This window comes from Lolium perenne, chromosome 2 (assembly GCF_019359855.2).
Source record: "Lolium perenne isolate Kyuss_39 chromosome 2, Kyuss_2.0, whole genome shotgun sequence".
NCBI lineage: Eukaryota > Viridiplantae > Streptophyta > Magnoliopsida > Poales > Poaceae > Lolium > Lolium perenne.
In genome coordinates, this window is record NC_067245.2 from 153,251,411 (window position 1) to 153,370,201 (window position 118,791).

The 118,791-nt window shown below is 42.4% G+C and overlaps 4 protein-coding genes across 4 annotated transcripts; 2 read left to right on the forward strand and 2 right to left on the reverse strand.

Moving 5' to 3' along the window:
• Positions 1-16,181: 16,181 nt before the first annotated feature.
• On the forward strand, positions 16,182-47,732 carry LOC139835629 (uncharacterized). Its single transcript, XM_071825488.1, has 5 exons — positions 16,182-16,285; positions 16,416-16,484; positions 16,612-16,692; positions 16,790-16,921; positions 47,727-47,732. Exons 1-5 carry the CDS (start codon positions 16,214-16,216, stop codon positions 47,730-47,732), a joined length of 360 nt encoding a protein of 119 aa, XP_071681589.1. The 5' UTR covers positions 16,182-16,213.
• Positions 47,733-49,023: 1,291 nt separating this feature from the next.
• On the reverse strand, positions 49,024-49,764 carry LOC139835630 (uncharacterized). The gene has a single exon (XM_071825489.1). The coding sequence runs from the start codon at positions 49,762-49,764 to the stop codon at positions 49,024-49,026; it is 741 nt and encodes a 246-aa protein (XP_071681590.1).
• A 4,674-nt stretch (positions 49,765-54,438) lies between these two features.
• On the reverse strand, positions 54,439-55,841 carry LOC127322024 (uncharacterized). Its single transcript, XM_051350970.2, has 3 exons — positions 55,327-55,841; positions 55,026-55,251; positions 54,439-54,951 (listed from the first exon to the last, which is right to left on the reverse strand). Exons 1-3 carry the CDS (start codon positions 55,834-55,836, stop codon positions 54,509-54,511), a joined length of 1,179 nt encoding a protein of 392 aa, XP_051206930.2. The 5' UTR covers positions 55,837-55,841; the 3' UTR covers positions 54,439-54,508.
• Positions 55,842-59,126: 3,285 nt separating this feature from the next.
• On the forward strand, positions 59,127-60,604 carry LOC127322120 (small ribosomal subunit protein uS19). Its single transcript, XM_051351080.2, has 4 exons — positions 59,127-59,234; positions 59,325-59,479; positions 59,568-59,625; positions 60,140-60,604. Exons 1-4 carry the CDS (start codon positions 59,232-59,234, stop codon positions 60,386-60,388), a joined length of 465 nt encoding a protein of 154 aa, XP_051207040.1. The 5' UTR covers positions 59,127-59,231; the 3' UTR covers positions 60,389-60,604.
• The last annotated feature ends 58,187 nt before the right edge of the window (positions 60,605-118,791 follow it).

Consider the following 118,791-nt stretch of genomic DNA (forward strand, 5'->3'; position numbering starts at 1 on the left):
TTGCAAACATTAATTGTTTTACATGCCAAGATGCACCCATCCACCAAATATGGGGCAAAAGTTTATCACAATCTAGATATATATGTATAATTAGTGAGGGACCCCTTTTGATTTTGTGCAATTTCCACTAATTAGCTAGAGAGAAGGGGTCAATTAATTAGGCCATGCATGTTAGGGGCTATGTGTTTTAGATTAGGGTTGTGTGGATTCAAATACAACTTCTTTATTTGTGTGCTATGATTAATCAAAACTAGATCGATCGAATGCGCACACATTATTAGAGGCACATGCCTTTGCGCGCACAAAGTGCAGGTTAGGGTTTAGGGTTTAGTGTTTAGGGTTTAGGGTGTAGTGTTTAGGGTTTAGGGTCTAGGGTTTAGGGTTTAGTGTTTAGGGTGTTTAGGGTGTACGTTTAGGGTATAATTCGGGATTAGGGATATTAGGGTTTTAGGGTTTAAGGTTTAGGGATCATCGATCGAGTGCACACACACATTATTAGACGCACCCGCGCCTTTGCGCATAAAGTGCATGCGTATATAAAAGTGTGTGTTTTGGACACCAACGATATATAGATCGAGAGAGAGATTAAAAAAAAAATCCCCAAGAATATGTTCAGATATATATTGAAATATTTGCACGAATGATATGTGCAAGGTATGACATGCGCGCATGCACACACTAATTGTATATATATATATATATTATGAGGCAACTTAATCAAATGTGTTTTCATATATTCGAGAGAACTTGTCAAAATTCAAGTTAATTAATTTATCAGCACTAATTAGTTGGTCGCCTGCTTGATGCGCAATGAAGTGTCGTTGGCCTATATATATATATATGTAGGGTTTATTAGGGTTTAGGGTTTAGGGTTATCTAGCTAGGGTTTTAGGGTTAGGGTTAGAGTTAATTAGGGTTTAGGGTTTAGGGTTGAGGGTTTGGGGTTTAGTTTTAGGGTTTAGGGTTTAGGGTTTAGGGTGTAGTGTTTAGGGTTTAGGTCTAGGGTTTAGGGTTTAGTGTTTAGGGTTTAGTGTTTAGGGTGTTTAGGGTGTACGTTTAGGGTATAATTAGGGATTAGGGATTAGGGTTTTAGGGTTTAAGGTTTAGGGATCATCGATCGAGTGCACACACACATTATTAGAGGCACCCGCGCCTTTGCGCATAAATTAAGTGCATGCGTATATAAGTGTGTTTTTTGGCCACCAACGATATATAGATCGAGAGAGAGATTGAAATATATATATATCCCCAAGAATATGTTCAGATATATATTGAAATATATGCACGAATGATATGTGCAAGGTATGACATGCGCGCATGCACACTAATTGTATATATATTATGAGGCAACTTAATCAAATGTGTTTTCATTCGAGAGAACTTGTCAAAAATCAAGTTAATTAATTTATCAGCGATAATTAGTTGGTCGCCTGCTTGATGCGCAATGAAGTGTCGGTTGGCCTATATATATGTAGGGTTTAATTAGGGTTTAGGGTTTAGGGTTATCTAGCTCGGGTTTTAGGGTTAGGGTTAGGGTTAATTAGGGTTTAGGGTCTAGGGTTTAGGGTTTGGGGTTTAGGGTTTAGGGTTTAGGGTCTAGGGTTTAGGGTTTAGGGTTTAGTGTTTAGTGTTTAGGGTTTAGGGTGTAGTGTTTAGGGTTTAGGGTAGGGTTTAGGGTTTAGTGTTTAGGTTGTTTAGGGTGTATGTTTAGGGTATAATTAGGGATTAGGGATTAGGGTGTTAGGGTTTAAGGTTTAGGGATCATCGATCGAGTGCACACACACATTATTAGAGGCACCCGCGCCTTTGCGCATAAAGTGCATGCGTATATAAGTGTGTGTTTAATTTTGGCCACCAACGATATATAGATCGAGAGAGAGATTGAAATGTATATATATCCCCAAGAATATGTTCAGATATATATTGAAATATATGCACGAATGATATGTGCAAGGTATGACATGCGCGCATGCATGCACACTAATTGTATATATATATTATGAGGCAACTAATTAATCAAATGTGTTTTCATTCGAGAGAACTTGTCAAAATTCAAGTTAATTAATTTATCAGCGCTAATTAATTAGTTGGTCGCCTGCTTGATGCGCAATGAAGTGTCGTTGGCCTATATATATGTAGGGTTTAATTAGGGTTTAGGGTTTAGGGTTATCTAGCTAGGGTTTTAGGGTGTACGTTAGGGTTAGGGTTAATTAGGGTTTAGGGTCTAGGGTTTAGGGTTTAGGGTTTGGGGTTTAGGGTTTAGGGTCTAGGGTTAGGGTTTTGGGTTTAGTGTTTAGTGTTTAGGGTTTAGGGTGTAGTGTTTAGGGTTTAGGGTCTAGGGTTTAGGGTTTAGTGTGTTTAGGGTGTTTAGGGTGTACGTTTAGGGTATAATTAGGGCTTAAGGATTAGGGTTTTAGGGTTTAAGGTTTAGGGATCATCGATCGAGTGCACACACACATTATTAGAGGCACCCGCGCCAATTCGCGCATAAATTAGTGCATGCGTATATATATATAAGTGTGTTTTTTGGCCACCAACGATATATAGATCGAGAGAGAGATTGAAATGTATATATATCCCCAAGAATATGTTTAGATATATATTGAAATATATGCACGAATGATATGTGCAAGGTATGACATGCTCGCATGCACGCTAATTGTATATATATATATTATATGAGGCAACTAATTAATCAAATGTGTTTTCATTCGAGAGAACTTGTCAAAATTCAAGTTAATTAATTTATCAGCGCTAATTAGTTGGTCGCCTACTTGATGCGCAATGAAGTGTCGTTGGCCTATATATATCTAGGGTATAATTAGGGTTTAGGGTTTAGGGTTATATATCTCTAGCTAGGGTTTTAGGGTTAGGGTTAGGGTTAATTAGGGTTTAGGGTTTAGGGTTTAGGGTTTAGTTTTGGGTTTAGGGTCTATGGTTTAGGGTTTAGGGTGTATAGTGTTTAGGGTTTAGGGTTTAGGGTGTAGTGTTTAGGGTGTAGGGTCTAGTGTTTAGTGTTTAGGGTGTTTAGGGTGTACGTTTAGGGTATAACTAGGGCTTAGGGATTAGGGTTTTAGGGTTGAAGGTTTAGGGATCAACGATCGACCGAGTGCACACACACATTATTAGAGGCACCCGCGCCTTTGCGCATAAAGTGCATGCGTATATAAGTGTGTTTTTTGGCCACCAACGATATATAGATCGAGAGAGAGATTGAAATGTGTATATATATATATCCCCAAGAATATGTTCAGATATATATTGAAATATATGCATGAATGATATGTGCAAGGTATGACATGCGCGCATGCACACTAATTGTATATATATTATGAGGCAACTTAATCAAATGTGTTTTCATTCGAGAGAACTTGTCAAAATTCAAGTTAATTAATTTATCAGCGCTAATTAGTTGGTCGCTTGCTTGATGCGCAATGAAGTGTCGTTGGCCTATATTTATATGTAGGGTTTAATTAGGGTTTAGGGTTTAGGGTGTAGTGGTTTAGGGTTTAGGGTGTAGTGTTTAGGGTTTAGGGTTTAGGGTTTAGGGTTTAGGGTGTACGTTTAGGGTCTAATTAGGGATTAGGGATTAGGGTTTTAGGGTTGAAGGTTTAGGGATCAACGATCGATCGAGTGCACACACACATTATTAGAGGCACCCGCGCCTTTGCTCATAAAGTGCATGCGTATATATATAAGTGTGTTTTTTGGCCACCAACGATATATAGATCGAGAGAGAGATTGAAATGTATATATATCCCCAAGAATATGTTCTGATATATATTGAAATATATGCACGAATGATATGTGCAAGGTATGACATGCGCGCATGCACACTAATTGTATATATATTATGAGGCAACTTAATCAAATGTGTTTTCATTCGAGAGAACTTGTCAAAATTCAAGTTAATTAATTTATCAGCGCTAATTAGTTGGTCGCCTGCTTGATGCGCAATGAAGTGTCGTTGGCCTATATATATGTTGGGTTTAATTAGGGTTTAGGGTTTAGGGTTATCTAGCTAGGGTGTTTTAGGGTTAGGGTTAGGGTTAATTAGGGTTTAGGGTTTAGGGTTTGGGGTTTAGTTTTAGGGTTTAGGGTCTAGGGTTTAGGGTTTAGGGTTTAGGGTGTATAGTGTTTAGGGTTTAGGGTTTAGGGTGTAGTGTTTAGGGTGTAGGGTCTAGGGTTTAGGGTTTAGTGTTTAGGGTGTTTCGGGTGTACGTTTAGGGTATAATTAGGGATTAGGGACTAGGGTTTTAGGGTTTAAAGGTTTAGGGATCATCGATCGAGTGCGCACACACATTGTTAGAGGCACCCGCGCCTTTGCGCATAAAGTGCATGCGTATATATAAGTGTGTTTTTTGGCCACCAACGATATATAGATCGAGAGAGAGATTGAAATGTGTATATATATATATCCCCAAGAATATGTTCAGATATATATTGAAATATATGCACGAATGATATGTGCAAGGTATGACATGCGCGCATGCACACTAATTGTATATATATTATGAGGCAACTTAATCAAATGTGTTTTCATTCGAGAGAACTTGTCAAAATTCAAGTTAATTAATTTATCAGCGCTAATTAGTTGGTCGCCTGCTTGATGCGCAATGAAGTGTCGTTGGCCTATATTTATATGTAGGGTTTAATTAGGGTTTAGGGTTTAGGGTGTAGTACGTGGTTTAGGGTTTAGGGTGTACTGTTTAGGGTTTAGGGTCTAGGGTTTAGGGTTTAGTGTTTAGGGTGTTTAGGGTGTACGTTTAGGGTGTAATTAGGGATTAGGGATTAGGGTTTTAGGGTTGAAGGTTTAGGGATCAACGATCGATCGAGTGCACACACACATTATTAGAGGCACCCGCGCCTTTGCACATAAAGTGCATGCGTATATAAGTGTGTTTTTTGGCCACCAACGATATATAGATCGAGAGAGAGATTGAAATGTATATATATCCCCAAGAATATGTTCAGATATATATTGAAATATATGCACGAATGATATGTGCAAGGTATGACATGCGCGCATGCACACTAATTGTATATATATTATGAGGCAACTTAATCAAATGTGTTTTCATTCGAGAGAACTTGTCAAAATTCAAGTTAATTAATTTATCAGCGCTAATTAGTTGGTCGCCTGCTTCATGCGCAATGAAGTGTCGTTGGCCTATATATATGTTGGGTTGAATTAGGGTTTTGGGTTTAGGGTTATCTAGCTAGGGTTTTAGGGTTAGGGTTAATTAGGGTTTAGGGTTTAGGGTTTGGGGTTTAGTTTTAGGGTTTAGGGTCTAGGGTTTAGGGTTTAGGGTGTTTAGTGTTTAGGGTTTAGGGTGTAGTGTTTAGGGTGTAGGGTCTAGGGTTTAGGGTTTAGTGTTTAGGGTGTTTCGGGTGTACGTTTAGGGTATAATTAGGGATTAGGGACTAGGGTTTTAGGGTTTAAAGGTTTAGGGATCATCGATCGAGTGCACACACACATTATTAGAGGCACCCGCGCCTTTGCGCATAAAGTGCATGCGTATATAAGTGTGCTTTTTGGCCACCAACGATATATAGATCGAGAGAGAGATTGAAATGTGTATATATATATATCCCCAAGAATATGTTCAGATATATATTGAAATATATGCACGAATGATATGTGCAAGGTATGACATGCGCGCATGCACACTAATTGTATATATATTATGAGGCAACTTAATCGATCAAGTGTGTTTTCATTCGAGAGAACTTGTCAAAATTCAAGTTAATTAATTTATCAGCGCTAATTAGTTGGTCGCCTGCTTGATGCGCAATGAAGTGTCGTTGGCCTATATATATGTTGGGTTTAATTAGGGTTTAGGGTTATCTAGCTAGGGTGTTTTAGGGTTAGGGTTAGGGTTAATTAGGGTTTAGGGTTTGGGGTTTAGTTTTAGGGTTTAGGGTCTAGGGTTTAGGGTTTAGGGTTTAGGGTGTATAGTGTTTAGGGTTTAGGGTTTAGGGTGTAGTACGTGTTTAGGGTGTAGGGTCTAGGGTTTAGGGTTTAGTGTTTAGGGTGTTTCGGCTGTACGTTTAGGGTATAATTAGGGATTAGGGACTAGGGTTTTAGGGTTGAATTAGGGTTTTGGGTTTAGGGTTATCTAGCTAGGGTTTTAGGGTTAGGGTTAATTAGGGTTTAGGGTTTAGGGTTTGGGGTTTAGTTTTAGGGTTTAGGGTCTAGGGTTTAGGGTTTAGGGTTTAGGGTGTTTAGTGTTTAGGGTTTAGGGTGTAGTGTTTAGGGTGTAGGGTCTAGGGTTTAGGGTTTAGTGTTTAGGGTGTTTCGGGTGTACGTTTAGGGTATAATTAGGGATTAGGGACTAGGGTTTTAGGGTTTAAAGGTTTAGGGATCATCGATCGAGTGCACACACACATTATTAGAGGCACCCGCGCCTTTGCGCATAAAGTGCATGCGTATATAAGTGTGCTTTTTGGCCACCAACGATATATAGATCGAGAGAGAGATTGAAATGTGTATATATATATATCCCCAAGAATATGTTCAGATATATATTGAAATATATGCACGAATGATATGTGCAAGGTATGACATGCGCGCATGCACACTAATTGTATATATATTATGAGGCAACTTAATCGATCAAGTGTGTTTTCATTCGAGAGAACTTGTCAAAATTCAAGTTAATTAATTTATCAGCGCTAATTAGTTGGTCGCCTGCTTGATGCGCAATGAAGTGTCGTTGGCCTATATATATGTTGGGTTTAATTAGGGTTTAGGGTTATCTAGCTAGGGTGTTTTAGGGTTAGGGTTAGGGTTAATTAGGGTTTAGGGTTTAGGGTTTGGGGTTTAGTTTTAGGGTTTAGGGTCTAGGGTTTAGGGTTTAGGGTTTAGGGTGTATAGTGTTTAGGGTTTAGGGTTTTGGGTGTAGTACGTGTTTAGGGTGTAGGGTCTAGGGTTTAGGGTTTAGTGTTTAGGGTGTTTCGGCTGTACGTTTAGGGTATAATTAGGGATTAGGGACTAGGGTTTTAGGGTTTAAAGGTTTAGGGATCATCGATCGAGTGCACACACACATTATTAGAGGCACCCGCGCCTTTGCGCATAAAGTGCATGCGTATATAAGTGTGTGTTTTTTGGCCACCAACGATATATAGATCGAGAGAGAGATTGAAATGTGTATATATATATATATCCCCAAGAATATGTTCAGATATATATTGAAATATATGCACGAATAATATGTGCAAGGTATGACATGCGCGCATGCACACTAATTGTATATATATTATGAGGCAACTTAATCAAATGTGTTTTCATTCGAGAGAACTTGTCAAAATTCAAGTTAATTAATTTATCAGCGCTAATTAGTTGGTCGCCTGCTTGATGCGCAATGAAGTGTCGTTGGCCTATATATATGTTGGGTTTAATTAGGGTTTAGGGTTATCTAGCTAGGGTGTTTTAGGGTTAGGGTTAGGGTTAATTAGGGTTTAGGGTTTGGGGTTTAGTTTTAGGGTTTAGGGTCTAGGGTCTAGGGTTTAGGGTTTAGGGTGTATAGTGTTTAGGGTTTAGGGTTTAGGGTGTAGTGTTTAGGGTGTAGGGTCTAGGGTTTAGGGTTTAGTGTTTAGGGTGTTTCGGGTGTACGTTTAGGGTATAATTAGGGATTAGGGACTAGGGTTTTAGGGTTTAAAGGTTTAGGGATCATCGATCGAGTGCAACACACATTATTAGAGGCACCCGCGCCTTTGCGCATAAAGTGCATGCGTATATAAGTGTGTTTTTTGGCCACCAACGATATATAGATCGAGAGAGAGATTGAAATGTGTGTATATATATATCCCCAAGAATATGTTCAGATATATATTGAAATATATGCACGGATGATATGTGCAAGGTATGAATGCGCGCATGCACACTAATTGTATATATATTATGAGGCAACTTAATCAAATGTGTTTTCATTCGAGAGAACTTGTCAAAATTCAAGTTAATTAATTTATCAGCGCTAATTAGTTGGTCGCCTGCTTCATGCGCAATGAAGTGTCGTTGGCCTATATATATGTTGGGTTGAATTAGGGTTTTGGGTTTAGGGTTATCTAGCTAGGGTTTTAGGGTTAGGGTTAATTAGGGTTTAGGGTTTAGGGTTTGGGGTTTAGTTTTAGGGTTTAGGGTCTAGGGTTTAGGGTTTAGGGTTTAGGGTGTTTAGTGTTTAGGGTTTAGGGTGTAGTGTTTAGGGTGTAGGGTCTAGGGTTTAGGGTTTAGTGTTTAGGGTGTTTCGGGTGTACGTTTAGGGTATAATTAGGGATTAGGGACTAGGGTTTTAGGGTTTAAAGGTTTAGGGATCATCGATCGAGTGCACACACACATTATTAGAGGCACCCGCGCCTTTGCGCATAAAGTGCATGCGTATATAAGTGTGCTTTTTGGCCACCAACGATATATAGATCGAGAGAGAGATTGAAATGTGTATATATATATATCCCCAAGAATATGTTCAGATATATATTGAAATATATGCACGAATGATATGTGCAAGGTATGACATGCGCGCATGCACACTAATTGTATATATATTATGAGGCAACTTAATCGATCAAGTGTGTTTTCATTCGAGAGAACTTGTCAAAATTCAAGTTAATTAATTTATCAGCGCTAATTAGTTGGTCGCCTGCTTGATGCGCAATGAAGTGTCGTTGGCCTATATATATGTTGGGTTTAATTAGGGTTTAGGGTTATCTAGCTAGGGTGTTTTAGGGTTAGGGTTAGGGTTAATTAGGGTTTAGGGTTTAGGGTTTGGGGTTTAGTTTTAGGGTTTAGGGTCTAGGGTTTAGGGTTTAGGGTTTAGGGTGTATAGTGTTTAGGGTTTAGGGTTTAGGGTGTAGTACGTGTTTAGGGTGTAGGGTCTAGGGTTTAGGGTTTAGTGTTTAGGGTGTTTCGGCTGTACGTTTAGGGTATAATTAGGGATTAGGGACTAGGGTTTTAGGGTTGAATTAGGGTTTTGGGTTTAGGGTTATCTAGCTAGGGTTTTAGGGTTAGGGTTAATTAGGGTTTAGGGTTTAGGGTTTGGGGTTTAGTTTTAGGGTTTAGGGTCTAGGGTTTAGGGTTTAGGGTTTAGGGTGTTTAGTGTTTAGGGTTTAGGGTGTAGTGTTTAGGGTGTAGGGTCTAGGGTTTAGGGTTTAGTGTTTAGGGTGTTTTAGTGTACGTTTAGGGTATAATTAGGGATTAGGGACTAGGGTTTTAGGGTTTAAAGGTTTAGGGATCATCGATCGAGTGCACACACACATTATTAGAGGCACCCGCGCCTTTGCGCATAAAGTGCATGCGTATATAAGTGTGCTTTTTGGCCACCAACGATATATAGATCGAGAGAGAGATTGAAATGTGTATATATATATATCCCCAAGAATATGTTCAGATATATATTGAAATATATGCACGAATGATATGTGCAAGGTATGACATGCGCGCATGCACACTAATTGTATATATATTATGAGGCAACTTAATCGATCAAGTGTGTTTTCATTCGAGAGAACTTGTCAAAATTCAAGTTAATTAATTTATCAGCGCTAATTAGTTGGTCGCCTGCTTGATGCGCAATGAAGTGTCGTTGGCCTATATATATGTTGGGTTTAATTAGGGTTTAGGGTTATCTAGCTAGGGTGTTTTAGGGTTAGGGTTAGGGTTAATTAGGGTTTAGGGTTTAGGGTTTGGGGTTTAGTTTTAGGGTTTAGGGTCTAGGGTTTAGGGTTTAGGGTTTAGGGTGTATAGTGTTTAGGGTTTAGGGTTTAGGGTGTAGTACGTGTTTAGGGTGTAGGGTCTAGGGTTTAGGGTTTAGTGTTTAGGGTGTTTCGGCTGTACGTTTAGGGTATAATTAGGGATTAGGGACTAGGGTTTTAGGGTTTAAAGGTTTAGGGATCATCGATCGAGTGCACACACACATTATTAGAGGCACCCGCGCCTTTGCGCATAAAGTGCATGCGTATATAAGTGTGTGTTTTTTGGCCACCAACGATATATAGATCGAGAGAGAGATTGAAATGTGTATATATATATATATATCCCCAAGAATATGTTCAGATATATATTGAAATATATGCACGAATAATATGTGCAAGGTATGACATGCGCGCATGCACACTAATTGTATATATATTATGAGGCAACTTAATCAAATGTGTTTTCATTCGAGAGAACTTGTCAAAATTCAAGTTAATTAATTTATCAGCGCTAATTAGTTGGTCGCCTGCTTGATGCGCAATGAAGTGTCGTTGGCCTATATATATGTTGGGTTTAATTAGGGTTTAGGGTTATCTAGCTAGGGTGTTTTAGGGTTAGGGTTAGGGTTAATTAGGGTTTAGGGTTTGGGGTTTAGTTTTAGGGTTTAGGGTCTAGGGTCTAGGGTTTAGGGTTTAGGGTGTATAGTGTTTAGGGTTTAGGGTTTAGGGTGTAGTGTTTAGGGTGTAGGGTCTAGGGTTTAGGGTTTAGTGTTTAGGGTGTTTCGGGTGTACGTTTAGGGTATAATTAGGGATTAGGGACTAGGGTTTTAGGGTTTAAAGGTTTAGGGATCATCGATCGAGTGCAACACACATTATTAGAGGCACCCGCGCCTTTGCGCATAAAGTGCATGCGTATATAAGTGTGTTTTTTGGCCACCAACGATATATAGATCGAGAGAGAGATTGAAATGTGTGTATATATATATCCCCAAGAATATGTTCAGATATATATTGAAATATATGCACGAATGATATGTGCAAGGTATGAATGCGCGCATGCACACTAATTGTATATATATTATGAGGCAACTTAATCAAATGTATTTTCATTCGAGAGAACTTGTCAAAATTCAAGTTAATTAATTTATCAGCGCTAATTAGTTGGTCGCCTGCTTGATGCGCAATGAAGTGTCGTTGGCCTATATATATGTTGGGTTTAATTAGGGTTTTGGGTTTAGGGTTATCTAGCTAGGGTTTTAGGGTTAGGGTTAATTAGGGTTTAGGGTTTAGGGTTTAGGGTTTAGGGTTTGGGGTTTAGTTTTAGGGTTTAGGGTCTAGGGTTTAGGGTTTAGGGTTTAGGGTTTAGGGTGTTTAGTGTTTAGGGTTTAGGGTGTAGTGTTTAGGGTGTAGGGTCTAGGGTTTAGGGTTTAGTGTTTAGGGTGTTTCGGGTGTACGTTTAGGGTATAATTAGGGATTAGGCACTAGGGTTTTAGGGTTTAAAGGTTTAGGGATCATCGATCGAGTGCACACACACATTATTAGAGGCACCCGCGCCTTTGCGCATAAAGTGCATGCGTATATAAGTGTGCTTTTTGGCCACCAACGATATATAGATCAAGAGAGAGATTGAAATGTGTATATATATATCCCCAAGAATATGTTCAGATATATATTGAAATATATGCACGAATGATATGTGCAAGGTATGACATGCGCGCATACACACTAATTGTATATATATTATGAGGCAACTTAATCAAATGTATTCTCATTCGAGAGAACTTGTCAAAATTCAAGTTAATTAATTTATCAGCGCTAATTAGTTGGTCGCCTGCTTGATGCGCAATGAAGTGTCGTTGGCCTATATTTATATGTAGGGTTTAATTAGGGTTTAGGGTTTAGGGTGTAGTGGTTTAGGGTTTAGGGTGTAGTGTTTAGGGTTTAGGGTCTAGGGTTTAGGGTTTAGTGTTTAGGGTGTTTAGGGTGTACGTTTAGGGTATAATTAGGGATTAGGGATTAGGGTTTTAGGGTTGAAGGTTTAGGGATCAACGATCGATCGAGTGCACACACACATTATTAGAGGCACCCGCGCCTTTGCGCATAAAGTGCATGCGTATATAAGTGTGTTTTTTGGCCACCAACGATATATAGATCGAGAGAGAGATTGAAATGTATATATATCCCCAAGAATATGTTCAGATATATATTGAAATATATGCACGAATAATATGTGCAAGGTATGACATGCGCGCATGCACACTAATTGTATATATATTATGAGGCAACTTAATCAAATGTGTTTTCATTCGAGAGAACTTGTCAAAATTCAAGTTAATTAATTTATCAGCGCTAATTAGTTGGTCGCCTGCTTGATGCGCAATGAAGTGTCGTTGGCCTATATATATGTTGGGTTTAATTAGGGTTTTGGGTTTAGGGTTATCTAGCTAGGGTTTTAGGGTTAGGGTTAATTAGGGTTTAGGGTTTAGGGTCTAGGGTTTAGGGTTTAGGGTTTGGGGTTTGGGGTTTAGGGTTTAGGGTTTAGGGTCTAGGGTTAGGGTTTAGGGTTTAGTGTTTAGTGTTTAGGGTTTAGGGTTTAGGGTTTAGGGTTTAGGGTGTAGTGTTTAGGGTTTAGGGTCTAGGGTTTAGGGTTTAGTGTTTAGGGTGTACGTTTAGGGTATAATTAGGGATTAGGGATTAGGGATTAGGGTTTTAGGGTTTAAGGTTTAGGGATCATCGATCGAATGCACACATATTAGTGGCACCCGCGCCTTTGCGCATAAAGTGCATGCGTATATAAGTGTGTTTTTTGGCCACCAACGATATATAGATCGAGAGAGAGATTGAAATATATATATCCCCAAGAATATATTCAGATATATATTGAAATATATGCACGAATGATATGTGCAAGGTATGACATGCGCGCATGCACACTAATTGTATATATATTACGAGGCAACTTAATCAAATGTGTTTTCATTCGAGAGAACTTGTCAAAATTAAAGTTAATTAATTTATCAGCACTAATTAGTTGGTCGCCTGCTTGATGCGCAATGAAGTGTCGTTGGCCTATATATATGTAGGGTTTAATTAGGGTTTAGGGTTTAGGGTTATCTAGCTAGGGTTAGGGTTAATTAGGGTTTAGGGTCTAGGGTTTAGGGTTTGGGGTTTGGGGTTTAGTGTTTAGGGTCTAGGGTTAGGGTTTAGGGTTTAGGGTTTAGGGTGTAGTGTTTAGGGTTTAGGGTCTAGGGTTTAGGGTTTAGTGTTTAGGGTGTTTAGGGTGTATGTTTAGGGTATAATTAGGGATTAGGGTTTTAGGGTTTAAGGGTTTAAGGTTTAGGGATCATCGATCGAGTGCACACACACATTATTAGAGGCACCCGCGCCTTTGCGCATAAAGTGCATGCGTATATATATAAGTGTGTTTCTTGGCCACCAACGATATATAGATCGAGAGATAGAGATTGAAATCCCCAAGAATATGTTCAACTATACGCACACACATGAATTACTAGAGGCACCCGCGCCTTTGCGCATAAAGTGCATGCATATGTGTGTTGTTCTGGCCACCAACGATAGATCGAGAGAGAGAGAGAGAGAGATTGAAATCCCCAAGAATTAGAGGACCCCCTTGCACAAGTGTTGGCCATCTATATATATTATGAATCCCAATAATGTTCATACATGATAGGGCATATGTGTGAAGCAATTTTTTCTGAGAACTTGTAAAGATTCAAATTTATCAGTGCAAATGGAAACTAGTGCACATTAGAGGACCCCCTTGCACACATGTTGGCCATCTATGTATAGTTTGAATCCCAATAATGTTCATACATGATAGGCTATATGTGAATCAATTTTTTCTTCCAAGAACTTGTCAAGATTCAAATTTATCGGTGCTAATGGAAACTAGTGCGTACTAGACGATCCCCTTGCGCAAGTGCTGGCCATTACATATAGTAGTTTAAATCTTAAGAATGTTCATACATGATAGGCCATATGTGCAAAGAATTTTTTTCCCCATGAACTTGTCAAAATTCAAGTTTATCGTTGCAAATGGAAACTAGTCCAAAAAATTACATAGAGGTCCAAAAGAACTAGACAATAACTAATAGGACCTGCAACTTTACAAAAAGGACCCCAAAACATATAGAAGAAAATCAATCGAGTCCTTCTGGACCGCACATCAGATCTCTGCTCCGCATCCTTTCCAGCAACTACGTCGCCGGGGACGCACCACTTGGGACGGTGTCGCCGGTAGTCGCCAGGACGAAGGAGAAGAATGGCCTCAGCAACGGCATATTGGCTCTGAGAAGGGCCGCTGAAAGGCCAAGATGTTCACGGGCAAGACGGATGACGCCATCGTATGCCCCGAGCTTGTGAACGTTAGCAGCTTGACTTCCCCGTTGGCCAGATCTGAAGCACCGATGACGAGATCCCCGACTCCATTGCACCATTCTGCTCATGGGAAACACTGGATCTAAGCTTACAACAACACTAACTCCCTCGGATCCAAATTAGCTGACTCAACTTTGCTTATCTAAATATGGATGTATCCACACATGTTTTTACTCTAGATACATACACGTCTAAGGAAAGTTGAATCAATTAATTTAGTTCGGAGGGTGTACGATATACAGAGAGAAGTCGGCCTCGTCTCCGGCCGGCGAGGCCGCCGGAGAGAAGGGGGAGAGGAGCCGGGGGAGTGAGAGAGACTCGAGAGAGAAAGAGAAGAGGAGAGCTCCCTGGGGAAGAACATTATTTTTGTCGTTCTGCTCGTAGCTTGAAACTGAAAATTTCGGCCCCGCGCCAAATCATCCCGCCGAATCCATTCGAAAATCCCGTGACCAGTTTTACCCTTTTAACCCTGGTCCGGAGGTTACATCCCACCGACCATGGAGGGCTCATTCGGTAACAATGAAATATCTTGCCTAGATCCCGAACCCTCCCCACAGGCCCACACCCACCCACCAACCATTCGCCCCCATTAGCTCAAAAATACTCTCACACGCCAAAGCTCTGACTCTCTACAATGCAAAAATACTCTCACAGCGTAGCCTTATCGTGTTGGCTGTCCACCCACCTGATCCGCTCCCCCGCCGCCCTCGCCACCGACGGATCTGCTTCACCGCCGACCTCGCCACCGACGGATCTCCTTCAACGCCGACCTCGCCACCGACGGATCTGCTTCACCGCCGACCTCATCCACAGCATAGCAATCAACGCCTTTTCCTGTCGACGCACCGGATCCTCTCCAACGGAACCGGGTCTACTTCACCGCGGCCCCCCTCCACAGAAGCCGATCTATTCCACCGACTAGCTCGGCGCACCGGCTGTATCAACTTCACCGAATCCCTTGCCAGCCAACCAGATCTGCTTCACTAACGCCCGCTTCTACTGAAACAGGGTCGACTCATCGTCTCCCGTGTTCGCCGCCGCTGGAATGCAAGTTGCCGCCCCCGTCCACCCCGCTGCAGCTTGGTTAGTACGCTGGCCCGTTAGATCGCGGTGTTTCTTTAGCCATGTTTTGTGTAGTTATTTGCAGATCTCATATGCCATTAACTTTCTTTATTTGTTACTTCGCATGAAGTTCGTTTAAATATTGTACACTACAAAAGCATTATCCGGTCGCTACCATCCTGTTCATTCTACTGACACCTGTGTGCATCCACATACTTATAGCCTTATACCCATTCATTTGCTGCCAACTGTTTTTGTACTGCATGCTATTCCTTTTATAGTCATGCTATGGGCATTTCCAATCTGGTTGTTCTTATACCACGTCATTAGCTCACCGCTAGCCGCTAGTTGTTTTCTCGTGCCTGCTATTCTCACACTGCTTTTATAATCATGCTATGTGCATTTCCAATCTGCTTGCTCTTATACCTCGTCTTTAGCTTATAGCTATTTTTTTCCATGAATGCTCCTGTCGCACAGCTTGTATAGTTATTGCTGCGTGCATGTCTGGTCTTTGTATTATCGTAGACTAACCTGTCAATGTTATTTTTCCTAGGGATTGATCATGCGAACCACTTATTAGAATATCCAACATTAACAGCGGGGACGCTAGGGAAGGTTGGAATCTGAGTTCTTGGTTGGTAATTTTGGCAGTTTACTTCCGTCATTATCTATAACCTATATGCATTGTTCCTTATGCAAGAGATTAACACTTGGAACCCTGCCATAGCAATGCCATTCATGCTTTACTATGTTTCTGCCTATTTGATATGCTTGTCTTGGAGCAACTGCGAAGTTGATTTGAACCTGACATTTGGTCATTCTTAATGCCAGTTTACTTTATGTGGAAAACCTTGGCATTACCCTACTCTAAATCTGAATGTCTGAAATTCGTATCTCATGAAAAGCAACATATAGTTGGTTTTAATCTGATATCTGGTAAATATTGGCTTATTCATTTGGCAGCTCAAGTTTTTTGTTATTTGAAACCAGCTGACTTGGTCTTAAATGTGATATCTAAACACATATTAAGGACAATGGAGCAGGAGGATTAGCATTTCACTTGATGGCTGAACCTAAAATGATAGGCATGTCGACCACGACTAGTGCACGCAAGAGAAGGACCTGCAGCGAGCCAGTATGTGCTTAGTACATGCATCTTATCTTATCTTGTGCTTATTTCTGCTACATGCTGTTATCTGATCTCTACATTGCGTAATACATGTTTGAATAGTTAATTGTTGTAACTATGTTTGCAATATTACCAGAATGCAGTTTTAATGAAGCAGTCATCATTAGAAGATAGTCGCCAAAGCGACCCTGTGCAACATTATGATGTAAGTCTGTGCTTAGTACAAGTTCCATACATTGTCTTATTTATGCAACTTGTTATTATCTTATATCTACATTGCATAATAAATGTTTGAATAGTTCACTCTTGTAACTATGTTGCAATATTACTAGAATGCAGGTGTAATGAAGAAGTCCTTAGTAGAAGATAGAGCGCAAAAAAGGTTCCGGGGTGAGCCTATGCAACGATATAATGTAAGTCTGTGCTTAGTACTTGTGACTATCTCATATCGACAATGCTTAATACATGTTTGCATAGTTCATCGTTTAACTCTTTTTGCATTATTATCAGAATGCAGTTGTGATGAAGCAATCTTCATCAGAAGAGAGGCCCACAAAAAGTTCTGATCTTTCTTCTGATGCATCCTCTCATAGACGTCAACCTAGACCATTCCTTTCATCAAACAGTAAATATCTCAAGGCTGTACTTTATAAAAGACATGGTATTGCTGCTTTAAGATCTGTAGCTGATATGTTGACCAAGAGTACGCAAGATTCAATCAAGGCGATTGCCAAATGTCAACGTGTTATTGATGATGCTAATAGAAGTCCTCAATGATTCTATGTGATTTTTTTATTTGGGCACATTAATTGCCTTGTAATTTTCCTAGTTATTTTATTTGTGTATGTAATTGTGTGTATCATTGATACCAGATTTTAGGCTCATGAAATTTAATGCAAGTTGACTAGTCAAACAACCAGGGCCCTACAACTGATTGGGCCGGCCCACTTACAGTAATGTGGGACCCACTTTCATTTTGGGTCGGCCCACCTACTTATTGGGCCGGCCCGTTAACAGGGAAGTGGGCCCCACCAGCTTATTGGGCCGGCCCACTATCTTGTTGGACCAGCCCACTTGCTATATTATGGACCCCACATACTAAATGGGCCCGCCCTTCAACAGGAAAGTGGGACCCACCTGTGTTTTTGGCCGGGCCCACTATCTTGCTGGGCCGGCCCACTTGCTATATGGTGGACCCCACATACTAAATGGGCCGGCCCTTTAACAGGAAAGTGGGACCCACCTGTGTTTTTGGCCCGGCCCACTATCTTGTTGGGCCAGCCCAATTGCTATATGGTGGACCCCACATACTAAATGGGCCGGCCCTTTAACTGGAAATTGGGACCCACCTGTGTTTTTGGCCCGGCCCACTATCTTGTTGGGCCGGCCCACTTGCTATATGGTGGACCCCACATACTAAATGGGCCGGCCCTTTAACAGGAAAGTGGGACCCACCTGTGTTTTTGGCCCGGCCCACTTTCTTGTTGGGCCAGCCCGTTTGATCTATTGTGGACCCCACGTACTAAATGGGCCGGCCCGATAGCAGGAAAGTGGGACCCATATGCTAATTGGGCCGGCCCAATAACTTCTTGGGCCGGCCCAGTTGTTTTAAGGTGGACCCCACTAGGTAAATGGGCCGGCCCGATAACAGGAAAGTGGGTCCCACGTGTCTTGTGGGTCGGCCCTTTTGCCTGTTGACCGGTCAAACGAGTGCATTCGGCCCGGCCCACATGCTTAGTGGGCCGGCCCATTAAAGTTTTGACCAGTCAACCTTACAGGTTAGGCCCGGCCCACGTAACTAATGGACCAGCCCGACTATATAGTTGACCGGTCAAACTAAGTCACTGCCCGGCCGCAAACTTAATGGGCCGGCCCGCTTAAGACATGGCGGGCCACGTGTGGGCCTACCATCTACCACGGGGTTTCGGTAGGTTAACGCCGTTAATCGCGATTAACGGCGTACGCCACGTGGCGGTTGCATGACGTCGGCGATCAACGAGCTCCCGGAAACACTTGCGCAACGGTCCGATTTTCCGTGGCGGAAGGGCGCCCAAGCGCGACGGACCGAAAAAATCGTCGTAGGACTTTGCCTGACGCAGTTTCCACAACAGAACCCATATCGTCGGGTTAGGCCCATAGGCGATGAAAAATACCCCTTAGCGGACGATTTTGAGACGTTGTCTATCAGAACTTTTCTTGTAGTGTCCCTTGTACGTGCTACATATACTCTTGTTTGATAATGAACACCATTCGTTGTGTCGGGCTACAAGAGCACCTCAATGCTGGAGTTAACAAGCTCCACAACATTTGATATTCATGTTTAAGTAACCTTTAGAGCATAATAGATCTTTGCAACTTAAACCGAGTACTAACATAGCATACACACTGTCACCTTTACACTATGAAGTGGGAATAAATCACATCAATACTATCATAGTAATAATTAACTCCATAACCTACAAGAGATTATGATCATAACCTACGCCAAGTACTACACGATGCACACACTGTCACCATTACACCGTGAAGGAGGAATAGACTACTTTAATAACATCACAAGAGTAGCACATAGACTAATAGTGATACAAAGCTCATCATATGGATCTCAATCATGCAAAGCAATTCATGAGATCATTGTATTGGGGTACAGAGAGAGAGATTAACCACATAGCTACCGGTACATCCCTTAGCCTCGAGGGAGAACTACTCCCTCCTCATGGGAGACAGCAGCGGTGATGAAGATGGCGGTGATGTCGATGGAGAAGCCTTCCGGGGGCACTTCCCCGTCCCGGCGGCGTGCCGGAACAGAGACTCCTGTCCCCCAGATCTTGGCTTCGCGATGGCGGCGGCTCTGGAAGGTTTCTCGTACCGTGGCTTTTTCGTCTCGAGGTTTTAGGTCCAGGACCTTTAAATAGGCGAAGAGGCGGAGTCGGAAGGCTGACGAGGCGATGACACAGTAGGGGGGCGCGGCCCAGGCCCTGGCCGCGCCGCCCTATCATCTGGTGGCCCTGTGGCCCCCCCTCTGCTGGCTCTCGGGTGTTCTGGAAGCTTCGTGGAAAAATAGGATGCTGGGCATTGATTTCGTCCGATTCCGAGAATATTTCCTTACTAGGATTTCTGAAACCAAAAACAGCAGAAAACAGCAACTGGCCCTTCGGCATCTCGTCAATAGGTTAGTTCCGGAAAATGCATAAATATGACATAAAGTGTGTATAAAACATGTAGGTATCATCATAAAAGTAGCATGGAACATAAGAAATTATAGATACGTTTGAGACGTATCAACGAGCAGAAACTCTACACTCATCTTTGCAGGTAGATGATTTTCAAAGGGTGATGCAAGAGCCGCTATATGAATAGATTGTTGTTTCAGTTGATGATGTCCCTGGTTCTTTTGTTTACTTATGTGCTGGTAGTACTTAGGGGAACTAGCTTGTACAAGTAATTTTTTTCCGATAAAGTTGTACAAGTAAATGGGACATGCTTCGCATGTTTGACCAATTAAGTTAAAAAGCTTCACAAAATCCTGCTATCATGTAGGCGGGCTTGCATTCGCTTTCAACCCAAGTGACTGTTGACTGCAATCTGTAATATGTACCCCTCTGTTGCACTTAATGGTATCCAAGCCCTTGCCCCCCCTCCTTTGTTAAAAAAAGATCGAATTCTTATTGCATCGAAGTTGTTTCACTAAAAAAAGAGCTCTCACGTGCAAGGCACATGCAATTTACTAGTATATACTACTAGTAGAGATGGTACACCTAGACATTAGAGATTTGTTTGTTTTAAAGATATTTTTAATTGTGTACAAGATGGAAAATATAACTTTAGCAAATTCCTAGTATTTTTCATGGTCGATGTAAAAAAAATATTTTTCATGGTTGATGTAAAAAAACAAGTTTTTTTCATGGTCGATGTAAAAAAAGAGAGACAACATGTCTCATAACAAGCCTTATGGTTAGCACAATTTTTTACGGAGTAACTATTTTTTACATAGCCCAAATTACTATTCGATTACCCATTGGAATATTTTATGTGTATATAGCAAGCGAAGAAGTACACATGCATTTTTCGTTTTATTCTTTTTTGACATTTCAAAATGTATAGAAGATGAATTTCGAAATAAAGAGATCATATGCACCCAAGAACCAACAAGCATATCCCCTTGACCCCGAACCTACTCAGGGCCCTTTTGTTGTGCCTTTTTTTGGCTTTTTGGCTTTTGGATTTTGGAAGCCAAAAGAAAAGATCCTTTTGTTTTTGTCTTCCAAAATCCAAAAGCCAAAAAAGCACCTATTTAGGTGCTTTTTTTTGGCTTTTGCCAAAGCCAAAAAGCCAAAAAAAAGCCACAACAAAAGGGCCCTCAGCTTCAGACCTGGGATTTCGTAGGCTAGGGTTCCACAGTTTTCCACCAACCAGTAATAATTTCAACTCTACCCCAAAATTCCCGCCGAAATCCCCCCGCTTCCAAAATTCAAAGCGATGTGAAATAAGTACAGTGCCGATCTTATCCCCCCGGACCGCTCAATTCAGACCTATCACCGGCGGCTCCGAACCCCCCATCTCTCTCTCACGCTTCCACCTTGCATGACCCACCGGATCATCTCACACGCCGGCGCCGGCGCCGGCCCACTGTCCCACTCCCACACCAGCACTACTACCTTCTCATCGGCCACCGTAGTGACCGACGACGTTCCACCGTCTCCCTTGCTTTTTAGCAAGCCGGAGTAGCTTCCACCTCCCCCCACCCCCACCGACGACCACTGTACCATACGAGCTCCTCCGTAGCCGACTTCCACCGCCGCCTTGTCAGCGACATTCACCATCGTCGGGTTCTCGTATCTTAATCCCCGACTCCTTCCGTCCACCGGACTGGAGAGATGGGTACACAAAGCGCCTCCATGGTCCACGGCAGGAAACCAAAGCGTACACGCGCCCACTCCCAAGAAGGTTGATATGGCCGCTTTCGTTATGCAGGTGCTTTCGAAAAGTATTTTTTTGCTTACTTGCACCGCCATCTCATTAGCATTTTTTTTGTAATGCATGCTAGATATTATTGCACTACAGAATGAATTAAAAGAGGAACGGAGACGGAAGATATGTAGCAGATTTGCAAGCCGTGTGGGCACAAACATCTGTAACGCTATTGCCTCTAGTGCAAACCTGAACAAAATCGGAGAAGAACCCTTTCCCCTCCCCAAAGATAAAGAACAATGTTATGATTCACAATTTGATCCTGCTGAGCCTCTTGGAGAGCTGACTCAGGAAGATGCCTTGCCTGACCATTCTCCTCAACCCCACCAGGTGATTTCTGTTTTTTTACTTTGAGATATCTGTTGCAACTTCCATGTGTTGTATACTTGTATCCTGAATCCCACCAAACATGTTCACATGCCACCTCTAGGTCTCCTTAACGCATCATATATATGTTTCAGCATGCACGTCATCCTTTACTGTTCTTCATTCTATTCCATTTGCATATCATCATATATGGCACTTCTGTAGACTGAAATATCGTTTATGTGTGCTAGAAATCTGCAGCTTCAAGTAAGAATTTCGCAGGAACCACCAATGAGAGGAAGACCTTTCAACAGGCACCTGAATCGGTGATAGAACAACTGCAACCAAAAAAGAAATCTGCTTCTGCTACTAGACAGTCTCAGCGATTCATGGCACTAGTTGAAGAAAATAACGCAAATGCTAAGAGTACGGAAATTAAAAAACGTGGTGAACACCCCAAGCGGTTGAATCAGCCACCTGTTACCAATCCAATCAACCAGCGACAATCGGCAGCAGAACCAGTTTCCACAGCAACTTCTCAGCCACAATTGGCAGCAGAACCAGTTTCCACAGCAACTTCTCAGCCACAATTGGCAGCAGAACCAGTTTCCACAGCAACTTCTCAACCACAATTGGCAGCAGAACCAGTTTCCACGGCAACTTCTCAGCCACAATTGGGATCAGAAGTAGCTGTGGTAGGAAATACTGCCCAAGGACACACTGTACCAGTCCCAGCTGACACAACCACAACTGGCCAAACACTGCTAGCACAACATCAACAAACTGTTGATGATCTCCCACTGACCCATATTAGTCCCGCCAATCCTGCCATAGACAACTCCCCTGAGTATGAGCCCCACACCGAAGAAGGTACATTTTCCAATGCTTATAGTTTCATTCTCCGTTATAAAGTTATACTTTATAGATAAATATGTATATATAAAATATATATATCTACCTTGATAGCTTGATGTAATGCTTAACTTTGTAGTTGCACCACGATCAAGAAAAACGAGGGGCCCAACAGTAGGGAAAATGTTCGTAGCTAAGCTTGCTGGGATGGAATCAAGATTTCGCCTTTCATCTATCGTAGGTGGCAGAAGGCCACTGGACCCAGAAGAATCTTGTAAATTAGCATCGGATGTAGGAATTTTCGTCAGGAATGAAATTCCTATCTTCCCAACATGGAAAGAGCACGTAGACACCTCTGCGCATTTTGAAAAATTAGTGCACAGGTTACACGTAAGTCATCTTTCTCTTGGTAATGTTACTCATACTAGTATACCACATTGGCACGTCCCGTTCCTTCTAGCTTGTTGTTGGCTCTATGTATATCGCACCAACGGTTTATATTGTTGTGAACAGTTAAGGTTCGAGTTCGATGATGACCAAGAGGAAGTAAAGCATGTTCTCAACAGTCTATTCTCGGTATGCAACGCCGATGTCGCAGCGAGGCTAAAGAAGAAATACTTCACTGGAAAGATTCTTTGGGAGTGTTCCAACTAGATCTCCTCTTAAGCAAATGACTGACAAACAGTGGGGAGATCTTGTGAAGCACTGGTCTGATCCAAAGAATATGGTATGATTTGTAAGGCGATACCGAGATCACATCTTGGATTCTTATTTATAGCAGTGTCTCACTAGTCTCCTTTTTGCAGAATTTGGCTAAACAGAATCAGAAAAACCGCGGTAAACTACTTTTACCTAGCCGTACGGGATCTCGTAACCTTATAGTGCACATTCGGCAAAAAATAAGGACATGTTGTTTTATACTGCTATTTAGAAATATTTTAGTAAAAGATCATGCAGAGTATATACACCAGTGTGCAGCTTATATTATGATCCTCCATTTCAACCGCGTTATTCGATTTATAAATGGTAGTACTAAAATGCAGATGTTACATAATGCAAGTAAAAGGGAACCAAACAAAGAAATGACTCTGCCAGAGATTTTTGAAGCATGCCAGAAGAACAAACTTGAAGTGATTGGAGAAGTCGCACAAAGTGTTCTTGTAAGTCTTCTCTAAGATTGAAATTTTGTGACGACTCACATCCCAACTTGTAGGAGTAGTAAAGTACATATCAATATGATATTATCGATGTTTATTAAAATTCATGTGATGTGAATCAGACATGCCAAACTGTAGGAATAAAAGTAGGTCATACACATGATAAATCTACTATCAGCAAGTTTCTCTGTAGTAACTATCATGTTTACACATGTGTACGAACTGAATTTTTTGCAGGAAGATATGAAATTAGAGATGGCAAAACCCGGTAAAAACAGTCTGGAAAAAACCGATGAAGAATGTGTGAAGGCATTTTCCATGGCAATAAAAAAGAAAGGCATTGCCAAAAACACTTTCTTACGGAATCTTTGAATTTGGTGAAGTGCAAGTCCATGTCCAAGTCAAAGTATTTGCATGCTCAAGTTCTAGAGGAGCAACTCCAAGTAGAACGAACTGCATCAGTTGCGCTAAGACTAGAAGTCGACAATTTTAGAACGATAGCAGCACAGAAGGAGGCCCTACTGGAGCAGGTTAGGAATGCTAGTAAGTAGTAAAAAGAGTATCTGCTGGATAATTGGAGATGAACGGGGACAGTGACAGGTCAGTATCTTGGTCTTGTAAAATGGTTCCTTAGTCTGAGCACATTTCGTAGGTGCATTTATCTGCAATTGCTATGATCTTGGTGGTCGTTTCCTTGTTGTGATGTGGATTTTTTTTGAACCGGAACCCTGCTGATTGTTAATATTATAAGTGGATTACCTAGCCCTTTCCATCAGTTCTGACTTGTGGTTCCGTTGGCTTGTGGATGAAGCTTGACATGGTATCAGAGCCCATAGTCTCAAGTTCGAGTCATCGCTTTCACAAACCTTCTCTCCTCTTCTCCCGATCTAGCCCTTTCTGTCAGTTTGGACTTTTTGTTGCGTTGGCTATGTTGAGATGTATAAAGTGGATTGCCTAGCCCTTTCCATCAGTTCAGACTTTTGGTCGCGTTGGCTAGTGCATTAAAGCTTGACACTGATGATTTTCTGTGATCCATTGATTTCCAGCTTTCTACATATAGCCCAGGTCTAGAAGCTTGTCAACTGGTCTGGTTCATTCATCGCTGTATTGAGGGCAATGAACGGAACAGTGGCTTCTCCTTTGTGTTGTGATGCAACTCAACAGCTGTTCCTGCTTCTGTAGAGGCGAGTTGTGAACAGAGATACTTATGTATGCTACCAAATTTCGACTCCACATAATCAATAGCTTAACAACCGTCTAATTCAAAATCTCAACACTGTAGAATTTACCTCCTGCCTATCGAATACAATTATTTCACACACTGAAATATTTTGTACGCGTTTTGAATTGGAGAACATGGGAACCGACTTTGGTTCTGATTATGACTTGATGTGACCCTAGGCCCTGGATTCCTGAGCAGAACGTATGTGTTAAAACAAAGAGATTACAAAGTGCTAATTCCCTTTTTTTGTAAGTCCTGGTGGCATTGACACTCCTTTCTTACTTGCTAATTTATTTTTTTGGTGTTTATATATAATAGAGAATTACCAGCTTATTGTCGAACCCGTTAGATTTTGGGCAATGATTGTTAAGTGGCTGCTTCCTAATTAAAGTCTATGATGTCATGTAGATGGATTTGTGAAAGATGCAGCGGGTCGTTCTTCAGATCATCTACATGGGATTCCCATCTACATGTATGTTCATGGTTTCATGGAGTACTTCAGCTCATAGTAGCCACATACGATCCTGCAATATTTGCATTTTTTTGACCTTGCACGATATGCATTCAATGTATCGCCAATGCGCGTCCGTGAGAACTCTTCGTCGGACTCGTTTTGGTGCGCGCAGTTCCCGAGCGAATCAAATGAATTTTGACCGTTCTCTTAAAAAAGGGAACTTTGACCGTTGGATCAAGCATTGGAGAACTGATGTGCCAACGGCCAATAATTGCTTGTGCATCATGGTGATGGCTTATCTGATTTCAAAAACTGAGATTTTTTATATATATAGTGGATAGGTGGACAGATATAGATATAGATGGACAGATACAGATATAGCTTCGACTGTAGCCACACTCAAACTCAAAATCAGTTGAGCTGCAAAACCACTAGCCAATTAACTCCGAAATATTTTAGAGGCATTTTTGAATTGCAGTTCGGAGGACATGGGAGTAACTGATTTTGTTTGTGATAATGGCTTGATATGACCGCTGGGAATAAATGCCTGAGCAGAGCTACTTCGCATGGTCTACCATTTTTATATTAGACTAGTCATAGTGGTAAGTACTACCTCCGTCCCAAGGAATAAGGCCCACGCGTATTCCAAGACGAACTTTGACAATAAAAATTGAGCAACACAATCTTGATTATATTATACTCCGTATGTAATTAGTATCATTGGATTCGTATTGAAAAGCACTTTCTAATGATGCTAATTTTCAATGTGATGATGACTTGATGTGACATTTGGCCGTACTAGTACGGTCTCATATTTTTGTATTACTTGCACTGTAGCCAAATTTGAAATCTCATTCCAGCGGCAAAACTTCCCGCCCGAAAAATACAAATATTTCACACGCTTCTAACTTCCCATTCTACCCTCGTAAAGATGACAACAATGTCCATGTATAAGTCGGTTGGTGGGGGGTCTACCCGTCATTTGTTTCGATCACCACCTCCCTAGCCCCGGAAACTAACCGAAAAAAATTTCATTTCCCTCAGTCTCTCCTCTGAGACCACACCCACCGGAACTTCCCAAGTCGCTCTCTCTCCCACCTCCACGACCACCGCACCAGAACATCCCCGCCGAACTTCCCTGGCCTACCCGAGGCCTCGCGATCCTCGTCATCCGGCTGCCTGCTGGAGCCGCTTCATCGACGCCGTCATCAACCGGACCGGATCATCCCGGCCGAACCTCGAAACCATATGCTCATCCAGCAGTCTACCGCAGTCGCTTCAGCTGCGGTATCGTCCACCCCATCGGAGCCGCTTCGCCGGATCCGTCGTCCACCGCATCGGATCTTGCTCACCGACACCGCTGTGCATGAACCGGATCTGCTTCACCGGCGCCGTGCATGATCTAAACTCTTCTACTGTCGCTTTTCTATTGCTTGCCTGCAAGTTCTTGTTTAATCTTGGGGGAACCTGTTTGTGCTAACGACGCGCCGTTACGTTTTTGCAGATGAGATGAGTAACCATGAAGTGTAATGGCCGTCTCTCCAACCCCAAGTAGCACATGTAGCGTACTTCATCACCGGATCTATCAACCCCAGGAAGATCTGCTGTGACTCCCACAGAGTGCTTCTCCTAATGTAAGTCCCTTGTTTTAGCGCCATGTTCTGGGTTCAGATGCTTGTTTGTCTGAAGCTCTTTTAGTTCATTCCTAGCTATGACCGTAACACCTTGCTATTTTCTAGTTCATTGCTAACTTTAAGCGATTGAACATTTTGGTTTGCATTCCCTGCTCTGTAGATGTAGCCATCATAACTTCTATCTTGCTCAGTCGTTGTTACAAAAATTATAGGTATTATAGTAACATCCTGCTATTATTTAGTTCATGGCCAATTTTAAGTAATTGCACATGTTGGTTCGCATTCCCTGCTCTATAGCTTTTGGCATCGTAACTTCTATATTTGGTTTACATTCCCTGCTCTGTAGATCTAGCCATCATAACTTTATCTTGCTCAGTCGTTGTTACAAAAATTATGGCCTGCTACTATGTTGTTTGTGCCAATTTTGTACTCCATGAATATGTTGGCTTGCATTCCCTGTACTACAGGTGATGCCATTGTTTTGTATCTACTTCATTGTAAGCTAACAAAGTAAGGACTTAGTTTGGCATGCTATCACTCTGCTATCTAGCCTGTAGTACAAATAAACTTGTCATACTACTAGATAATAATTTTGCGTGCCATCTTGTTCTTCAAAAGCTGCATTATTGACTTGTTTCTCTGACTTGGCATGACGCTCACATATGGAATGCTGAACATATTGGTTTGCATTCCCTCTTATACAAGTTCACCGGTGATCCCACTATATTACATGTCTGGTCCATCCTAAGCTCCAGCATTAACTATCCTCTATGTGTTGCTCATTACAAGTTTATATCCCGAAACATCTTGATTTGCATCCCCTTCACTATAAGTTCAGGAGTATTATTTAGTTCACGGCCAAAATGAAGTAATTGCACTTGGCACATGTTGGTTCACATTCCCTCCTCTTTAGCTTTTGCCATCGTAACTTCTATTTTTGGTTTACATTCCCTGCTCTGTAGATGTAGCCATCATAACTTCATCTTGCTCAGTCGTTGTTACAAAATTTATAGCCTACTATTATGTTGTTCATGCCAATTTTGTACTCCCTGAACATGTTGGTTTGCATGGGACTCGACAGTAGTAAGTCTGTTGTTTCATTCTAACATGCTCTGTTATATTGGCTGTTGGTATGCGGCATGCACTCTTTGTTTGCTTATTGTGCGCATTACAATGATCTTGTTATAACGACGAAATGATGAGTTCCAAATTCTTTGGCAAACAATATTGTAGTGTCTTTGCCTTTCCATTGTTGCTGTATTAACTTGTAATGTCTTTGTTTCAGATATAGGTGCTGCATGGACAACTTAAAAGATTGCCGGATCGCTTCATTGTATTGCTAGGTTTAATTACCATTCAATTTCTCTGGGTTCTGTAATATTTTTTCAAAGTCTTGCAGCTGATGTAATATTTAGTTAGTTTTTATAGTTCTTTCGCGCATTTTTTCTTTGGTGCTTGTGGTAAGTGAGGCTATCCGACAGAAATCAATGCTGCGTAAATATTCTCAGTATCTAAATCACGAATTCCCATCCCTTAAACGGCCCAATTAAGCGAAATCACATATGTGCCGGCCCGCAAAATCCTAAAGCGCCTATTATGCCGGCATATAAACAACAACTAAACGGGCTGGCCCACTTACTTATTGGGCCAGCCCACTTGATTTCCGGTGGACCCCACACTCTAATTGGGCCGGCCCACTTGCTTTAAGGTGGACCCCACCCACTACTGGGTCGGCCCACTAACTAGTTGGGCCAGCCCAATTGCTTTTGTGGTGGACCTCACATACTAAATGGGCCGACCCTTTAAGAGGAAAGTGGGACCCACCTGTGTTTTTGGCCCGGCCCACTATCTTGTTGGGCCGGCCCACTTGCTATATGGTGGACCCTACATACTAAATGGGCCGGCCCTTTAATAGGAAAGTGGGACCCACCTGTGCTTTTGGCCCGGTCCACTATCTTATTGGGCCGGCCCACTTGCTACATGGTGGACCCCACATACTAAATGGGCCGGCCCTTTAAGAGGAAAGTTGGACCCACCTGTGTTTTTGGCCTGGCCCACTAGCGTGGTGGGCCGGCCCACTTGCTATATGGTGGACCCCACATACTAAATGGGCCGGCCCTTTAACAGGAAAGTGGGACTCACCTGTGCTTTTGGCCCGGCCCACTATCTTGTTGGGCCGGCCCACTTGCTATATGGTGGACCCCACATACTAAATGGGCCGGCCCTTTAACTGGAAAGTGGGACCCACCTGTGCTTTTGGCCCGGCCCACTTGCTATATGGTGGACCCCACATACTAAATGGGCTGGCCCTTTAACAGGAAAGTGGGACCCACCTGTGCTTTTGGCCCGGCCCACTGGCTTGTTGGGCCGGCCCATTTGATCTAATGTGGACCCCACGTACTAAATGGGCCGGCCCGATAGCAGGAAAGTGGGACCCACATGCTAATTGGGCCGACCCAATAACTTCTTGGGCCGGCCCACTTGCTTTAAGGTGGACCCCAGTTGGTAAATGGGCCGGCCCGATAACAGGAAAGTGGGTCCCACATGTCTTGTGGGCCGGCCCTTTTGCCTGTTGACCGGTCAAACGAGTGCATTCGGCCCGGCCCACATGCTTAGTGGGCCGACCCATTAAAGTTTTGACCAGTCAACCGTAGAGGTTAGGCCCGGCCCACGTAACTAATGGACCAACCCAGCTATATAGTTGACCGGTCAAACTCAGTCAGCTGGCCCGGCCCGCAAACTTAATGGGCCGACCCGCTTAAGACGTGGCAGGCCTCGTGTGGGCCTACCATCTACCACGGGGTTTCAGCCGGTAAACGCCGTTAACTGCCAGTTAACGGCATCTGCCACGTGTCAGTTTGCATGACGTCAGCAGTCAACGGGCTCCCGGAAACACTTCTGCAACGGTCCAATTTTCCGTGGCGGAAGGGCGCCCAAGCGCGACGGACCGAAAAAATCGTCGTAGGACTTTGCCTGACGCAGTTTCGACAACAGAACCCATATCGTCGGGTTAGGCCCATAGGCGACGAAAAATACCCCTTAGCGGACGATTTTGGGACGTTGTCTATCAGAACTTTTCTTGTAGTGTATTATCTATTGTTGAATACTTATGCATTAAAGAGGAGTCCATTATCTGTTTTCTATGTTGTCCCGGTATGGATGTCCTTAGTTGAGATCTATCAAAAACGAGAAATCAAATGCGATCTATCTCCTTGGACCTTTGTACATGCGGCATAGAGGTACCCCTTTGTGACACTTGGTTGAAACATATGTTATGCAATGATAATCCATGTAAATCCAAGCTAATTAGGACAAGGTGCGAGCACTATTGGTATTCTATGCATGAGGCTTGCAACTTATAGGATGTCTTATGCATAACACATATGAATTATTACTACTGTTGACAAAATTGTTTCTATGTTTTCAAAATAAAAGCTCTAGCACAAAAATAGTAATCCATGCTTCCCTCTGCGAAGGGCCTTTATTTTACTTTATGTTGAATCAGTTTACCTACTTCTTTCTATCTTAGAAGCAAACACTTGTGTCAACTGTGTGCATTGATTCCTACATACTTGCTTATTTGCACTCATCATATTACTTTGTGTTGACAATTATCCATGAGATATACATGTTGAAGTTGAAAGCAACTGCTGAAACTTATATGTTCCTTTGTGTTGCTTCAAAACTTTCTACTAAGAATTTATTGCTTTATGAGTTAACTCCTATGCAAGTCTTATTGATGCTTGTCTTGAAAGTACTATTCATGAAAAGTCTTTGCTATATGATTCAGTTGTTTAGTCATTGTCTTTACCATTGCTTCGAATCACTTCATTCATCTCATATGCTTTACAATAGTATTGATCAAGATTATGATAGTAGCATGTCACTTCAGAAATTATCCTTGTTATCGTTTACCTACTCGAGGGCGAGTAGGAACTAAGCTTGGGGATGCTTGATTCGTCTCAAACGTATCTATAATTTCTTATGTTCCATGCTAGTTTTATGACAATACTTACATGTTTTATACACACTTTACATCATTTATATGCATTTTCCGGCACTAACCTATTAACGAGATGCCGAGGTGCCAGTTCCTGTTTTCTGCTGTTTTTGGTTCCAGAAAGGCTGTTCGGGCAATATTCTCGGAATTCGATGAAACAAAAGCCAAACATCTTATTTCACCGAGACGGACTAGAACACCGAAGGGGAGCCGGAGAGGAGGCTAATATGTCTCCGACGTATCGATAATTTCTTATGTTCCATGCCACATTATTGATGATATCTACATGTTTTATGCATACTTTATGTCGTATTTATGCATTTTCCAGCACTAACCTATTAACGAGATGCCGAAGAGCCAGTTGTTGTTTTCTGCTGTTTTTGGTTTCAGAAATCCTACAAAGGAAATATTCTCGGAATTGGACGAAATCAACGCCCAGGGGCCTATTTTTACACGAAGCTTCCAGAAGACCGGAGGGGAGACGAAGTGGGGCCACGGGGCGCCGCCACACTAGGGCGGCGCGGCCAGCATAGGGCCCGCGCGGCCCTATTGTGTGGGCCCCCGTGACACCCTTTGACCTGCCCTTCCGCCTACTTAAAGCCTCCGTCGCGAAACCCCCAGTACCGAGAGCCACGATACGGAAAACCTTACTGAGACGCCACCGCCGCCAATCCCATCTCGGGGGATTCAGGAGATCGCCTCCGGCACCCTGCCGGAGAGGGGAATCATCTCCCGGAGGACTCTTCACCGCCATGATCGCCTCCGGAGTGATGAGTGAGTAGTTCACCCCTGGACTATGGGTCCATAGTAGTAGCTAGATGGTCGTCTTCTCCTTATGTGCTTCATTGTTGGATCTTGTGAGCTGCCCAACATGATCAAGATCATCTATCTGTAATGCTATATGTTGTGTTTGTCGAGATCCGATGGATAGAGAATACTATGTTATGTTGATTATCAATCTATTACCTATGTGTTGTTTATGATCTTGCATGCTCTCCGTTATTAGTAGAGGCTCTCGCCAAGTTTTTGCTCTTAACTCCAAGAGGGAGTATTTATGCTCGATAGTGGGTTCATGCCTCCATTAAATGCAGGACGGTGACGAAAGTTCTAAGGTTGTGGATGTGCTGTTGCCACTAGGGATAAAACATTGATGCTATGTCCGAGGATGTAGTTATTGATTACATTACGCACCATACTTAATGCAATTGTCTGTTGTTTGCAACTTAATACTGGAAGGGGTTCGGATGATAACCTGAAGGTGGACTTTTTAGGCATAGATGCATGCTGGATAGCGGTCTATGTACTTTGTCGTAATGCCCAATTAAATCTCACTATACTTATCATATCATGTATGTGCATTGTCATGCTCTCTCTATTTGTCAATTGCCCGACTGTAATTTGTTCACCCAACATGCTATTTATCTTATGGGAGAGACACCTCTAGTGAACTGTGGACCCCGGTCCATTCTTTTACATCTGAAATACAATCTACTACAATACTTGTTCCTTACTGTTCTTCGCAAACAATCATCTTCCACACAATACGGTTAATCCTTTGTTCACAGCAAGCCGGTGAGATTGACAACCTCACTGTTACGTTGGGGCAAAGTACTTTGGTTGTGTTGTGCAGGTTCCACGTTGGCGCCGGAATCCCTGGTGTTGCGCCGCACTACATCCCGCCGCCATCAACCTTCAACGGGCTTCTTGACTCCTACTGGTTCGATTAAACCTTGGTTTCTTACTGAGGTAAACTTGCTACTGTGCGCATCACACCTTCCTCTTGGGGTTCCCAACGGACGTGTCAACTACACGCATCAGAGGCCCAGGGCCCCCACACCATATGGCGGCGCGGGTGGCCCCCTGGCCGCGCCGCCCTATGGGGCGGGCCCCCAGGCACCCCCTTGCGCCGCCTCTTCGCCTATACAATCTCTCGTGACGTGAAAACCCTACAACAATTGACGAAACTCCAGAAAGACTCCAGGGACGCCGCCGCCATCGCGAAACTCCGTTTCGGGGGACAGAAGTCTCTGTTCCGGCACGCCGCCGGGACGGGGAATTGCCCCCGGAGTCATCTCCATCGACACCACCGCCATCTTCATCGCCGTTGCTATCTCCCATGATGAGGAGGGAGTAGTTCTCCCCCGAGGCTGAGGGCTCTACCGGTAGCTATGTGGTTCATCTCTCTCTCCCATGGTGTGATCTTTATGTGATCATGAGCTTTGTATCACTATTAATCTATGTGCTACTCTAGTGATGTTATTAAAGTAGTCTATTCCTCCTCCATGATGTAATGTTGATAGTGTGTGCATCATGTAGTACTTGGCGTAGGTTATGATTGTAATATCTTGTAGATTATGAAGTTAACTATTACTATGATAGTATTGATGCGATCTATTCCCCCTTTCATAGCTATTGTTGACAATGTGTATGCTATGTTAGTACTCGGTCTAAATTGCAACGGTCTATTATGCACTCTAGAGGTTACTCTAATATGAACTCCGGATGTTGTGGAGCTTGTTTACTCCGGCTTGAGGGAGCTCTTGTAGCCCTACACAATGAATGGTGTTTGTTATCCAACAAGAGAGTGTTTGAGAGTAGCACTTATTTGTTCATCTATGTGATCGTAGGCTTTGCAATCTAGATGTCATATGCTATTCAAGTGTTTTATCATGTGAACTTTGGAGTTACTGTGACCTCGGTGTAATGGTGACAGTGTGTGCGCCGTGTGTAACTCCCTTATGAATTGTGGTGTGTTAGTACCTCCTATGAATGCTCACGGTGACAGTGTGGGGTGTTTATTAGTACTTGGGAATACGCCTTTGAGGTGTGCTTTTGCACACTTGCCCAATGAATTTGAGTTCTTTATTCAACAGGAGAGTAGTATGATGAAGTGCTTATTTATATTCAATTATGATTGCAATGTTGAGAGTGTCCACTAGTGAAAGTAGGATCCCTAGGCCTTGTTTCTAAGCATTGAAACACCGTTTCCAACAAGTTCTGCTACATGTTCGCTTGCTGCCATTTTTATTTCAGATTGCAATTACTACTTATAATCATCCATATTACTTGTATTTCACTATCTCTTCGCCGAACTAGTGCACCTATACATCTGACAAGTGTATTAGGTGTGTTGGGGACACAAGAGACTTCTTGTATCTTAATTGCAGGGTTGCTTGAGAGGGATATCTCTGACCTCTACCTCCCTGAGTTCGATAAACCTTGGGTGATTCACTTAAGGGAAACTTGCTGCTGTTCTACAAACCTCTGCTCTTGGAGGCCCAACAATGTCTACAGGAATAGAAGCGTGCGTAGACATCAGTACCCCTTTGTGACACTTGGTTGAAACATATGTAATGCAATGATAATCCATGGAAATCCGAGCTAATTAGGACAAGGTGCGGGCACTATTGGTATTCGATGCATGAGGCTTGCAACTTATAAGAGGTTTTATGCATACCACATATGAATTATTACTACCGTTGACAAAATTGTTTCCATGTTTTCAAAATAAAAAGCTCTAGCACATGAGTAATCCATGCTTCCCTCTGCGAAGGGCCTTTCTTTTACTTTATGTTGAGTCAGTTTACCTACTTCTTTCTATCTTAGAAGCAAACACTTGTGTCAACTATGTGCATTGATTCCTACATGTTTACCTATTGCACTTGTTATATTGCTTTATGTTGACAACTATCCATGAGATATACATGTTACAATTTGAAAGCAATTGCTAAAACTTAAATCATCCTTTGTGTTGCTGCAAAACCTTCTATTAAGAATCTATTGCTTTATGAGTTAACTCTTATGCAAGACTTATTGATGCTTGTCTTGAAAGTACTATTCATGAAAAGTCTTTGCTATATGATTCAGTTGTTTTGTCATTATCTTTACCATTGCTTCGAATCACTTCATTCATCTCATATGCTTTACAATAGTATTGATCAAGATTATGATAGTAGCATGTCACTTCAGAAATTATCCTTGTTATCGTTTACCTACTCGAGGGCGAGTAGGAACTAAGCTTGGGGATGCTTGATACGTCTCAAACGTATCTATAATTTCTTATGTTCCATGCTAGTTATATGATAATACTCACATGTTTTATATACACTTTACATCATTTTTATGCATTTTCCGGCACTAACCTATTAACAAGATGCCGAAGCGCCAGTTCCTGTTTTCTGCTGTTTTTGGTTTCAGAAATCCTACACAGGAAATATTCTCGGAATTGGACGAAACAAAAGCCCACGGTCTTATTTTGCATGGAGCCTTCCAGAAGTCCGAAGAGGAGACGAAGAGGGGCGACGAGGCGGCCACACCCTAGGGGGGCGCGGCCCCACCCTTGGGCGCGCCGCCCTATGGGGTGGGCCCCTCGAGCGTCCCCCGACTCTGCCCCTTCGCCTATATATTCTCTCCGTCGCGAAAACCCTATAACCGAGAGCCACGATACGAGAAAAGTTCCAGAGACGCCGCCGCCACCAATCCCATCTCGGGGGATTCAGGAGATCGCCTCCGGCACCCTGCCGGAGAGGGGAATCATCACCGGAGGGGTCTACATCACCATGCCCGCCTCCGGATTGATGCGTGAGTAGTTCATCCTTGGACTATGGGTCCATAGCAGTAGCTAGATGGTTGTCTTCTCCTCTTGTGCTATCATGTTTAGATCTTGTGAGCTGCCTATCATGATCAAGATCATCTATTTGTAATGCTACATGTTGTGTTTGTTGGGATCCGATGAATATGGAATAATATGTCAAGTTGATTAATTGATCTATCATATATGTGTTATTTATGTTCTTGTATGCTCTCCGTTGCTAGTAGAGGCTCTGGCCAAGTTGATACTTGTAACTCCAAGAGGGAGTATTTATGCTCGATGGTGGGTTCATGCCTCCATTGAATCTGGGACAGTGACAGAAAGTTATAAGGTTGTGGATGTGCTGTTGCCACTAGGGATAAAACATCGATGCTTTGTCTAAGGATATTTGTGTTGATTACATTACGCACAGTACTTAATGCAATTGTCTGTTGTTTGCAACTTAATACTGGAAGGGGTGCAGATGCTAACCCGAAGGTGAACTTTTTAGGCATAGATGCATGCTGGATAGCGGTCTATGTTCTTTGTCGTAATGCCCTAAGTAAATCTCATAGTAGTCATCATGATATGTATATGCATCTCTATTTGTCAATTGCCCAACTGTAATTTGTTCACCCAACATGCTATTTATCTTATTGGAGAGACACCACTAGTGAACTGTGGACCCCGGTCCATTCTTTTACATCTGAAATACAATCTACTGCAATCTCTGATCTCTGTTGTTTTCTACAAGCAAACATCATTCTCCACACCATACGTTTAATCCTTTGTTTACAGCAAGCCGGTGAGATTGACAACCTCACTGTTAAGTTGGGGCAAAGTATTGTGATTGTGTTGTGCAGGTTCCACGTTGGCGCCGGAATCCCTGGTGCTGCGCCGCACTACACTGCTCCACCAACAACCTTCATGTGGCCTTCATCTCCTACTGGTTCGATAACCTTGGTTTCTTTCTGAGGGAAAATTTACTGCTGTGCGCATCACACCTTCCTCTTGGGGTTCCCAACGGTCGTGTGCATCACGCGCCATCAAGTATTTATGCTCGATAGTAGGTTCATGCCTCTAGTTTTCTGGAAGACTGAATATAACTTCTAAGATTGTAGATGTGTTGTTGCTACTAGGGAGAAAACAACAATATTTTATCTGAGGGTAATTCTATTGTTTACTTACACACATTGCTTAATGCGATAATTTGTTGCTTGCAACTTAATACTGGAAGGGGTTCGGACGATAACCGGAAGGTGGATTATTAGTCATAGACATAGTTGGATTACGATCTATGTATTATGTTGTAATGCCCAAACGAATATCATAGTAATCATCTTATCATGTATGATCTTTATTCTGTCAATTGCCGAGCTGCAATTTGTTCACCCAGCATGTTATTTATCTTTATGGAGAGACACCTCTAGTGAACTGTGGACCCCGGTCCTTTCTTTTACACTGATAAATTCATCCACTGCAATCCTGTTATGTTTGTTTTCTGCAAGCATTGTTCTTTTTAATTACTACAAACATCTTTTTCCACTCGATACGTTTAATCCTTTGTGTTCAGCAAACCCGATGAGATTGACAACCTCACTCTGAGTTGGGGAAAAGTATTTTGGTTGTGTTGTGTGTTGCTTCCACGTTGTTGCTGACGCTGAAGGAGATATGCCCTAGAGGCAATAATAAAGTGGTTATTATTTATATCTTTATGTTTATGATAAATGTTTATATATCATGCTAGAATTGTATTAACCGAAACATTAGTACATGTGTGATATGTAGACAAACAAGAAGTCCCTAGTATGCCTCTTAAACTAGCTTGTTGATTAATGGATGATTAGTTTCATAATCATGAACATTGGATGTTATTAATAACAAGGTTATGTCATTGTGTGAATGATATAATGGACACACCCAATTAAGCGTAGCATAAGATCTCGTCATTAAGTTATTTGCTATAAGCTTTCGATACATAGTTACCTAGTCCTTATGACCATGAGATCATGTAAATCACTTATACCGGAAAGGTACTTTGATTACACCAAACACCACTGCGTAAATGGGTGGCTATAAAGGTGGGATTAAGTATCTGGAAAGTATGAGTTGAGGCATATGGATCAACAGTGGGATTTGTCCATCCCGATGACGGATAGATATACTCTGGGCCCTCTCGGTGGAATGTCGTCTAATGTCTTGCAAGCATATGAATGAGTTCATAAGAGACCACATACCACGGTACGAGTAAAGAGTACTTGTCAGGAGACGAGGTTGAACAAGGTATAGAGTGATACCGAAGATCAAACCTCGGACAAGTAAAATATCGCGAGACAAAGGGAATTGGTAATATATGTGTATGGTTCATTCGATCACTAAAGTCATCGTTGAATATGTGGGAGCCATTATGGATCTCCAGATCCCGCTGTTGGTTATTGGTCGGAGTGAGTACTCAACCATGTCCGCATAGTTCTCGAACCGTAGGGTGACACACTTAAAGTTGGATGTTGAAATGGTAGCACTTGAATTATGGAATGGAGTTCGAATATTTGTTCGGAGTCCCGGATGAGATCCCGGACATCACGAGGAGTTCCGGAATGGTCCGGAGAATAAGATTCATATATAGGATGTCATTTTATGTGAAATAAAATGTCGCGGAAGGTTCTATGGAAGGTTCTAGAAGGTTCTAGAAAAGTCCGGAAGAAACCACCAAGGAAGGTGGAGTCCACAAGGGACTCCACCTCCATGGCCGGCCAGCCCTAGATGGGGTGGAGTCCCAAGTGGACTCCACCATAGGGGGCCGACCACCCCACATGGGAGGTGGGAATCCCACCTTTGGGTGGGAGTCCTAGTTGGGCTAGGTTTCCCCTCCTATGGAAGGTTTTGGTTTCGGGTCTTATTCGAAGACTTGGACACCAACACTTGGGATCCACCTATATAATGAGGGGCCAAGGGAGGGGGCCGGCCACCCCCAAGACCATAGCTTGGCCGCCCCCTTGAGTGGCCGGCCACCCCTCCCAAACCCTAGCTTTGCTCCTCCACTTCATATTGCCCGCGTAGCTTAGCGAAGCTCCGCCGGACTTCTACACCGCCACCGACACCACGCCGTCGTGCTTTGTCGGATTCAAGAGGAGCTACTACTTCCGCTGCCCGCTGGAACGGGGAGGTGGACGTCGTCTTCATCAACAACCGAACGTGTGACCGAGTACGGAGGTGCTGCCCGTTCGTGGCGCCGGAACCGATCGTGATCAAGATCTTCTACGCGCTTTTGCAAGCGGCAAGTGATCGTCTACCGCAGCAACAAGAGCCTCATCTTGTAGGCTTTGGAATCTCTTCAAGGGTGAGACTCGATACCCCTCGTTGCTACCGTCTTCTAGATTGCATCTTGGCTTGGATTGCGTGTTCGCCGTAGGAAAATTTTTGTTTTCTATGCAACGTTATCCTACGGTGGTATCGAGCCGTGTCTATGCATAGATGGTTGCACGAGTAGAACACAATGGTTTGTGGGCGTTGATGCTCTTGTTATCTTTAGTTTGAGTACTTTGCATCTTTATGGCATAGTGGGATGAAGCGGCTCGGACTAACTTTACATGACCGCGTTCATGAGACTTGTTCCTCGTTCGACATGCAACTTGTATTGCATAAGAGGCTTTGCGGGTGTCTGTCTCTCCTACTATAGTAAAGATTCAATTTACTCTTCTATTGAAAACATTAGTATCAACGTTGTGGTTCATGTTCGTAGGTAGATTAGATCTCTCTCGAAAACCCTAAACCACGTAAAATATGCAAACCAAATTAGAGACGTCTAACTTGTTTTTGCAGGGTTTGGTGATGTGATATGGCCATAATGTGATGATGAATATGTATGAGATGATCATTATTGTATTGTGGCAACCGGCAGGAGCCTTATGGTTGTCTTTAAATTTCATGTTGAGTAGTATTTCAAAGTAGTTGTAATAGTTGCTACATGGAGGACAATCATGAAGACGGCGCCATTGACCTTGACGCTACGCCGACGATGATGGAGATCATGCCCGAAGATGATGGAGATCATATCCGTGCTTTGGAGATGAAGATCAAAGGCGCAAGAACAAAAGGGCCATATCATATCACATATGAACCGCATGTGATGTTAATCCTTTTTATGCATCTTATTTTGCTTAGATCGCGACGGTAGCATTATAAGATGATCCCTCACTAAAATATCAAGATAATAAAGTGTTCATCCTTAGTAGCACCGTTGCCAAGTCTTGTCGTTTCGAAGCACCTCGTGATGATCGGGTGTGATAGATTCAATAAGTACATATAACGGGTGCAAGACAGTTTTGCACATGCGGATACTAAGGTGGCCTTGACGAGCCTAGCATGTACAGACATGGTCTCGGAACACGTGATACCGAAAGGTAGAGCATGAATCATATGGTTGATATGATGAACACTTTGAGTGTTCGCCATTGAAATCACACCTTTTCTCGTGATGATCGGGTTTAGGTGCGGTGGATTTGGTTCGTGTGATCACTAAGACAATGCGAGGGATATTGTTTTGAGTGGGAGTTCACTTAGGTTTTTAATTATGTTGAATTAAAATTTGAACTCAATTTGTCATAAACTTAGTCTAAACTATTGCAAATATATGTTGTAGAGATGGCGTCCCCAATCAATTTTAATCAGTTCCTAGAGAAAGAGAAACTTAAGAGCAACGGTAGCAACTTCACCGACCGGTTCCGTCATGTGAGGATCTTCCTCTCTCGCGGAAATCTGCAATTTGTGCTTGATGCACCGCTAGGTGACCCTCCTGCAGAAAATGAATCCGATGAAGTAAAAGCTGTTTACGCGACTCGGAAAACTCGGTACTCTCAAGTTCGGTGTGCCATCCTGTGCGATCTGGAATCCGATCTTCAAAAACGTTTTGAGCACCATGATCCTCATGAGTTGATGAATGAGCTGAAAGCTATATTCGAGACTCATGCGGCGATGGAATGCTATGAAGCATCGAAACATTTCTTCAGCTGGATGTTGGAAGAAGGCAGCGCCGTTCGTGAGCACCTGCTCGCCATGACCGGGCATGCGAAGAAACTCAGTGCCTTGGGACTAGTGATTCCTAACGGACTGGGGATTATTCGTGTCCTTCAATCACTGCCACCAAGTTACAAGAAGTTTGTGATGAACTACAATTTGCATAACATGAACAAGGAGTGTACTGAACTTGATGGCATGCTCATAGCTGCTGAGATTGAGATCAAGAAAGAGCATCAAGTGTTGATGGTCAACAAGACCACCGATTTCAAGAAACAGGGCAAGTCTAAGGAAAATTCAAGAAGGGTGGCAAGAAAGCTGCCACGCCTCCTATGAAACCTAAGAACGGCCCTAAGCACGATCTTGAGTGCTATTACGCAAGGAGAAGGGACACTGGAAGCGTAATTGCTCCAAGTATCGGCTGATCTGAAGAGCGGCCTTGTCAAGAAGAAGAAAGAAGGTATATTTGATATACATGTTATAGATGTTCATTTCAACGGTTCTCGTTCTAGTACACTGGGTATTTGATATCTTGGTTCGGTTGCTCATATTTGTAACTCGAAAGCAGGAACTAAAGAATAAACGACAAGCTATTTGAAAGATGAAGTAGCGATGCGGCGTTGGAAAGCGGATCCAAGGTCAATGTGATCGCGATCGGCACACTTCCTCTACATCTACCTTCGGGATTAGTTTTAAGCCTAAATAATTGCTATTATGTACTGCGTTGAGCATGAACATTATATCTGGATCTTGTTTAATGCAAGACGGTTATTCATTCAAGTCTGAGAATAATGGTTGTTCTATTTTTATGAATAATATCTTTTATGGTCGAGCACCACAAAAGAATGGCTTATTTCTATTAGATCTCGATAGTAGTGATACGCATATACATAACATTGATGCTAAGCGAATTAAACTTAATGATAATTCTACTTATATGTGGTAATTGTCGTCTTGGTCATATTGGAGTGAAACGCATGAAGAAACTCCATCTTGATGGATTACTTGAATCACTTGACTTTGAGTCACTTGATAGATGCGAAGCATGTCTAATGGGTAAAATGACAAAGACTCCATTTTACGGTATGATGGAGCGAGCTCTTGACTTATTGGAAATCATACATACGGATGTATGTGGACCAATGAGCGTAGCATCGCGGTGGTTATCGTTATGTTCTAACCTTCACAGATGATCTGAGTAGATATGGGTATATCTATTTCATGAAACATAAATCCGAAACTTTCGAGAAGTTTAAGGAATTTCAAAGTGAAGTAGAAAATCAACGTAACAAGAAGATCAAATTTCTACGATCTGATCGTGGAGGTGAATATCTGAGTTATGAGTTTGGCATGCATTTAAAGAAATGCGGAATACTTTCACAATTGACACCGCCGGGAACACCTCAACGAAACGGTGTGTCCGAACGTCGTAATCGAACTCTCTTAGATATGGTTCGTAGTATGATGTCTCTTACAGATTTGCCGTTATCATTTTGGAGTTATGCATTAGAGACAGCCGCATTCACTTTAAATAGAGCACCATCAAAATCCGTAGAAACGACACCGTATGAATTATGGTTTAATAAGAAACCTAAGCTGTCGTTCTGAAAGTTTGGGGTTGCGAAGCCTATGTAAAGAAGTTACAACCGGACAAGCTAGAACCCAAAGCGGAGAAATGCGTCTTCATAGGATACCCTAAGGAAACTATAGGGTACACTTTCTATCACAAATCCGAAGGCAAAATCTTTGTTGCTAAGAACGGAACCTTTCTTGAGAAAGAATTTCTCACTAAAGAAGTGATTTGGAAGAAAAGTAGAACTCGATGAGATTGATGAATCTATACTCGTTGATCGAGTAGCGCGATCTGGGAAGTTGTGCACTGTACGCCTACACCGGCAACAAGAGGAAGCTAATGATAATGATCATGAAACTTGAGCGAGGAAACTACGAACCTCGCAGATCGACAAGGGAACGTGCCACTCCTGATTGGTATGATCCTTGTCTAAATGTCATGATTGTAGATAACAATGATGAGGACCACTGCGACGTATGAAGAAGCGATGATGAGCCCGATTCCAACAAATGGCAAGAAGCCATGAAATCCGAAATGGGATCCATGTATGATAACAAAGTATGGACTTTGGTAGACTTACGATAGCCGAAAGGCTGTCGAGAATAAATGGATCTTCAAGAGAAAAACAGATGCTGATGGTAATATTACTGTCTATAAAGCTCGACTTGTCGCAAAGGGTTTCCGACAAATTCAAGGAGTTGACTACGATGAGACTTTCTCACCTGTAGCGAAGCTAAAATCTGTGAGGATTTTGTTAGCAATAGCTGCATTTTTCGATTATGAGATTTGGCGAGATGGATGTCAAAACGGCGTTCCTTAATGGAGACATTGAGGAAGAGTTGTATATGGTACAACCCAAAGGTTTTGTCGATCCTAAAAATGCTGACAAAGTATGCAAACTTCAGCGTTCAATTTATGGACTGAAGCAAGCATCAAGAAGTTGGAACCGACGCTTTGATAAGGTGATCAAAGACTTCGGGTTTATACAGTGTCATGGAGAGGCCTGTATTTACAAGAAAGTGAGTGGGAGCTCTGTAGCATTCCTGATATTATATGTAGATGACATATTATTGATCGGGAATGATATAGAACTATTAAGCAGTGTTAAGGGTTATTTGAATAATAGTTTTTCAATGAAAGACCTTGGTGAAGCATCATATATATTAGGCATCAAGATTTATAGAGATAGATCAAGACGCCTAATAGGGCTATCACAGAGTACATATCTGGACAAGATTCTAAAGAAGTTTAGAATGGACGAAAGTAAGAAAGGGTTCTTACCAATGTTACCAGGCAAGGTATTGAGTAAAACTCAAGGACCGGCTACGACGAGAAGAAAGAGAAAGGATGTGTAACATCCCCTATGCCTCGGCGATGGGATCTATCATGTATGCCATGCTATGTACTAGACCGGATATAGTACATGCTGTTAGTTTGACTAGCAGATATCAAAGTGATCCAGGAATGGAACACTGGACAGCGGTCAAGAATATCCTAAAGTACTTGAAAAGAACTAAGGATATGTTTCTTTGTTATGGAGGTGACCAAGAGCTCGTTGTAAACGGTTACACCGATGCAAGTTGGAACACTGATCCTGATGACTCTAAGTCACAATGCAGGTACGTGTTTATATTGAATGGTGCTGCGATGGTGGGCAAGCTCGAAGCGATTGCACGGTGGCGAAGTCTTCAACGAGAATCGAGTACATAGCGGCTTCGGAGGCTTCATCGAAGCGGTATGGATGAAGAGGTTCATTGTAGAGCTCGGTGTGGTTCCTAGTGCATTGGACCCATTAATCATTTGTGATAACATGGGTGCCATCGCCAATGCACAAGAGCCAAGGTGATAGAAGAGTGTGAAGCATATCAAGCTGCGTTACCACTCGATTCGCGAGTACATCAAAGATGGAGAAGTAAAGATTTGCAAAGTACACACTGATCTGAATGTAGCAGATCCGTTGACTAAAGCTCTCCCTAGGGCAAAGCATGACCAACACCAGAATGCCATGGGTGTTAGGTATATTACAATGTAATCTAGATTATTGACTCTAGTGCAAGTGGGAGGCTGAAGGAGATATGCCCTAGAGGCAATAATAAAGTGGTTATTATTTATATCTTTATGTTTATGATAAATGTTTATATATCATGCTAGAATTGTATTAACCGAAACATTAGTACATGTGTGATATGTAGACAAACAAGAAGTCCCTAGTATGCCTCTTAAACTAGCTTGTTGATTAATGGATGATTAGTTTCATAATCATGAACATTGGATGTTATTAATAACAAGGTTATGTCATTGTGTGAATGATATAATGGACACACCCAATTAAGCGTAGCATAAGATCTCGTCATTAAGTTATTTGCTATAAGCTTTCGATACATAGTTACCTAGTCCTTATGACCATGAGATCATGTAAATCACTTATACCGGAAAGGTACTTTGATTACACCAAACACCACTGCGTAAATGGGTGGCTATAAAGGTGGGATTAAGTATCTGGAAAGTATGAGTTGAGGCATATGGATCAACAGTGGGATTTGTCCATCCCGATGACGGATAGATATACTCTGGGCCCTCTCGGTGGAATGTCGTCTAATGTCTTGCAAGCATATGAATGAGTTCATAAGAGACCACATACCACGGTACGAGTAAAGAGTACTTGTCAGGAGACGAGGTTGAACAAGGTATAGAGTGATACCGAAGATCAAACCTCGGACAAGTAAAATATCGCGAGACAAAGGGAATTGGTAATATATGTGTATGGTTCATTCGATCACTAAAGTCATCGTTGAATATGTGGGAGCCATTATGGATCTCCAGATCCCATTTGTTGGTTATTGGTCGGAGTGAGTACTCAACCATGTCCGCATAGTTCTCGAACCGTAGGGTGACACACTTAAAGTTGGATGTTGAAATGGTAGCACTTGAATTATGGAATGGAGTTCGAATATTTGTTCGGAGTCCCGGATGAGATCCCGGACATCACGAGGAGTTCCGGAATGGTCAGGAGAATAAGATTCATATATAGGATGTCATTTTATGTGAAATAAAATGTCGCGGAAGGTTCTATGGAAGGTTCTAGAAGGTTCTAGAAAAGTCCGGAAGAAACCACCAAGGAAGGTGGAGTCCACAAGGGACTCCACCTCCATGGCCGGCCAGCCCTAGATGGGGTGGAGTCCCAAGTGGACTCCACCATAGGGGGCCGGCCACCCCCCACATGGGAGGTGGGAATCCCACCTTTGGGTGGGAGTCCTAGTTGGGCTAGGTTTCCCCCTCCTATGGAAGGTTTTGGTTTCGGGTCTTATTCGAAGACTTGGACACCAACACTTGGGATCCACCTATATAATGAGGGGCCAAGGGAGGGGGCCGGCCACCCCCAAGACCATAGCTTGGCCGCCCCCCTTGAGTGGCCGGCCACCCCCTCCCAAACCCTAGCTTTGCTCCTCCACTTCATATTGCCCGCGTAGCTTAGCGAAGCTCCGCTGGACTTCTACACCGCCACCGACACCACGCCGTCGTGCTGTCGGATTCAAGAGGAGCTACTACTTCCGCTGCCCGCTGGAACGGGGAGGTGGACGTCGTCTTCATCAACAACCGAACGTGTGACCGAGTACGGAGGTGCTGCCCGTTCGTGGCGCCGGAACCGATCGTGATCAAGATCTTCTACGCGCTTTTGCAAGCGGCAAGTGATCGTCTACCGCAGCAACAAGAGCCTCATCTTGTAGGCTTTGGAATCTCTTCAAGGGTGAGACTCGATACCCCCTCGTTGCTACCGTCTTCTAGATTGCATCTTGGCTTGGATTGCGTGTTCGCCGTAGGAAAATTTTTGTTTTCTATGCAACGTTATCCTACAGACGCCGGTAGTGCGTCCTGCCAATAGTCAGCTAGCAACACCTTCAGAAGTCACGCCTTTCTCCTACTGGTCGATTAAACCTTTGTTTTTTTACTGAGGGAAAACTTGCTGCTGTGCTCATCACACCTTCCTCTTGGGGTTCCCCAACGGTGTCAAGCCGCCATCACTTTGTTAATTCTTAATACAAGATTGCATGAAGTTTTCCCTTTCTTGTGGATTGTAAGAGAGATGTGTTACATTATCTCTATGTTAGGACGTGATATCCATATGAATGCGTATCTTTCAAATGTTATTATTCTGCATCTTCATATCTAATTGATGAATTGTTATTGCCCACTACAACTTAAAAGAGAGAGTAGTCAAGTGAACCCATGAACCCCGATTCAATTTTTATCATAAGAAAGTAAGAAACACATTTATATTGCTTTTATCTTACTTTCTATTTGTTGCACTATTTTAATCCGAAAATACAAAAATATTTATTTTTGTTATTTGCACCCAAAACTCCAAAAACAATCAACCAAATTACTTTATTTTATCTAGTTTACTTGTTTTATTACTACTTGTGTTTTATTTACTTACGAGAAATCTTGTGCTTGAGAACCACACGGTGGAGTTGGGGACACAAGGCTTTATTTTACTTTGCAAGATTGCTAGAAGAAGAGAGGGACAGATACCTCTTCGCGCAGTTCCCTGAGAGTTCAATATAACTCTCACCCTTGTGAGGAAAATTTGCTTCTTGAACTACACACTCTGCACTTGGAGTCTCTACGTTTCAGGAGTTTTTTGCTGGTGTTGTAAAGCTCCATCAGATGCTAGTGGCCCCTGTATCTATGGTGTTGTTGCTTCTTCCCCGCTCGTTAAATTCTCACCAAAAAATTGATTTTTTATTTGGCAAAAGCTCATTTGCTGTCTAGCACACCAAAGGATGGTAGAAGATGAGGGTAATCCTAGATGGAATTTCCATTTCCGTCTCAAAGTGTGTTTTCGTAAATGGTAGATAAAACTGTAATGATACTGAGCAAAACAACAATTGAATGATGTCTTTGGGCAAAGGCCAAAAAATAACTATGTCCAACAAAAAAATTCTCTTGTTTATGTTTACTACACGTCTACTATTTCTAAACAGATGCTACCAAAAGAGGGATAAATCGAGTAGTTATTAGGTGGTATGTAGGTAATTTCATATCTTGGACATCTTTTTTGTTATATTAGATGATTCCTCGTTGTTGCGGAAATAGATGCTGCAAATAAAAATGAAATTTGATGGAGCGTCGGGTTAACAACGTATGTGTAGTGACATAGAAACACTAAAAAAATTATACCGATGACGATCAAGGAATAAGGGCACTGATTCTTGGTAGAAGATGGGTGGAAGAGTGTGATATGACATTAAGAGGAAAAAAGATGATGGCAAACCAAGTTCAATACCTACAAATTGAAAATATGAAATGGAAAGATCACATGCTGCATGGGCTAATGTCATCTTCAAAGAGTTGAGCCGAGTCATTCCATTATGTACCCCGGTAATATGTGGATAAATAACACGACGTGTAGACCTGGGAGAGCGGAGGTTATGGAAATATTAGTTACCTAGACAAGTTTTGGACATCATTATATTGTGTGCACGTGAATGGCTGATAGCTCGAAATTTTACATTTTCTACTGAGGTTTTTAAGCATACAATTACTCATATTGTCACTCATTTTACGCTCCATCTAGCTACATCCATGCCTATTTTGCTTACTTACGAGTTTTTGTTCACTTTCATATGAGCTTTGCGCATTTAGTACTTTTAGAAGGATTTTTTTCCCATTGTCTTTGAAATGTGTGTAGGTGTAATGGACAATCATGAATAAATGAAGGCAAAGGGACCAAGATGATATAATATGGGAGAGTTACAAGCACCAAACTTAGCCATATGAGATGTGGAAAAAGTGATATTTTTCCAACATCTTATATTTAAGATATAAGTCCATGGTGTTGTAGCCCTCATTTATACTAGTTTAACGAGCTAAAGAACACCCAAATCGGAGTCCGTATGAAGAAATAGCGAACAAAATACGAAAACATCAGAGGAAATAGAAACCATCGGTATAGGCAGACCCAGCCCGTACCATACGGCCGTATGGGCCTCCGTCGGCTCCATTTCGTCAAACGAACAACATTTGTGAAGTCCCATCCTTGTTGGATCCTCCTCTACATTTGTGTCTCTTTCGATTGATTCTGTATATATAGACAATGTAGTTATTCTCCAGGTCCTTCGGGAAGATCGGGAGATTTAGACTACTCATAGTAAGAGTAACATAGATAGTAACATTACACATTTCAACACACATTTTAGTGACGTGGCATGACAAGAAATGAAGAAATAGAATGGGGTGGTAACTAGCTATGTTAATATAACATCACACAACCCAATATCAGATGAGTCTATAACATAACAAATGATATAATGCAAGAAACCACGTATAAGTTACTACCCACTATGAAGGTAGTAACTTAGACTAGTAACATGTTATATGTTGCTACTCTAAGTTACTCCCCACTATGAACAACCTTACTATTAATAAGAGACAGATGCACAATGTGAAAGTTAGAAGAAGCGATAAGATAAAATAAAATGGAGTGTAGCTAGAGTGCATAATCAATATGAGTGGATAGTCTGCGATAAACACCACTACCTCTTTTAGGCTATTAGCCCTATTCCAATGCGCGTCTCCAGACATGAAATGATAGGCAAAATTCTGACGTGGCGTCTTATTTGTTGAAGAGAGAGGATGTTGTGTATGCTAGCGGAGAACCGGCTCTTGGCGTTTCACCTGAGACGAAATTAATTCAAAACACATTCCGTGCACCAGGCTGGTCCTGCCTCCCTCGATTAAAGCTCTTGGAGGGTGCGGGCATGCTCTGATTAGGCCACAAACTACACCGTAGTATAACTTTGCCACAAATCGATCCAACATAGATCCAACATGTAGAAACAGTGGACTCGGACATGCATATCTTTTTTTTTTTTTGAGGTAAAAACACAATATATTAAGCTAGCAAGCCGCCTCATTAAAAACCTTCCAGTCCCCTTAGGTACCCTGGTAAGGAAAAGAGTGCGTCTGAAACTTGCTGCTGCAAAAAATCACACAATTGTTACATCATCTAGGAGGGTTTGAGCTAAAAAACTAGGGGGCTCATCGACCCAAATACAAGATAAACGAGTAGAGAAACACTCCCTAGCAATTTCATGTGCAACTTTGTTCATATCCCTCCCACACTTCTTGAACTCGACATTTCCAATATACCCTGCCTGTGTGACTATGTCCGCGTATATAGCCGTTGCCTCATTCCAAAATCTTTCATTTCCTGAGCAGTATTGTATAACTTCACTTGAATCTGATTCTGCTTCAACAGCGCTGAACCCCCTAGTATTAGCAAGCAAAAGCCCATTACGCATAGCTAGCGCCTCTGCCATAGCTGCGGATGTAACATGCGGTATAAAAATTGAGTTTGCCGCAAGAAAACCTCCGTGTGAATCCCGTATGATTGCTCCTGAAGCCCCAACTTGGTCTTCCAAAGAGAAGGCTGCATCCACATTTAACTTTACAAAATTTGCACTTGGTTTCATCCATACCTTTTTCATCTCAGAAATTGGACGACTAGACCTTTCTGAATTTGAAGCTATAGCTCGGATGGAAATAACACATTTATGGATGGGGGGTATCTGTTCTCCGTGAGAAATTTTCCTTCGCAACCACCAGATGTACCATGCAGAAATTGCAATCACCTCATGTACTTTAATAGAACTATAACCTGGGAGCAAACTTGAATCTGTCTTGAGGAGGGCTTCAAGAACTTGGGACCCTGAACGGCCATCCTCCATTGCTTCATGAATATAGTCTGCAATTCCCAATTCCGACCATATATTGGCAGCAAGATCACACTTAAAAATCAAATGAAGAATATCTTCTGATGCATTATTACACAGGGGGCATCGGTCACTTGTACCAATATGCCGATTAAATAAAATCGCTTTCATAGGTATGATTCCATGCATAATGCGCCAGCAGTAGATTTTTACTTTAGCAGGAACCTGAAGCTTCCATAGGATCTTCCATATAGGGTTATTTAGTGACGTACCAGTGATAAGCGATCTACACGTGACACCATTGAATTGATGCTTCCACTCAACGTGATATGCAGACTTAACTGAAAAGACTCCAGATCTTGTGCCATGCCAAGCAAGGAAGTCATCAAACGCATTATAATTCAACGGAATTTGCAGTATACGATTAACATCAATTGGATGAAAAATGTTGTGAATAAGCTGTTGGTCCCAATTGCCTGTGGTCGGATCAATTAGTTCTGAAACCTTCGTGAGTATGCATTCTCCTCTAGGTGTCATAACCTTACGGTTTGGGCTGCTGTGTAACCATGGATCCGTCCAAATGCTGATGGACTCACCATCCCCAACTCTCCATATGCAGCCTCTTTTAAAAGTTTGTATTCCCGCCACTATACTTTGCCAAGTGAAAGACGAGCCAGCCTTAGGACCAGCTTTTAAGATATCTCCCGAGGGGTAATATTTTGCCCGAAGGACTTGTGCACATAAAGAATTCGGTTCATCAATAAGTCTCCATACCTGTTTTGCTAGCATAGCAAGGTTAAAAGAGTGGAGGTCACGGAACCCCATACCTCCCTCCTTTTTCGGGAAACATAGCTTCCACCACGCGTACCAATGCATTTTCCTCCCTTGATCGTCATCACCCCACCAGAATTGTGAGATCACATCCGTGATTTTTTTGCACACATTCTTCGGGAGAAGAAATACTGACATTGCATACACTGGAATAGATTGCGCCACCGCTTTCAACAAAATTTCCTTGCCTCCCATAGATAAGAATTTTTCTTTCCATCCCTTAATTCTCAGCATAACCCTTTCCACAAAATGCATAAAGCAGTCACTCCTATCAGCACCTACAAGGGCGGGGAGACCCAAGTATTTATCTGAGAGAGCCTCTGTATTTATATTCAGCGTGTTGCAAATTTCCACTTTTGTGTCAATGTGAGTATTTGGGCTGAAGAAAATACTGGATTTAGCCACACTAACCAATTGTCCCGAATTTGCACAATAAGTATCAAGTACTTGTTGCAATGAGATTGCATTGTTCAAATCTGCCTTCAAGAGAATCAAAGAATCATCAGCGAATAGTAGGTGTGAAACTGATGGTGCATTTCTGCACACCTTGACCCCTTCAATGCTACCAATCTCCTCGGCATGCAACAAACAACTAGATAAACCTTCTGCACAAATAAGAAACAAATAAGGGGAAAGAGGATCCCCTTGTCGAATACCTCTGGTGGGAATAAAACCATCTGTCATTTGGGAATTAAACCTGACAGAGTAAGTGACCGAAGTAACACATGCCATAACCAGCTCAACCCATTGGTAATGAAAACCAAGTTTCAACATCATTCTCCTCAGAAAATTCCATTCCACTCTATCATATGCCTTATGCATATCCAATTTCACCGCACATAGACCAGATTTCCCTTTCCTCTTATTCTTGATTTTATGAACACATTCGTAAGCCACCAAGACATTATCAGTAATAAGCCTTCCAGGGACGAAAGCACTTTGTGTTGGTGATATAATCTCTGGGAGTATCAGTTTTAATCTGGCTGCAAGCATCTTAGATATGATCTTATAGACGACATTACAAAGGGATATAGGTCTAAACTGAGACAAGTGTTTCTTATCAAAATACGTCGTTTAGAACCGACGCATTGGTAAAGGCCTTAGCTAGTGGGGGTTGCCGTTACCTAGAAATAATTTGTTTGTTATTAAAGCTAGTTGGGGCTGCCTTCACCAATAGAATAATTTGGTGGAGAACCAAATGTTCATGTGAATCGGCCGGCCATGTCTCATTTATGTTGATTTTTCTAGCTAATTAATGACGTGGTTTACTGATGCTATAGCTCAAGAAGAAATGACATGGAGCAATTAGAGGGTTGCTGAGGTGTATAGCTTACATGTTAAGAGAAACACTTTTCAGTGGGGATGGTTTTCTTAGTTACATATAGGATAAGATGGATTGGGTTGATCCTCACGATGTAAGTGGCTCATCCGCTGGTTGATGCGCAATAGCCGCTTCCACCACATGCCACTTAGGCAGGTTATACGGGACGTCAACCACATAAGGTGCCTGACGGGCTTCGTGCAATTAGATGACGCCGCGACGCTGTCCATGATATCTCACTCTAGAAATATTCCACGCGCTGCTTATATTCATGTGACTACATGTTGCTCTCTGGCTACTTGCTGCCGCTACTCATCTGCAATAGGGTGTTGCGGCACACAATTCTCCTATGTATGGTCAGCCCAACAAGAACCAATGTTTCTTTTGCCGTTCTTTATTTTGTTTTTATTATTCATTTTTTTTCTTTTTTTCCCACCTTTTTCTCTTTTTTCTTTAAATATTCCATATTCCATATTTTCTTTTTCATTTTTTTTGAAATGCATAAACACTTCATGTTCATATGTATGAACATTTGTTTTCATATACATGAACATTTAAGTACATTTAAGTTTTTACGTTCTGAAGTACATGGAAAACTATGTTGTATAAACATCTTTTATTGAGATGCACCAACACCCGTAATCATACCATCATCTTTTTTTAGTGGAAAAAAGGAACTTTGTTGTGATCTTTATTGATTAAATCACACTTACATCATCTACAACAAGGATAAGTTAAAATTAGGAGGCTCCTCAAACCACACGCTTGGTTGAGCTTCACACCCTTTATCTAAATTATGAGCAACTGAATTTGCATTACTAGACACATGAATAGACTCTACTCTTGAAAATGAAGTCGCTTGGATACAACTGTCTTGAACAATAGGTGCCGAAGCGGTTGCCGTGTATCCACTTTTTTTTTGGCATATTTATGACTTCAAGAGAAACAGACTGAATAGTCAGCTTGTCGCATCCTAACAGATTTGCCAAATAAAGCCCATATCTGACCGCTAGGGCTTCATTTGTCGCTTCATCAGTTACAAAACCTATACTATTGTTACTAGTAGCCAGGAAATTACCTTTATCATCACGGATGATCATACCATCACTCCTCTCCTCTGCTCTGCATGAAAGCTTGAATCAACATTTACAGTATTGAAGCTCTCCTTTGCTTTTATCTAAGGATGTGTTCGGTTGTAGAATGGGAGAGAATGGAATGGAACCATTCCATTCTAGTGTCATGGAACCATTCCATCCTTGTGTTCGGTTTCGACAAAAAATTGTCATGGAACCATTCCATCCATGTGTTCGATTTTGGAATGGGGCGAGAATGGAATGGCTAGAAGTGGCATGTGGTCACCTTTTTAACAGGATTGGTGAGCTTACCACAGCTGTGTGCAATTTTTAGTATCACAATATTAATCGCAATTTTGACAGCACTTCACCTATATTTTCAATAATAAACAGCAACAATTATATATTCACAGTGAAAACAAGTATATTCGAACAACACAACGCAGATTTCAAATCAAATAACATATAGTCATCCAACTAGTCCAATATCATTGCAAAGTAGTCCAAATAGCCCAACATTCATCCAAAAGAATGACATACTAGTTCGTGTCACAGATTTCAGCCATGTCTAGTTCATGGCGTAGTAGTTATCCAAAAGCATAGTTGCCTACGGGCATTACATCATTACAGTCCATATATCATAATAGGTACGAAACATAGCCTAAAGGTAATTGAAGTTCATACCATCACTTCAATTCAGATTATAGACCACTCCAAATTCCTTCTCCATGAACCTGGTCACCCAGACCAACTTGTTTTGCTTGCTAAGAGTCATGAATGCTTTTGCAATCTTGGGCCTCTCAACAAGATGAGCATAATAATGAGCCATGTGCTCATCATTAAATCCTTTCAGTTCATCCAACGCATTCCACTTGATGTTCTTTTACCACTAGCCACAAGGTCAGCCAAAAAGCCAAGCATCATGGTGGACATAGAATTGGTCCAGCATACCAGTGACTTGGCCTTGCTCCCAGTTGCAGTCTGCGTGTTGCTTGCACTTGTACCCTGCGTGATGCTCACAGTTGCACCCTGCGTGTTGCTCCCACTTGCATCGGTGCTTTCAAAATTGTCCATTTCTGTCCAGCAATGAAATGTGAGCATAAATATGATGTAAAACTTCACAAATACATGGTTTCACTATGCAAAATGAACCATACTGTCCAGCAATGAAATAGGAGCATAAATATGATGTAAAACTTCACAAATACATGATTTCAATACACAAAATGGACCATACTGTCCAGCAATGAAATAAGGGCATAAATATGATGTAAAACTTCACAAATACATGATTTCAATACACAAAATGGACCATACTGTCCAGCAATGAAATAGGAGCATAAATATGATGTAGAACTTCACAAATACATGGTTTCAATACACAAAATGGACCATACTGTCCAGCAATGAAATAGGAGCATAAATATGATGTAGAACTTCACAAATACATGGTTTCAATACATAAAATGGACCATGGTTTCAATACAACGAATGCATACATAAATAACACTTCAAATACATGGTTTTGATGCACTCAATGACCATACATGATCTGCCTATCCGCCCACATTTGGGTAGCAATTTGTTGCCTACGGTCAACTGTGGCTCTATGGTCTCTTGCTTGCTGAGTTTGTGACCGGATTGGTTGGGCGGTCCAAGTTACCTCCGGTAAGATGAATTCATCAATTCCTTGGGATAGTGCATAATTGTGAAGAACACAACAAGCTACAACAATGTCAACTTGTACCGGAAAGGGAAAGAACGGTTTGGCATCATCTAAAATCTTGAATCTTCTCTTGAGGGATCCAAAAGCTCGCTCTACAGCTATACGTAGAGATGAGTGCCTAAGGTTGAAAAGTTCTTCCGCATTTTGGACGGGATTGTTGCCCCACTCGTTCAAATGGTATCTCACATTACAGAACGGTGGGATGAAGCCAGGCTTGGCTCCATATCCGGCATCAACTAGGTAATATTTTCCTATAAAAAAGACACAAGTTGGTGACAATTTTTTGGACAATATAGGGACAATCATATGTAAGTCAATTTGTTACCTTCGGGTACTTGCAGGCCTCTCTCACGCCCTAATGCATCAGCTAAAACGTTTGCATCATGGGCTGTCCCCTCCCACCCAGCCAACACATATGTGAACCGGAGGTCAAAATCTACCGCTGCCATCACATTTTGAGTAGGAAAAGGCTTCCTACCACGAAATGAATCTTCCACATCTTTAACAACATATGCTCGCACATGTGTACCATCAATAGCTCCAATACAATCCTATATAGTGGAAGAAATGTCAATACTATGGGTGAATACAATCCTACGTAGGTAAGTAATGGTTTTGGTATATACCTTAAAATATGGGTCAAACCGAGGGTTTCCTGCTATCTTTTCTGGGGTCTCCGATGAAGGTGGCCTGATATATTCATTACGCAGCTCACCAATGGCATGAAGGACTTGCCTAAAATATATGCTAGTTGTGCTGAACGATCTACCAAAATTTGTTGAAACAACTCTATTTCGAACATTATGTCCAATTGTATGCAAGAACATTGCCACTTGCTGTTCCACACATAAATGGACAGTATTTTCTAGCAACTGGCGTTCTCTCATTATCTCACACAGCCTAAAGAAAGAAGCTCTGTTAAACCGCAACATGTTTATACAAGTCACATCTGAGTGCCATATTTTACTAGTGAGATAGTCAATTCTCATCCGATCTCTTTCATGCATTGGCCCATAGGAAATACGTGGTCTTCTCTTTCTTTTTAAGACCCGAACAGCTACAACAATCGCAGCCCAAACAACAAAAACAGCAGCTCCCCTAATCAGCCTTTTCCTTTTATCCATGCTTTTGCCCATCTACAATGCATACAAACAATTCATACAGTGCTAATAAAGAATATACATGCATACAAACTATTTATACACTGTTAATAAAGATGATGCATGTATATTTCCAAGAAATTTCATACAGTGCATAGCAACTTTTCATCAATTTCATGTATTTCATATCATAAATTCGAGCAGCATCATAGATCAGCACATATTGTGCACAAATTTCATGTATTTCACAGCACTCATTTGATTTTTTTGAATCAAGGGACAGAAAATTAAATCGGGTCACATATAGGATCAAATCGAGTTGCTCACCTACGAGTCGATCCCGCCTGCTCCCGCCTGCTCCCGCTCGATCCCGCCGCTGCGTGCGTGGGAGACGGTCGCGGCGCCGGCGTGGGTGCGAGTGGTGGCGGCGCCGCCGGCCTGGGTGCCTCTGCCCCGTCCGAGTCCCCGCCGCGCCTGCTCGTCGATCCCGCCTGCTCCCGCTCGATCCCGCCGCTGCGTGCGTGGGAGACGGTCGCGGCGCCGGCGTGGGTGCGAGTTCCGGCGCCGACGCGGGTGGAGGTGGCGGCGACCGTGCGTACGTGGTGGAGGAGCGGGGTGGACAGAAAGGTGAGAATAGGGATGGAGGGTGAGACACGCCCCGTGATTTCTTTTTTTCTTTTTCCATTGCGCTCGGTTCCACCTCGTTCGGCTGATTTGGGCGGACGGGTGCGTTCCGCATCTCTGGCGAATATTCGCTTTCGTGGAATCGCTCAATTCCATCCTGTACTAGAACCGAACGCGAGGATGGCCTCCCGGAATGGAACCGTGACATCCCGTTCCAGCAAATTCTGCAACCGAACACACCCTAAGTGTTCTCCTTTCCTTTATGTTTCGGATCAGCCGCCCAGACAAAATTAGCAATAAGAACTCATATAGACATTGCAGACTGGGTCGATATTTGCACCAGTTCCCCATTCACCTTCCGTCATCTAATCCATCAGATGTACGAGGCAATTGTCATGATAATTTATCATAGACTAGCAAAAGTGCCCGTGCGTTACATCGGGAGAATCTGGTGCATTGCCATGCCTATGACAAGTGCTGACGCGATGCCCAGTCGATGACGACAGCTGGCGCCTCCCTCCTCCTCTACGACATTTGGCCTCACCGCTCCTTGAGTTCTCCCTCTTCCTCCCTCAAATTATATTTTTGGTACGGTACAACTGAACTCAGATCTATAATAGATGTTATACATGCTGAAACTATATATTCTCAAGTAATGCTAGTAAAGTTCTCTCTACAACAAAGATAGTCTAAAGAAGCGCAGAAAACATGGTGTTTGGTGTTGGACGATGCTCTTCCTGCCTCTATAGAAATATAAATCTTACTTATGATTTTAGAAATAGCCACAAACCCTTGCACACTAAATAATGTGAATAACATTGCGATCTAAATGATTTAAATGGCATTCACTAATCCAATTCCTAAAAATTCAGTTATATAAGTCTTTTTGTTTTTGCCCCTTTGCAAACAATGGGGACGTACATCATGTAGTGAACTTGTGGGCGTATTGAGTTCTACATATGCAGAGGAGTTCAGCATATCAATATTAATATGAATCACTTCCATCCGTCGGCGCAGACCTTGTCCTGGACCAACACAGCTGAGGCGGTCGAGGATGTAGAGCAATCCAACTTCACCAGGGCATGGGAGCAGCTGAAGAACTCCCTGGAGCTCGTCAGGACTTGGGACACGCTACACATCAAGTAGGCAGTCGATGGACAATTGACTTAGCAGATATTCAGAGGACGAATCGGCGGCGCCGGCCACCTTGACGATGCGACCTCCTCGCGAACACGATCTGCAATACGGTAGGTGGGCGAATCGGTGGAAGCTAGCGATCTACATATTCCACGAATCTTTTTGATCGATCTTATGTTCTTGGTCTCCTTGGTCTTCTTGCTCGATCTCTTCTCCGCCGCGAACAGACGGCCAGATATTAGGTAGATTTCGATCACAATTTTTCTTGTCGGTCTGCGGAGGCGGAGCACATTGCACGAGGTGTAGCCTGCAGCGTCGGCTCCTTGCCTCCTTCCAGATGTTGTAGTGCCAGCCTAAACGCGTCTGTCATCCAGTTGTCAAAGAGATCAAAGAGTCGACAAAGACGGCCATGCATGTGGACGAGCTCGAATACGGCAGTTTCCGGTGTTAGCAGCCGATCTCCACGTTCGTAGCAAAATTCGACGAGGATGGTGCGTCCAGGACGGTGCGCAAGGATAAACATCTGCAGCGTTATAATTTCAGGCTCCTACCCTCTCTGGCTCCTACGACGGCGTGAGATATAATATAGAGTAGGGGAACCCCGGAGTTTCTATACGACACGGAGACAACACAAATCAATCGGGATTATGAGTTCTTGTAGGAAGGATGTAAGGCTGGGACGGACGAAACGGCGGACCAAACCAAACGGACCGAACCACGGAAACGCTTTCGCTTTTATTATTAGGTATAGATTAGCTTGGTTTGTTTCCGGTGGAGTTAGAAAAGTTCCCCGTAATTAGTTAATCCAAAACTGCAGTTCCTGCACGATGAGTTGTACATGCTTCTTCGATCAGGTTTCATAGCCCCATCTTCTTCCATATCTCTTTTGCTCATTCACATACAAATAGAGTATGCTTTATATCTTCACTGGCACCCGCACATAGAGGACAAGAACTATTTTTGATGATGTGACGATTTACCAAGGAACCCAAACAGGGAAGGATTGCATGCAAACACTTCCAAATGATTTTTTTTAATATTTGTTGGAAGTTTGCATTTCCAAACCTCATCCCACACTAGATTTAGACCCGACGAACTGTACCATCTAACCTTGTCAGGCTATTTCCAAACTGATGCTCCCATTCCAAGTGATATGCCGAGCGAACTGAAACCATACCATTTTTATTGAACCTCCACGCAACAAAGTCTTCCATACCATTCTCACTCAGGGCTATTGACATGATGTTATTCACATCGATTGACCAAAAGTTTTCTCTTATTAATTCCTCATCCCAATTACCATACAGACCAAATAATTCATACCATGATATTTTCTAAAACATATGAACAATTTTCTTTTCTAAAACATATGAACATTTTGTAGCAAGAATGAGTTTTTTTAGCATAATGTAGCAAGAATGAGGTAGGCCAAAAGTGTGTGGCTATGATGGCCCAAGGTTAACTTTTCAGCTCTATCGTAAAATTTCAGTCCACAGGGGCCTAATGGGTACCAGCCCAGCCCAAATTGATTGTGCGGCCATTCACCCTCACACCCAACTATATAAGCTCACTCTCACAAACTCTCCTCCTTCCGAACCCTACCCGCCGCAGCTGCCCATTCCTCGCGTCACCCGCCGCCGCCGCCGTTCCCTACCCGCTGCAATCCGACCATGGTGAGTTCTCCTGGATACCCTATCTTATCTCCTCGGTTCGGAGCGTCCATGTCACTCTCGTAGCAACGGATCGATGTTTCATGTCCCCAGGCGGACGTAGAAGTCGATCCGGAGGTTGCCGCCGGCGCGCCGCTGAAGAAGAGGACGTTCCGCAAGTTCAGCTACCGCGGCGTGGACCTTGATGCCCTCCTCGACATGTCCACCGACGACCTCGTCCAGATGTTCCCCGCTCGTGCCCGCAGAAGGTACCTGTACTGTACGCATCTCGCGTGCTGAGCTTGATTGTGCGTTGTCCTTGGTCTGACGCGGATACTTTCATGTCTGTTCGGGCAGGTTCAAGAGGGGTCTCAAGAGGAAGCCCATGGCGCTCGTCAAGAAGCTGCGCACGGCGGTGAGTTCCCTCGCCATTGTCTGTGTATGCTCTGGCTCATGAGGTGCCGTTTATATACCTAATTATGTTACGTGAGGCAAGGGACAAGCGCCCAACCCATAATTGGTAAATTTGCGGGTTCAATTCCTGCTGGATGAAGTACTATACATCTGTTAATAACGAATCACAGATCCTTACCGCATAGTCCATACGGTGAAGTTAGTGTAAATGCTCCGACTAGTTTTTTTTTCGGAAGTGCACTTATCGTTGGTCATCCCATATAAAATCGTTTGTTCTGCAAGTTTATAATTAGTACCTAAAACTGCAATAGTGAAATAACATGACACCAAACTGTTAGCATTTCTGTGGAGAAATGGGAATATGCTGTTCTGTAATTCTTTAACTCAGTATTGTTCAAATTCCAGCTGTATATTGTTGCTGTGTATCTGAATTTGCAGTATGAACTAGGTTGGTATTGCTTTTTTTTGTCAATCTACAGTTGCCTCACAATTTCTTTCGCTGGTCTTGAACACAGAAAAAGAATGCGCCTGCTGGTGAGAAGCCTGAGCCAGTGAGGACTCATCTCCGCAACATGATCATTGTCCCTGAGATGATTGGCAGCCTTATTGGTGTCTACAATGGCAAGACTTTCAACCAGGTTGAGATCAAGCCTGAGATGATTGGCCATTACCTTGCAGAGTTCTCCATCTCCTACAAGCCAGTGAAGCACGGTAGGCCCGGTATTGGTGCCACCCACTCCTCACGGTTCATCCCTCTCAAATGAGTTATGCAGCTTTGTAGCTTCCCCAATTCAGTACGAGCCATCTGGTGGCATGTCCGTCCAGCCGTCTCCCTTGTTTTGAACCAGTTATATATCTAGCATTTGGTTCTGTTTAGCTAAGCTCGTTGTGCGCCATGAGCTGTATTACCAATATTTTGTCAGAATCTTGTTTACATTGAGTTGGATATTATCTGTGTCAATTGTCTGTTTGCTGTGTGATTTAGTGCCTACTCAATTGCTGATATAGTGATATATTGGTAAAAATTTGGGCTGCCCTGTGCCCTTCCCATTCGTTAACTTCATTCTGGAGCTCTTGTTTTGAGCTTTGCCTCTGTACTTCAGGTTCTTGTTTTGAAGATAATTAAACTTTTAAGCGTGTGTATACTGCTCAAATCATTTATGCCATTCCTGACAAACAGGTCCGAATGGTTAAAGCAAAAAAAAAATCCTGCTGGAAGTACAATGTTCCACCAATATCACGAGCTCTTCCGATGTCTTTACGTCGGCGGCGACGCCTACCTACCCAACCTCTTATGGCCTTTTAGGACAACGGAGGCACGGTGGATCTAGGTTACTGTCCGAGGAAGAGCTCTATTTTTAATGTTTTCTCAGCCTGTTTAGGGTTTGCCTTCTACTTTGAAGGCCTGGCAATGGCGACTCGAACCTCCACGCTCTTGAGCACGGCCTGAAGATGGAATAAAGTCGCTGGATATAGTCGGTATTTCTTGTGATCTACGCTTCTTCTCATCGACGATAGTTGTTTTGTTTTAAGCTGGTTCTTTGGGCCTTAGAGCATCTCCAGCTGCCCCCCAAAGCGGTTCCCAAAGGTATTTGGGCGTGCGGACAAAATTTCTTTCTTACTTCCGTCTGGCGCGGCCCAATACGGTGTCCGGCGCCTGCGCCCGTCCCCGCTCCACAGGGGACACGCCGGACACAACGAAATGCGAGACGGGGAGTGGCGTGATCGACGCGTCAGCGATACGGAAGTCTAAAACCCCGTCGCCTACCTCTGGTCAAGCAACGTTAATGGCGCCCAACTTTCTCAGACGATGCAGTGACACGTCTCGTCGTGCATGGCCGCGTGGCCATCTGCGTCGGCGTTTATTGCGGCCAAAGCCCCGCTGCCGCCTCGCCTGCCGCCACTATATAATAAGAGTGCCTCTCCTTCCTTCCCCATTTCAATCTCGCCGCTCCAATCTTGCCACACCCAATTGCCGCACCTCCCAGCCGCCCCAATCTCGCCGCTCGCAATGTCGTCCTCCCGGAACGTCGCGGCGAACGGCTTCGGCCGCGGCAACCTCACCATGGCGGAGGCGTGGGCGCTATACCGCGCGGGGTATCCTGTCCCACCGGACATGCGCCTGCCAAACAGCGGCGGCTGGAGGATGGCCGTCAATGGGGTCGGTGTCCCACCGCCGCCGCTGGGCACAGAGCGCTGGAGGGACGCGATCAGGACCCGGCGAGCTCGCCTCAGCGCCGAGGAGCGAGCCAATCCGACCTGGGCCCCACCGGTAACGACGACTGGTGGGTGGACTACTTTCAGGCGCAGCACGACGCTGAGATGAACAACACTGACGACCTCATCGGCCAGAGGAACACTTGGAACAGGGAGGGGTGCCTCCGCTTCTGGGGCGTTCCCGGGCGCACCCTCGAGCACGGCGTCGACATCATTCAGATCGGCGCTCGAAGGCTGGAAATGCCACCCTCGCCGCCACCATCTCCTTCGCCCGCAGCATGCTGGCAGCCGAGGAGGACGTACTAGTCCTCCTTGAACTCTTCTTCCTCGGGATCAGCACGATCGACGCCTTCGTCACACCGCGCCACGCCCTACACCCTCCCGTAGCGCGAGGTGAAGGACGAGCCGGAGTACGCGACACCGCCCATCAATCGGAGGCGCGGCGGCAACATCGTCAGCATCCGCGAATCAGCGTGGCAGCAGCACAGGCGCGCCGGCGGCGCCATCCTCATCCCAAAGACGGAGGTGAAGGAGGAGCAGGATGACGAGGAAACCGTGCAGCTTGCGGAGTACGAGCGGAAGCAGCGCCTCATCGCGAGCAGCGACGATCCCGACGACTGCCCATGGTTGCACACATCGTTCGCGGCGTCGTTGAACGACAAGGACGCTTGGAGGGGCGACCTCGACGCGGCGATCGCAATATCCATCCGCGACACCGGGAAGCCGCTCGTCGACCTCACCAACGACAACGAGGCTGGTCCAAGCGACGCGGTGAAGGACGAGCCCGTCGACAAGCCTGACGAGTGCGGCAAGGAGGACGTCATCGTCGATGACATGTACAACTTCCACCAGTACTACGACCCACCTGGCCGCCGCAAGTACTATTAGGGTTTAGGTTTAAATTTCATCGAATTTCGTTCGAATCTATGTAATTAGCAAGTTTGAATGAATTCAATTGTTTTATATTAAATTTTAAAAATTTCAAATTCTATTTGGAGGACGCGGCTGGGGAGCGACGTCCCACAAACGCGACACGAAGAAAACAAGTCCCCTAAACGCTAAATCCAGCGTTGTTTGGGAGACGCTTTGGGGACGCGGCTGAAGATCCTGGATATCTTTTTTCAATATCAATTTGATAGCGGCTCTTAATCCTACGACTTTTCATTTGGTTATTACAACAAGCTCTACTAGGCTACTTTGCTCGCCTCCTCGGACGATGACGTTGGTGCGCCTTAGGCTCTTCGAATGTTTATAGTTTTTACACTCTTGAGATTCTATAGTGATGTTGAAGATTATAAATAGACTGATGGATTTTTTTTACAAAAAAATAGAAGTATAATATATGGCGAAGTGACGCACATTTGTTGTGGACAGCTCCACATGAGTATACACACATGTTTGTGATTAGATGAAGGAGTTTTTGTAAAACACGTGCTATATTATTGTACTCCGTAGAAGACATGATGTAGGAAACAAATTTAGGGTCTTGTTTTGTGTGCAATAACCATTTCATACTTTTAAGTGAGTTTCCGAAGATAAGAGGTGATCGGTCAAACAATTCAGAGTAATATATAGAATATAACGTATATGAAATTTGGATATAATCATGTCAGATGGAGAAGTTTGTTTATTAAGATATTTTTTTGTTATTGTACAGTTCTTATTCCGTTTAGCACCTACAAGTCTGCAAGTTCCGTTAAAAAAAAGTTGGAATGGGACTTTAGTCGTTAGAAGAAACCTTTAGAGCATCTTCAGCCGCGTCCCCCAAAGCGTTCCCAAAGCGATTTGGGACGTGCTGGACAAAAAAAACGTTGCCAACCGCGTGCTTCAAAGTCTCTTTTTGTCCGGCGCGGCCCAATACGGTGTCCGGCGCCCCGAGCTCGTCCCCGCTACACAGGGGACGCTCTGAGCACACCGGACACAACGAAAAGCGAGGCGAGGCGTGGCGGGACGGACGCGTCAGTGGCACAGGAAAAATTCGTCCCCCTCTCCCGCGAAATCGCGCCTCTCTCGCCATATCGCGCCTCTCTTGCCGCGCATTTCTATCTTCCCAACACATTTTACCTCCTATCTCGCCGATTCATTTCTCCCTCTCGCCGTCGCTACTCTGTTCCTACCGCCACCGCTACCCTCTCCCCATTTATGGCGCCGCCGTCAACCTCCAAAAAAATGGCCAAGAAAGTGGCCAAGAAGCCGCCGGGCAATGAGACGAAAGGGGCGAAGGCGCCCTTCGTGAAGCCGCGGAAGGCGCCGACTCTGAAGAAGAAGCCGAAAGGCTGGACCGAAGATTAGTGGCATCAAGACTATCTGCGCCGGAAGAAGTCGACTGCGGAGCGGAAGGGACGGAGGGCGGCACAGCTGGAGAAGAAGGCGTTGGCGGCGCGCGCGCACTAGCACGCGCTAGCGGGTGTATTGCTGCCACCAACGCGAGCCCATGGAGTACGTCGGCACCGGTGTACATTCCGGGAGTGGTCTCTCCGTCGACATCCGAGTTCTACAACGACGGCCCCTCCGCCACTCCCGGGTGCATGTCGCCAAACTTGTCGCCGCACTACTAGGATACGCTGCCGCATGGCGGCTTCAACCCCAACGTCGTTGCTGGACGGGGCTTGATGGAGTGTCTTGATTCGTTCCCCGGCAACGGCGCCAGAAAATCTTGATGGTGCTCTGGTGATGGCGCCAGACAATCTTGGTGGCAGTTGATGCGGAAGCGGTTCAGAAACTCCAAGAGGAAAGTGTGATGAGCACGGCATCAAGTTTTCCCTCAGTATGAAACCAAGGTTTAATCGAATAGTACGAGAAAGGCGTGACTTCTGAAGGTGTTGCTAGCTGACTAGTGGCAGGACGCACTACCGACGCCAGTAACAACGTGGAACATGCACACAACACAACCAACGTATTTTGCCCCAACTTGTAGTGAGGTTGTCAATCTCACCGGTTTGCTGAACACAAAGGATTAAACGTATCGAGTGGAAAGAGATGTTTGCAGTAATTAAAGAGAACATGAATTGCAGTAAGTAAATACAACATGATTGCAGTGGTTGAATTTACCAGTGTAAAGGAAAAAAGACCAGCATCCACAGTTCACTAGAGGTGTCTCTCCATAAAGATAAATAGCATGTTGGGTGAATAAATTACAGCTGGACAATTGACAGAATATCGACCATACATGACAAGATTATTACTATGAGATTTGATTGGGCATTACAACATAATACATAGACCGTAATCGAACTGCATCTATGACTAATAATCCACCTTCCGGTTATCGTCCAAACCCCTTTCAGACCCTTGGATAAAACATTATTGTTTTCTCCCTAGTAGCAACAACACATCTATAATCTTAAAAGTTATCGTCACTCTTCCAGATTACTAGAGGCATGAACCTACTATCGAGCATAAATACCCCTCTTGGAGTCACAATCATCAACTTGGCCAGAGTATCTACTAGCAACGGAGAGCATGCAAGATCACAAATAACATATGACATGAATATATAATCGACCTCAACATAGTATACAATATTCATCGGATCCCAGCAAACACAATATGCATGATTACATAAGGATGATCTTGATCATGCAGGGCAGCTCACAAGATCTATACATGAAGCATAAATTGGAGAAGACAACCATCTAGCTACTGCTATGGACCCATAGTTCAGGGATGAACTACTCATGCATCACTTCGGAGGTGGCCATGGCCATGTAGATGCCTCCGTTTGGGTGCCGGGAAGAGCTTTAGAACCCCTCGAGATGGGTTCTGCGATGGCGGCCACGACGAAACTTTTCATGGATGGAGGCTCGCGTATCCAGGGCTTTCCCGAGATGTTGCTTAATTAGGCGGAGAATTTAGGTCGGTGGTGTGCCTGGGGGGGCCCACACCACCCCTAGGCGCGGGCCACACCCAGGCCGCACCATGGGGTGGTCTGGCCGCCCCGTGGCGCCATGATGTCTACGGGTGCTTCTATTCTTGTAGACAGTGTTGGGCCTCCAAGAGCAGAGGTTTGTAGAACAGCTGCAAGTTTCCCTTAAGTGGATCACCCAAGGTTTATCGAACTCAGGGAGGAAGAGGTCAAAGATATCCCTCTCGAGCAACCCTGCAATCACGATACAAGAAGTCTCTTGTGTCCCCAACACACCTAATACACTTATCAGATGTATAGGTGCACTAGTTCGGCGAAGAGATAGTGAAATACAAGTGGTATGAATGAATATGAGCAGTAGTAACGGCGCCAGAAAAGTGCTTGCTGGCGTGCAGTTGATGGTAGTAATATTGCAGGAAGTAAAGATGCAGTAAAACAGTAAACAAGCGATGATTGCAATATTTGGAAACAAGGCCTAGGGATCATACTTTCACTAGTGGACACTCTCAACATTGATCACATAAATAAATAAGTTCTCTTCCTTTGTGCTACATATACTCTTGTTTGATAATGAACACCATTCGTTGTGTAGGGCTACAAGAGCTCCCTCAAGCCGGAGTTAACAAGCGCCACAACATTCGGCATTCATATTTAAGTAACCTTTAGAGCATAATAGATCTTTGCAATTTAAACCGAGTACTAACATAGCATACACACTGTCACCTTTACACTATGAAGGGGGAATAAATCACATCAATACTATCATAGTAATAATTAACTCCATAACCTACAAGAGATTATGATCATAACCTACACCAAGTACTACACGATGCACACACTGTCACCATTACACCGTGAAGGAGGAATAGACTACTTTAATAACATCACAAGAGTAGCACATAGACTAATAGTGATACAAAGCTCATATGAATCTCAATCATGTAAGGCAGCTCATGAGATCATTGTATTGAAGTACATAGGAGAGAGATTAACCACATAGCTACCGGTACAGCCCTTAGCCTCGATGGAGAACTACTCCCTCCTCATGGGAGACAGCAGCGTTGATGAAGATGGCGGTGGTGTCGATGGAGAAGCCTTCCGAGGGGCACTTCCCCATCCCGGCGGCGTGCCGGAACAGAGACTCCTGTCCCCCAGATCTTGGCTTCGCGATGGCGGCGGCTCTGGAAGGTTTCTCGTACCGTGGCTTTTCCGTATCGAAGATTTAGGTCAGGGACCTTTAAATAGGCGAAGAGGCGGAGTCGGAGGGGGTACGGAGCCACCACACAATAGGGCGGCGCGACCAAGGCCTGGGCCGCGCTGGCCACATGTCTGGGCCCCCCAGGGCTCCCCTCTGGCGGCTCTCGGGTGTTCTGGAAGCTTCGTGGAATTCTAAGATGCTGGGCGTTGATTTCGTCCAATTCCGAGAATATTTCCTTACTAGGATTTCTGAAACCAAAAACAGCAGAAAACAGGAACTGGCACTTCGGCATCTTGTCAATAGGTTAGTTCCGAAAAACGCATCAAAACGATATAAAGTGTGAACAAAACATGTAGGTATTGTCATAAAACTAGCATGGAACATAAGAAATTATAGATACGTTTGAGACGTATCACGCCACTTCGCCCCCCCTCCGGACTTTGTCTTCGTTTCGGTAAAATATTAACTTCGGCTTTTGTTTTGTGCAATTTTGAGAATATTTCCTGTACAACTTTTCTAAAATACAAAAACAGCAGAAAATAGGGAACTGACAATGTGGCATCTTGTTAATAGGTTAGTGCCGGAAATCATGTAAAAGTGCAACGAAGTGTAAGCAAAATATATATGAATTGGTGTAAAACAAGCATGGATCATCAAAAATTATAGATACATTTGAGGCGTATCAAGCATCCCCAAGCTTAACTCCTGCTCGTCCTCGAGTAGGTAAGTGAGAACAAAATAATTTTTGAGGTGACAGAGCCAACACAATCTTGATCAAGCATGTAAAGCATTGTGAGCTGGGATCAAAGTACTCTAAACATAGGCATACTAGATATAATTCAATAGAACTTAGCAACTATGTTATAACATGAAGAATAACTCAAATAAAGGACCATAAATAATTATGCATTGAAACCAACTGTTTATTTATGAGCATAGGTAAAACATAGCAAAGTGGTACTCAACATGTCCTTTATGAAGTAGCAAAACATAAATGCTAGGACACCTTTAAATTTCAGAGGGTGAGTAGATACAAGTAATTTAAGAATAAGCAATAGCACAATCATGAATCAATCAATAATAATTTTGGGACTATGCACATTGCACTAAGAATGACAACTATGCTCTCTTAATCGGTGCATAAAGTAGAAGATGAAGACTCAACATAATAGTAAAAGAGAGACTCTTTGCAGAGTAAGCAAGATAAACAAGTTTTATAAACCTTCCAAAAATTATGGTACTTATTAGCTTTGAGCTCTCATTGCCCCTATCATAAGCATCTTGAATGGTTAAAGTTAATGTGAATAAAATATGAGCTGTACGCTTGCAAATCACAAGTTGAAAATCTCATGCCCCTTGAATGCGAGTACCTAAACCTCATGCTACTCAACTTAGGTCCCAAATAAGTTCTTGTTATTGTAAGTATACATGTATCATTGAGAACCGCCAATGGGGTACCTCTTGTCCGTTGATATGGAGGTACTCTTGTAAGAGCAATCCCATGCCAAAATGACAAGACAAACAGACAATGAGCATCTCAACAATTTTTATTTACTATGAGTATAGCTTTTTATTGCAAATGCTTCATAGAATGCTCATTATGGTTTAACCGTAAATTTCCACCATGAATGATGCATGGCTAATATTAGCGGCCCAGGCGTTTCTCTAACTCATATACAAACTCCATGGACTTACAAGTTTGCATTTTATTTTGCACCGCTAGGCATCCGTAAACAAAAGAACATGACATCACATAAATATGAATAAGTGCAATGTCGAAAGTGTTCTCCATGAAAGCATGGTTATACTAACTCCCAACTCGCAATTTGCAAACATATAAACTTCATAAGATATACACAATGATCAAGTTTATTAAGTACAATAAAGTAAATGTGCCATCAAGTTCGTGAGAGCTTTACTGACTAATTTTCTCATGCCAAAATTTAATTTGGAAGATAAATAAAAACATGATGAACATACTTGGAGTAGAAATAATGATACTAGGTAGATATGGTGGACACAATTGGCAAACTTTGGTTATTGGTGGTTGGATGCACGAGTAGAGTTCATACTCAGTACAGGCGGAGGCTAGCAATAGACAGGGAGCGACCAACTAAGAGAGTAATAATGGCCATAATCATGCATAACGACAAAACATTATCAATCAAAGCATAAAGTGATATTACAAGTTTCCTTTTTCAAAGTCTATGCCACAGTCTGAACAAGTTTCCTTTTGCATCAATATAGTCATGAAACATTTTATCGTATCCAACACCAATCAAATTATTTGAAATAACTCACAGAGATGAAATACAATATGGAACAGATAGCTAATCATACATAAATAGAGAATACTAACGAGCTCTGAACATATTCGAGTGAAAGAACAAGAGCTAAACGTAGTACTAGAAAACTAGAACAATCGCAGAACAATAACAGTGAAAACTAGAGCGTTCTATGCAATTAAAACAGAGCGGGTCTTTCTCCAAAATAAATGTGCCGGGATACAACATATGCTACAAACAAAAAAAACTAAACTAAAAAACAAAAATAAAGATGCTCCAAGAACAACACATAGCGTATGAAGCAATAAAAATATAACTCATAGAGAGATAACCTATTGCTTTGTTGATGAAGAGGGGATGCCTTGAGCATCCCCAAACTTTGACACTTGTACCTCTTGAATATTTATTGGGGTGTAGGGTCATCCCCAAGCTTGAGATTTTGTCCATTTTTCATCTCATCACATCATTCTTCTTTCCCCACACTTGAAAACTCCCTTCATACAAAACTTCACAAAATTCTCTATTAGCAGCATTAGTAAAATAAAAATAAATAAATCCCACTTGGGCTCAGTGATAACATATATCAAAAATCTATTAAAGCATTAGCTAATGTAGCAACCTTTCAAAAAGCTTTTTGATCAAAAGAACTCAAAAAGAAAGAGATTTAAGAGGCAAATGCATATAGTGCAGAAATCTGTCAAAATAGAACAACAAGTAAAGATTGATTTTTTCGAAAATCCTCTGTTGCTCATCTCGAAAAGTGGTCAACTAACAAAAGTTAGATAATATCCAGGGGCATATGCATAAACAATTAAAGCTCAAAATTCCGCTCTGGCTATGTTTACGAATTTTTATGGTAACAACACATAATCTGTTTTCAGGATAACAACTTCCCCAAATCTTACTCTCCTCCTATTAGAGGCTATTATTGGCACAAAAACGAAATAAAAAAGATAAGAAGAGGTTATTACAGAGGAAATAACATCCAAGACTCAACAAAATAAAAAATTACAGTAAATAAACATGGGTTATCTCCCAAGAGTGCTTTTCTTTAACGCCTTTCAGCTAGGCTCAGTAATTTGACAAGGTGCTCACATAAGAAATATGAATTGAAGAAAAAAGAGAGCATCAAGGAGTAAATATGAAACACATTTAAGTCTAACCCATTTCCTATGCATAGGAATCTTGTACACAAATAAATACACAAAGAACAAAGTGACAAGCATAGGAAGATAATACAAGAGTAACTTCAAAACTTTCAGCATATAGAAAGGTGTTTTAGTACCATAAAAACTTCTAAAACCATATTTCCCTCTCTCATAATAACTTTCAGTATCATCATGAATAAACTCAACAATATAACTATCACATAAAATATTCTTATCATGAGCCACATGAATAAAATAATTATTACTCTGCACATAAGCATAGTCATTCTTAGTAATTGTAATGGGAGAAAATTCAACAAAATAGCTATCTTTATTATTCTCACCACCATAATCACCAGGTATAGGAGACATATTGTAATCATAATTAATTTTCTCCTCAATAATAGGTGGCCTGAAAATATCATATTCATCATTGTAATCATCATAGCAAATTTTCTTCTCTAAAGTGGGGGAAGTAAAAAGATCATTTTCACGAAAACTAGCTTCCCCAAGCTTAGAATTTTCCCTAGTATTAGCAATAATGGTGTTCAAAGAATTCGTACTAATAACATTTCTATTAGCATGCAAAAGTTCCATAGGTTTCTTAATTTTCTCTTCAAACACTTCATATCCTAACTCAAGATAAATACTATAAAGCTCTCTATTTTTTGTTGTTGTTTTCCATTAAGCCTAACTATTGAAAATAAAAACAAGAAACATCAACATGGAAAGTGAGCATGGAATAAACTAAGCAATAGAAATGACAACTATAATAAAACTAATTTTGTGTATGTTTTTGATATAATAAAGCAAACAAGGTAAAATAAAACTAAGCAAAACAATGACAAAGTAAAGAGATTGAAGATGAGAGACTCCCCTTGCAGAAATTCACTTTCTCCCCTGCAACGGTGCCAGAAAATCTTGCTGGCGTGTGACGGGGCTTGATGGAGTGTTTTGATTCGTTCCCCGGCAACGGCGCCAGAAAATTTTATGGTGCTGCGGTGATGGCGCCAGACAATCTTGGTGGCGGTTGATGCGGAAGCGGTTGGGAAACCCCAAGAGGAAGGTGTGATGAGCACAACAACAAGTTTTCCCTCAGTATGAAACCAAGATTTAATCTACCAGTAGGAGAAAGACGTGACTTCTGAAGGTGTTGCTAGCTGACTAGTGGCAGGACGCACTACCGGCGTGAGCAACAACGTGGAACTTGCACACAACACAACCAAAGTACTTTGCCCCAACTTGCAGTGAGGTTGTGAGGTTGTCAATCTCACCGGTTTGCTGAACACAAAGGATTAGACGTATCAAGTGGAAAGAGATGTTTGCAGTAATTAAAGAGAACAAGACTTGCAGTAAGTAAATAGAGCAGGATTGCAGTGGTTGAATTTATTAGTGTAAAGGAAAAAAGACTGGCGTCCCCATTTTACTAGACGTGTCTCTCTATAAAGATAAATAGCATGTTGGGTGAACAAATTACAGCTGGGCAATTGACAGAATATCAACCATACATGACAAGATGATTACTATGAGATTTGATTGTGCATTACAACATAATGCATAGACCGTAATCCAACTGCGTCTATGACTAATAATCCACCTTCCGGTTATCGCCCGAATCCCTTTCACCATTAAGTTGCAAGCAACAGATCGCATTAAGCAATGTGTGTAAAGTAAACAATAGAATTACCCTTGGATAAAACATTATTGTTTTCTCCCTAGTAGCAACAACACCCGGGCGAGCATGGTGATGTAGATGCCTCCGGCGATGATTTCCCCCTCCGGTAGGGTGCCAGGAAGAGCTTCAGAACCCCCCAAGTTGGGTTCTGCAATGGCGGCCGTGATAGAACTTTTCGTGGATGGAGGCTCGGGTATCCAGGGTTTTCCAGAGATCGTGCTTAAATAGGCGGAGGATTTAGGTCGGTGGGTTGCCTGGGGGGACCACACCACCCCTAGGCGCGGGCAACACCCATGCCGCGCCATGGGCTGGTCTGGCCGCCCTGTGGCGCCACTTCGAACCCCCTCCGGACTTCGTCTTCGTTTCGGTAAAATATTGACTTCGACTTTTGTTTCATCCAATTCCAAGAATATTTCCTGTACAACTTTTCTGAAATACAAAAACAACAGAAAACAGAGAACTAGCACTGTGGGATCTTGTTAATAGGTTAGTGCCGGAAATCATGTAAAAGTGCAACGAAGTGTAAGCAAAACATATATGAATTGGTGTAAAACAAGCATGGAGCATCAAAAATTATAGATACATTTGAGACGTATCAGCCGTCTTTTACTCCCCGGCATACGAGCAAGCGCCCTAGCGCGATCCAGGACCCGGTACGGACGGCGCCCCGTTTACTGGCCATAGGGGCCCGCTCGAATTTGATGGCACTGGTGCTGAGGAGGAGGAGGAGGAGGAGGGGGAGGAGGTGGGGGTGAAGGACGAGGACGACGAGGATTAAGAGGGCGGCGACAAAGATGATGACGAGGGCGCGTGTGCCGTGGAGGATGGCGATGATCTCGTGGAGGTTGACGCGGCCGGCGTGAGGAAGAAGAAGAGGATCAATGTCTCTGCGAGTCGTGGTCGACGGTGAGCCATGACTCCGTCATCGGCACTAACCAAAAGTACGGGAAGTATTGGGCGAGGATCAAGGCAAGCTAATCAACAGCGACTACAACAAAGTGACAATGAAGAGGAGCCAAAAGGCAATGTCTACATGATGGGTAATCATCCAGGCGTCGGTGAACATGTTCCATGGGTTCCATCACGAGGCGAGACCAGGGGCGACAACGGCATCGATGTTAGCGGCGTGGTACGACTCTTTCTTAGCTAATATGTAGCGCATACATTTTGTTCGACGATATGTGATTGTGTTTCCTGTTGTTAGTTGGACAAGGCCATGGATATGTACCGAAAGAACTCGGACGTGAAGTCGTTTGCGCTGATGCATTGCTATAGCAAGCTCAAAATGAACGAGAAATGGCGGCTGATGCACGTTTTATTGTCGAAGGGGAAAGACGTCATTGATCTGGATGCGATGCTGGCAACATCGGCAGGGCGTCCTATCAGCAACAAGGCTGCCAAGGACGCCTTGGCTGATGCTGCATCGACCGAGAAGACGCAGGCGTCGATCACGCAGTGCCTCGCCGAGGTCTCCTCGACCTGCTCTCGTCGCAAACGTATCTATAATTTTTGATGCTCCATGCTTGTTTTACACCAATTCATATATGTTTTGCTTACACTTCGTTGCACTTTTACATGATTTCTGGCACTAACCTATTAACAAGATGCCATAGTGCCAGTTCCATGTTTTCTACTATTTTTGTATTTCAGAAAAGTTGTACAGGAAATATTCTCAGAATTGGACGAAACAAAAGCCAAAGTCAATATTTTACCGAAACGAAGACGAAGTCCTAAGGGGGGTCGAAGAGGTGCAGCAGGGCGCCCAAACCACCCCTAGGTGTGGCCTGGACCTGGCCCGCGCCTAGGGTGGGCCACCAGGCACTCCACCGACCTCGCCCTTCCGCCTATAAATACCCCCCGACGCAAAAACCCTAAATATACAAGCCTCCGTCCACGAAAAGTTCCATAGCTCCGCCGTCGTCGCAGACAAGATCCGGGGGACAAAAGTCTCTATTCCGTCACCCTGTCATGATGGGGAATTGCCCCCGGAGCCATCTCCATCGACTCCACCGCCATCTCCATCACCGTTGTTGACTCCCATGATGAGGTGGGAGTAGTTCTCCCCCGGGGTTGAGGGCTCTACCGGTAGCTATGTGGTTTATCTCTCTCTCTCCCATGGTGTGATCTTTATGTGACCATGAGCTTTGTAATCTGGATGTCGTTATGCTATTCAAGTGAATTTTCCTTATGTGAGATCCGGAGACTCCTTGTCCCACGTGTGTAAAGGTGACAGTGTGTGCACCATGTGGGTCTCTTAGGCTATATTTCCTAGAATACTTGTCCACAGATTTATGATTTGATTTGGATGTCTCTATCAAATTGTGGTGTGTTAGTACCACCTATGAATGCTCAAAGTGATGGGGCGGGGTGTTCATTAGTACTTGGGAATACATCTTTAAGGTTTGCTTTTGCAGCCCTACGTGGTGAATTAGTGTTCGTTATCCAACTGGAGAGTAGTTCGGAGTAGCATAGTGAAGTGCTTATATTTATATTCCTTTATGATAACATTTTTGAGAGTGACCACTAGTGAAAGTATGATCCCTAGGTCTTGTTTCCAAACATCGAATCACCGTTTATTTACTGTTTTGCTGCATGTTTATTTGCTGCCATATTTATTACAGTTTGTTATTACCACTCATATGCATCCATATCACTTGCATTTTACTATCTCTTCCCCGAACTAGTGCACCTATACATCTGATAAGTGTATTGGGTGTGTTGGGGACACAAGAGACTTCATGTATCATAATTGCAAGGTTGCTTGAGAGGGATAGCTTTGACCTCTACCTCCCTGAGTTCGATAAACCGTGGGTGATCCACTTAAGGGAAACTTCCTGCTGTTCTACAAACCTCTGCACTTGGAGGCCCAACACTCTCTACAAGAATAGAAGCGTGCATAGACATCAAGCTCTTTTCTGGCGCTGTTGCAGGGGAGGTAAGGCAAAAGGTACTCACATCATCTGGCTACTAAGTTTTTTAGTTGCTGGTGAGTGCCCGAAGTTATTTCCTTTAGATTCTGAAATTACATATTTTTGTTTCTTGTTTTTATTTTCACTAGTTAGGTTTAATGGAAAACAACAACAAAATTAGAGACTTTATAGTATTTATCTTGAGTTAGGACATGAGGTGTTTGGAGAGAAAATTAAAAAACCTATTGGAACTTTACTTGCATGCTAGTAGCAATGTTATTAGTATGAATTCTTTGAATACCATTATTGCTAATGATATGAAAAAGTCTAATCTTGGGGAAGCTAGTTTTTATGAGCATGATATTTTTAGTCCCGCAATCACAGAGGAGGAAATTTACTTTGATGATAATATGCCTCCAAAATATGATGATTACAATGATGATTATGTTATTTTCAGTCCACCTACTAATGAGGAGAAAGTTAATTATGATTTCAATATGCCTCCTATATTTGATGATTATGGTGATGGGAATAATAATAATATCTATTTTGTTGAATTTGCTCCCACTATAATTAATAAGAATGACTATGCTTATGTGGGGAGTAATAATTATTTTATGCATGTGCCTCATGATAAGAATGTTTTATGTGATAGTTATATTGTTGAGTTTATTCATGATGCTACTAAAAGTTATTATGAGAGAGGAAAATATGGTTGTGGAAGTTTTCATGTTACTAAAACACATCTCTATGTGCTGAAATTTTTGAAGTTGCACTTGTTTTGCTTTCCTATGCTTGTTACTAGGTGCTTCTTTGATTTATTTTCTTACAGGATTCCTATGGATAGGAAGTGGGTTAGACTTAAATGTGTTTCATATTTTCTTCTTGATGCTCTCTTTTACTTCAATTCATATTTCTTATGTGACCATCTTCTCAAACTACTGTGCCTAGCTGAAAGGCGTTAAAGAAAAGCACTCTTGAGAGATAACCCATGTTTATTTCTGTAATTTTTATTTTGTTGGGTCTTGGAAGTTATTGACTCTGTAATAACCTCTTCTTATCATTTTTATTTCGTTTTTGTGCCAAGAATAACCTCTAATAGGAAGAAAGTAAGATTTGAGGAAGTTCCTGTCCAGAAACAGATTCTTTGCTGTTACCATAAAAATTCGTAAAAATATGCAAAGCGGAAATTTGAGCTGTTATTTTTTATGCATGTGACCCAGGTTATTATCTAACTTTAGTTATTTGACCAATTTTCGAGATGAGCAACAGAGGATTTTCTAAAAAATCGATCTTTACCTGCTGTTCTGTTTTGACAGATTTCTGCACTATTTGCATTTGCCTTTTAAATCTCTTTTTTTTGAGTTCTTTTGATAAAATAGCTTTTTAAAAGGTTGCTAAAGTATATAATGCTTTAATATATGTTTTATATATGTTAGTACTGAACACAAATGGATTTGCTTATTTTGATTGTACTAATGCTGCTAATAAAGAATTGTGTGAAGTTTTGTATGAATGAAGTTTTCAAGTGTAGGGAAAGAAGAATGATGTGATGATATGAAGAATGAACAAAAGCTCAAGATTGGGGATGCCCCTGGACCCCAAGAAATATTCAAAAGGTACGAGCGTCAAAGCTTGGGGATGCCCAAGGCATCCCCTTATTCATCAACAAAGCATCAGGTCATCTTTCAAGACGCCATATGTTTATTGCTTCATATGCTATGTGTTGTCCTTGGATCATCTTTATTTTTTTTAGTTTTATTTTGTTTTGTTTGCTGTAGTATATGGTTGATCCTAGCATTCTTGTGTGGTAGAAAGACACGCTCCGTTTTAATTGCATAGAATACTCTAGTTTTCGCTCTTATTGTTCTGCGGGTGTTCTAATTTTCTAGTACTGCGTTTAGCTCTTGGTTTTCAATTCTAATTTTGTTCAGAGCTTGTTAGAATTCTTTATTTATGTATGATTATCTCTCTGGTCCATATTGTTTATCATCTCTGAGAGTTATTTCAAATAAGTTGATTGGTGTGGAGACGAGTAAAATGTTTCATGCTTATAGTGGTGCAAAAAGAAGCTTGTCTAGATTGTGGCATAGACTTTGGCATGTCATGTTTGATGTTATTATTATCATATGCTTAGTAGTTATTTTTTTAGCATGACTTGTCTCAAATATCTGAGAGTGCATAATGTGCCCGGTATTTGTAATATGATCGCGCGCCCGGTACTTTGATCGCAGCTACTCTGATCGCAACGAATTCTGAGGGAACGATCTCTTTTGAATGCAAACTATTTGAATTTCTGTTTGGGGATGGTGTTTGGGGCACGAGGTTAGGGAGCGACGTCCCCCAAACGCGGCACAAATGAAACACGTCCCCCAAACGCTCGATCTGGCGCCCTTTGGGGGACGCGACTGGAGATGCTCTTATAACATATCTGAAGAGATGTGAAACTGGTTGCAAGAGAACCTAAGCGAAGAGATAACCTAGCCGGGTAGCTCATGGATAACCTAAGCGTTGGATGTTTATGATAGGGTTTCTTCTTTTCACATCTTTTCTCTTATGGTCGGAGTGGGAGGTGGAGGAGAGGAGCACCGCTGGTAGAAATAAAACCAGTTGGTGTTGCCATCTGCTGCGGTGGAGCGAAGATGCTGGTGGGCACCCTCTGGCCGGCCTTGGATGCAAGGGGAGGGTGCAAGCCACAACAACTAGCTATGATTCAGAGCTTTGGAAGGAGATAAAGAGATTCGCCAGGTAAGAGGTGTTATTCTTCCACTGTCCGGTCATGCAGGCGAGGGGAAGAAGAAAAGCACCTCTGTTCTCTGCAGATCTGGAGCTTTGAAGAAAAGTGATGAGCTCAACCACGCATGCGGCATCCTGGCCGCTGCGATCCTCTGCCTCCAGGGCGACATGTCTACTATCTCTGATGCGGAGTCCAATCTTCGAATAAGGTGCTGGAGCTCGACACTTCTTCGCCACCAAGTGGTTTGTCCCCGGTGGCTTGGAGGTGGCCAGCGCCGCTGGTTCTTCGATGGAAGGGGCCAGTCGAGCATATTGGTCTTGCTCCTCGGTGGCGACGCCTGGAGGACGCCGACAAGAAGTGGTGGTGACACTTAGGGATTTGATTGAACTTTATATTTTTTCCTTAGGGTGTTTTCTGTAAGAAAGGATGTCTTATTTCCAAATAGTAGGTTCTTTTGGGCGAGTAGAGTTTGGGGCCTCCTTGTAAAATGTACCTGCCACATGTTTACTTATTAAAGCAACTCCCGGGTCTTCTAAACCCCGCCTTGGTTTAACTTTTTTTGCTGGTTTCTAGAAAAAGAAATTCCACGTGGACGTCGTCCTAGTTCCGTTTGGTGAAAAAAAATGCTCGCGACACAGGTTGCAACTTGCAAGTGTGCAATGATTGTAGTCTAGAAAATTCGTGGATGGTTGAGCATGAGTGCATGATGACTCTAGAAAAAGTAAAATGCATCGATAGTACCGGAAATTGGAGACCCAAATAGACACGGTCACCGACCTTTTGAATACGCAACGTACGATCACTAAATACGGTACAATGTTCATCCAAGTCACCGACTCAATGTATGTGGTTGTATTTTCGATGTGGCAATGATTTCTTTTTCAGAAAATGTAACACCCCAAAAATTTGAAACAATTAAGAACGATAATTTCAATTATCCAATTTTTAGGGTTAACAAAAACTTGCCTATTTCCAAAATATTTTCTATTATGTGAATGAATGGAATGTTTGCTAATACCATGAATGTGTGTTTGAAGAATTTGAAATAGATCCTAAGCCACAATTATGCATTTAGGATCAAATGGAAACAAATTAAAAAGAAATAAAATAGAAATAGAGACACATATGAGCCTATGCCCCTATTTGTGAATATAGGCCTATGTCATGATCTACCTTGTGTAGATGGTTTGAAAACCTTAACAAACCCAACCTAGTACTCACCAAGCCAAATCCAAACTGAAACAAAATAGAAAGAAAATAAAAATCAAATAGGAGAGAGACATATGTGAGTGTATGGCCAATTTGCAAATTTGAGCAAATGCCCCACTTTCTTTGTTTGAATTGCTTAAACACAACACTATACCATTTGAACACAAAACAATACAATTTGGGTCAAAGAAAAGCAACACAAATCAAAGGAAGAAATGAAAATCTAAGTTACATATGCTAATGGTTAAGTCTGCCACTTTTAACATGTTACCTACTTTGAGCCCTGATACGTCTCCGACGTATCGATAATTTCTTATGTTCCATGCCACATTATTGATGATATCTACATGTTTTATACACATTATATGTCATATTTATGCATTTTCCGGCACTAACCTATTAACAAGATGCCGAAGAGCCGATTCTTGTTTTTCTGCTGTTTTTGGTTTCAGAAATCCTACAAAGGAAATATTCTCGGAATTGGACGAAATCAACGCCCAGGGTCCTATTTTGCCACGAAGCTTCCAGAAGACCGAGGGGGAAAGGAAGTGGGGCCACGAGGCGCCGCCACAACAGGGCGGCGTGGCCCAGCCCTAGGTCGCGCGGCCCTGGCGTGTGGGGCCCTCGTGTGGCCCCCCGCGTTGCCCTTCCGCCTACTTAAAGCCTCCGTCGCGAAACCCCCAGTACCGAGAGCCACGATACAGAAAACCTTACTGAGACGTCGCCGCCGCCAATCCCATCTCGGGGGATTCTGGAGATCACCTCCGGCACCCTGCCGGAGAGGGGAATCATCTCCCGGAGGACTCTTCACCGCCATGGTCGCCTCCAGAGTGATGAGTGAGTAGTTCACCCCTGGACTATGGGTCCATAGCAGTAGCTAGATGGTCGTCTTCTCCTTATGTGCTTCATTGTTGGATCTTGTGAGCTGCCTAACATGATCAAGATCATCTATCTGTAATGCTATATGTTGTGTTTGTCGGGATCCGATGGATAGAGAATACTATGTTATGTTAATTATCAATCTATTACCTATGTGTTGTTTATGATCTTGCATGCTCTCCGTTATTAGTAGAGGCTCTGGCCAAGTTTTTGCTCTTAACTCCAAGAGGGAGTATTTATGCTCGATAGTGGGTTCATGCCTCCACTAAATGCAGGACGATGTGAGAAAGTTCTAAGGTTGTGGATGTGCTGTTGCCACTAGGGATAAAACATTGATACTATGTCCGAGGATGTAGTTATTGATTACATTACGCACCATACTTAATGCAATTGTCTGTTGTTTTGCAACTTAATACTGGAAGGGGTTCGGATGATAACCTGAAGGTGGACTTTTTAGGCATAGATGCATGCTGGATAGCGGTCTATGTACTTTGTCGTAATGCCCAATTAAATCTCACAATACTTATCATATCATGTATGTGCATTGTTATGCCCTCTCTATTTGTCAATTGCCCGACTGTAATTTGTTCACCCAACATGCTATTTATCTTATGGGAGAGACACCTCTAGTGAACTGTGGACCCCGGTCCTATTCTTTACATCGCATACAATCTACTGCAATACTTGTTCTTTACTGTTTTCTGCAAACAATCATCTTCCACACAATACGGTTAATCCTTTGTTACAGCAAGCCGGTGAGATTGACGACCTCACTGTTTCGTTGGGGCAAAGTACTTTGGTTGTGTTGTGCAGGTTCCACGTTGGCGCCGGAATCCCTGGTGTTGCGCCGCACTACATCCCGCCGCCATCAACCTTCAACGTGCTTCTTGGCTCCTCCTGGTTCGATAAACCTTGGTTTCTTTCTGAGGGAAAACTTGCTACTGTCTGCATCACACCTTCCTCTTGGGGTTCCCAACGGACGTGTGTTAATTGCACGCATCAAGCTCTTTTTCTGGCGCCGTTGCCGGGGAGATCAAGACACGCTGCAAGGGGAGTCTCCACAATCCAATCTCTTTACTTTGTTTTTGTCTTGCTTTATTTTATTTACTACTTTGTTTGTTGCACTTAAACAAAACACAAAAAATTTAGTTGCTAGTTTTACTTTATTTACTGTCTTGCTCTCTATATCAAAAACACACAAAAAAATTAGTTACTTGCATTTAATTTATTTTGTTATCATGTCTAGTCCTGTACTTGTTTTTATTTTCACTAGTTGGGCTTAATGGAATACAACAAAAAAATTAGAGATCTTTATAGTATTTATCTTGAGTTAGGACATGAGGTGTTTGAAGAGAAAATTAAAAAACCTATGGAACTTTATATGCATGCTAATGGTAATGTTATTTGTATAAATGCTTTGAACACCATTGTTGCTAATGCTATGGAAGAATTTAAGCTTGGGGAAGCTAGTTGTGATATTTTTAATCCCCCAAGCATGGAGGAGAAATTTTACTTTGATGATACTTTACCTCCTATATATGATGTTTGCAATGATATTTTCAGTCCACCTACTATTGGGGAGAAAATTAATTATGATTACAATATACCTCCTACATATGATGATTATGGTGATGAGAATAATAATGATAGCTATCTTATTGAATTTGCTCCCACTACAACTAATAAAATTGATTATGCTTATGTGGAGAGTAATAAGTTTATGCATGTGGCTCATGACAAGAATGTTTTATGTGACACTTATATTGTTAAGTTTGTTCATGATGCTACTGAAAGTTATTATGAGAGAGGGAAACATGGTTATATGCATCTTAATAATATTAAGTTTCCCCTCTTTATGTTGAGAATCTTGAAGTTGCGCTTGTGTTGCCTTTCTATGCTTGTCACTTTGTTCTTCATGAATTTATTTGTGTACAAGATTCCTTTTCATAGGAAGTGGGTTAGACTTAAAAGTGTTTCTTATTTTCTTCTCTTTTGCTTCAACTCTTATTTCTTGCGAGAGTATCATTGAAATTACTGAGCCCATCTTAATGGCTATAAAGAAAGAACTTCTTGGGAGATAACCCATGTGTTTATTTTACTATAGTACTTTGTTTTATATTTGAGTCTTGGAAGTTGTTTACTACTGTAGCAACCTCTCCTTATCATGTTTTTGTGCCAAGTAAAGTCTCTATGGTAAAGTTGATGCTAGATTTGGATTGCTGCACAGAAACAGCATTGCTGTCTGTCACGAATTCGCGCAGAAGTCTCTGTAAAAAAATCAAAAAAATCTGCAAATTTACGTGTGTGATCCTCAGATATGTACGCAACTTTCATTAGTTTTGAGTTTTTTCGTTTGAGCAAGTTAAGTGCCCCTTCCAGGTTCGTCTTTACGGACTGTTCTGTTTTTGACAGATTCTGCCTTTTATTTCGCATTGCCTCTTTTGCTATGTTGGATGAATTTCTTTGATCCATTAATGTCCAGTAGCTTTGTGCAATGTCCAGAAGTGTTAAGAATGATTATGTCACCTCTAAACATGTAAATTTTTATTGTGCACTAACCCTCTAATGAGTTGTTTCGAGTTTGGTGTGGAGGAAGTTTTCAAGGATCAAGAGAGGGAAATGATGCAATATGATCAAGGAGAGTGAAAGCTCTAAGCTTGGGGATGCCCCGGTGGTTCACCCCTGCATATTCTAAGAAGACTCAAGCGTCTAAGCTTGGGGATGCCCAAGGCATCCCCTTCTTCATCGACAACATCATCAGGTTCCTCCCCTGAAACTATATTTTTATTCAGTCACATCTTATGTGCTTTGCTTGGAGCGTCGGTTTGTTTTTGTTTTTGTTTAGTTTGAATAAAATGGATCCTAGCATTCATTGTGTGGGAGAGAGACACGCTCCGCTGTTGCATATGGACAAATATGTCCTTAGGCTTTACTCATAGTATTCATGGCGAAGGTTGAATCTTCTTCGTTAAATTGTTATATGGTTGGAATTGGGGAATGCTACATGTAGTAATTCTAAAATGTCTTGAATAATTTGATACTTAGCAATTGTTGTGCTCATGTTTAAGCTCTTGCATCATATACTTTGCACCCATTAATGAAGAAATACATAGAGCTTGTAAAATTTGGTTTGCATATTTGGTCTCTCTAAAGTCTAGATAATTTCTAGTATTGAGTTTTGAACAACAAGGAAGACGGTGTAGAGTCTTATAATGTTTACAATATGTTTTTTATGTGAGTTTTGCTGCACCGGTTCATCCTTGTGTTTGTTTCAAATAACCTTGCTAGCCTAAACCTTGTATCGAGAGGGAATACTTCTCATGCATCCAAAATCCTTGAGCCAACCACTATGCCATTTGTGTCCACCATACCTACCTACTACATGGTATTTCTCCGCCATTCCAAAGTAAATTGCTTGAGTGCTACCTTTAAATTTCCATCATTCGCCTTTGCAATATATAGCTCATGGGACAAAATAGCCTTAAAAACTATTGTGGTATTGAATATGTACTTATGCACTTTATCTCTTATTAAGTTGCTTGTTGTGCGATAACCATGTTTTCTGGGGACGCCATCAACTTTCTACTCTTTGTTGAATATCATGTGAGTTGCTATGCATGTTCGTCTTGTCTGAAGTAAGGGCGGTTTTCACAATCAAATGGTTTGAGTATGCATACTGTTAGAGAAGAACATTGGGCCGCTAACTAAAGCCATGAATCATGGTGGAAGTTTCAGTTTGGACATAAAACCTCAATCTCTTATGAGAATATTAACTGTTGTTGAATGCTTAAGCATTAAAAGAGGAGTCCATTATCTGTTGTCTATGTTGTCCCGATATGGGTGTCTAAGTTGAAGAATGATCAAAAGCGAGAAATCCAATGCGAACTTTCTCCTTAGACCCTTGTACAGGCGGCATAGAGGTACCCCTTTGTGACACTTGGTTGAAACATATGTTATGCAATGATGATCAGTGTTAACCCAAGCTAATTAGGACAAGGTGCGGGCACTATTAGTACACTATGCATGAGGCTTGCAACTTGTAAGATATAATTTACATGATACATATGCTTTATTACTACCGTTGACAAAATTGTTTCATGTTTTCAAAATAAAAGCTCTAGCACAAATATAGCAATCGATGCTTTCCTCTTTGAAGGACCTTTCTTTTACTTTTATGTTGAGTCAGTTCACCTATTTCTCTCCACCTCAAGAAGCAAACACTTGTGTGAACTGTGCATTGATTCCTACATACTTGCATATTGCACTTGTTATATTACTTTACATTGACACTATCCATGAGATATACATGTTATAAGTTGAAAGCAACCACTGAAACTTAATCTTCCTTTGTGTTGCTTCAATACCTTTACTTTGATTTATTGCTTTATGAGTTTACTCTTATGCAAGACTTATTGATGCTTGTCTTGAAGTACTATTCATGAAAAGTCTTTGCTTTATGATTCATTTGTTTACTCATGCCATTACCATTGTTTTTGATCGCTGCATTCATTACATATGCTTACAATAGTATGATCAAGGTTATGATGGCATGTCACTCCAGAAATTATCTTTGTTATCGTTTACCTGCTCGGGACGAGCAGGAACTAAGCTTGGGGATGCTGATACGTCTCCGGTGTATGGATAATTTCTTATGTTCCATGCCACATTATTGATGATATCTACATGTTTTATACACATTATATGTCGTATTTATGCATTTTCCGGCACTAACCTATTAACAAGATGCCGAAGAGCCAGTTGCTGTTTTCTGCTGTTTTTGGTTTCAGAAATCCTACAAAGGAAATATTCTCGGAATTGGACGAAATCAACGCCCAGGGTCCTATTTTGCCACGAAGCTTCCAGAAGACCGAGGGGGAAAGGAAGTGGGGCCACGAGGCGCCGCCACAACAGGGCGGCGCGGCCCAGCCCTAGGCCGCGCGGCCCTGGCGTGTGGGGCCCTCGTGTGGCCCCCCGCGTTGCCCTTCCGCCAACTTAAAGCCTCCGTCGCGAAACCCCCAGTACCGAGAGCCACGATACGGAAAACCTTACTGAGATGCCGCCGCCGCCAATCCCATCTCGGGGGATTCTGGAGATCACCTCCGGCACCCTGCCGGAGAGGGGAATCATCTCCCGGAGGACTCTTCACCGCCATGGTCGCCTCCGGAGTGATGAGTGAGTAGTTCACCCCTGGACTATGGGTCCATAGCAGTAGCTAGATGGTCGTCTTCTCCTTATGTGCTTCATTGTTGGATCTTGTGAGCTGCCTAACATGATCAAGATCATCTATCTGTAATGCTATATGTTGTGTTTGTCGGGATCCGATGGATAGAGAATACTATGTTATGTTAATTATCAATCTATTACCTATGTGTTGTTTATGATCTTGCATGCTCTCCGTTATTAGTAGAGGCTCTGGCCAAGTTTTTGCTCTTAACTCCAAGAGGGAGTATTTATGCTCGATAGTGGGTTCATGCCTCCATTAAATCTGGGACAGTGACAGAAAGTTCTAAGGTTGTGGATGTGCTGTTGCCACTAGGGATAAAACATTGATGCTATGTCCGAGGATTTAGTTATTGATTACATTACGCACCATACTTAATGCAATTGTCTGTTGTTTTGCAACTTAATACTGGAAGGGGTTCGGATGATAACCTGAAGGTGGACTTTTTAGGCATAGATGCATGCTGGATAGCGGTCTATGTACTTTGTCGTAATGCCCAATTAAATCTCACAATACTTATCATATCATGTATGTGCATTGTTATGCCCTCTCTATTTGTCAATTGCCCGACTGTAATTTGTTCACCCAACATGCTATTTATCTTATGGGAGAGACACCTCTAGTGAACTGTGGACCCCGGTCCTATTCTTTACATCGCATACAATCTACTGCAATACTTGTTCTTTACTGTTTTCTGCAAACAATCATCTTCCACACAATACGGTTAATCCTTTGTTACAGCAAGCCGGTGAGATTGACAACCTCACTGTTTCGTTGGGGCAAAGTACTTTGGTTGTGTTGTGCAGGTTCCACGTTGGCGCCGGAATCCCTGGTGTTGCGCCGCACTACATCCCACCGCCATCAACCTTCAACGTGCTTCTTGGCTCCTCCTGGTTCGATAAACCTTGGTTTCTTTCTGAGGGAAAACTTGCTACTGTCTGCATCACACCTTCCTCTTGGGGTTCCCAACGGACGTGTGTTAATTGCACGCATCAAGCCCCTTTGGTTAATTTTTTTTAAACTAAACTTTCTAATATTTTTGCCCAGATCTATTGTACTAATAAAAGTGAACAACTTGGTCAAAGTCAACCTTGCTGATTCAAAGTCAAACTCTTAATATAAGCATGCAAAGTGGCAACTTTGAAACAGATTCTAGATTGCCCCAAATTTTGGAATTTTCACAAACCAACTCCAAATTGCAAACCAAGACCACCAATTGATGCCAAACAATATTTATATCACAGCCATAAAATATTTTGGCCAAATTCAAAGTCAAATGAAACCATTGCATCTCACATATGGTGATCACATAGTTGAATAAAAAGTACAACCACTATTCTACCCACTATTCCCCACCTCACTCCCCTTTTTCTTGTGCTCATCTATAGTGCACCTTGTACACCAACAACTCCCAATGACATCACATTGCCTAGCCATGCTCACCATGACACAAGCTCTCTCTATATGTCACGGCATATGTCACACATGTTGGCCATGATCTTTTGTGCATGCTCTAGCTCTCTCTAGCCTTGCCAACCATGTCACATACCTTGGCCTCACCTCACCTAAGCTTGCATTGCACTCATAGACCAAGAAAAATGCATAGAGGATCCATGCCATGGCCATGCCATCCCTTTGGTCACCACCACCATGCTCACCATGTCACCCTCCTCCCCTCTCTCTCTCACCTTGCCAACATCCTCAACCTTATAAAAGGAGGCTTCCCCCACTCCAATTCTTCACACCACTTCACTCCTCTCCTCTCCCTGATCCCCCTCAAGCAATCCTTCGTCCCAATTTCATCCACAGAGCCCCAATCGATCGCCGGAGCGCCGCCAGTACTGCTGCAAGATCACCGGAGCTAGGAGCCGCCCCAGGAGACGCCGCCGGTACAAGGAGCCTCGCCATCCTCGACAACGCCGCCCTGCATCAACGCCGACGACCTCCGGACCTCCGGTGAGCCGCCGACCCCTAGGCTCGCCGCCAGTGAGCATGTGCTCGTCATCGACGACGACGCACGTGGACCGTCGGATCCTGCTCTAATCCTGCGGCTCACATAGATCATACCGTTTCGCTGTTTAAGTACCGCTGACAGTAGGTCCCGCTGTCAGGCGGCCTGCTCGTGCGAGACACGTAGTGGGCCGGCCCATTTTATTTTTCTCCCCTGGCCCAATTCATTTTCCCGCGTAGCCCAACAATTCAAATTCGAATTTTTTCGTTTAACTGAAATTCAATACTGGTGCTTGATTCAAAATTTAATAGAATCAAATCTACTGAGCCAAATTTGATGAATTTTATATTGTTGCAAAGCTTATGAAATTATGTAACCAACCCCGCTGGTTTCAAACCCTAGTTCATTGTAGATCACCTGAAATAAAAATAACAAGTCAGTACCTTTTCCAAATTCAAATATTTATTAAAAATCAACCATAATGAATTTTGAGTTGATTCCAACTCTCAAAAATCAAATTTCATATTGTCTATCTGAATATGCAAAAACATGATATAGTTATTGTAGATGATCATGGGCTAGAGCAAAATAATGGCTATGTGGCCATTTCTAGTCCATTTAAATTATTTCAATTAATTTATTTAAAAAGTATGAGAGGTACTCTCTCATATAAATCATTGTCCTAAGCAATCCAATATGAGGTAATGACCTTAGTTTATAGCACCCCATATTTAATTACTTAGTGATATTATTTTGTTCCATAGTAGTATTTAAATTGCATGAGATGATGTATCTCATTTAAATCATTTCCCCAAATGGTAAATATGAAGTGTTGACCTTGGTCAACATGTGCTTATACTTTATCATTGAGGAGATTAAATCTTAATAAGATTCAACGAGAGGAAATTATTTCTCAAAGAACATAAATAACAACCCTAATAATTATTTCAATGAGAGGAAATTACTTTTCTTAAAAAAGAAAACCAAGTCAACCAACATGTGAATAATGTTGTGATGCTAGGATAGCTTGTGTGAACCATTGGTGTGCTTAGTCTAGCCTTAAGATTTGTTTGGTGATTGTATACCTCGTATTCGTTTATAGACGCTAGTACCGAGAAGCACCAGGAGGAGGAGGTCTACTTTGAAGAAGAAGAAGATAACTTTGACCACTGTACTAATCAAGGCAAGCTATACTCTTGCAAGCTCCCAAATGCAAAGCTCTACTAGAGCAAGGCACCACTACACTTCTATTTTATGTTTAAGGATCCAATCCCAAGTTTTATTCTTGTAAGCTTTTAATTTATTTATCAGAGCTTACCTGTATAGTTAACTTGGGTCTAAGTATAGAGTGTTACAAGAACATCAAAAGTAGCTTAGAGAAATATAAGCTAGATTAGCACCCCTCATGACTAGTTGCTAGTGCTAAACTAAAATTGACTACTCTAGATGGGAATATGTGAAAACCAATGACTTTGAAAACCTTGGAATGATGAGTCATTCTTTTGAAAGATTTTGAAAGTGAATATGACTTGTGAATGACATGGTGATCTTTACAAAAACTGATGGTTGGGTTCGGATGCGATACCATTCCAATTTTTGAGTACCCCCACAATACCTGATTATGGGTAGGGCTTAACTAGAAGTTTATGTATTTTAGTATGGGTTCCCTCTAAACAAGCGTCATAGGGGTTATGCCGAGGCTGCCTCCGTTGAAAGTGAAATGATGTGAAATGACGTGAAATGAGGTGAATGTCCGGCCCAAGCCCTGTGCAGTTCCCAGGTTGATGGTTTGTCTTCACTGGGAGGCCAAGCTCATGGGGAGAGGTGCCTATACTAGGATATGTAAGTGAAAGGTTATGGTTGATGATCCGCATACTGAGTATGATTATTCAGGGTTATCCCTAGCAGATGTAATCAAAAGTTGTGGCACAAGTATACAACCTCTGCAGAGTGTAAACCTATTCGAATAGCCGTGTCCGCGGTTATGGACGGTTGGAAAGGCCATAATGTTCCGTCATCAGAACTTTTTCAAAAATGTTACATGTGACTGGTGACTTGTGACTTGAACTTGAAAGGTGAATTTTGACTTGAATCACAACAGAGTTGTGGGAATGACACTAATGTTCCCACCTGAGTTAAGTTAGGCAAATTATGAGTCTATGAGTCTTTGTTTACTAAATGCTTATGAAATAAAACTGGCTTTATGCAAATGAACCTAGAGCTTAGCATCCCCTTACCATAGTTGATAGTACTTACATTAGTATTAGTTTGCGAGTACTTTAAAGTACTCATGGCTTTGTCCCTGGCTATTCAAATGGCCAGACTATGAAGGGGAGAACCAGTACCATGAAGATGGACAGCAAGACGTCTATGATAACTAGGACTACTCCTGACTTCAACAGTTGCCTATGAAACAGAAGCACCGCAACCGCTACTTCGCTTCCGCTATGTGTTTTGTAATTGGATCTCTAGATCCACTATGTTGTAAGACTGGATCAGGTGATCCTCTATTTGTAAGACGATTATGGTATGTAATGAATGATGTTCTGTGATATCAATCTATTATGTCTCGCAAAAACAATATTCCTGGGATTGTGATGTACGGCATAATAGGCATCTGGACTTAAAATTCCGGGTGTTGACAGAAAAGCACCCTGATAAAGGAAAAAATGCGGGACCATGTTGACTAGTTTCCTAATATCTTCCTATTGTGTGTTTTTTGCAAAAAAAGTCCCCTGACAATTGGGTCACTGGACAACAACACCTCACTCTCTTTCTCTTTCTTTCTTCTCCTTTCTCCAATCTGTACATGCTCGCCTCCATCTGAAAGTGCATGGAGCCCCCATGTGTGGTTTTAGTAATTATTGATTGATTCATGATTATGCTATTGCTTGTTCTAAAAATTATTTGTATCTAGTCACCCTTTGAACTTTAAAGGTGTCCTAGCATTTATGTTTTGCTACTCCATAAAGTACATGGTGAATACCACTTTGTTATGTTTACTCTATGCTCATAAACAAGCAGTTGCTTTCAATGCACAATTATTCATAATCCTTTGTTTGAGTTACTTCTCATGTTATAACATAGTTGCTAAGTTTTATAGAATTATATCTATCATGTATATGTTAAGAGTACTTTGATCCCAGTTTACAATGCTTTTACAATAACTTGATCAAGATTGTGTTGGCTTCATAAGACCTCAAAAATTATTTTATTATCACTTACCTACTCGAGGACGAGTTGGAGTTAAGCTTGGGGATGTTGATATGTCACAAACGTATCTATAATTTTTAATGCTCATGCTTGTTTTACATCAATTCATATATGTTTTGCTTATACTTCGTTACACTTTTACATGATTTGCGGCACTAACCTATTAACAAGATGCCACAGTGCCAGTTTCCTGTTTTCTGCTATTTTTGTATTTCAGAAAAGTTGTACAAGAAATATTCTCAGAATTGGACGAAATAAAAGCCGAAGTCAATATATTACCAAAACGAAGACGAAGTCCGAAGGGGGGGTCGAAGAGGCGCAGCAGGGCGCCCAAACCACCCCTAGGCGCGGCCTGGACCTAGCCCGCGCCTAGGGTAGGTGTGGGGCCACCATGCACTCCACCGACCTCGCCCTTCGGCCTATAAATACCTCCCGACGCAAAAACCCTAAATATACAAGCCTCCATCCATGAAAAGTTCCGTAGCTCTGCCGCCGTCCCAGACAAGATCCGGGGGACAGAAGTCTCTGTTTCGGCATCCTGCCAGGACGGAGAATTTCCCCGGAGCCATCTTCATCGACTCCACCACCATCTCCATCGTCGTTGCTGACTCCCATGATGAGGAGGGAGTAGTTCTCCCCCGGGGTTGAGGGCTCTACTGGTAGCTATGTGGTTTATCTCTCTCTCCCATGGTGTGATCTTTATGTGACCATGAGCTTTGTAATCTAGATGTCGTTATGCTATTCAAGTGGATTTTACTTATGTGATCTCCGGAAACTCCTTGTCCCACGTGTGTAAAGTTGACGGTTTCTGCATCGTGTGGGTCTTTTAGGCTATATTTCACATAATACTTGTTCACTGAATTATGATTTAAGTTGAATGTCTTTATGAAATTGTGTTAGTACCTCCTATGAATGCTCAAAGTGATGGAGTGGGGTGTTCGTTAGTACTTGGAAAGAAGTCTTCCATGACATTTAATCTAGTGAGAATTTCAGGCGATTTCCATCTCCCAACTCAACACACAAGAAAAACCCGGATGAAGTGGTACAGAGTGGAAATCGGGAGCCCAGCCTTTGATTATTTCGCCTCATAAAATTTGCTACACTACTTAAATCTTGCAGTGAATTGGAATTGACAGAATAGTACAGGCTGTATGATCTTACTTTTTTGTTTTTGAACTCGACTTTCCGATCCCGGAGTCGTCATCGTCGCGACCCCCTCTTGGACACCGACGATTGTAGCACATGAGGAAGCGGCACCATCGAGATCTGGGGACAGGCGCTCGTTCATGCAGCAGCCTAGCTTGTCGCCGCCGAACCCTTCACGGCTCGACCCTTCTTCCCCGGGCACGGCGTCGAAGCCAGAGCCTACAGCACCTATTCCTCGGCGTCGGCGGTGCCCGCTTGGGTGGAGATCGCTCGATTCGCCACCTTGTGCAGCCCCCGAACGAGAAATCAGCGAGCCGATGTACTCGGGTACGGGGGAGAAGAAACTTGAGGATTCACCCCCTTCCAAACAATGGGGGAGGGTCCGCCCTGTTGTTGTCCCCGCGGCCATGCCCTGCACGCAACCCGCTTCGCCGTTAGTACAAGCTGCAAGGAAAATGGGGAGACGGCAACGGCACACGACGCACGTCGACGGTGCTATGTACCTGCAATTCGCGGCGCGGACGACTTTCTGGCGACGGCGGCGCCGGCGCACGGCGTTGACGTACTCTATCTGCGCGTCGGTGTCGAGGGTGCACGGCGAAGGCTCTATCTGCACGTCGGCGGCGTGGACGGCTCCCTTGCGACGGCGGCGACGACGCACGGGGACAGAGAAGGCGTGAGCTATCTGCGCGTCGGCGGCATGGTGTCGAAAACTCCCTGGCGACGCTGACGGCGAGGAAACGCAGGGGAGAGAGGTTGGGGATGGAGGACAGGGCCTGTACTTTCTGATGGTCACGACGTCTCGTCTCCTGTCCCCGACACGAACAGCAGGTACCGTGTCACGCGGCCAAAAGCCGGGATAAAAGGAGCAACCGACGTGACAGGAAAATGAGAGAAGTGGAGGAAAGTGTTTCACTCTACCAGACTTTGCACGAATCTCAAGATCAAAATCAATGGCAAAGAGTACACCCACACCCATGCTAGCATGGGTGTACAAAATCCACACTCATGATTCTAAATGATTCCACACCTTTATAAGGACACTTATTATGTGCTAAATAAAAACATAGCATGGCGCATAAAGTTTAACCGAGTGAGTGTGTTGAGGTGCCCTCAAACCTTTTTAGAACCTTGCACAGCCTTCTCGAATTCAGAAGTTTTGAACGTTCACTTTCAGTCTCTCTAACCGTTGCAAAAGCCCGTTCCTCTCCCCAACCCCACCGCTCCTGCTTCCCCAGATCGAGGGCCGTCCGGCCCCTCCCCATCTCCTCTCCGACTGCGGTCGGCGTTGAGACGGGAGAGGGTCCCCTCTGTACAGCAGTAGCTAGTAGTCTTGTTTAGTTGGAGTGTTGTAGATTTTGGCGTCATGCCGGTCTCCGGGAAGCTCCGGGCGGGTGCCAGCGCCGTCTGTGGAGTTAGGCGACTCCAAGCTCGCGGTGGTCCATGGAGGACCTCGTTCAGCTCCGGATCTGGCCATATCCGGTTCAATAAATCAGCTGGGTTGGGCTTCCTCTTCTTCTACAGCTCTACTGCCCTGCTTCTCCGTCTGGCCGGCCGTGGCGGCGAGGAGGTGGAGCTTGGCAGTGCGGTGGACTGCGGGATTAGAGGAGGTCAGGGAAGACTGAAGCTGCAATTTGGAGAAGAACACATGGCGGCCGGTTGTTGCCGCCATGATCTGTGGTCATGCAGGTGGCCTCTCCAGATGCCCTTGTTGGCATCGGTTCAACCTCCATCGAGGAGGCACTTCCATGGAGTAACGTCGGCGTTCAACACTCCCTCTACCCCAAGTGGCTTGATCCCCGGTGGTAGCGGAAGTGGCCGGCCGTGGAGCTCCAGTAGAGGCGGAAGACAACAAGGACTTGATTGCGTTTCGTTTTTATTTTCTAAGGTCCTTTCTACAAAATATCGGGGCTATGTTGTAACTTTTACACTTTTAGGGCCCTGTATGAATATCTCTGTAACCGCCTGGTATTAATGTAGCTTGTTCGGGGTCGTTCTAGACCCCTTCCCTGTTCAAAAAAAAAAAAAAAAAAAAAAAAAAAAAAAAAAAAAACCGTTGCAAAGCATGTCTAGCAGTTCATGGCACTTTTCTCTTTGCTCTTCTTACGTTTTCCCTTTTCTTTCTCTTTTCGATTTTTTCTTCAAAGAATCGTGCCAAGAACTTGACATGCTTTGAGCAACGTATGAGATGGCATAAAAGAGATCAAGGACGAAGGTGCATCTTCAAAGTTAAGCGCAAAGAAATTCATTATTTGTGATTTGAGTGTCTACCTCAAATCTTACTTACTCCAAAAAATTGATTTAGCATTTATATTAATTTTCTACCTCTCTATATATTTTCATTCTGTTTTTTTATACTCATGTACAAATAAATCTATGAGTGTGGAAGTTCTTAGACCATTATAATTACTAGCCAGGTCAGGCGCGGCGGCACGCCGCGCCAAACTTGTCGTTCAGCTGTGAAAACTCTAACCTGCCGCACGCCAATCTTGTCATTCCGTCATGAAAACTCTAGCAAATATCTAGGATTATTATAGATTGGTAAGATGTAAGGTAGGAGACTAACTTTTACAATCTTTGCAAGTTTTTACAGGAGTTAGTCATGTGTTACATCAAGATCTAAGAAAACTTTTTCAAGTATTTCGTACAGACACGGAAAGGAGAAACAAGGCTATGGCATTTGGTTCACCTCAAAATGAATAAACCATAGTGCCCACAACCACAAACATTGCAATGACGGGCTCATCGGCTGAGTTGACCCCAAGGAATGACAACCGACTATCCCCTGGACAGAGGAGATAATTTGTTTGTTAGTGAAAACAAATGGATATTTAAAATTCATACATTGATATATAAAGTACTGAAATTAACTATTTGATGTTTCTTTTACATCGTAATCTCTACTACCCAAACCCTAAGAATAGAAAAACGCACACATATCATTGACAAAGAACTGCCCACACACAATTAAAATTGATACAACATGTAGCAGCAACATCCATAATTTCCAACTGGTGTTACTTTCTGGACAGCACAGAGAGCATTACTGTATCACCTCCTTGGGCATCATTTGGCCTTCCCTGCCTTAAGATATTGAGAGAGAGAAATATAGAGCATCAATCATAACACACAAAAATTAACAGAAAAGAGTAAATCCAATAATTTTGAACTACTCGAACTTGTTCACCAAAAATACGCTCATCCTTTGGACGACGTAGTAGTTAAATAATATGGCCTACAACATGATGCACACAATATAGGCTTGTTACATATGCTTCTTTTGTCATCCAGATTTCAGCTGACACCACGGAGAAGTAGAGAACTCAACCAACACATATCACCTATGGTACTGCCATTTTCTGTAGATGTACTGATACAACTCCATCCATGTTGTGCTTTGTTGTTACTCCCCGTGTTGTTCAAGTGCAGGACACTGATTCACCCTCCCGTTTAGCATGCATGACTGAACATGCAGTTGGACAAAGATGGGAAATAACATAATAAATTAGAGATGAAATGGAGGAGTTAAGCTACCAGAAACGGAACATTTCGGAGCTGAACTTTTAAGACTTACTCCCTGACACCACCATTATCTAATGAGAGGTGAAATGGTACTTCACCAGTAGAAACAGTCAATGTCTCTTTCATGCTATGAGTGTCTTGAATCGAATCAAGAAAGGATTAGGTGTTTTCATCACGTAGAAATACATGGGCAGACTTTAAAATATCCAAGTGTAAGAGCAAGTTAGGAATTGAGAAATATACCAAGCAATTAATTGTTGTAACAGGCTCTTCCTATAACCAATGGAAACTAATCGCGTCTTCATAAATGGAGAGAACAACACAATAGTATCTTGGATTGATTTCAGTTTTATCCTTCTACAAAAAGCTCTCTCAAATACACTGTTACCAAAACATACATTAAAAAAGGCTATCACATATATTAAAAGGCTGCCTACTAAGCTCTACTCACAGATCATGTTGCATACCAGCATTGAAGTAGATATTGGCAATCTTCTATTGGGGTCTCAAATCCCGAGGCACATGTACATGTATGAGCAATATTTGCATCGGAAAATTTTGAGGTTAATATTTACTTAGAACTGAACTATATACCCAGAACAATTATTTGAGATGACCCACAGGTTTGTTAGCTCAAATGATTTCCCTGATTTTTCATCTGCCATGACTTTGCATAGGGATGACTAATGCCAGTTCTTTGAAAAGGAATAAGGTAAAAAATCAAATATTTTCCACTTGAATAATCCTTGCTGCAAATTCAGAGGTAAAAAATATATTGCATAGGAATTTTGGTGATTGCATCTCTTAATAGGGATGATAAATGCCTTTTATTGCAGCGATATGTAGTACTGCTATGACTTTTGGTGATCCCATCTCTTATTTGAAAAGTTCTCTATAGAGATGATTAATTCACTCCTTTGCACGATTTGTAAAGTAACTAAAATATATGCTAATTAGCAGTTCTAGTGACAGATATAAGAATAAGAGTATGGTCTTGCCACAGGAACAATTCATTAGTAATTCTAGCTTTGGTGCTTGGACAATTCGACCTACAGGCATGGCATCTCCTCACATGAAAATATATTTTCTAGAGCAAGACAGATTCATGTCAACAACTATGACCTGTGCTGGAAGAGGTTTGCTATAGATGCAAAGAAAAACATGCGCACAAGCTTTGCCAGTTTGATATAACTTTGATTAATGGTTGTATCTTGAGATTTTGCCGCAAAAAAATCCCAATGCACAGAAAAATACATCTACTGCGTGAAACATGGATGTACAACATGTATGGGGAAATCAGAACTGAACTGAAGTTAATAAATAGTTCAGTTCAGGAAAAGAACATTTGGACGTAACATTACTTGTTTCCTTGCTTGAATAAAGAAACTCAATTGCAGGAAAGAATCAATATCGATTTCTCAATTCATGTGTAGTGCAGCTGCAATAGAGAGAAGCACTATAAAGGCCAGAAACTATCATGCATAATCACAGCTCCCCAAGATTACGCAGGACATTTATAGTGGCATGTAGGAAATCTACCGTTCTGGTTGATGTATTTTTGTAGCACTAAGAAAGTAAATGCATTGTAGGCAAACATAGGAAGTTTCGATTAATTAAGATAAAGCAACCATATTCAATGCTTACTCCATGAATGGCATTGTATATCAAATTATCAATACATCTGGATTGTAAATGTAGAGTAATACATTCGAAATGCTTAACTATTTTATATGAGATAACGAATACCAAATGCTTACCATTTTCTTCATGTCATATCTACCAATAAAACCGACACCTGAATTCCTTTGTTTTCCAAGCCAGAAAGCTTCAGTTCCCAATGAGAGGTTCTTCGTGGCACTCTGAAATGCACATGGATAAAATATGCACGCTTATGATCTAAGTCACAAAATGGCCGAACAGAAACAGATTTATCCTATATACTACAATATCTCAGTTTCTTTTCAAAGTTTAAACTCTTCAGTTGCATATAAATTGATTACAATATGAGAAAAACAGTCTTATCTCATCGTCCAGACTATTCAACAAACTATTAGTAAAAACACTTATCCATTTACTCCCTAGCTAAATACTCGATGATAGTTCCATGGTTAGTGTGCAAATTTTAGGTCGCATCTGGTTTCAAAAACATTTTTTTTAATTCTTCTTGATACGAATATCGAGCTTCTTTGGAAAGGTAAACTTCGAGCAGACTGAACAAAGTTGAGACCATTGCAGAGCATCAACTTAAAACAAAAGGTCTGTCAGCTCCACTGACCTAATCTTGATCTGTAGCATGTCGTCCTACTTAACAGGAAGGGTATATGTAACTATCACTTGCAAGTGAAATCATGTTGTTGTCATCAAACACTTGACATAGGCACATGCAAAGGCAGGAAAAATAAGTAATAATATGATCAAACCAAGGATGGAATTGGTATCATCTAAAGCTAGATTTTACCAGTCCCAATGGAGATAACAAATTTCTTAAGGAAAAACTAATTGTTCTGCTCGGTCTCAAGTGACTAATCACCATTAAGATCATCCAAGGAAATTGCAGCTAAATTAAACTAAAAGACCAATAAATATTTTACACTTGAGCTATGCTTCAGCTGTAGCAGACCACCTGCAGGTTAAAATGCAACCATGTCAATGTAAACAAATAAGTTGTTTGCACTTCTTGAAGCCAAGTTTATCCTATTAATGACTATTCAGAAGCTCTAAGCAATAATCAGAGACATCTGAAGCAGCAAGTATAAATCAAAAGCACCATAAAACTATGAACTAATGAAACTAAATTAACTTGTCCATATATTATAGCAACATTCATATATGTGATAATTTGGAACACCCCAGTAAAATTAGAGCACAGATCGTCCATAAAATGTGTTTTCGGTATATGAATTCATATACACTTGAAGCTAGATTACACAAATACGTGGGGATGGCTTTAACTTTCAGACTTCAGGATCCGTGGAGCAAGCTCTTTTATTTTCTTCGTCAGTGCAGCAAACACGCATGACAAATAAAAAATCCCATGTCTCAAATATTTGCACACATGTAAATACATAGTGCCAAAGCTTGTTCTTTTCACATATTTTATCAAACAGCAACCTGGCAGCAATAAACACCTTGCAAATCATTTAATGCATTCCATCAAACAGGTTGTGGACAAACAGCCTGCTCACCACTTACCAACACGGAATTGCTTGAACATATGCCCTTCTTATGCACGGCTGGCCGAAATTGCAAGCTCTTCTGGTCGGCCGGCCAGCCAGAGCAGCAGGGCACCGCGCCGTTGCCTAGGACAGCCATCTTTAGCTTGGCGGGCTAGACGAAGACCACGAACAGATGCAAGGATAGGCCAACAAAACAGAAAAAATAAGAACCCATACAAACAAAAAATTGAAAAATCGGAGTGACCAATAACAACATGGAAGAGCTAGAGTTGGTGCATCTTACCTGAGTCCAGGTTTGGGGCAACGACCCACCGGCTTGAGCTCCAGCTTGGCGCCTCATCTTGACGTTGTTGCCGTGGCAAGGACCACCTCCATTCCGGGCTCCCGGCGCTCCTCCCAACACCTGCGGTGCCTGGCGGCGCTCGTCCCAACACCTGCGGTGCCTGGCGGCGCTCTTACACGCCAACTGCTCTGCCGGCACGCTCACCCCCGCCTCCCTCCTCTTCCCGCTTTTGGTCCCTAACCAACCACCCTAAGGGGCTTTTATAGGGAGGAAGTCAGCTAGGGGGGAAACAACGGCCAAGGAGAGAGAGGAGGGCGTTGGCCTTGGGAAGGGGAAAGGATCAGGAGCACCGCCATTAGGGAGGCTACTCAGAGAGAGAGAGAGAAATCGCTCCCATCGGCGCTCACCACCTGCACGCGTTGATGAGACTTCGCCATCACACTCGCCATCCCAGCTGCAAGCACGATGCTCGTCTCCTCGGGAAACGCCGTTGTTAGCCTGCGGGCTTCGAGAGTGTCGAAGTTGTACAGCCTCTGGCGGATCGGCTCACGGGGAACCTGGCTCTCCGTCGCGCCGGATGGACGGGCCTCCCTCGCCGTGCCCGCTGCTCCCTGTGAGAAAGAGGGGAAGGTGAGGCCCGCGCGAGAGGGAGAGGAGGTGAAGCAGTGAGACGCCGGGAGGCCGTTCTTACCGAGCGCGACGACGGCACCGGAGTTGGGAATGGGAGAGCACAGGGAAGTGCGAACTGCATTGCTCGACCGCCCCACCTGCGGCAGCGCGAGAGCCGTGGCAGGGGCATGTAGGGAGTGCACAGCTAGGCGGGTGTGCCTCCTCCCACCGCAGCCACGCTTCCGCGGACGCGACGCCTGCCGATTCAGCGGGAATAGATCGTTGCCGCCGGTGTCGTTCATTGCAGACTCGCAGCCAACCTCGAACGCCAGCAAATCGGGATGTTTGAGAGCTGACGAAGACGCATAGGGATCACGACGTATTGTACGGGGATGTCCGGATGGACTCAGCGGCCACCGGCCGCCGGCCACGGGGTGATTGGACATGAAGTAATGGGTGGAAAGAGAGTGGAAGACTCCCGATGCAGTAATTAAGGAATAAAGGCAAACCATCTTACTACCAATATACATCAACTCAGATTGCGGTAAATGCGTAAGCGGTGTCGGATCGAGAAGAGAGCACCGCTTTGACTTTGCCAGAGGTACCAGAGCCCCAGTCTCATACTTAACACAGCTAAGCCCACACCAATAACTCACCAAAGCATAACACACCAGCCTGCCACCAAAATGCTGCAAGACCCCTAACTGTACATAGAAAAGAATTAGCAGGAACCAGAATAGCCAAATCAATATGTGTCAGCTCCACATTAATCCTCAACTAAGCTCAAAATTCCCACAAAAATAAAGTCAGTTCACGTATAATATAGTACTTATACAAGTGAAGTAGCTCTCAACTTTATGCTCACAACCTAATAAAGTGATCACACACTAATTCTCCACTTATAATATTGGATCGCAGCCCAATGGATAAATTTCATTCCCTTAATAAAAGAGATAATGATAATGCTAAATTGCTAATAAAACACACAGAAAATGTCTAAACTTTTCGGGAAATAAAAGTACTGAAGATAATAAAAATTACAAGGTATTAAAAATCCCGCAGGCTTCAAAAAAAATGGGGGAAAATAACAATCCCTTGCGATTATTTGGTACTGCGGGTTGGCGAACAATGACGCTCAGCTGTCGCGTTGATGAGGGCATTCCACAATATCCTGTTTGATTCTTTAAGAGTGGAAATACGTCGATTGCTCTTGCACACATCTTCATGCAGGTTGTTTAAACTACCAGCAAAGGCTCCACAAATAGTGCTTAGCTCTTTCTTATTTTCAAGCTTGTGAAGACGATTGCACACAATATCAGAGGTATGAACTAAATCAGAAGTTATCAACTAAATCAGGTTAGTACCGAGACATGGCCTATGTAGTGCCGATCCTCCAGGATAATGGTATGAGTGTCCACATCCCAGCCGGTACCACTAAGATCTCTCAGCTTCGAGATCTTAACCCACCTTGCTTTGCACTTACGCATGTGATTGTACACCTACTGTGAGGACACCTCCTGCTGACAGTGCTCAAAGCCCTTCTTGGCAACATTGTTCAATGCATCTCCTTGAACCCCTTTTCAGTCATCACGCCATTCTTGATGATCTGACACATCTTGTTGAGGACATGAATGGAGACCACTTCATAGTGGACTTCACCCCTTCAAGCCACTAGTGTTGTGGACTTTACCTGCCTTGCTCGCCTTCTTCTTTGAAAGCAAGGCAGCAACAAACTTGTCATATGCACAAAATACCAAGGAGGGCTTGGAGTGCTTAATCTTTCAGTCTAGAATGATTGTCTATTGATGAAATATCTGCACAAATTTTACAATCATGTTGATATTCATTGGGTCAGATTGAGTTAGGAACTCTACTACACATGCCTCCTGCTAGGCCTAGAGAGATCTCCTTTTGTGGACGGATTGCTTAAAAATGTTGCTTGCTTTCAAGCAAGTGTCCACATGTGAGTATGTCCGAGGCAACTCCATTCTCCTCTGGAAAGACAAATGGGTTGCTGACACCTTGCAAGCAACATGGCCGCATTTGTTCTCTTTTGCAAAGAATGACTCAATCTCTTTACATGCAGCACTTGAAACTTCAGATATTACTGAATTATTTCACCTCCAATGTCTGAAGAAGTCATGGTTTAGATGAATTTTTTTCAAACCATGCTGCAGAATTTGTTACCTGGTGATGGTTATGATTCTTGGTCCATCTTTGGTTCCAGCAAATCCTATAAAGTCTCCCAGCTCTATAAGGACATGATGAGAAATGATGGTGCTATCTCTGCTCTAAAATAGATGTGGGAGGGCTGCTGCCAGCAAAAGCAAAAGGTGTTTTTTTGGGTTGCTCACACATAATAGACTTAATACTAGAGCCATGCTCCATAGAAAGAATTTCCTCCTAAATGATTACTCATGTGTCATATGTGGCTCGCAGCTTGAGACCAGAGATCACTTGTTCTTCCAATGTCCATTGCTACCCTTTGTTGGCAATATTTTTGCCTTACATGGTCTTTACCGCCCAGGACCCCTTTGGATTTCCAAGAGACGATGTTGGGCCTCAAGACTGCAATTGCTAAGCCTTTTTTCATGGAAATTATTATGTGATGGGATTCGTAAAATAGAAAATAAAAAATTTCCTACCGCAAGAACGAAACACAAGCCAAGATCTAATCTAGAAGACGGTAGCAACGAGGGAATCACGAGACTAACCCTTGAAGATTTCCAAAGCCTAACGAGATTAGATCTCGTGGTGGATGTAGTCGATCACTTGCCGCTTGCAAAAGCGCGTAGAAGATCTTGACCGCTTGCAAAAGCGCGTAGAAGAACTTGACGGTGCCACAATCGGGCAGCACCTCCGTACTCGGTCACACGTACGGTGTTGATGAAGACGACGTCCTCCTCCCCGTTCCAGCGGGCAGCGGAAGTAGTAGATCCTCCTCGGAATCCCGGCAGCACGACGGTGTGGTGGCGGTGGTAGTGGATAACTCCGGCAGGGCTTCGCCTATGCGCTGCGGGAGTAGTATGTGGAGGAGAGGTAGCTAGGGTTTGGGGAGAGGGGGTTTGGGCGCCGGCCAACTAGGGGCTGCGGCCAAGGGTGGCAAGGTGTGTCCGGCCCCTCCCCTATGCCCCTCATTATATAGGTGGAAGCCCCCAAGAGTTGTAGTCCAAGTCTTCGAATAAGACCCCAACAACAAAACCTCCCAAAAGTGGGAAAACTACTCAAGGGGGGAGTCCTACTCAAGGTGGGACTCCCACCTTTCCTTGAGGTGGGGTGGCCGGCCACCCTAGGTGGAGCCCACCTGGGACTCCTCCCCTTAGGGTTTGGCCGGCCATGCAAGGTGGAGTCCCTCCGGGACTCCACTTTCCATGGTGATTTCTTCCGGACTTTTCTAGAACCTTCCATAAATGCACCGGATCATTTCCAAACTTGGAAAGTGACTTCCTATATATGAATCTTATTCTCCGGACCATTCCGGAACTCCTCGTGATGTCCTGGATCCCATCCGAGACTCCGAACAAAACTTTGAACTCCATTCCATATTCCATATCTACTTAAACGACATCAAACCTTAAGTGTGTCACCCTACGGTTCGCGAACTATGCACACATGGTCGAGACCTCTCTCCGACCAATAACCAATAGCGGGATCTGAAGATCCATAATGGCTCCCACATATTCAATGATGACTTAGTGATCGAATGAACCATTTACATACGATACCGATTCCCTTTGTCACGCGATATTTTACTTGTCCGAGGTTTGATCATCGGTATCTCTATACCTCGTTCAACCTCGTCTCCTGACAAGTACTCTTTACTCGTACCGTGGTATGTGGTCTCTTATGAACCATTCATATGCTTGCAAGCTAATTAGACAACATTCCACCGAGAGGGCCCAGAGTATATCTATCCGTCATCGGGATGGACAAATCCCACTGTTGATCCATATGCCTCAACTCATACTTTCCGAATACCTAATCCCACCTTTATAACCACCCATTTACGCAGTGGCGTTTGATGTAATCAAAGTACCCTTCCGGCATAAGTGATTTATATGATCTCATGGTCGAAAGGACTAGGTAACTATGTATCGAAAGCTTATAGCAAATGAACTTAATGACGTGATCTTATGCTACGCTTAATTTGGGTGTGTCCATTACATCATTCACATAATGACATAACCTTGTTATTAATAAAATCCAATGTTCATGATCATGAAACTATGATCATCTATTAATCAACAAGCTAGTTATACAAGAGGCTTACTAGGGACTCCTTGTTGTTCACATAACACACATGTATCAATGTTTCGATTAATACAATTATAGCATGGTATGTAAACATTATCATAAACACAAAGATATGTTATAATAACCATTTTATTATTGCTTCTTGGGCATATCTCCAACAGTCTCCCACTTGCACTAGAGTCAATAATCTAGTTTACATTTGTAAAGATATAACACCTTGGCCTTTCGGTGCTTTATCATGTTTTGCTCACGGGAGAGGTTTTTGTCAACGGATCTGACATGCTCACAAACGTATGTATTTTGCAATTCATTTGCGTCTTCACGCATCACTCATTTTCCAATGAGTCGGCATTAAATATGTTTGGTCTTCTAGTGGAACCTTAATTCCGCGGTCTGAAATATGTCACTAATATTGTCACACACAATATAGCTTCAAAGTACACCAAGTTCTCAAAGAACTCCTCGACTTAAACATCCTCAATCATTGTCAAAACAATGACATACTCTGCCTTCTATTGTAGAATCCGTCATAATATTTAGAACTCTTCTAAATCTAGCATTGTGCTACCTTTTTAATAACACTTAGCCTAATTGAGATTTGAAATTAATTCTTATATGTGACCAAACAAATATCGGTGCAACACCTTACAGTGATTTGTTTGTCATTACCCCATATAAAACTATATATATCATTGGTTCTTCTAAAGCACACATGGATATTCTTACTGTTTGTCCAATGATCATCACATGAATCATTCTGGTATATGCTCCTAATTTTTTAAAACACAGGACATCTGATTGTGTACATATCATTCGTGATCTATAATCACTCATGTGTTTTTACTCATTGAGTGTCAGATACACTCAAGTCTTATTAAACCTTCACATGACAAGAACATTTTCTTAAAATTTCTATATTGAACTACTTCAATATCCATTCTATGTACTTTGACTTAAACTTATTATGTGTTTCAATCTATCTTCATAGATCTTGACACTAAATATGTTTCAGTCCATATACTTTCATTGAAGTTAATTCTCAATGAAACCTTTTATAATCAAGTATATAATTACATCATTTACAACCAACTATATGTCATCTACATAAAGTATTATAAATATGTCTCAGCGCTCCCACTTAATTTCTTGCAAATGCAAGCATCTTCATCGTTTCTGATGAAATCAAAAACTCTTTGACTGTTTCATCCGGTGAAGATTCCAACTCCGCGATACTTACTTCATCCAATTGAAGTTCGTATACCTATCTAGTATTCCACGGACTAGCAAAACTCTTGATTTTATCTTGTATACACCTTTAATACACACTTCTGTTAAGTAATGTATTTTGCCATCCTACTATCATATTTCATAAAATAAATATGTAGCGATTACTAGAATAATCCACATAGACTATAAGCATTGCTACGGAAGATCTAATCTTATCGTAGTCAACTCTTTGAACTTTGTCGTAAACAATTTTTCGACAAGTCGAGCTTCTTCAAGGATATTACATCCAAGTCCATCAATTTCATAGATCCATTTACTTTCAAAAAGTATTCATCTATCTTGGATTTCATGGCGCATAGCCATTTTAACGGAGTCAGGGCCCATCATAACTTCTTTGTTTGTAGTTGGTTTATCATTGTTCAAAATCAATCCTTTGTACACAAATCATTTATTTGATCACAAAGTAAACCATACCTACAAGGTTCAATATGTACTTCGATTTCCATGGCTAAAACACTTTGTAGTCATGGGAGCCATGATCATCGTGGCCGCTTCCGGAACCAATTCCGATGCTGCGCTACTCTGATCATTATGCTCAGGTTCATAAACCTTATCAAGTTCTATTGTCCTCCCACTCAAATACTTCGCTAGAAACAATTTCTTGGAAATAAGTAAGAAACATCGACAAACACTTTTGTCTTTGTTTCCATGGTGGAAGAATTCCCAATTAATTCTTTGGGATAACCAACAAAGACATTCATCCGATTTTGGTTGTAAACTTATTTACCTTATGTTATGCATACCAAAATTTAAAGAAAGGACTATTAGGGTTTATACCCATCCCATAACTTGTATGGTGTCATTTCAACGGATCATGATGATGCTCTATTCAGTGTAAAAGCGGTAGTCACTTAAGCATAATCCACAAAAATATAATGGCATAAATATTTTATCTCATCATTGACCCAACAAGGTTTGGATACATCTCTCGGATACTCCATCATCACTATGATACTCCAAGAAACGTGAGTTGTAAAACAATTTCATAACTCTCTTAGATGTTCGCTAAAACTCGTAATTCAAATATTTCCACCATGATCCAATCGTAGATATTTGACTTTCTATTACGATGATTTCCACTTCATGCTGAAATTTATTTGAATCCATTCAAATGTTTCAAACTTCTTCCTTATCGAATATATCCACATATATATATACTCAATTCATTGTTGGAAGTTTTCATGAAGTAGAAGAATCTCCCGCACACAACTATGCCCAGTGAACCACATATATCATCATGTATGTTTCCACTAAGTTAGTTGCCCGTTCAACTCTTGGCCTATGAACGGTATTTTAGTCATTCTCTTTAGAAAAGATTTGCAAGCGTCAAACGATTCAAAAATCAAATGACTCCAAAAATCCATTTGCATGGAGTTCCTTCATGCGTTCCTCTCTAACATGACCTAAATGGCGGTTCCACAAATAAGTGGAATTCAAATCATTTGCCTTATGGCATTTTAGCGTCAGTGTTATGTATGTGTGTTTCACCATTAAGATTTATAATAACTTATCCATCGTACATGGAGTAATGTCATAATTTGAACAACTTATTGTTTTCATTTGACCAGAGCAAAATAACAATTATTAAGTTCTTTATTATAAATTCTAAGGGCTAGATAGAATGCCAACGACGAACATAATAACACTTTATTTTTGTTTCAGAAGTGCATTCCTATCATATTCCTTGTCAGTCACTTAGGCCATTGTATTCTTGTATTGTGTTGTTTTGTATGACACTTCATACCAACCAATATGGTACAAATACCCAAGAATTTCATTGTGTGACCAAACTAGGAATACAACCATAACATGTATATCATTTATATACACCTGAGCTAGACTTTCTAGTCTTTTCTTTTCTTTCTGCCAAAATATCTTTTGTAGTTTCTCTTTTAGCTTTCCTCATTATTCAGAAAAACACTTCAACATCAATAACTTCTAGGTTTGTTGGTCAAATATCAATAACCTTGAGGTTCTTACTTTGAAGTTGATCATCATATGACAAGTGTTGCAGATTTCACTATTAGTAACTTTGTAATATGATGAACAATTTCACTCATAATTTTATCCATCAATTCATGACGACTTTCCGAGACCATGTCTGTACATGCTAGGCTCGTAAAGTTTAACCTCAGTATTCGCATGTGCAAATCTGGCTTGCAACCGTTGTATGCACACGTAGAATCTATAACACCCGATCATCACGTGATGCTTCGAAACGACGAGTCTTAGCAACGGTGCATACTAAGGACGATCACTTCATGGATATGCGAATATTGTTAGTGCCCCAATAGTTGGAGGATTGGGACGCCTGACGTCTTCAACCTTCATACATTCCCATAAAACTTATGAGTTTATGTAGTCTCACCAAATTATATTCTATCATCTTGCAATAAGGTCTTAGATATCGCATATATCTCATACCTCGCTTCTGTCTGAAAACAAACTTTTCAGCTCCTTACTTTTCAAACGGATTTGAACATCTAGTTTCACGGAGACAAGATAACTTTAGGTACTAATTGAAACCATAGCTCTTTGAATCAACAATGTGAGGTTTACTAAAATTTTGCAATAGGACTTAATCATTTCTTGATTCTTTAACAATACGGTACCAGTCCGTAAAGTTTCTTGTCAGATTTTAACAGTATTTCTATCTCAATTACAAGACTAGCGCATGGTAGAAAATGGATGCCAATACTACAAAATTAATTCAAAATACTACTCAGACTATGTTTATGATAATTAGTTCATGTTTTAATCTAATTACTAATGAACTCCCACTTAATACAACATCCCTCATAGTTGTTAAGTGGTACACGATCCACATCCACTACACCAAAACCGATCATCATGTGAGATGATGTAGCTTCAATGGTGAACATCAACATGTTGATCATATCATCCATATGACTCGTGTTCAACCTTTCGGTTTCCGTTGTCCCGAGGCCATGTCTGTACATGCTAGGCTCGTCAAGCAAACCCAAGTATTCCGCGTGTGTAAACATGGCTTACACTCGTTGTATGTGAACGTAGAGTCTATCACATCCGATCATCACGAGATGCTTCGAAACGACGAACTGTAGCAACGGTGCATACGAGGGAAGAACACTTTATTATCTTGATATTAATGTGAGGGATCATCTTATAATGCTACCGTCGCGATCTAAGCAAAATAAGATGCATAAAGGATTAACATCACATGCAATTCATAATGTGATATGATATGGCCCTTTAGTCTTTGCGCCTTTGATCTTCATCTCCAAAGCACGGACTTGATCTCCATCATCAACGGGCATGATCTCCATCATCGTCGGCGTAGCGTCAAGGTCCATGGCGCCGTCTTCATGGTTGTTCACCGCATGTAGCAACTATTACAACTACTTTGAAATAATACTCAGCATGAAATATAAAGACAACCATAAGGCTCCTGCCGGTTGCCACAATACAATAATGATCATCTCATACATATTCATCATCACATCATGGCCATATCACATCATCAAACCCTGCAAAAACAAGTTAGACGCATCTAATTTGGTTTGCATATTTTACGTGGTTTAGGGTTTTCGAGTAAGATCCAATCTACCTACGAACATGAACCACAACGGTGATACTAATGTTGTCAATAGAAAGAGTAAATTGAATCTTCACTATGGTGGGAGAGACAGACACCCGCAAAGCCACTTATGCAATACAAGTTGCATGTCGAACGTGGAGCAAGTCTCATGAACGCGGTCATGTAAAGTTAGCCCGAGCCGCTTCATCCCACCATGCCGCAAGATGCAAAGTACACGAACTAAAGACAACAAAGCATCAACGCCCTGCTGGCGTGTAGTTGACGTGGGAGTTAGAAATCTTTGTGGTGTAGCTTTTCTTCAGTTCCCCGGCAACGGCGCCAGAAAACAGTCTTGATGTGCGTGAGACACACGTCCGTTGGGAACCCCAAGAGGAGGTGTGATGTGCACAGCAGTAAGTTTTCCCTCAGAAAGAAACCAAGGTTTATCGAACCAGTAGGAGCCAAGAAGCACGTTGAAGGTTGATGGCGGCGAAGTGTAGTGCGGCGCAACACCAGGGATTCAGGCGCCAACGTGGAACCTGCACAACACAACCAAAGTACTTTGCCCCAACATAACAGTGAGGTTGTCAATCTCACCGGCTTGCTGTGAACAAAGGATTAACCGTATTGTGTGGAAGATGATTGTTTGCGAAGAACAGTAAAGAACAAGTATTGCAGTAGATTGTATTTCAGATGTGAAGAATAGGACCGGGGTCCACAGTTCACTAGTGGTGTCTCTCCCATAAGATAAATAGATGTTGGGTGAACAAATTATAGTTGGTCAATTGACAAATAAAGAAGGCATAACAATGCACATACATATATCATGATGAGTACTATGAGATTTAATCAGGGCATTACGACAAAGTACATAGACCGCTATCCAGCATGCATCTATGCCTAAACAGTCCACTTTCAGGTTATCATCCGAACCCCTTCCGGTATTAAGTTGCAAGCAACAGACAATTGCATTAAGTATGGTGCGCAATGTAATCAACACAAATATCCTTAGACAAAGCATCGATGTTTTATCCCTAGTGGCAACAGCACATCCACAACCTTAGAACTTTCTGTCACATCGTCCTGCATTTAATGGAGGCATAAACCCACTATCGAGCATAAATACTCCCTCTTGGAGTCACAAGTATCAACTTGGCCAGAACCTCTACTAGCAACGGAGAGCATGCAAGAACATAAACAACTCATATATGATAGATTGATAATCAACTTGACATAGTATTCAATATCCATCGGATCCCAACAAACACAACATGTAGGATTACAAATAAACGATCTTGATCATGATAGGTAGCTCACAAGATCGAACATGATAGCACAATTAGGAGAAGACGGCCATCTAGCTACTGCTATGGACCCATGGTCCAGGGGTGAACTACTCACACATCGATCCGGAGGCGATCATGGCGATGAAGAGACCTCCGGGAGATGATTCCCCTCTCCGGCAGGGTGCCGGAGGCGATCTCCTGAATCCCCCGAGATGGGATTGGCGGCGGCTGCGTCTCTGGAAGGTTTTCCGTATCGTGGCTCTCGGTACTGAGGGTTTCGCGACGAAGACTTTAAGTAGGCGGAAGGGCAGGTCAGGGGGCGTCACGAGGGGCCCACACAACAGGGCCGCGCGGCCAGGGCCCAGGCCGCGCCGCCCTAGTGTGTCGCCACCTCATGGCCCCACTTCGTTTCCTCTTCGGACTTCTGGAAGCTTCGTGGAAAAATAGGACCCTGGGCGTTGATTTCGTCCAATTCCGAGAATATTTCCTTACTAGGATTTCTGAAACCAAAAACAGCAGAAAACAGCAACTGGCACTTCGGCATCTCGTCAACAGGTTAGTGCCGGAAAATGCATAATAATGACATATAATGTGTATAAAACATGTGAGTATCATCATAAAAGTAGCATGGAACATAAGAAATTATAGATACGTTTGAGACGTATCAAGCATCCCCAAGCTTAGTTCCTACTCGCCCTCGAGTAGGTAAACGATAACAAAGATAATTTCTGAAGTGACATGCTATCATAATCTTGATCAATACTATTGTAAAGCACATGAGATGAATGCAGCGATTCGAAGCAATGATGAAGATAATGAGTAAACAACTGAATCATATAGCAAAGACTTTTCATGAACAGTACTTTCAAGACAAGCATCAATAAGTCTTGCATAAGAGTTAACTCATAAGCAATAAATTCAAAGTAAAGGCATTGAAGCAACACAAAGGAAGATATAAGTTTCAGCGGTTGCTTTCAACTTCAACATATTTATCTCATGGATAATTGTCAACACAAAGTAATATAACAAGTGCAATAGGTAAACATGTAAGAATCAATGCACACAGTTTACACAAGTGTTTGCTTCTAAGATAGAAAGAATAGGTAAACTGACTCAACAATAAAGTAGAAGAATGGCCCTTCGCAGAGGGAAGCATTGATTACTATTTTTGTGCTAGAGCTTTTCATTTTGAAAACAAGAAACAATTTTGTCAACGGTAGTAATAAATCATATGTGTTATGTATAAGATATCTTATAAGTTGCAAGCCTCATGCATAGTATACCAATAGTGCCCGCACCTTGTCCTAATTAGCTTGGATTAACACGGATTATCATTGCATAGCATAGGTTTCAACCAAGTGTCACAAAGGGGTACCTCTATGCCGCCTGTACAAGAGTCTAAGGAGAAGGTTCGCATTGGATTTCTCGCTTTTGATCATTCTCAACTTAGACACCCATACCGGGACAACATAGACAACAGATAATGGACTCCTCTTTTAATGCTTAAGCATTCAACAACAGATAATATTCTCATAAGAGATTGAGGTTTTATGTCCAAACTGAAACTTCCACCATGATTCATGGCTTTAGTTAGCGGCTCAATGTTCTTCTCTAACAATATGCATACTCAAACCATTTGATCATGAAAATCTCCCTTACTTCAGACAAGACGAACATTCATAGCAACTCACATGATATTCAACAAAGGTAAAAGTTGATGGCGTCCCCAGAAACATGGTTACCGCTCAACAAGCAACTTATTAAGAAATAAGACACATAAGTACATATTCTTCACCACAATAGTTTTTAAGGCTATTTGTCCCATGAGCTATATATTGTAAAGGCAAAGAATGGAAGTTTAAAGGTAGCACTCAAGTAATGTACTTTGGAATGGCGGAGAAATACCATGTGGTAGGTAGGTATGGTGGACACAAATGGCATGGATTTTGGCTCAAGGATTTGGATGCGCGAGAAGAATCCCTCTCAATACAAGGCTAGGCTAGCAAGGTTGTTTGAAGCAAACTCAAGTATGAAATGGTGCAGCAAGACTCACATATAAACATATTGTAAGCATTATAAGACTTTACATTGTCTCCTTGTTGTTCAAACACCTCAACCAGAAAATATCTAGACTTAGAGAGACCAATCATGCAAACCAAATTTTAACAAGCTCTATGTAATTATTCATTAATGAGTACAAGGTACATGATGCAAGAGCTTAAACATGATCTATATGAGCACAACAATTGCCAAGTATCACATTATTCAAGACATTATACCATTTACCACATGCGGCATTTTCCGTTTCCAACCATATATCAATGAATGAAATAGTCCAACTTTCGCAATGAACATTAGAAATAAAGCTAAGAACATATGTGTTCATACGAAACAGCGGAGCGTATCTCTCTCCCAAACAAAGAATGCTAGGATCCGATCTTATTCAAACAAAACAAAAATAAAAACAAACAGACGCTCCAAGCAAAGCACATAAGATGTGATTGAATAAAAATATAGTTTCACTAGAGGAACCTGATAATGTTGTCGATGAAGAAGGGGATGCCTTGGGCATCCCCAAGCTTAGACGCTTGAGTCTTCTTGAAATATACAGGGATGAACCACGGGGGCATCCCCAAGCTTAGACTTTTCACTCTTCTTGATCATAGTATATCATCCTCCTCTCTTGACCCTTGAAAACTTCCTCCACACCAAACTCGAAACAAACTCATTAGAGGGTTAGTGCATAATTGAAAATTCATACATTCAGAGGTGACATAATCATTCTTAACACTTCTGGACATTGCACAAAGCTACTGAAAGTTAATGGAACAAATAGATCCATCAAACATAGCAAAACAGGCAATGCGAAATAAAAGGCAGAATCTGTCAAAACAGAATAGTCCGTAAATACGAATTTTACAGGGGCACTTAACTTGCTCAGATGAAAATGCTCAAATTGAATGAAAGTTGCTTACATATCTAAGGATCACGCACGTAAATTTGCAGATTTTTCTGAGTTACCTACAGAGAATTCTGCCCAGATTCGTGACAGCAAGAAATCTGTTTCTGCGCAGTAATCCAAATCTAGTATTGACTTTACTATCAAAGACTTTACTTGGCACAACAATGCAATAAAATAAAGATAAGGAGAGGTTGCTACAGTAGTAACAACTTCCAAGACACAACAAAACAGTAGCAAAATAAACACATGGGTTATCTCCCAAGAAGTTCTTTCTTTATAGCCATTAAGATGGGCTCAGCAATTTTAATGATGCTCACATAAGGATGAGAGTTGAAGCAAAAAGAGAGCATCAAAAAGCAAGTATAAAACAAATTTAAGCCTAACCCACTTTCTATGAAAAGGAATCTTGTAAGGGAACAAGTACTGAAAGCACAAAGCAACAAGCATAGAAAGGCAACACAAGCGCAACTTCAAGATTCTCAACATAAAGAGGGGAAACTTAATATTATTAAGATGCATATAACCATGTTTCCCTCTCTCATAATAACTTTCAGTAGCATCATTGATGAAATCCATAATATAAATATCACATGAAACATTCTTATCATGAGCTACATGCATAAAATTATTACTCTCCACATAAGCATAGTCATTACCATTAATTGTAGTGGGAGCAAATTCAATAAGATAGCTATCATTATTATTATCATCACCATAATCATCATATATAGGAGGTATATTGTAATCATAATTAATTTTCTCCTCAATAGTAGGTGGACTGAAAATATGATAGTCATCATTGTAATCATCATATATAAGAGGTAAAGTATCATCAAAGTAAATTTTCTCCTCCATGCTTGGGGGACTAAAGATATCATGCTCATCAAAACCAGCTTCCCCAAGCTTAGAATTTTCCATAGCATTAGCAACAATGGTGTTCAAAGCATTCATACTAATAACATTCCCATTAGCATGCATATAAAGTTTCATGGGTTTTTTAATTCTCACTTCAAACACAGCATGTCCTAATTCAAGATAAAGTTCATAAAGATCTCTCATTTTGTTGTTGTTTTCCATTAAGCCTAACTAGTGAAGTCACACAACTTAGTATTCTCAGGAGTATTCATTTTAACAGTAGTAAATAAAGCAAACTAAATAAAGTAAATGCAAGTAACTAATTTTTTTGTGTTTTTAATATAGAGAACAAGACAGTAAATAAAGTAAAGCTAGCAACTAATTTTTTTGTGTTTTTGATATAAGAGCAAACAAAGCAGTAAATAAAGTAAAGTAAAGCAAGACAAAAACAAAGTAAACAGATTGGAAGTGGGAGACTCCCCTTGCAGCGTGTCTTGATCTCCCCGGCAACGGCGCCAGAAAACAGTTGCTGGTGTGTAGTTGACGTGGGAGTTAGAAATCTTTGTGGTGTAGCTTTTCTTCAGTTCCCCGGCAACGGCGCCAGAAAACAGTCTTGATGCGCGTGAGACACACGTCCGTTGGGAACCCCAAGAGGAAGGTGTGATGTGCACAGCAGTAAGTTTTCCCTCAGAAAGAAACCAAGGTTTATCGAACCAGTAGGAGCCAAGAAGCACGTTGAAGGTTGATGGCGGCGAAGTGTAGTGCGGCGCAACACCAGGGATTCCGGCGCCAACGTGGAACCTGCATAACACAACCAAAGTACTTTGCCCCAACGTAACAGTGAGGTTGTCAATCTCACCGGCTTGCTGTGAACAAAGGATTAACCGTATTGTGTGGAAGATGATTGTTTGCGAAGAACAGTAAAGAACAAGTATTGCAGTAGATTGTATTTCAGATGTGAAGAATAGGACCGGGGTCCACAGTTCACTAGTGGTGTCTCTCCCATAAGATAAATAGATGTTGGGTGAACAAATTACAGTTGGGCAATTGACAAATAAAGAAGGCGTAACAATGCACATACATATATCATGATGAGTACTATGAGATTTAATCAGGGCATTACGACAAAGTACATAGACCGCTATCCAGCATGCATCTATGCCTAAAAAGTTCACTTTCAGGTTATCATCCGAACCCCTTCCGGTATTAAGTTGCAAGCAACAGACAATTGCATTAAGTATGGTGCGTAATGTAATCAACACAAATATCCTTAGACAAAGCATCGATGTTTTATCCCTAGTGGCAACAGCACATCCACAACCTTAGAACTTTCTCACACGTCCTGCATTTAATGGAGGCATAAACCCACTATCGAGCATAAATACTCCCTCTTGGAGTCACAAGTATCAACTTGGCCAGAGCCTCTACTAGCAACGGAGAGCATGCAAGAACATAAACAACTCATATATGATAGATTGATAATCAACTTGACATAGTATTCAATATCCATCGGATCCCAACAAACACAACATGTAGGATTACAAATAAACGATCTTGATCATGATAGGCAGCTCACAAGATCGAACATGATAGCACAATTAGGAGAAGACGACCATCTAGCTACTGCTATGGACCCATGGTCCAGGGGTGAACTACTCACACATCGATCCGGAGGCGCTCATGGCGATGAAGAGACCTCCGGGAGATGATTCCCCTCTCCGGGAGGGTGCCGGAGGCGATCTCATGAATCCCCCGAGATGGGATTGGCGGCGGCTGCGTCTCTGGAAGGTTTTCCGTATCGTGGCTCTCGGTACTGGGGGTTTCGCGACGAAGACTTTAAGTAGGCGGAAGGGCAGGTCAGGGGGCGTCACGAGGGGCCCACACAACAGGGCCGCGCGGCCAGGGCCCAGGCCGCGCCGCCCTAGTGTTTCGCCACCTCGTGGCCCCACTTCGTTTCCTCTTCGAACTTCTGGAAGCTTCGTGGAAAAATAGGACCCTGGGCGTTGATTTCGTCCAATTCCGAGAATATTTCCTTACTAGGATTTCTGAAACCAAAAACAGCAGAAAACAGCAACTGGCTCTTCGCCATCTCGTCAATAGGTTAGTGCCGGAAAATGCATAATAATGACATATAATGTGTATAAAACATGTGAGTGTCATCATAAAAGTAGCATGGAACATAAGAAATTATAGATACGTTTGAGACGTATCACGCCCACAAAACCATTGTGTTCTACTCGTGCAACCAATCTATGCATAGACACGGCTGTGATACCACTGATGGGATTCGTAGCATAGAAAACAAAAAAATTCCTACCGCAAGAACGAAACACAAGCTAAGATCTAATCTAGAAGACGGTAGCAACGAGGGAATCACGAGACTAACCCTTGAAGATTTCCAAAGCCTAACGAGATTAGATCTCGTGGTGGATGTAGTCGATCACTTTCCGCTTGCAAAAGCGCGTAGAAGATCTTGACCGCTTGCAAAAGCGCGTAGAAGAACTTGACAGTGCCACAATCGGGCAGCACCTCCGTACTCGGTCACACGTACGGTGTTGATGAAGACGACGTCCTCCTCCCCGTTCCAGCGGGCAGCGGAAGTAGTAGATCCTCCTCGGAATCCTGGCAGCACGACGGCGTGGTGGCGGTGGTAGTGGAGAACTCCGGCAAGGCTTCGCCTATGCGCTGCGGGAGTAGTATGTGGAGGAGAGGTAGCTAGGGTTTGGGGAGAGGGGGTTTGGGCGCCGGCCAACTAGGGGCTGCGGCCAAGGGTGGCAAGGTGTGTCCGGGCCCTCCCCTATGCCCCTCATTATATAGGTGGAAGCCCCCAAGAGTTGTAGTCTAAGTCTTCGAATAAGACCCCAACAACAAAACCTCCCAAAAGTGGGAAACCTACTCAAGGGGGGAGTCCTACTCAAGGTGGAACTCCCACCTTTCCTTGAGGTGGGGTGGCTGGCCACCCTAGGTGGAGCCCACCTGGGACTCCTCCCTTTAGGGTTTGGCCGGCCATGCAAGGTGGAGTCCCTCCGGGACTCCACTTTCCATGGTGATTTCTTCCGGACTTTTCTAGAACCTTCTAGAACCTTCCATAAATGCACCAGATCATTTCCAAACTTGGAAAGTGACTTCCTATATATGAATCTTATTCTCCGGACCATTCCGGAACTCCTCGTGATGTCCTGGATCCCATCCGAGACTCCGAACAAAACTTCGAACTCCATTCCATATTCCATATCTACTTAAACGACATCAAACCTTAAGTGTGTCACCCTACGGTTCGCGAACTATGCATACATGGTCGAGACCTCTCTCCGACCAATAACCAATAGCGGGATCTGGAGATCCATAATGGCTCCCACATATTCAACGATGACTTAGTGATCGAATGAACCATTTACATACGATTCAGATTCCCTTTGTCACGCGATATTTTACTTGTTCGAGGTTTGATCATCGGTATCTCTATACCTCGTTCAACCTCGTCTCCTGACAAGTACTCTTTACTCGTACCGTGGTATGTGGTCTCTTATGAACCATTCATATGCTTGCAAGCTAATTAGACGACATTCCACCGAGAGGGCCCAGAGTATATCTATCCGTCATCGGGATGGACAAATCCCACTGTTGATCCATATGCCTCAACTCATACTTTCCGAATACCTAATCCCACCTTTATAACCACCCATTTACGCAGTGGCGTTTGATGTAATCAAAGTACCCTTCCGGCATAAGTGATTTATATGATCTCATGGTCGAAAGGACTAGGTAACTATGTATCGAAAGCTTATAGCAAATGAACTTAATGACGTGATCTTATGCTACGCTTAATTTGGATGTGTCCATTACATCATTCACATAATGACATAACCTTGTTATTAATAACATCCAATGTTCATGATCATGAAATTATGATCATCTATTAATCAACAAGCTAGTTATACAAGAGACTTACTAGGGACTCCTTGTTGTTCACATAACACACATGTATCAATGTTTCGGTTAATACAATTATAGCATGGTATGTAAACATTATCATAAACACAAAGATATATTATAATAACTATTTTATTATTGCCTCTTGGGCATATCTCCAACATTATGTTGATCACTTGGGCAATTTGGACCACTCGAAATGATTACATCTTCAAGGTTGTTCCACCAAGCTTCTATAGATGTCGCAAGTAATTCAAAGATGAAATGACCCTCATTACTCATAAGGCAAAGAGGAAATCCTATAAGGGACTATCATCCTGTGTAGAGCAGTTTAGATAACTCTTTTAGTTCCTTTGAAGTGCTTTTGCTCTTTTAAGTTGCTACACTCAAGCAACTTTTTGTAATAAGTTTGAACTCTTTTGTTTTATTAATAAAAAAATAAAAAATATACAGTGGGGAAACCCACCGTTTAGTCTAAAAAGAAAACTTGTCATCTTGGTCCACTACTACTAAACGAATGTCGTGCGCCGACATGATCTCTGCTTCATGCAGTTATGTGAGCAGCAATGCGCTCTCCTGGGTCTCGGGAACAAAGGAAGGCGTCTCCTAGATATCCATGAGGGCCTAGTAAAACTCATCGCGGGTATACATCTACGAAGGAGTCGGTTAGAACTACAACATTGTAATGCACAACAAGACATACACAAAATTTAACCTACCGCACTACACAACAACAAGATTTAGTGTAGATCTACAATATCATTATATCAACATACATAATCTTCATAGATAAGCTAGATTGAGCAAGCTAGCAAAATTGGAGCGGCTATGCAAGAACTAGTGCTAGCAACTAAGCTACATATGCCATAGGCCACAAAATGTCGATATGTAGGTACGTCATGCAGATCAATCACTACCAACAAGCACCATTCGGCCACAGATCTATTTCTCTACTCAGATCTACAACATGCTAAAAAGTTCTAGCTAGTTAGGGTCCGAAGAACTCACCGCCATCGGAGAAGAAGCAGGCGGCGAGCTTGGGGAAGATGCATAATATGTCTTGCCGCCGTCGTGCAGCTGCTACCGGGGTAGATGCCGCTGCTTACATGCTCGTCCATGAAGACCCTCGCCGGGATGGAGAGCTCGAACGGGGAGGAAATGGTGCTGCGATTTTTGGCGGTGAGTCGATTGGTGATATCGAGGGTTCAAACTGCGAGAGGTGATGGAATTTCTCCCGCTGATTTTTCGAGCACGTGCGTGAGCTCGCGCCATCTCCAAACTTGCACAGCTGGTGTATAGCTTTTCCCCTCACGAGCATAGAACTTGGCTTGCTGGAAACGGTAAAATCGAACGTGCCTTCATGTGCAGGCAAAAAGATGATTTAAGAAGAGTGCAGACCAAGATTTAGAAACGGGTTAGACAACCAAATGCACGATCTTTAGCGCGCTAGATGCCAGAAAAAACTTGCCGAGAAAACCATACACATCCATACTGTCAATCGTTTTACTGCCAGCCTCTTTCATTTCGTACGATACTCTAAGACGCAGACAGGTAGGGCCAAGCCCTGGGAGACAGCAGCCTATTTCTAGAGAGCTTGGTGATCATTTTAAGCTAGGCAGACCGTACCATGAGGATCGCAAATGACTTGACCGCGGTTCACAAATTAAATCAGGCCGTTAAGTTTTTTTTTGACACAGAAGCAACAAACAAACAAAAACACGGTACGTGTAGAGCAGTGGCTGGCAACAAACTTTTATCACTTCATGAATCATGAATCAGTTTGTGCACAAT

Bases quoted from the DNA above. Each gene is read 5' to 3' on its own strand.
- LOC139835629 (XM_071825488.1), top strand. From the start codon at position 16,214: ATGGCTGAACCTAAAATGATAGGCATGTCGACCACGACTAGTGCACGC. The intron at 16,286-16,415 runs GTATGTGCTTAG...CAATATTACCAG, and splicing joins GAAGGACCTGCAGCGAGCCA to AATGCAGTTTTAATGAAGCA. The intron at 16,693-16,789 runs GTAAGTCTGTGC...CATTATTATCAG, and splicing joins AGCCTATGCAACGATATAAT to AATGCAGTTGTGATGAAGCA.
- LOC139835630 (XM_071825489.1), bottom strand. From the start codon at position 49,764: ATGGAGGATGGCCGTTCAGGGTCCCAAGTTCTTGAAGCCCTCCTCAAG.
- LOC127322024 (XM_051350970.2), bottom strand. From the start codon at position 55,836: ATGGGCAAAAGCATGGATAAAAGGAAAAGGCTGATTAGGGGAGCTGCT. The intron at 55,252-55,326 runs GTATATACCAAA...TCCACTATATAG, and splicing joins GGTTTGACCCATATTTTAAG to GATTGTATTGGAGCTATTGA. The intron at 54,952-55,025 runs GTAACAAATTGA...TCTTTTTTATAG, and splicing joins AGGCCTGCAAGTACCCGAAG to GAAAATATTACCTAGTTGAT.
- LOC127322120 (XM_051351080.2), top strand. The intron at 59,480-59,567 runs GTACCTGTACTG...CTGTTCGGGCAG, and splicing joins CCCGCTCGTGCCCGCAGAAG to GTTCAAGAGGGGTCTCAAGA. The intron at 59,626-60,139 runs GTGAGTTCCCTC...TCTTGAACACAG, and splicing joins TCAAGAAGCTGCGCACGGCG to AAAAAGAATGCGCCTGCTGG.